The following is a 142174-nucleotide window of genomic DNA, read 5'->3' as shown; positions in this document are numbered from 1 at the left end:
GAGTGCCGTTCAGCCATGTTGCGGGGGGGGGCTGTACAGGAGGAGGAGGGAGGTAACTAGCTAACAGCGGGGCTCCGGGGGCTCTGACTCCGACCGACCGACCGACACCGAGAGGGACGTGAGGGGAAGGGGAGGGGGTGTTGTGGAGAAGCTGGTGCCCGATGATTGTCGCCTCCCTGCCGGATGCGGCGGCAGCAGCAGCCCGCGCGGTGTCGCTTAGAGACGGAGGCAGGAGGCAGAGCGAAACGGGGTCGACGGGGGTAGTGAGTGAACCGAGGCAATGAAGAGCCTGCCAGCCACATTTGATTTATTAAATAAAATTATTTAGTGCAATTTTTTAATTAACAAGGACCTAAATGTTAAAAAGATGAAGCAGTGAATTTAGCAGGATTTTTTTATTATTATTTACTATTATTATTTAATTGCTATAGAAAATAATTTTTATACACACACACACACACACACACACACACACACACACATATATATACATACATACATTATTTGCACAATATTTCTTGATTATTGACTTTTTTGGTGTAGTTTTGAGTCATCATGGCGCTAAAATATTTTGATTTGGGGCTGATATTCTGACGGGTCTTTTTTACATTTTTAAAATGAAATGTGATTTATTGTTTAAAATAGTTTTTTCAACAACAATCATGTTCATTTAAATTACGTGTGTTCTTGCAGCCTGTGTTCATGTGTTCATTCTTTTTTTTTTTTTTTGCACATTTAAATTACGTAGATATTCCTACAGACACAGGCATGTCAATTTTTAGATAATTTATTTTACTTTTTCATTGATCTTTATTTAAATTACATTCCTACAATGGGACGCTGATAGATTATTATTTATTTATTCATTACATTTGTATTTATTTATTTGTTTGTTTATCTCTTTATTGTTAGCCTTCAAATGAAAGTATTTTCCTAGGATGCAGTCAATTTTTTTCCTTTCAGGGGCAAAAAGTGACCAAGGCTAACAGGCGGTGACAGGCGGAGTAGTTATTGATGATCACTGATCACAAGTGACGATTATTGTTTTTCAACAGGAAGGTCAGGGCAGGAGGTGACGAGGCAGGGTCCGTTACCATGGTGATAACAGATGATGATTTATCCCCTTATTGGGCCTTATCCATTCAATAATTTATTATTCACAGATTCACTTTGTTCCTTTTCTTCTCCTCCTCCTCCTCCCTTTATCTTCCTCTCCCCTGTTCTCTCTCGCCCTGCATCCTCGCTGCTTCCTCTTCCTCCCCCTCTCTCGTCCCGTTCCCCTCCGTTCGTCTTCCCTCCTCTCTCTTTCAGGTCACCGAGAGCCAGCAACAGCTCGCTCTGAAGATCAAATCCACCCTCGTTTCCTCTCTCTACGATGCTCTGCTCACGTCCATATGTTGAAGAACACACTCGTCTTATTTTAGCACCACTACCTTCCTCCTCCTCCTCCTCTTCCTCCTCTCTTGCCCTCCTCTCTTCTGAGTTTTGACTCCCCTTTTCACTCTCTCTCTCTTTGTCTCGCTCTCTCTCTTTCTTATTTTTTTCACACACGGAAAAAGAAAATGAAGCGTGGGTCGAGTGTGTTGCAGCCTCACTCTGCTGCAGCCAAACGACACGCACACCCTGCAAACACACACACAAAGACACACACAGGCGATGACGCACAAGCCGCAGGTTCGAGCCCCTTCCCAGCAGCCACCTCTCTGTTCAGCCCTGATGTCAGCACCAAGATGGCGTCTGACCTCCTCATCAGGCTGTCAGGTAACACACACACACACAGTGGGCACTAGAGCTGCTGCCTAATGACTAATCAATCAATTGATTATGTAATAATGAAAAGGATGGTTAGCTCCACCCCTAATGTCCAGAATTGCATCTTGTTTATGTCATTTTTGTGGATGCTAATTTGTGCTCACAAACACTACAAAAGTATGTGGACAGATCTTTGTACTGTCCTGTCGTGGGAAATGGAGTTGCGTGGGTGGAGTGAAACAATAATTGCACAAGAATAATACAGTAATACAAGAATAAATGAACAACAAGCCCATTTCCCATGTGTGTCGTCCACGTTCCTGTCACTCCCTATACTGTCTTACCTAAGGAAGGCAAAGAATGGCCAAAAATAAAAGAATATATATGATAACTTGCACGGTGTTTATCCCAAAGTGAAACGCTTTATAAAGAAAAATCTAAACATAATACAAGGTTAGTAAGTAAACCACCTACTCCACCTGTTCTGGTGGGACACAGACGTGTTCACAAGCAAAACCAGCTCATATACTATATCACCAAATGTATTCAATCCAAATCATTGAATTCAGGTGTTCCAGTCACTTCCATGGCCACAGGTGTATAAAGACAAGCACCTAGGCATGGATACTGTTTCTACAAGCATTTGTGAAAGAATGGGTCGCTCTCAGGAGCTCAGCGGACTCCATGGTGGTAATGTGCAGCCCGTTCTCATTCCCAATGCGTAAAATACCGACAACTTGTCATGTCATGTCTCATGGGAACACAAAAGGTATGTGGATGAAATTCAATGGAATGACGCTCCCGGCGGTAACTGACATTCCAGCTGTGTATTCCAGCCCTAACCCTAACCTTAATCCTAACTCTAGCCATAACCTTAATGGTGTTAGATAGTGTTTTCCAAAGCAATTAAAGAAAACTAAATGTACATGTGCAGATTGAGTCCAAACGGTTCTCATGTTTCCTCCTGTTTCCGAACGCATAACATAGGAACATGTTGTGGCAGAAAGCATAATATACCGACGATTTGTCACGCACAGTAATATGTTATGCTTTGGGAGTGGGAACGTGCTGAGGTGCCTAGTGCACGGAGATCACCAACTTTCTGCAGAAGGTATCAGTACTGACCTCCAAACGTCACGTGCCCTTCAGATAAGCTCAAGAGCAGTGTGCAGAGACGAACCACGCTTCTCCGTCTGGCAATCCGATAGGCGAGTTTGGGTTTGGCAGTTGCCAGGAGAACGGTACATGTCTAATGAGTTGAACCCTTATTTCCAGTGAAAGGAATTCTTAATGCTTCAGCACACCAAGACATATTGGACAATTTAATGCTCCCAACTTTGTGGGAACAGTTTTGGGCATGACCCCTTCCTGTTCCAACATGACTGCATACCCGTGCACAAAGCAGGGTCCATAAAAACATGGATGAGCGGTTTGGGTTTTGGAAGAACTTGACTGGCCTGCACTGAGCCCTGCCCTCAACATGACAGAACGCCTTTGGGATGAATTAGAGCGTGGGCAGACTTCATGTTAAACCCTGTGGATTAAGAATGGGATTTGACTCAAGTTCATGTGTGTGTGAAGGAAGTCGAGCAAATACTTTTGGCAATTTAATGGATGATCTCCACGTGTCCCCTCTCAATAGACATACCTGAAACACCTCACCTTTAAGGCACCCAGGAGGCATCCTTGTCAGATGTCGATGTGGAGGAGCTCCCAAATGACTGAGCTCCTCACCCTGTCTTTAAGGGAGTGCCCAGGCTCCTCATGCAGATAGCTCACTCTGTTGGTCACTCCACACAGCCTGTGGCCATACGTGAGAGCTGAAGCCTAACTCAATCAATCTTCCCTTTCACACTGTATTCACTGGGATTGGGCAGTCCAGGGGTATAATTTCCAGGGGGGTTAGGAGGGTTATGACCCCTCCAATAATCAGACCCAGCCAATATAACCCCTTTACTTTTCTTTACTCATTTCAGTTAATACCAGCAAAATAGTTGCATGTTTAATCATCTGGGAATTTATCCAGATTTATTTATTTATTTAGACAGAGATTCCCCCCCAGTGTTCAGCACAAAGTTACGCTCATGGGGCAGTCATCCCGTTCCTGCTGGGAATCACATCCTCAAACTTGGAGGTGCTCATTCCTTCCACTTCACATCTGGGTGCAAATCACCCAGCTGGTTCAGCTCGTTCGATGAGCCCAACTGAGCAGAGAGGTGATCTGGATGCAAACCCACCTTCCACTGTGTTTGTATGGGGACAGGATAGCCTGCAACAACAACATGTGATATCCCATACTCCTGAAACACCCCCTACGGGAAGTAATGAGGCCCACGGTTGGATGCCTTCTCCACATCCATGAAACACATGTAATTATGGCTATAATACATGGGTTATTCCACAGGATGTTTCAGTAATTTTCAGTACAAAGCGGTATACTGTGCCTCCACCTAAGACTGAATGCATTTTCACTATCTTCCAGTCAGCTCAGGTTTAACATGAAAAATAAAAAGGACGAGGCTGTCTCACCCTGAGTTTTCAAGGTCTACTAAAGCTATTGGTGCATACTCAAACATACCAATCAGAGCATACTGATGTAGAGCCACTTCAGAGATCAGAAAATGTTATTATTAAAAAGGAATTTTTGACCTAAAAGAAAATACGTATTCAGCCGCAGAACACATCTGAGCCTTATAACAGTGGTGGCACAGCCTGTAAGGTATAAATTAGCCCATCAGCATCACTAATAGGTGCAAATAATTATATTCTTTTACCACATGTGAGTACCCTGCAGACTTTTTACGATTATTTGCTACTTTAACTTTGCCTTTTTAATACAATAACAGCATGTTATGTTGCACTTATGAAATCATAGAATTAAAATAATGAAGATGATTTTGCCTTCATTTTATTTAATACAAAAAAATAAAACAGCTGTGAGGCAAAGGAACACATTTTGGCCTTGACAGAACGGTAGCATTCAACATCCAAGGAGTGATGGCTAAAAGCCTATGCCAAGGCACCCGGGAAATGAAAATGGTGGAAAAAGAATAACGATAATGACATTAATAAAGACAAATAAAATCAGTAAAAGGCAACATAAGCAGAATAAACAGGCAGGTTTTAAGGTTCTTTCACGGCTCTCCTCAGGCAGACTGAGGAGTAAACACCAGAAGCTGCTTCACCTCAGGTTTTTGTCCTGCTCTTTGGAGCAACTGAAAGCCCAGAAGACCTCAGAGACCATCGTCATTCACAGATCTGAAGCAAGTGGGCGGCTGCAAGAACATGAAGTACAAGATTTTTTAAATCAATAAAAAAACAAGCATCCAATATCAGGTCTTTAAAACAGGGTGATATGTCACTCTCCGGTTGAATACTATTACTCTGAGTTTAACTCCCATTGCAGTAAATTCCTGCTGCAGGTTTTATCTGCTGGAAATGAAGAGACGTGAGCGTGTAGGTGTCCGCGTACTTCGGGGATGTGTTGCAGGAGCCTGTGCGCTCTCATGAAGGCTTGAGTGCGGTTATCAGGCTGCAATTTGACCTCTGCAGTAATCTGTTTACAGTTAACTTGAATCAAATCACTCTCTGTCTCCAGAGGCCACCCAGAAGGCCCAGATGCATCCTGGGAGCCGAGAGGAAGCGGAGCAGCAGGATGAGCCAGGCGTCGCTCTCTCACCGGACAGCCCCGGGGCGAGTCCCGAGCCACCGTCCCTCACGCACACGCCTGACGGCAATACCGCTACGGACACGCTAGCTTCAGATCTGCTCCGGAAGCTAGCAGGTACGAGTTCGCCAAAACTGTGATGAGAGATACAGCACTGTGTAAAAGTCTTGAGCCAGTCCTTATTTTTTCATGTTATGTAGGGAAATGGATGCAGTGATTTACTGGAACATGTGCAAACATACACAGCATACAGCATATAAGGCAATAACAGAGTTTGTACAGTTCCAAGAACTTTGGAATGACCACAGTTATTCTTTTAGGCACCTTTCTTGTCATTTCTTGAAGTAGTCTTCAGGAATAGTTCTCCAGGACATTCAAAGCTCTCCTTTGGATCTTTCTTCTTTTTGTTCTGTTTTCTTCTGGTCTGAGCTCTGAGGAGGCCAATCCATGACTGATAATGTTCCATTTTGTGTTTTTATATCCAACTATACTTTGAGTGCATTGGAAGTGTTTTGGGATTGTTGCTGACAAATGAAGCTGCTAAATTTTGATGAATTATCTCATTACATACAGTGCCACTAATTTTTAGTGCAGTTCTTATGTAGTTTGGCATGCCCCAGCTTTTCTCACTGTTTCTCAAGAATTTCTTCTTGAGAGCCACGCTAACACTCACACAATTTCTGATGGGGCTTCAGTGAACAGTAGATCAATCAACTGAAGGTCCAAGTGCATCTCTCGACTCCTGTGTCAGGCCTTTGCTGTTTCTTAAGGACATGACTTTCAGATAAGCCTGCCATTTCTTTTTTTGTCCTCCACTTTTCCCGATTTCCCAGATTTGTTTGAGGATACACTGCACACCATATCTAGACATGCCAAGGTTTTAGCTAAAAAATCTTTGGGTATGATCTTGTTAGTGCAAAAGTGCTATGTTACGCCTGTCAAACTGTGTTATTTCTTAACATTTTTTATAGATTCAGCTAAAAAATAGGAACAAATAATTGTGTGTTCTTGCAACAGGCTGCTGGTAGCAAAGTGCCTAAAGACACTGATTAAAAATGGTTATTTGCCACGTTGTCTGTTTTGTATAGCCACAACACTGGTTCATCCCTTGAGTTAGGTGCCTTTTTATGCTTGAATGATTCACGGGTCTGCATTAAGTGGCAGTGTACAAAGAAACACTTTGAAAGACCTTCCGACAGCCTGGAGAACTACTGTTCAGCACCACAAAATATAAGAAAGTCTGACTTTGAGGCAAATATAGAGAGAAAAGAGTGGTGGTTCAAGACTTTTGCACAGTACTGTAAGTCATTTCTGACTGTTGGCTTTGCGCTGGATTCCAGCCCTGCGCTCCCAGTTATAAGCCTACTGGTGTGGACGTCTTACTCACTTGTATTGGTGAACAACACAAAGTAGAGGTTCTATAGCTTGGAACCAGAACTCAGGTACCAGAGTCCAGCTGGACTGTCTGTTTTGTTTTGGGTTTTTGTTGGTTGAGGTCAAAAACATGTTACCTTCTCTAGCTTTGAATGAACTTTCACACACTGCTTCTAATCATTTATTATTATTTCTTCCCAATCACAGAGCGTCAGGAAGTGAATGGCCATGTGGTGAGACTCAAAGAAGAAGAAGAGCCAATGGAAGTCGACACAGTAGCCCAGAGTCAAATAGTAACAGAAGACGTTGCTCTGCCTGCCCCGAAAATGGTAAATCATCACATCTTCAGTGTTAAAACAGAAGATCGGGGCCTCACTGGGAACAAGGTGGCTGAGGAGTTGCACCCCAGAGCCAAAATGGCGGACCGCTGTCTCTTTGGCCTTAAAGTAGAAGGCAAGTTCTGTGCTGAAGGATGCCCGCCTGTCTCCGCAATGGCAGACAGTGCAGTCTCTGGAGCCAAACAGTTTCACTTTCAAGTGAACATGGAGGATGTCTCTGGAACTAAGATGTCGGACCACCTTCTAACTGGAGCCAAGACGGAGGACCAGCTTCTCTTTAAAGCAAAGTTTGCCGAGCGGCCTTTCTCTGGAGTCAAGGTGACCAACAAGTTTCTCTCTGGAGTCAAAACGGAGGACAAGTTTGCTTCAGGGGCCAAGATGGAGAACCAGGTTTTCTCCGGGGTGAAGATGGAGGAGCAGCTCTTCTTTGGAGCCAAGATGGAAGACCAATTTACCTCTGGAGCCAAGATGGCTGACCAGTGCCTCAGAGCAGTGCTGTGGCAGGACATGTCAGTGAACCTGGCGTCCACACTGCTGCACCAACTGTCAGGTAACCACACAAGCTTTAATATTAACCTAGATTAAATCTAAAGTTGATTGTCGTGTTTCTACTGGTCAGAGTTGCTCCTTGATGCCGAAACATCAAATCTAAGAATACATAAAGCTGTCAAAAAAACAAATAAACAGAAAAACACAATCTTTCTTGAATATTTGTGAGTTGAATTTCAGAGATTTTTTTTTTTCCTTGAAAATATTTATATGCTCAGTTTTGTGCAGGTCTTTGGAGGTTTTTTCACTAGTAACATAGTGAAAACCCCAGTGATTGCCTGTAAGCGAGCACATGGAATCAGCTGACTTCCTTTAAACAGGAAGAAGCAGCTGTGTGAGCCGACGGGCTGGTGCAGAGAGAGCAGACCGAGACTTTAGGAAACAACAGATAAGAAACCGTGCGTATCAGAGACATGCAGCCTCAGAGGTGGAGGTAGCTGCAGAGAGAAAAGTGCACATTGTCCACTGTTTGGGTTTTAGCCAAACACACAGGTTGCATCATTTTTTTCGGTTTGCACTCGAATGCGTTTCTTTTTCTGTCGCTTGTCTGCAGAGAGGGTCAGTAAGTCCAACAGTCAGCTGGTGGACAGGATGACTCCACCCATCAGAAGCAGGTAAGTGCACACTTCCATCTATCAGCGGCATATTTTGACCTCTGACCTCAGTCATGATGGTATCCTGTATGTGTGCGTGTTGCTCTCTGTGTAGTCCTGTTTTGAAGGGTAACGACGACCAGCGCCGCTCTTCCCCGGCAGTGATCAGCTCCCAAACTCCTCCACTTGGTAATGGACTTTCAATTTTTCACTTTTCATTTCCAACAGCGTTTAACAGCAAGCCCAGACATTTGTATCCACGCACTGCAGCACATGCATACCATTCAGGCTTCTAAATGCTGCAGATGACTTCTGCAGGCTCAGCTGGGAGAGGGATCAGACACAAGGCGAAACAGTCTTACTTTTAGAGCTGTGAAGAAAGAGTTTTACGTTTGTGTGCACAGTGTAATCGATTTTTGGGGGTTAGCCTCTCCGCTATCAAGGTCTCACTATTTGTAGAGGCCCAAGAAAAGTTTGAACCTCGATTATACCCCGCTCCTGACGCAGACACAAAAACCAGGAGACACGCCAGAGCGGCTTGAAGGCTGCTGGCAGAGTTGGTGGATTGTAATGCAAATTATCCACAGATGAGTCCAGTGGAACTGCAGTCCCTTAGCGGACTTAGGGATAGAGAAATTATGATCAAGGCTTTAGTCTAGGTGAAGTTTCCAGGAGTTAGATGACCTCTGCTAAAGATCCTGAATGTAACCACAGCCCAGCTGCTTTTATATAGTGCAGCGGTGGGCAAAGTCCAGGTTTTAGATGTGTCCTTAATCCAACACAGCTGATTTAAATGGCTAAATGACCTCCTGAACATGTTTTGAAGTTCTCCAGAGGCCTGGTAATAGCCTAATCAATTGATTCAGGTGAGATCTAAAACCTGCAGGATACCGGCCCTCGAGGCCTGGAGTTGCCCACCCATGATATAGTGCATGGATGTAAAGTCTCTTTATTTGGAGAGCTGATGTAGAAAATTGAAAGCTTGTATCTTGGTCAGGCTTAGCTACTAAAAACACAGCTTGGTTAAGTTACACACTACAACTACCTGGTAAATTTAAGGCACTACAACAAGTTTAATGACATCATTTAAGAATTCCATGTTTTTTGACACTTTATTTTGTAGTTTTCTGTTAATTAATCACACTGACATAATAACCTGGTTTGCACACACAGGTTAAGATTTACATGAGTGTCACAGTGTCTACATGAAAATACAGGAACTCTGCGAGGATGCTCTGCAGCTGGAGGAGGTGTAGCGCCTTGATTATTAACCGTCTCCTGGAGGTGTTTTTCTTTTCTTTATTAATGAGTCACGGCGTTATGGGTTGTTGTCATTGATGTGTTTGCCTGCCAGTCTCGGGGTAATTTGCAGTGATGGAAACTGACACTGTCAGTCAGAGTGGAAGGATTAAAGGAGCTGACGGCTGAAATAGTGATCCAGCTAAATTTACAATGAACACTGGCACAGCAGGAAGGATGTCAGGTACAAGGATGCGAGCTCCCAAACCTCCAGCTGCCTTTTTAACAGCGCGCACTTCAGCATTTACAGATAAGCCCGGTGATGTTATGAATTTTTAATGCATTAGTCTGACTCTAAATCCCTCCCTAGTCGGAGAGTATGAGGCATGACTCTAAAAACAAAGCTTCCAAATATAAAGTGTCACTTTTAAGTGATGGTCACTGTTGTTTCTATTAAAGATTAATGAAACAAGAGGAAACATTTGCATGTGTTTGATACGCACTTATTCAGTGTTTCCGACAGACTAAGTGAATATTATTGGTTGGTTATAGCGTTTGGTTACATATCAGGATAAAAAGTGTTCATGCTTTTATTTGTGCATCAGTATTATTAGTAACAGATTTTTATTTTCATTTTAATTGAAATCTTGAGTCCAGATGTAAAACACTGTTTTGTGCAAAAACCTGTTTACCTGAATTTCTACTTCAGAGGTTGAGAATGATAAAGTTTATCTAATAGTCTGTAACAACTTCAAACTTCTAATGACTGAGACGTGGAGCTGTGGCACTAGTCTTAAGTATGAAGGTAGCTCCATCGATTGCAGTAAGCTATAAACCACTGAGAAAGTCTTTTGTAGACCACCTGTTCATGGTTTCTCTGTTAGACAGACTGGATTTTAAGTATCATCATAGCTAATTCTGTCACATGCTGCTTTGTGGACCTGTTTTGAAGCCTTGAGTTTGGCGTTTTGGGGTCACCAAGAGCTCGATTCATATTCCCTGCTCGTTAGTGCTAAAATCCAGACAAAAAAACCTAGAGTTTCATAAAAAATGTAACCATGGGTTACAAGTAACCACAGAGCCGGCCGTATTCTTTGTCAGATAAGTCCATTTGGAAATCAGAATCCAGTTCAGTTATTAAGGTTAGTGGGGGTGAAGCAGAGACTGTTTAAGAGATAGACGTAGCTCTGTGGTTGGAAAAATAAACCTGCATTGTGCCTGAAGGCCAGCAGTGGTTTCAAAACTGGTTCTCCGATCTGACCTGTGTCAAAGCTTTTCTCTTATTTTGGGTTGTGTTTAATAGACGAATAGCAGAGGTTTTTTGGTAAATCCTGTAACACCAAAATGCAAGATTATAAAACCATTAAATGGACCGATTCTTATATAGCGCTTAAAGTGTGTGCTCATTGGCTAACAATGTATAAAAACCACAAGTCATTGCAAACAGCTAGCTGCTTGCATCAGGTCAGGTATTTAACTTTAAGCCTTAATAAGAAGCAAATTTTGATGCAATAAACGTGTTTGTTTCTAACACAAATCTATGAGAAGTTACTCACGTCTAGAGGCAGCCTCAAGTGGCCATTTGAGGAACTGCAACCTCTGAGGGTTTTTTGTTTTTAAATGTTTTTTTATGACCGTCATAACAAAAGTTTAAAACTTCAACTTTTTAAGGTGCTCGACCAAAAATGAAGTCTGAGCTCGTGACTTTATTTGGATCTGATTATCACCCTCTGTGTTCTCTGTGCTCTTAGCCACCACAAACACTTTTGATCTCCTCCACTGACAGCTCTCAGCAAACACTCTCACTGAATGTGTGTGTTCAGTTTGCCTGCATTGTCTCTGTATCATTATTATTATTATTGCTATTATTATTACTTTTTAATGACTGCATGCTGCCTTTGTCTGCGTTATGGATGCATGCTGCTACTGGAGTGCCCTTTGGGTCTATAATAATAAAGATGGTGGTGAAGTGCGCTGACAGAGGCTACAGTCACACAGAGGTTTAGCAATAATAGCTTCCAGAGGGGCTCATCATTAAGAAGTTCTGCTGTGTGTAAAAAGCAAAAATCACGCAGAATAATAAACGAATGCTCTTCTTCTTCCTCACAGAAACCCAAACCAGCCTCAGCAGACACCAAACCACAGGTTGCTCTTACTTTTTCAGGTAACACACACACACACACACACACATGTTTTCACATCTTAGTGAGGACATTGAATTGACATAATGCTTTACCTAGCCCCTTACTCTAACCATACCCTTATTGTAACCTCACTCTAAAACCACATTTTTGAGCCTCAAAAATGCCTTCAAATTTGTGAGGACGGGCGCTTGGTCCCCACAGGTACAGTGGCATGTTTTGGTCTTCACAAAGATGCTTAAACAAGTACACACACACACACACACGTACACCTTTACTCCTATATCTGTGAGGACCCCCTTTAAGATAACTATATAGAGTCAGCGAGGAAGTGCACTATCTCTAATCTTTGAGTTTCAGCCTGTTTTGGGACTCACTCTTGTTTATAGCTCTGTGAACGGTGATCCTAAATGTTGCAGCATTTTATCCAGCAGTAAAGCTTTCGAGCTGTTTTCTGGCCTTCTGGAGAGACTGAAGTTCCCGCTTATCTTCCTGCATAGCTGCAGCTCTGCCGGATTCTCCATCTCAGTGTATTCTGCCAGCGAAGGCGTCTTTGAACATTAACTTTCTGGAGATGTTTAACAAACCGGTGGGAGATTTTTTTTTTTTCATTAGCAGGAAGAAATTAGTACAAAGATTTCAAAGCTCTGGATTTTTTAAAAAGTTTTTATCCATGCTCGGCTCGATTTTGGAGACACAACCTTGGCATCCTGGAGGCAATTTTCATGGAGAAAATTATGGTGGATTAAAATGGAGTGTGTCTGTGATCTGCAGGAACTCAAGTGTATAAAACGACACAAATACTTCTTAGTGAGTGTACGTGTTGGTGGTGTGCAATAAGGCTTTGATCAGAAAGTGAGGCAAGAATGAAGTACGCTCTGGATACTGTAAGCAGGCTAACACATATACTATGTATAGTGTGGTAAACTAATTGAGTCCTTTTGTATTATTCTAGGGCCTTTACTTCACAATATAAGGCATCTGTTTTTGAAGTGTTGTGATTTGGCACTTTAAAAATAAAATTGCAATTTGAAGAAATCCAAATTCAAATAAAAAATTGCCCATAAAAGTGTTTTTGGTGAGAGTGGGCTGACTTCATCTACAACATAACCCTTACACTCACACTAACAACTCAAAAAGAAGCTTTTAATATAAAAAATGGCTTCATTATAAACTAACAAAGCCGTTACTGAGAGTGTGAAAGGCATTGAATGCTATTGTACTCGGCGTCCCGCTCCTTCTTCTTCTGTTGTGATTTTTATCTGTGATTCGGGCTCCACTCTTACATCAGGATGTGTGACTCGATCAGGATTAGCGTGCTGCCACTTTTGGGAGCGATTTATTGCATCGTTTTACAAAACTACAGTGCATCTGACAGAGTTAAACCCGAGCCTATTTTTGAGCGCCAGCTCTCAGCCATGCTTCATGGCGGTGGACTCAATCAGCACTTTGACATCCTCGATGGGGTTTTTATGGTCATTTTTTCACAGTTGCAGTTTACGTTTAATGAGAAATGTAGTTTTTCTCTCAGCTTTCCACATTAAAGACACTGTGAGGTGTCAGCCTGGAGAGTTTTGTCCTCCCGTTACTCTTTTCGTGACGGGACTTGTGGTTTTGAGCGCCTCTCTCATAGAGAACCATCATAAAACTTCCAAAACCAGGAGCACCTGTCTCCCAGAACTAATGCCACACATGAAACACTGAAACACTGATGAAGAGGTGAGTTTTAAGAGGACATGGAAAAACGAACAAGGTCAAGCGGAAGTTGTCGCTGCTTGTAGTGAAAGCGTTTTTTGTGGCTCCATTCTGTGAGTTTGTTTAAGGAATTGAAGAACCATGAAACTGTTAGTACTGTTCACCTGATGTTTGTCTACCTGTGCCCTCTAATCAAGCTAATCACTCATTGTTACATAAACGAGGTTCACTATGATCTGATTATCTCCAGCTGTCATGTATTTCACCTTCTCTTCATGCTAAAAGTGAGAAATGAAATCATTTCCTGGTGTTATGTCTCATTCTTAAACCCTCTCAGATCTGAAGCGTGTATATAAATCCAAACCAGCTTTATCCATAAAACACTTTAAACAACAGCTGAACAAAGTGCTTGAGATTAAAGATAGAATAAAAATACAAAAATATAATAAAATACAAAAATAAATAAACTAATAATAATACATATATATTTGAAAACAAAAGTGCATTTCAAGCATAATTACAACAAAATAATAACAAGTTAAAACCAACTGTAAAAACCAGCCAAGCGCACGCTAGAAAAACCTGCACCTGATTGGTTGCTGTCCTCTCCCACAGTGAGTCCCGCTGTGACCGCTTGGAGATTCATAGACAAATATCTGTTGCCGTCATTTATGTGTTACAAGCTTTTGTCGTGTCCTTGCCTTCCAGGTGTCACGTGTGCGGTTTTGAGACCGAAGGACAGGCCCTTTTCCAGAGTCACATGACCGAACACCGCCAATGGGAGCACAGATCCTTCTCGCTGCACTGCTGCGTGTGCGACCACTCGACCAATCAGGAGGCAGAGATGAGGGCTCACGTCTGCACGCACATTCAGGGCGAAGTGAGGTAGGTGTAAGGATCCCTAACGACCCCCCTCCCCCCCGGATACGTGACCACACATCCACGTGTCAGCACATGATTACATCGTTAAATTTAAATTTACTTAGATTTTTGAGTTGTTTTTAAGCGAAACAACCCCAAACCTTATATGACAAATGACGATGATGATATTTTATCTTTTGGACAATATTTTTACAAAAATCTATCATATCAATAGTAAAAATAATCATGTCTGCAGTGCTCCTTTGAGGCATTAATACGACGTTACAAAAGGTTTTCTGTGTATGACTTATTAAATAAGTGGAAACATCTAATAAAACGTACTTTAAACATAAAAAACCTTTGAGGTGAAAGTCGAGGCTGAACAGAATCAGTTTCTAAATCTTTGCTCAGTTACTGATATGAAGAAGTAAACTGAACTAAACAGTAAGATAGAGGTAGAGCTTTTATTGGTACATTTAAATTCTTCATTGAATGGATTTAAAACGAATTTGTTGATGTTAGATGCAGGTGAGCGTGCTTTCTGTCAGCATCCTCGTGTAATGTGTGGGTCATTAACTCCTCCCTCTACCTTTCCTGACTCCCAGATGCCCTGTTACCCTTCCTGCCACAGCCTCCACCTCCAGCAGCGGTGCTCGTTCAGTTGCCACGGCAACCCAGCCGGAGACAAGCACCTCAGAGCATCGCTGCCGCATCTGCCAGAGGTCGTTTCCAGGGCAACAGGAGCTGCTGGTTCACTTCCAGGGTCATCGCCAGGGCAACCAGTACCGCTGCGACCGGTGTGGCCACCTGACCCGGACAGCCAACAAGCTGGTGGAACACGTGCGCGTGCACACGGGGGAGCGACCGTTCACCTGTGACCTCTGCCCCTACAGCGCCAAGCGGCGGGACAGTCTGCGCCTGCACTGCAAGGTCAAACACGCTGCGCACTTCTTCAACGGGGGCGCGACGGACGCACCCGCCGACGTGCATACGCACCGGTCATACGTGCATGCAGACAATCAGCGCTCGAACAAGCACGTCCAGCGGCTGCACACACCGCCAAGCGCTCACACTGCTGCATCCTCCTCCTCTGTTCCTCCTCTTCTTCTTCATCCATCGCTGTCCGACCGCGCTGGATGGAGGGATTTGTCTCCTCTCCTCCCGATCACGACCCTCATCTCTCTGAAACAGCGCTCTCCTTCATCTTCCTCCTCCTCCTCTTCATCTTTCTCTACCAAACACTCTTTTCTTGGTTACCTCGGCCTGACAACTTCTTTGTAAAGCCTCCCTGCTTTTGGTCCTCCTCTCTTCGTCTCCTTCTCTTCTAATTTCTCCTCTTCCTCTTCTTCCTTTTCTCTTCTATCCATCCTCTGGACTCTTAAAGCGATGGATGTAAAGCTCTGTAATGTATCCAAGGTACTGTCACTCAGCACTATGTATGAGAATGTCAAACAGCACTGAAAACACACCGATAAGGAACGTTTTTGAATTTATTCAACTTTTGCATCATGCTCGTGATTTTTGCTGCATTCCTGCCTGCTTTAGCCCGTCATATAATCACTGAACTCTTAGCTATTTAACCGTGTGACATATTTATTGCCTGTCTCTCTTGTCCTCCAGAAACCTTGAACTTAAAAAGTCGAATTTTATTATAAATTGTTCTAATCAGAAACACGAGATGCTGTGAAGTAAGGGTCATTTATTGAGATGATGAGATAATGTTGAGGGTGAGATAGTTTGTTTTTCTTTTAAAACACAACGTGTTTTTTAGACATTTTCTTTAAAAAAGCAGCGGACTTCAAAAAAACATGATTAAAGGAAGAAAATAAGAGTTGACAGCATTTCTAGCAGCTCTTTAAGGCAATATCTATATGAAGGTTTACTTAGCTGTTTACTTTGAGTTCAGCATGCTAACTGTTCCACAGTACAATGCTAATATAGCAGGTATGATGCTAATCGTATTCTATGTTCTTATTTTGTTATGTGAACATGCTAACTTTTGCTAATTATCGGCAGTGAGAACAAGCTACTGCTACTACTGAGAATGTCCTTAGTTCGGTATGCTTATATGTTAATTTTTGCTAATTAACCGCTGAGGCTAATGGAAATGTCTTTAGTTTTATTGTTGTATTATTTGCTTATTGCTGCTGAGACTTCGAACTTTTTTACTTGGTATAAATGTCTTTAGTCTAGCTTTTTAGCATGGTAATGATGGCGATTTAATACTAAAAAAATGCAGTTCAGCTAAGAGTTATATATATATATATATATATGTCTTTAATTTAGATTGTTACTGCGCTAATATTTGCAATTTATCACAACAAACAATGCTGCTTAAATTGATGAGAAGGGTGTTAGTTTAACATGCTGTTTAGCACTAAACACAATATACAAGTGAGGCTGATGGGAATGCCTTGTGCTGATTTTTAGCATTGATAATGTTGGCCATATCTTGCTGTGGCATGTGAACATGCTAACCTTTGCTAATTTGCACTAAAAGAAATCACCACTTAGGCTGATGGGATATTATCAGTTTATCATGCTAATTTGCACGAATGATGCATTCCAGTTGAAGTTGGAATTTCCAAGTTCCCAGTTGGAATTGGACCCCCCTCTCAAGTTGGATTTCCAATAGAAAGTGAGACCAGCCCCACCAACCCGACTTCTCAATCCCAAATGGTGGCTCCGAATCACTTCGTAAAACTTTCATTCGTGCTGCCAGTGTTGTGTATCTGTGCCTGACTCTAGCCTCAAATGTGTTGCAGGGGCGTTTTAAGTGCAAAAACACAAGCGTTGCACTGTGTTAATAGTGATGCACGAATGGCTCTACTTTGCTTAGAAGCAAAACTAATCCTGGTATCCCTTGCTTTTCTGACTTTAGTACTGGAATACATTCAAATGAGGAGTGACATCACTCCCAGCATTGACAACCGACTTCTGAGTTAAATGGATTCACCATAAAAATAAGCTATTGATGTTACTGGGATTGAGAATGTCTTTAGTTTTGTGTGTTACGTGCTAACCTTTCAGTTTTGTATAGGCTCAAAGGGATGTCTGTAGCATGTTAGTATCTTAAACTTTCGAAGTTAGTACTATTCACACGCAATATTCCTGAGGGGGTTTGAAACTGCATTACTTTAGGGTGCTAACATGATCATTTCCACTGAAGTTATGAGAATATAATTATGGTGCATTCCAGATTAAGTCGAACTTTCAGAATTCCCTGTTGGAATCGTTGTCTCAAACACCCCCTGAACCTGGAGTTCCAACTGATAAAGTGGGAGAAACCCCTATATAAAAATCGAAAATGGTGGCAGTGAATGGAAAAAGTAGTGAAACTGTAATACTTTCTATCTGTGCCACTACTGACTTGCTAAATAAGCCATATACAGAGCAGTGAGAACGCTCTGTCCGTGAACGTGCTGCAGCTACATTTTTAAGCACAAAAACCAAACATTATGCTGTGTTCCTAGTGATGACATGAATGACTGCTTTGCTAAGAAACAAAACAAATCCTGTTTGTCGTGCTTTTCTGACTTTAGTACTGAAATAGACTAACTCTGGAATAACTTCACTCCAGAGTTCTGAATTAACTGGAATGGGACATTACCGTAGGGTATTAGCATGCTAACACTGGCTAATGAAAGCAAAAAAAACACACAGCAAGGCTATCAGTCCTCAGCTTATTGCGTAAACATGCTAACATTTGCCATTTAGCATTAAACAGAGCATCTAGCTGAGCTGATGAAAATGTTACTAGCTTTATTATTTTATCCTGAATTTGGTTAAAGTCATCAGGATGTTTGTGTCAAGTCTTTAATGCTCCATGTAAATCCATCCAGCCAACAAATGTGGAGATATTTCCAACAGACCAATTCAGAGAACCACTCAAGGTTTAAATCATTGGTGTTTCACTGAGTTCATCTACAACTGTGAGTGAAAGCATTTTAAACCAGATGCTGCAGCCGAAGTATACTTTTTATAATCTGTTGCTTATTGTCTTAGCCATTCTAATCGTAAAGTCTATATTTTCTGAGAGACCATCTTCACTTGTTGTGTCTGACTTTGGTATTGTATTACTGCAGAAAGCTCACATTTGATGAGAACACTTTATTTTATTTGACTTGTTGCATGAATTATTTAAAGTTACCATCCTTCAGTCTGCTGCTTCCACTTCAATATTGGAGGATTTTTGGGGTTATTCGTGGTTTCTGGAGGACAGTGATGATACTTCTAATATTTGTGTTGTATATTGATAATGTATTTGTGTTTACATGACTACATGGGGCTCCTGGGAGTCTGAAATGTCTTAATTTAAGGTTGCACTATATGTAGACAGAAGAAAAGTCAGTTTAGAACACTTTAGCCTTTTGCAAAAACACTTTAAGTGTTGGTTTATTTTGTAACTTCGCCGAAGGAAAAGTCGAAACCCACAGCCAAATAATTACTCTGCAGATTCAGTCCCGGGGATCCAGTTTTTGTTAAATTATCCAGTACTAACAGCTGATCCACGACTGGTATGGGGCAGGGACAGCTGCTCAATAAAGTGTCGAAAATATGTTTTTTCAGTGAGTATTATTTATTAAGGTTTAAAGCCGAAGAGCATCTTTCTTTCCTGAGGCAGGGAACGGCTTTAGTTTGAAGACAGTAAAAACCCGAAGTTGTATTACCAAACGCACAACACAACCTAAGCTAGCTTAAAAATTCTTTTAAAAGGAAGAATAATGCCCACTATGATTATTTGGTGATTGTCCCTTCTATCTGTTCCTACTTTGATAATAGCATAGCCACAGCGGCCTCACAGTGGGTGAAATGTCTTGCAGATTACAGGATTCAATCAAAATCTTATCTGTGATTTTTATTAGTTATGACAACAAAAGCTTATTTTATTCATAAAACATAACATTTTGCTTAAAAATTAAGACTTTCCTGTAGATTGTCTGGGCACACAATGACTTCTTTATGCTCAGAGCCAAATTTCATTGCACATGATGTTTTTGTTATATTTTCCACTGTTTTAATTATTTTTATGACCTGGTGGAAGCACTCACCGTGCCATTTATCTTTAGGAAACAATTAAATTCACAAAAGTGATTGTCCTGGTCACAACAAGACAAAGTTTGAAAAGAGTAATATACACTTGCCAGACACTTTACTAGGACTATTTTACAAACCGCCGATCTGCTGGGATTTTCCTTCACGCCCATCTCTAAACTACGGTTTACAGATGGAAAAGAGAAAATATCCAGTGAGCCTCAGTTTTCTGCATGAAAATGTCTTGTTGATGTCAGACATCAGGGGTGAAGGGTCAGACTGCTTTGAGCTGATTTGAAGGCAACAGTAAGTCAAAGAATCACTCATTACAACTAAAGTATGCAGAAGAACAGTGGCTACTGTAATCACACTACATTTTTCAGTAATGTGGTGTATTACTGCACAAAATTCAATAATATGTTGGCAGTGATGTTGTTACTTGCGTTAAGGTTTTTCAATTATCTGCAGGTTGGGTGGACGGAAAGAAAAAACAACTGCAAACTTGAGCTACATTGAGGTGATTTCAGTTCATGTGTGGGAGGAGGAAAATAGTGGGCCGGTCTGCAGCAGAGACATCGACATTACCTTTATTTTTATTGCACGAAAGAACGAGAGCACAATGGTGAAGTGCAAACTGCACCCAGGACACAAACAATCACATTATGCTGCTAACACAACTTTGGCTCTTTGCAAACATCAGCACAGACAGCATGCTAACACAAAGTCAGCAAGCAACCCAGAGTGATGACAAACCTTAGTGCATGCAGACTTCAGTCCAGCAGCCAGAGCCTGAACTTCAACAGAGTCAGTAATGAGCAGTCTGGACTATAGTCTCCATTTGTGTCTGTTCATGTTTTTATAGTAGAACCACGGTGGAAGTCGCTTTGGGCACAACATGTCAAACATGAAGCAGACGGGATACAGCAGCAGAAGACCACACCAGGTGCCTGCAAGATAAGAGCAGGAAAGTGAGGCTACAATTCAAATTGAACAATACAAAACTGCAAAAGTGTTGCCTGGTCTGAGTCTCTTTAGCATTCGGCCATAATTTGATTTAAACGCCATAAAATCATGGATCCATCCTGTCTGGTATCGACGGTTAAGACTGGTGATGTAATATAATCAACAATCTTCTGGATACACTGTGTGCTCCTTAGCACAAACTGAGCATCATTCAAACACCACAGCCTACCTGAGTATTGTTGCTGACTGTGTCCATCCCTTTATGGCCATAGTGTACTCATCTTCTGATGGCTGCTGCCAGCAGGGTAACACACCATGTGGCAAATCATTTAAAAGCGATTTCTCGAACATGACAATGACTCACTGCACTCACTGACCTCCACAGTGATGCAGTGTATCAGGAGGAAATAAAGGAAGCAGTGAAACATCTATCCTCGGTATCTAGAGCATGTGACCAGCGCTCATTACAGATGCCATGCATACATGTTGGGCTCTCTTCCCTCAGAAACCTTTAGTGAGTGAATGAAGGCCAACAGGTGTCCTTTATAATTGAGCTCTGATCCGGCAGCTTGTTGAGGGGAGGTCAGGTCTAAGATCACGTTCACCAGCGCTTCTCAGTGAGGAACATTCACCTACGCTAGTGTTACATAATGTGTTTGTAGAGCACTGCAGCACGTCAACAAGGCAGGAACCTCATCAGGGGACGCTTGGACCCAGAAACGGGGTCGAGACCTCATCACTCAGGTTGGGTCTGCTTCAACAGCTGAATTTCACACAAAGCAGTGTAAAATACAACGACACCCTGAGCTCATCTTTGCCTCTTTTTTTCCTTTTTCTCTGCCGCATCCTGTCACTGTTTGCTGCCATGATCAATGAAGCTTAATTTCATCTGACTCGCCTTTGCCCTCGTGTCTTCCTCCCTCACGTGAGAGGAAGATCGTGTTACAGAGGAAGCTGAACCTGTTAACTGGGGCAGGGATTCAGCGTGGCGCCTGGATGAAATTAAAAATAAATAAATAAAATTTCATGGAGCTGAAATATAAACTCTGTCAGATTGGCTGTGCAGAGAGGGAGGGGCAGAGTTTTTACACAGAAACCAGGGATGAAGGTCACACACCACACTCACCAGGCGAGTGGGAGGATAAGTGTCAATCGCCACAGGTCCTGTCCCCTCCTCGCCAGTTGCCACGGTTACCTGGCATGTTGTAAGTCCCCGTGGCGGCGAGCGGGCGGCCCTTCTATTGGCCGGGAGCCGCTCTGGCCTCGGCGAATCGCGGAGAAGCGTGAAGGCCGCACTCACACAGAGGTCATTATTAGATTTGAGTAAATGGCATTAGAGGCGAGGAAGAAGAGGAGGAGGAGAAGCGTGTCAGTTAGAGGTGCAGTCAGGCTGCCAAGGACGCCTCACGCGTTCACAGAGGCAGAAAATGTTCACACGTGGACGAATACGAGCACTGAATAATCATTTAAAGGCACTTAGTGCCAATGAATGTGTTTAAAATGACTTGAGATCTTTTAAATTGACTAAATCTGTCAGCAGAATGTGAAGAAATAACTCCAAGGTGTCTGTGGTTGGTGCTGTAGAGATATCAGCTAAAGCTGAGCCGAAGCCAGGCTGTACCTTTCATGTATCACAACATCAGGGGTCAAAGGTGAAGTGAAAGCAAAGAAGGTGGACACAGATTCTGGCCTGGATAAGTTGTCTGCTTGAACATGCAAACAGATGCTTATTTTTCCTTCACTTCACCATTGTTGTGTTGATATTTAAAATTAAAATTTAATTAAAGGTAAACAATTTACTTTATTTCACTTCTATAACTTCATAAATGCAACAAAAACATGTTACTAGTGCAAAAAAAATGCTAACTTAACGTACTAAATATCATAAATAGCCGGCTTCACAGTTACAGGATATGTCGCCGTCATTAGAGGCCCAGATATTCTTACAGATGTTTGTTTGCTTTGTTTTTTCAGTTGCTGACATTTTATATTCATTTAAGAGTAAACATGACCCTTGTGCTGCTGGAAAAAGTAAATTTCCTGATTTGGGGTTTTGATAAAGTCTGTGTCTAATATAAATGAGTTTTAAAGTTTAAAAAAGCAGCACAGCAGTGAAATGCTGCACCCTGCTGGTGAAATATATAGTTAAATTGTGCAAATACAAAAAGTAACTTTACATTTATTCTAAGGTTATTATAGTTGCCTATAACTAAATTAATGTCTGACTTAAATATGCCGAGAAAACACATGAAAATAACATCAAGCCATTCAGGACATGTCACAGATAAAGACTCTGCTTTCTGACATGCCAGAACATTAGTCACATAATGCTTTAGAAGTGATAAAAAACATGAATCACCTGCACAGTTTTATGAATTTATGGAGACCGAAACTGTTGTTCGTGTCAGGCTGTGAACATGTTTATTTCTGCTCTAAAGTTACACATCCTAACATGGGAGTCAGTGGGGAGTGACTCGCTGTTGCAGGCAGCCTCAAGTGGCTGTTAGGTGAACTGAACTGCTGTTTTTGGTAGTAAAGTCTTGGCTCTGGTCCCAGTTTTTGTTTCAAACCAGCTAGTTTTCTGCTTGATCATTTCCTTTTTCTTTGCACGAAAGTTTTATGGTACAAAGTTTGAACATTTCACTGGAAACAAAAAGGCTTGAAAGTGGGTTGATGGACCATTTTTCAAAAATGTATATTTTCAGAAGTACTTTTGCCTCACAGCAAGAAGGTTGTGAGTTCCACTTGACCACGTGGCCTTTCCGCGTGGAGTTCGCATGTTCTCCCCGTGTTTGCGTGGGTTCTCTCCAAGTACTCCGGCTTCTTCCCACAGTCCAAAGACATGCAGTTAGTGGGTTTAGTTTAAATGGTGTGAATGGTTGTCTGTATTTCTGTGTTACACTTGTCCAGTTTGTATCCTGCCTCTCACCCTGTGGTTGCTGGGATAGACTCCTAACGGTAAATATGCAAGGCTTTAATGTACTAACTGGGATTCCTGCTAAGCCTGAGAGGTTGGAGATATGGTGTCCCCCGCTGGCTGGTGGAGTTGAGCACCTACAGCATGCACTGTGGCTAGCATTAACTAGAATGCTTATTGTTAACATGGCTTTTAAATTAATGCATGCCTAGATAAGAGGCATCCTTGGGCTGGAATGGCGATCTGCAGGCACAGTCATGAACACTGTGTTCAGTCAACATGCAGCCTCTCTCCGAGCGCTCTACTGGAGTGAAATCGATACCACAGCGAGTCACAGGAAGAGATGAAGAACCGCTGACGGTTGAAAAAGTGAAAGGGGGACTCAAAAGGACTGAGAGAAAGAAAAGAAAGAGTCAGGTGACCGAGGCGCTTCCTGCTATTTCTATATACTTTATTAAGACTATGCTGAGCTGCTGAGATCTGCACATTTTACATTTGGTTCAGGTCATAGATAAATACATAGATAAAATATGACTGTAAAACGCCCTGGAGAAAGCTGAATACAACACAACAAAAATGGTTCTATAAAGGAAAAGACAGCTTTTAATTTAAATCGAACAGGATGAAATAACTCATTTTCATATGAGTATTTTGTTTATTAATTAATTAATTAATTTATTTATTTATTGCTAATAGCTTTCTCTTTTTTCATAAGAAGAGTTTGAAACTAAATAATTGTAGGCTCTTATATATCTTTCTTTGTAAAAACGATAAATCAATTAAAGGCTCTAAAACGTTGTCATAATCTTACCCACCCGTCTCAGTTACATTAAAAAATACCTTCACGGTTTTTTTTTTGGTTTTTTTTTTGAAATTATGTAATTTTATCACCTCATTGTTCAAAGTTTAATTAAATTAAATTATACGCAAGACGATGTGAAGCCTTTGTGTGTTCTTAATTCTGCGTTTTGTATACAGTCAGTGAATCCACCTAAGGATAGATGACTCAAGTACTTAAGACATAAGTAAGCTGAACCTAGTCCAGTAATAAAATAAAATGTGACTCTGAAAGACTCCGTTTTCCTTTGAATTTATAAAAAAAGAGGTTTTATTTATATTTAAATTTTAATGATTTAATTAAATGTATTATTATTATCCATTTTTATTTTATTTCATTGGTTTTTATTGAGCTTGTTTATTTTTTTAAATTATTTTTTATGTTTCCATAAATGTATCCTGTATCCTTTTATTTTGATAGCAACTGTGGAAGTCTTTGTTTTATGATGAATTATGTCAGAAAACCTGCGAACAGAACTTTTTATTATGTTGTACTAATGTACTATTATTAAATTCATCACTTCAGTAACGAATTTTATACACCGAGGAGTCTTAGAGTTAATTTCGCGATGAATTAATCGAGTGTTATTGACAAATGGAGGCTTTTACTTTGTAGAATCTGTTCCGTTCATGTTTGACAGTGAAGGGGGCGTGTTGTTAGCTGTTAGCCTGAGTGCTAACCGTGAGAGCTAAAGTTGACTTTCACTTTCTGAAGCTGGGATTCTTTCAGCGGGATGAACCGGGCTTCCAGGAAAACGAAACTGGACGCTGTCACCGCTGACGCTAACTCATTTTAGTTCGTAGATGTCGTTATGTAACTCTTTTTGGTGGCGATATTGACAACTTTTAGCGCAAAGTTTCGCCCCGCTTGACGTCCAAAACACGCAGGTATCTTTAGCGGCTAGCACCCTGCTAGCATGGACGGCGGCGGAAGCATGCAGAGTATTGACGAGAGGGGTGTCGAGAAATTAATGGATGACTACTTGAAATCGATCGGTTTGCATCGGAAGAAGATAGCCAAAGACGGGTCCTGTTTGTTTCGGGCTGTCGCCGAGCAGGTAAAACGGGAAAACTACAGAAAATGCTAACGTTAAGTAAGTTTTTAGCTTAGCACAGGTGAGAAGCTGGGCTTGGTCTGTTTGGTGTGCAGCTGCGATGTCCTAATGTTAGCCGAACAAAAGTTATGCCCACAAACTCTGGTTTCAGCGTAGACTCAGACCTACATCTACAAATGAATAAACTTTAAATGATGAAAAAAAATTTAATTGTGGCTTTTTTAAATCGTACTTCCGGCTTGTTTACCCAAAAGTGTCTCTGCTAGGCTTCTGACTGCAAAGGTCAGCTGTTTACAACTTCTTAACGAATTGTAAATGTAATATTTCCACAATATATGTGAGAATATTGATATTAAGTATGTCTGTTTGTGTTTATTGTTGACCTTTGACCCCTCCTGTGTAGGTGCTGCATTGCCAAAGCCTTCATACTAAAGTCAGGGCGAAGTGTGTGGAGTTTCTGAAGCAGAACAGAGACACCTATGAGGCGGTATGTACAGTGTCACCAAAATAAAACAACATCATGGGAGAGCAAAGTGGTTTTACTTTTCGAACTAGAAAGTAGATTTGTGGTAAAAAAATAGCTGCCAGGGAGTATTTTTTATTTACTGAATTAGAATTCATAGAAAGGAGGAGAAATTTGTGTTAAAAAGAAACTGAAACCATATTGTGTGGTTTGAAAAGTAACTAAAGGGAAATAATAAACAGGTTTATTGGTTTAAGCAAATTTGTCAACCCAGTAGTCATCGGGAGGCTTTGGTGTTGATGTTCATTGACACTGGGATGTCCATGTGTCGTGAGATATTTTATTTTTATTGTAATATCTTTTGTGAACTTCTTAAATCTGTTCACACGATGATGATAAAAAACGACTACAACGAACACTGAAACTAGTCAAACTAAACTGAAACATGCAAATGCCCTGGAAACTGAAATGAAAGTTAAAGGGTAAAACTTCAATAACTGCACTCATACCTATGAAAAGACATCAAAAAACACATAATTTGGAGTCAGTGTATCATATAGGTTGGACACTGTGTATATTTTTGTACATTACGGACAATTTCAGTTCTTTATCTGTACAGATACCCATGTATACACTTACCGGCTGCTTTATTTGGTAGTACAGGGTTGGATGCCCTTTTGCTGTCAGACCTGCTTTAATACTTTGTGGCACAGATTCAACAAGGAGCAGGAAACATTCTTCAGAGATTTTGGTTCATGTTGATGTGATGGCATCATGCTGATTTCCTGCTCAACCGCATCACAAAGGTGCTCTACTGGATTGAGATCTGTGGAGGAAAAGTGTTGAGAAAATATTCTGAACCCACTATCTAAATGTTGCAGCAGAAATCAAGACTCGCATTAGATCAGGTGATATTTCTCCAGTCCTCTGTTGACCGTTTTTGGCGAGCCTGTGTTAATTGTAGCCTCAGTTTCCTGCTCTTAGCTGACAGGAGTGTGTGCTCGGTATGGTTTCATGTGTTCTGCATACAGAGATGCTCTTCTGCATGCCTTGGTATTAAGGGTGTCATTTGAGTTGCTGTTGCCTTCCTATCAACATGAAGCAGGCTGTCCATGACATCGTCAAGGCATTTTTACCAAGAGACCTGCGCTCACTGGATATTTTCCGTTTTTGTTTTTGTTTTTTTCGGACCTTGAAACCACAGAGATGGTTGTGCTGAAAAATCCCAGCAGATCAGCAGCTTCTAAAATACTCAGACCAACAACCATGTGCGTTCAAAGTCACTTGAATCCACTTTCCTCCCTATCCCTGGGCTCAGACTGAACTTCAGCAGGTCATCTTGACCAGTGTACTTGCCTGAATGCACTGAGCTGCTGTCATGTGACCGGCTGACAGGTGTACCTAATGAAGTGGCCAGTGAGTATAAATTCAGCTGGTGACCCGTTCGTACTGATTACACACAGCATTCAAACAAAGGTGATTGTTAAACATTATATATATACTTCAACGAGGCGGCTCGGTTTTGTCCCACCCGTGTGTTATAATTAATCCTGGGAGGTGTAAACATCCCCTCTATGAGCTCTGAGGCTTCGAACTAATAAATTACATGAATAATAAATGTAGATGTAACAGGTGCTTACACCATGTCTGCTCAGCACTGAGAATTTGAACTTATATTTAGAAGTAATTTTCACTAAGCATGTGCTTGCATTCTCCATCTGTAACCTGTTATTGTAACTGAGAGGTTGTTTTAATGTATCTCAGTTTAGTTAATGTTTTTTTCACTATTCAGAGACGTTCAGTTGTAATTTATCTTCACGATGGTGTGGCTGGTGGTTGTCGGGGACTTCACAATAAATCAAAACAAATGTGTCCCGAGTCTCAATAAGCAGATGTACCGAAGCCTCCCGACACTGTTTGTTTTGACAAATATGACGACGCTGAGCAAAGTTAATAGTTCTGGTATTTTTAGGGTTTGCGTTTCCTCTTAAAGAGCCGGACCGAGCTGTTATTCAATTGCAGTCGAGTTAATCATAAGTCTGTAAAGTAAGACAAGTAAAAACATGAGAGAATTTAAATTTTTTTTCTTTTTGTTTGTTTAGTTTAGCTTTATTCTCTTTAGTGACGTCACCCTGTGGCCTAACATTGAGAAAAGAAGCTGCTTTTGCCTCTCACACAAGCCGCAACTTCTCTATTTATAGCAGAAAACGTGTGAAAGCTCGAGCTTTCGGTCTTGTTTTAATGCATGAGCTGCACGTAATCATGATCCTGCTCGTTTCGTCGATAAATAATATAAATTACCATGTTTTATTTTTTTTAAATGTCTTGTTTTTGTTTTCAACAGCTGAGAACTGAAAGTTAGTGAGTTCACACCAAATGTGAGACAGAAAAGGCTCAAACGTTTCCTGTCTGAGCAGATTTTTGGCTGTTTTTGGACCCTCAAACTGCTGTCGAGGAGTCGATTTACTCTTCTGTGAATCACAGATCACGGTTGAGTGACTCTGCGGGTTTTCACTCCCTGAGTGACACATGAGAGGAAATGAAAGCAAAAGCTGCTGCTGGTGTTGTTTTTAATAGTGGTGATAAACTCGCTCTGCTGCAGGGCTTTACTACATTTCCCAGGGTGCCCTTTGGGCAGCTGGCAGAGCAGGAGCTGTGAGCTGCTGTCAGAATGGGGCATAGAGGTGGATCAACAGCATTAAAGCTCCACCTGTCATGTTGCTGCCTTCACTTCCTGGAGGAGTGGAAATGTTTTAGGTCCCATTTCAAAAAACTTTAAATAATTTCTTGTGTGTGTTTGTTTGTTTTTCACTTGCTTACTTCTTAAATATCTTGATGGAGGGAGTACAGTCTGATAGATTTTTTTTTTTCTAAATTCATTTTTAACCTCCTAAGACCTGAACTCTTCCACAGCATGCATTTTTAATTTCTCTTTGATATTTGGGCACATTGGGGCCCGATGAATGTAAAAACAAAGAATTACCAGATTTTTTTCTTTTTACCAAATTTTTGTTTCTAAGAAAAATTAGATCCACATATGAGGATATTCATTTAAAGGACAGTGGCAGTATAATGTCCTCGTAAGTGGATATCAGGTCCTTGTAGAGCAAAATTGAGTATTTTGGTCTAAATAACCCAAAATGTGATGTCCACATACGTGGACGCCAGGTCCTAGGAGGTTAAAAATATCTTTCGACAGCATGTCATTGGCTAAACGTCTAAATTTAGTTACCTCTGACTGCGGTGTTTTAGGTTTTGTGTGGCCTGGTCGGCTGTAAACATGTTTATTTCTGCTGCAGAGTTAAACATGGTAACACTGGAGTCTGTGGGGACAGACTCGCGTATCCTTTAGAGGAAGTGGCGGTTTTATTTTGGCTTTGTTTTCAGCCTCACACATCATGTTTTTGTTTTTTTGGGAGAACTGAGGAAGAAAATTGCCTAAAAAAGTCACTGCTGTTTTTGTTTTGCAGTTTATTGAAGGTGACTTTGAGGATTACCTGTGCAAGCTTCAGGATCCACAGGTAAAAACACCACACGCTCTTATTGTTCTCACATGCTGGGTCATTTTAATATGAAAGCTCATAAAGTTTCTCTGTTTTCCAGCAATGGGTGGGAGAGGTGGAGATCAACGCGCTGGCCGCCATGTACAAGTGAGTGAGATCAGAGGTCTCTGAACAGAGAGCTGCACTTTAACTCGACAGAAAGCCTAGTGGGAGTTCCCACAGTGTTTGAGCTTTATTCACTGTGGATAATAAAGCTTTACGCTCACTGGCCACTTCATTAAGTATACCTATTTAAATGCTCGTTAACACAAATGTCTAATCAGCCAATCACATGAAAGCAGCTCTGTCTGTTTATGTGTGGAGAAATGGTGAAGACGACCTGCTGAAGTTCAGTCTGAGCATCAGAATGAGGAAGAACAGTGATTTCAGTGACTTTGAGCGTAGCGTGGTTGTTCGTCTGAGTAGTTCAGAAACTGCTGATCTGCTGGGATTTTCCCCGACAACCATCTCTGTGGTTTACAGAGGATAATTCAAAACTGACAGATTATGCAGAGAACGCCTTGTTTATGTCAGATTTAAGAGCAGAATGCTGATAGGAAGGCAACAGTAACCCAAATAAGCACTCATATTCCAACCAAGGTATGCAGAAGAGCATCTCTGAATGCACAACACATTAAACCATGAAGCAGCAGAGGCCCACACTGGGTGTCACTCCTCCCAGCTCCCAGTACTGGTTTCTTGAACCAGTTTATTATACTCACTGGCCTCCACAGTCACCAGACATCCAACAGAGGACCTTTAGGACGTGGTAGAAGCAGAGATTTACACTAACTGTGTGATGCTGTTGTGTCACTGAAACCACAGGAATGTTTCCAGCAGCCTTTTAAACCTCTGCCACGAAGAATTAAGGCAAACAGGTCCAGTCTGGCACTAACAAGGTGTATCTAATATAGTGGCCAGTGCAAATGTGATACTTGGATATTTTATTCACATAGTAACAATAATCACTCGTTTATGAGACATTTATGTTTTGTTTTGTTACTAAAAGCTAAAATCACCTCTGTCAGCATCCAGGTTTCAAACTAGTCTTTTTGAGTGTGTGCTGCTCAGTTCTTCCTCCAGTTTCATTGGTGCAGGTTTTGAGCAGAGGACCAATGCCGTGTGAGGTGTTTTTGATAATATGGCAGTGCAGTTTCTAAGCGCCGATAACGATGTGTGCAATGATCCTAGTGACACTGTACTGCCACCGCTCAGATGATTTTGATGAAAATGGTCGTAACTCGTTGTCTGTGGCTGTAAAGAGGCGCCACATTTACTTTAGAAGGTTTTGAAGCTAAACTTGATGAAAATCTTCTGCCCCCATGGCCTGGACGCAAATGAGCAGAAGAGAATAGATGGATTATGTTTGGGTTTTTACCCCTTAGCTGTAAAAGACTGATGGGGTATTGTTGTCACGACAAGTCTTGGACGAGTTTGGATCTTGGTGACCTCGACCTCAAGGTCAAAGGTCAAGTTTTCTGAAAATAACTGAAGAAGGAAGTCACCAAAGATTTTCCCTTTGAGGCAGCGCTGCCAGCTGTTTTGGGAAACTGCACGTAATGAGACAAATAACGTTTCTTTTTATTTAGTTTAAAGATGTGCATTTAAGTTTTCTAAGACACCCAGACCTTCACCTTTTGTTTGGACGCACAGTCTGAGACGTTCACGGAGTTTGACGATGATCTGCTTGTGAAATGTGTGTGAACGAGGCTCGGGGGTCTTAACAGGTCGGCAACGACCATCAGTCTGTCGACACGGCAACACTTAAACCCTGAGTTAGGCTTTAAAGGGCATCTCAGTCAGATATGAAGCAGCATCCCGAGGTGGCGGTGAAATCATCCCAGGTGTGACAGCTTTGGCTCTCTGGGTCCAAACGTGCGGAAGCTCGTCCTCATTTATAGTTGGAGGAATCTGCGTTCCTGCCCCCGAGTTTAGCATCAGATGGTGAAAACGATGAGTCACCAAAGCTTCGTCATCTCATTTCATCCTCTCCTCTCTCTCTCTTCGTCTCTTTTGATCTCTTCCTGCAGGAGGGATTTTCTGATCTTCCAGGAGCCCGGCAAGCCAGCCGTCAACATCACAGGCAACAACTTCAAGGACAAGGTGAGGTGGACGCGTTCGGCCGAGCGTTTAGTTAGAGACACGATTTGCATTTCCTGTCGGAGGAAAACTTTCAGAAAATACACCAAGCTGTCAGGCGGAAGCTTTGAGACGCTAACGGCGATTTTTCAAACGACACAGCTTGTTATTTTGTCTTTACCGGACATTTTAAAGCAGGAAAAAAAGATCGGTTCATCCCCGAAGCCTTTCAGGCTCTTCTCGCTTCAGCTTCCACTCTTTTATTTACTGAAGCCGAACCGTTTGTTTGCCTCTACAGGTGCAGCTGTGCTTCCTGAACGGGAATCACTATGACAGCGTTTATCCCATCAGCCGGATCAAGAACACCGCACTCTGCCAGTGTGAGTGTCTGTGATTTCATTTGTTTGTAAAACAAGGAGAGCGGAAAAGAGTTTAACTGATCCTGCAGATCCTCTCAGGGAGGGTAATCATCACTGAAGAGAAGTCTCAGTGAATTCATAACAAACAGATGAGAACATCAATCAAAATGTGGGCACTCGGCAGAGAAAATGAGAGAACAGAGACCACATTATAAACCAAACACCACATAGTCAGTGTAAGGCTGCGGCACTCCGAGGAAACCCTTTCAGCTCAAGTCTTCATAACACTTCTTAGTCAGTGTGCAAGAGGAGCAGCGTGAGTCATCAACCACGCTGCTCAAACTGGTTTTGTCTTAACTCTGCTAAAGGTGAACAATCACAGGAGAGCCTGCAGAGCCTCTGATTCATGCTGCTGTGTGTCCAGCGTTTAACACTGATGTCTCTGTTTGACATCTCTAACAGTCGCTGTCGTTTAATTACTGCCCGTTAATTTGATGTAACGTAAGCTTGTAGTGTTTCCTGTAGTGTAAGTTTCTGAAGTCCAGCGACCCGAGAAAACCGACACTTTGCAGCATAAACACAGAAGTTAAACTCAGTCTGTGAGCAGCTCGCAGGTGTCTGCTGACTCAGAACGTTTTCTGTACTACAAACTAGATTCACTTCACTCACCCTGTCACAGACACACATTCATGCAGCACTATCTAACATTACAACACAGTCAAAACGTGGGGGTTCAGGATACTTGGACCAAAGGAACAGATTGATCTTTCGATCTTCTGGTTGGTAGATGCTTTACTGCCTGAGCCCTCGTATCACTTTCCCCCTTAAATCTTCACCTCGGGATCATCTATCAAACGTATTTGTTACCTCTGATGTGAAGGTCAAGTTTTTCATGTAGCGTTCTGTCTGTGAACACGATATCTCTAAAAGTGGTGAAACCTTGTAGGGGTGTAGAGTGGGGTCGTGGCCCACATCCACCCAGCGTGTCTCACTGAGTACCAGCTCAAACATAGTTCAACATGGCAGCCCGAAACTCCCCTGACGTCATTTGTGTGCGACAGAAACACAACACAGCAATGGAGGACGTCAGGGTGATGGTACGCCTGCTGCTAAAACCCACCTTGTTGCTGGACCACGATGTTGTGGTGCAGCCGTCTTCCTCATCGTCGGGTTTCAAAAATTCTTGTGAAGGCGTTACGCTCGTGACTCACGTGGTGTTTTCACTTCTTGGCCAATCAGTGACATTCTGTCTTTTGACGTCACATTTTCGGAGTGAAACCCTGGCTGAGTAGGTACCGGATAATACCAGCTAATCGCCACATGGGCCGAGCAGCAGGTATACCTGCACCCCGATGCCCTCCATTGTTGTGTTTGTGTCGCGTACAAAGAGCTTGTGGGGCTTCGGGCTGCCTTGCTGTAACTGCTTCGCCTACATTGAGGTTTCGCTCAGTTGTAATAGAAAACGACTGAAACAAAGTAGAGTGAAGCCAAGTAGATGCCAGTGGAAAAGAGACTACAGGCTATTCTTCATACAGGCCCACAGCAGGGGTCTGATGCTTTGTTAAAAAGGTGGCAGTCAAAGTCGAGGCTCGCCCAACATGACAGTCTTGTATTATTATGTGATTGTTCATCATAATCAATCCATCCACTTAAATGCAGCCTGCAAAGACAGTAAGTCAGTGATTACGGTTTAATGAAACTGGATGAGCCCACAGAGCGTGGGTTACCCATTCACTCACTTTTTTTTTTCTTGGTTCAAATATTGAATTTCTGTCTCGCCTCTTATCAAAAGTTAGACTTCAGGCTATAATTAGACCTCCTGTGATTCACACGAACACGGCAGCAAACCCCAGAAAAACCCTCATCCCGAGTCTCCGTGTGATTCTCCTGCAGCCGTCCTGTACGAGCTGCTGTACGAAGGCGTGTTTAAGGTGGACCGCAGCTATTTGGGTTCCTGTCAGCGGATCGGCCGACCCGCCGACCTCCTGAGCGACGACTGCATGCCCGCCTGCCCCAGCAGCGACGACTCCGACCTGGATGTAGACGAGGCGCTGTGGTAGGAAACTGGCATCAAGCAGCGGTTTATTCACCTGCATGATAACTTTTACTGTGAAGGGAAATGAGTCAAAATCCAGCACCTTGTGCCTGATTTTTAGTAAACGAGCACTCACACTTCATTTTTATTTACTGGCAGTGAATTCACAGGCTGCTGGTTTTGTTTACTTCCTCATCGTTATTGATTTACTTTTGTATACTAAAAACTGATTACCTACTTATTTGGACATATTGACACTTCGTTTCCTTTGTAAGTGTTCTCAGCTCCTTTTATCAAACACAGTAAAACTTTAAGGCTTTAATAATCTCATGATGTCTGTTTTTGTGGCTCAGGGTGGAAAATGGAACCAGCCCTACCTCCACAAAGCACAACCAAAGCTACAGGGTAACATTCATAAAACACATGTTTTATAACAACCACACAGGGTAGTACTGTCACTGAAGTGTGTGTGTGTGTAACAGGGCCGTGGGCGTGGGCTGCCTCAGAGGGTGAGGCGATCTTTGAACCCGACATTGCTCAGAAATGTGGAGTACGATGTCTGGCACAAGTCCAAGAGAGGTGACACACACACACACACACACACACACACACACACAGAAAAACAAAGCATGCGTCTAAAAGTAGTCAGATCCCAGGGCGATGTCCAAAGAAACGACCTGCTTCACTATCAGTTTGTCGTGTGTAAGTTCACGCGAGGTCAACGTTACGATGAAACATGTTTGTTGAACATTTTCACAGGATAAAAATAACTAGAGCAACATGAGTTTAAAAACTAAGTAAAAATTAAATACACATTCTTGTGTTTACACATGTGCGTGGGCTGGAGGGATGTGTGGTATGCAGCACATTAAAGATGTGAGTGGTGTAAGCAGCAGTCTGATGGTCACGTATGGGTCAAGAACACTTTCATAAGTTATAAGAACGTCCGGCTCCTTGGAGGGGTGACTGAAGACGAGCAGACCAGAACACTGCTTAAAAGTAAAGGCTGGTTTGCATCGGTTATAACCGGCCATGTTGGTGGTACTATTTCCTACAGTGGTCTGACAAAAGCAAACGCGAGGATCGTTTAGTTGGGAATTTGGCTGAGCTGAGAGCAAACCGATGTGAGCAGAGAGAGGAGACACTGGTTCCTGTGGTGTTGCAGGCACGCCACTGTTAGAAATATGCTGGGAGTGCATGATGTGTATCTGTGCTGGTGCATCACACCTGAGTGAGTGCTGGTAATGTGTGGTAAGCTCCCACTGAAACCACAGGAAGTGCTTCAGGTTTCTCAGGTGTTACTGTGGTGCTGGATAAATGCTGGGAAACCCTGTCAGCTGCAGAGGTCACAATCACATTACGTATAAATATAGACTCAAAGGAGACAGTTTTATATTCATTAAACTAACTCAGACTTCAAATAGCAGCGCAGACTCACTGTTGAGATTTGTCGTCTTGGGCTTGGTTTTCTTTCGGGGCTGCTTCAAACTGCCCGCTGATCGTCAGACTGTAATGTTCAATGTGGACGCTTTACAGAGTTGAACGTTTGGGACAACTTGCAGTTATGGACTTTGTATTGAACTCTCTGCACACCAATGGGATTCTGTTGGGATGTTCCCGAGGCTATGAACCTGCTGTGAAGCGCCAGTTATGCTGACACGGTTTATCAAAGCTGTCATTCACGGCTTTGATCCTCTACTGACTTTTGGATGGCGTCCTTCGTACATCAGTGATTATATAATATAAACTAAACTCCTTCACATGTCGAACATGTAAAATTAGTCAGACTCGCCTGATCTTAACTACAGCTGTTAACGCTGACTGCATCACTTCACTGGGCAGATTTGAGGCTTTTATTTTTTCAAACCATTTTGTAATCTTTTTTTCAAACACGAATAAACAGATCTGACCAATCAGAGCGCTGCATTTGGCAACAAGTCCGGGTCAGCCGGCTCTCTGAAATTATTTCTTTGCCAACAAGAGTTCATATTCCTCACGGCACGTCGGGGCTCGATGTCAACTACATTTTTACCTCTTGGCCGTAACTGATCAGGTCATAACCCCAGTGGACCTGCAGGTGAGGTGGACACCTGAGTTTGTGACTGCAATAATGCGAGAACGAGGCATGAATCCTGATGAGGTCAGAGGGCAGAAGTGTTGAGGCTGTGTACAATTTTAACATCTACTAAGAGAATGACTGGTACTGGCTCTGAGCGCCGTCCCGGCTTGTCGATGAGGCGGGACGTCTGTGCCCAGCCTGATCGTTAAAGCGGAGGACCACTGCTCCACTTAGCTGGACACAGCTGTTGGTGGCAGGCAGCAGCAGCTGGATGTGATAACCTGTGTTTAAATATGCAAAACAGTGGCAGCGTAGCAGGTGGTGCAGACGCTGAAAGTGTGACAATCAGCCCTGTTTTTGGATTTTGTAGGAAGATTGAAAACAGACGTCAGGCTGGGGATAAAAGATCTGAAAGGGAACTCTGAACACTTTTTGGACTCAAAGTGATCAGAAAATCATTTTTTAACAAAAGTTAAAAGTGAATGTTTCACGTTTTATTTTCTTTTTTTCTTTTAGCCCAACAGAAGCTGGATTACTGCATCGCTGCTGGGATGCAGTTCACTGTAGGAGACCGCTGCCAGGTGTGTGTGTGTGTGTGTGTGTGTGTGTGATCCTCCTCGAGTGCATGTTTCACGCTGTTTGTGCGTCACCTGCAGGTTCGTCTCGAGGGAACCAATCGGCTCTACAGCGCCGTCATCAAGGAGGTGCCGGCCAATAACCAGCCAGTGACCGTTTACATAGAAGATCTGGGCAGGAAGTAGGTCGCACTAACAGCACGCACACACGCTCAGTGTCGTGGAGGTTGCACAGACGTGACAAATCTTGTTATGTGTGTTTTAAGGCAGGTGGTGCCTTTGTGGAGTGTCCGCCCTCCCAGTGATGACAGCGGGTGGAGCAAGGTGGGCAACCGTGACAAGAGGCTCAGCAACGGGCACGGAGGAGGTGAACACGTGCGCGCACACGTATGTTACAGGTTTATTGCATGAGTGCAGTCTGTGGAAACTCTCTTTCTCCTTCAGAGTGGGAGGAGCGGGGGAGAGGCCGAGGAAGGGGGAAGTCCGTCGGGCCATCGTCGTCCTCTGGTTCTCAGGCAGCGGCGCCGGGCTCAGGGGGCCGCACGCTGAAGCAGCACTCCTGGCCCCCGCAGGCCAATGTAGAGGAGCAGGGCGGGGCCAAAACCAGCAGGTGTGTCATCTCTGTTTGTATACATCAGTGCTGGATCACACAATGACACGATCACTGAACCCCTCCTTCATAATCTTCCTCTATGGTTTATATAAAGCATAAATATCATTTTGAGCTCGATTATTAGTTTATTTATTTTGTAGTTCTTTTCATTTTACGCTGCTGTTGTTGCTCTTTGGATTAAATAAAGTTCTTCTGCATTTCTGTGTCTTTCTACAGGAAGTCCGTGGGTGCGGCGGAGGTGGCGTTCGGCCTGACAGAGGAGCAGCGATTGGCCAAAGAGGAGGAGGAGAGGAACGTGGCGTTGGTGGAGATCCAGCTCAGAGACGAGCACAGCTTCCCCGCACTGGGCGTGAGTTCACATGAGGCTGATTTCATGATAGGTGCAGATAAACCTGAACGTCCTGCTGAGGCTGGGTCGGCCGGTTTGAACCCTTTTAGAAAGGCAGCGAGCTGATGTTTAAACATCTGGGGCCAGATTCACTGACGATTCCCAGACAGCGCAGAGAGGTGTTCAGTTTTACGGCTGTCGAGGAGCCTGCAGGCGCCGTGTCGTAGTTTACTGAGAGTTTTATGTTTATTTTCTACCTCGCTCACCTCTGACTGCCAGACAGGAGTGTTACTCACATTTACAGACACTATTTTCACTGCTTCGTTTCCTCTCCTTCATTTTCCTCAGTGTTGTGTTTCTATGTCGAAGTATTGATGTGGACTCGGGGAATAGTGCATTGATGGGATACAGAGAAAACACACAGCAAGTGGCCCATATGGTAAAAATGTTTAATGAGCTCCAGGCTCGCTGTTAGGACATGTAAAAGTCTGAAAATGTTCCTCAGAGGCTGATACACGACGCTCCGGGAAGGATGAGAGTTTGGATTTAATTCATCATGCTCACGCTGTTTCTTGTTCAGCAGATGTTTTTTAGTTTTTAATGTTTCTAATGTTTGTTTTTCTCCCCTCAGTCTCAGCCGGGGACGCAGGGAGAGGGAGGGAAGAGGAAAGGAGAGAAGAAGCGATCTCAGAGGAACAAGACGGTGAGTTCAGACCACAAACGGACACAAACAGGGAGACATGTTATGATGCAGAAACGCTCTCAGGGCCATTTCCTCTGGTCCGAATCAGCTGATGAGTTTGTAAACTTGCAGCTTTTCCCTCGCAGTTTCGTTTGTTTGCACACAGCGAAGTCCAAGCGGACCAGAATGCATCACTACAAACTACGTGAGAGCATTTCAGTCTGCTCATTGGCCTGATGCGTCTGGTGTGGAAGCAACTAAAGTAAATACAGGAAGAAGATGCTGTGTGAGAAAATGGAGAATTGATTCATTTCCCAGCTAGTTGGTATCCCGCACAGACCGCTGCACATCTGTAGGACCTTCCAGCAGAGAATACAAAAGAACACAAGCTTACGGGGCGTGCTGTAGCTCAAGCTTATAGTAGTTGGTTTGGATCGCGTTCACACCATAAATGAACCGCTGTGTTCGTTGTGAACTGTACTTTGGAGGTTGTGTTCTCTGTACAGTGTTCACATCTGCACAGCCTCGTCAAAAGGGGAAAACTAACCAGAGTTTGATTTAACCAGACTAAACACCCTAACATTAATCACCAGCACAAAAAGGCACCGCATGGTATGTGACATTGTTCACATTCAGCTGTGAATGATTTCGCCTGCTCAGTTAGTGCGTACATGACTGTTAATGGGAGCAGCCGGTGAACATTCCTGTCTTCATTTAGGAGGTTTAATGCAACGATCTGCATTTAAAGTTAAAAGCATCCTGGTGCCGAGGCTCAGTGATACACTGATGCTAACTTTATTTGTAAAGCACCTTTCACACAGACGACTGACAGAAGAAAAAGGGATGAAACAAAATAATCAGCAGTGACACGAAACTCAAATTAAAAACACAAAACATCAAAGAAATTAAATTAAAATGGAAAGGCCTGCAAGTAGAATTAGAGTACATGAAATTAAATTGAGAACAATTAGAAAATGAGATGAAATGCTAATAAAGAAAATCAAATTAAAAAGCCTATCAGGAAGCTTTGTAGGAAAATTAGATTGCTGAATAAAAACTAAAATACTTAGAAACTAACAACAATAAAACAGAAGATGAATACAAAACATAAGTTAAAATAAATTAAAATAACTAATCGCACGCTGTCAGCTCGTGAGGCGTTTGCCGTCCTCTGAAAACTACGTACGTCACAGCATTCAGGAGCTTCTTTGAGACTGTCCTTCCCTCACATCACTGTGGACCAGTTTTGACCTGATGTCTTTACAACGTTGCTTCCAGTCATTGAGGTTTACAGATGGTAATTTATGCAAAGCTCTTAAGTTTTCACCACAGCCCTCCATGGACTTCATGGTTGCTTCGTTTTTTTAGCCATTTGGTTGTAATTTGGCTTGGACCATCGTCCTGTTGCATGACAGTGTTTGTGTGTCAGACAGCTGACGGGGGCCTACATTTACACAGAACACTTTTGTATAAAGATGGCTTCATGTATGACTCAATGACTGGTGCCCAAATCATCATCGCTCCACCACCGCGCTGACTTTGTTCAGATGTAACATAAGCTGTGCTGCCATGCTCTTTAAGAGAGACGGCAATCGTTCCAACGAGAAACGATGTGAGAGTGAGACCATGAGGTGATTTTTAAATCGGTAAAAAACCTCTGAAAATGAGAAAAAGCCTATGAGTGCACGAGTTCTAGTTTGCTTCGTACCTGGGACTTCAGTAAGGAAGCTCTATGAAGAATGTGGTCACTCCATATATGATCTATCAAATCTGAAGTTTCCACCTGACCCCAGAAGCTGAGCAGCTGTTTTTTTTCTGTGCATTTGGTCGTTGAAATGTTACCTGAGACCTTCAGGGACCGTCTGGAATTTAAAACCTGGAGTCTGATCGCTGCTGCTCTGTCCTTTTACAGAAGAGCCCCGTTGAAGATGTCAGAGCTCCGTCTCCTTCTGCCCTGGACAAACCCACACCCTCCACCCCACCTCTTACAGCAACCTCTACAACCACTACACCTGACACCATGACCAGCCCCGCCCTTCCTGCTGCTAAACCTTCTGACTCCACCCCCTCGGGGCTGAATTTTGTCAAGGCCTTGATGCCAAATGCGAGCCCCTCTGTCAGCCTGCCACTCACTTCTGTAGCTCCGGCTGCTAAAACAAACACACCTTCCTACGCCTCAGCCACTGCTGCGCCGGGCTCTCCTCCTCCTCCTGCTGCTCCTCCTGCTGCTAAACCTTCTCCAAAAGGCGAAGCACCGCTGCCTCCCTCTGTCCCATCATCTGCCTTCTCCTACAGCACCCCCGTTCTCCCCGCAGCTTCACCCACCTCCTCCTCATCCTCTAAACTCCCCCCTGCATCTGTTCATCTTCCTAAGCCAACCACCTCTCCTCCTCCTTCCTCCTCAGTTCCTCCTCCCACTTTCATCACTCCCATTGCTTCCCCACCCACAGCTGCACCAGGCTTCCCCGCCGCCCGCTCCTCTCCACCTATCACTTCTCTCCTCCGCTCTCAGACTCCACCCTCCTCCTCCTCCTTAATTCATCCTTCAGCTGAAGTCCGGGAGGCTCCACCTGCTCCACCTCCAACCACAAGTAAGAAATCTGTTCAGTTTCAGGCTCGTGTCACAGTTTAGACTGCAGGCTGTCCACAGAAGTAAATACACAGATATCCCCAGACTGACACAGAGTAGCAGACTTTCAGTTTAAACCAGTAAAAACTATTTTTAAGTTTATTTTGGGGGTTAAAATCCTTTTGAATCAGATGCGCCTTTCAAAATAAGAGCTTTGTTTATTACCATTCCAGCATTTTTGGGGTTGCTCAGGTGGTTCAGGCTCTGGGTGTTTAGTAGTAAACAATTTAAATGATGGCTATAGCCAGTGTGGCTAGGCTTTTTGGGGCTAGTACCCAGCTAACAGTGAAAGTGGCCACACCCCTTATAATTCTCAACTGTAAGCCTTTATAAAACTCCAGCAGGTGACGTATGAAAGAAGAAAATAGAGGTAGAGTTGTTCTGAAGGGTGAAATGATCCAAAGGATTTTTGTACTGTGCTGTAACAGGTTTATTTCTGTTGTTGGGAAATTGAAGATTGTTTTTCAGTTTTCAGCGAGATTTTAATAAACATAAAGTGAAAATCAGTAACGTGATTAACAGACAACAAATATATTTGAAGTTTAATTGAAAGATATTTGTTCTCACCCCTTAGTTTGTGCTTAATTTTGACTGTTTTGTATTTTTTTAGGCAGATAATTGGTAAATGTATCAGCAGCTGGCACGTCAGTAATTTACTTTGGTCTTCATGTCTTCTCTCTTTCTTTCAGATTCTTTACCAAATACTGGAGGCCCTCTGATGGCATCTCAGGCTTTCCAAAGTGAAATTCCTCCACCTGAGGTCCAGACCCAGGTCTCTGTGCCCTCAGCTGAGGAACAAGCAGAGTCTTCTTTACCCCAAATCCAGACTGAAAGTCAGGCTTCTCTACCACAAATCATGGGCCCACCCATGATGCTGAGCGAGCCCCAGGATCAGCCGCAGTCTGGCACAGAGGCGCCTGTCCTGCCTCAGACTGACCTCCAGCCCCACATTCAGACCTCTTATCCCACTCCTGTGGCTTCCTACCCCCAGGCCTCCCTTCCCCACCCCCCCGCCCAGGCTCCTCACCCTTCCCAGGTCCCACATCCCTCCCTTTCTCTCTCTGCCTCCACCATTGTTCCCCAGACCCAAACCGAAGCCCCACCACAACAGCACCAGTCTGCACCCGAGTCTCAAGCTCCACCTGCCTCGGAGAAGCTATCCCCACCTCACCCCCCTCATACTGCTCCTCCTCAGCCCCTCCCCGGACCCGTCCCCCTGCAGCAGATGTCCCAGCTCTACCAGGACCTCCTTTATCCCGGATTCCCCCAGGGAGAGAGAGGCGAGATAGCTGCGACTCCAAACCTTTCTTCCAACAAGTCCGGGGACGACCTGCCCACAGGTGAGCCACACCAAAGAGTCCTAAGATGATAAATAACCACGTCAACTGTCGCCATAGAAAACTGAACAATCAGATCAGCCATCAGAGCCATGCCTGTGTCGTGCTCTGAGACTCACAGCTTTATATTCAAAGACGGTGCTGACTGTCAAAGTAAAACGAAATAATGAAAAAAATTAGGCATGACAGAAGTGTTTCAGCAGATTTGAAAACATGAGAAAATATCCACATGCTTTAGTTTAATCAGCACTGGATGTCCTACACGGACTCCCTCAGCGGGAAACACCTGTCCTTCCACAAAAACTGCTTTTGACCCATTTAGGCAAAGAAAATACTCACAGATGTGCACGAAGGCCACCATACAGGCAGGGTCAGACATAAAGAACATGCTGGTGCTTCCCTGTGAGACGAAGCAGCTGAAATAGACTAGAGATGAGTTTTGTATGTTAATGGTCAGTGTTTTCATGGAGCAAAAGTAGAGGCTGCGATGTGTCAGCGCAGTGAGCAACACCATGAAAGAGATATCTGATCAGGATTTTGTATCCTTGTGTGTTTTTTGTTTTTCTCCTCAGACGTCAACATCTTGAGGTTTTTCTTTAACTTGGGCGTTAAGGTAAGACGTAAGCCTGGACCAACAGACACACAAACGCACACCCACAAGACACAGACCAGGTTTGGAGAAGAGGATTGAGAGTTGTGTTAAAGTAAAAGCCCATCATCTCACATTTCCTGTTAACAAGTTGATTCATCGTGTGCTGTATTTTGGGAACATTTGGAATAAAAACAAAAAAATACAACCACGTAAACAATGACTTCTGATGCAGCATGCCCAGTTGCCTAGCAACAGGTATTGTTTACACAGATTTTAATGTGGTAAATTATGTAAAAATAATGCCAAGCACTACAAGATGTACTTTAATTTTGTTAAAATAAAAGTTATTTTTGATGCACTTTTAAGTAAAATAACGAGGGGCTGATGCTGAGTCCTGCCTCTGCTCTCTTCCTCTACAGGCCTACTCCATGCCCATATACCCACCATACCTGTACCTCGTCCCCCTGCAGCAGGCCCATGCCATGCAGCCCAAGCCATCTTCCCGTTCCCCGTCCCCACAGTGCCTTCCCTCTAACACCCCCAGCAACACCCCCACCAACCCGCAGGAGGGCTATCCGCCTCACCAGTACCCTCCCACTGTAGCACCGGTGCCCTCTCAATATGACAACCAGGCTGCGCTCGATGAGCCCCCCGGTCCGGCTGAACCCTCCTTCAACCAGGCCAGGTACCCCATCACCCAGCCACAACCCCCCAGGATGCCATGGCAACAGATGCCTGCACGAAACCCAAGCTACTCAGTTGGGTATCTTTCCCCACCTCCACCGTACTCGGGTCCCCCGCCTTCATCTCAGGGTTACCACCCAAATCAGGGCGCGGGGGTCCCGGTGTACCCCACAGCCATGGGTCCGTACAGCCCCTCCTCTCTGGCATATCAAACTGCATCCACCCACCAGGAGCTCCAGGTGAGCCAGGGGGCGATGCAGCAGCACCAGCTTCAGGCAATCAACGGGGACACGATGCCTGGCCACGGGAACATCCACATCTCCAGTCCTCTGGAGAGCGCCGCTGCGTCTAACATTCCCACTACCAACAGTAACCGATCAGTGATGGTCCCATCCAATTATAGTAAGCAGGAATTCTGGGAGATGAAGTCCTTACATTTCAAAGTGTTATGGCTTTCTTTTAACTGTCAGGTGGAAAATTTTTTAATTCATTTTGTTTTCCTGATAGGCTTCAAGAGAGATCCGGGGGAGAGTTTGCCACGAGCAGTGCTCCTGGTGGATCCGCCACTTAACGACATGCCCATAGTACGTATATTTCTGAGCAACTTGATAACCTAATCAAATTAACTTCGGGTTTTGATTTTGAAACTAATATCTAATAAGTAGTTAGAAGTGGCTTTTATCTTTAAAAGATCACTGAAAGGCATCCTTCAATTTCCTGTAAGCAGGTGTTGGCTTTTATTATGGAAATCTGACAGTTTCCATAATGTGTCACATTTCTGAACTCCCTGGTAGCTTTTCATAACAAAGTGATTTGTTTTAAAAGTTGTTACGTCAAATAATCTTGATGAGATCTTAAGAAATTGAGATCCCATCAATTGAGATCCCCCCCCCCCCACTAAAACCCATCCTTTAACATCCTGTTAACTAACTGGCTCTTAGTATGTAAATCTGAGTGTTTAAAGAAACCAGTTAAATTTCTCTACCCTGTGGCTTTTATTAGAGAAAGTCTGACATTCCAGAGCGTCCTGGTAGCTTTTTATTACTAGGTGTTTTATTTTGAAAGTCATGCTGCATCATATCCTCTTGTAACTGGACCTCCTTCTGTTTCGCTCTCAGGTTGCTCTGCTTTCTGATCCGCACTTTAAGGACATCTCCATGGGAGCTATGAAAGGCAGCAGCAGCAGCCCCGGCTCTCCGTCGCAATACCGTCCCCGGAAACCAGTCCATGCCACCAACGTGTATGAACAGAGCCAGAGGGGCAGCTACATGAAGCCTGTCACCATGACGGACAATCATTCTGTGGGCTGCAGCACGGAGGATGACTGGGAGGAGGTGGAGGGGTTTAAAACGATGGTGCCAAACTACAGAGGGCAGAGGAGGCCCTACAGAGGAAGAGGAGGGAGAGGAGGCAGAGGAAGGGGTGGCTACGATCCAACCAGGGACGTGTACAGGAGTAGACAGGAAAGAGATATGGGGGTAGGGTATAACTATATTCAGCCTAACCCTGCCCACATGGGATGGGCTCGCGAGAAACGGTATTAGCTCTGAGCCAATGAGAGAAGAGGACACAGGTGGTGATTTTTTTTTTTTCTTTCTTTCTTTTGCTTTTTTCTGGAGATCTGATTGGTGTAGACCGGCAGCCATGGAAATGCAGTGTGGACCCGAGTCGGAAAATCTAAAACTCCATTTGTGTTTTGCTGCCTCTAAATCAACAAGCTTATTGCTTTGTATCAAAACATAAACACTATCCTCCTCTTTTCTTTTAAGTGCATTAGCATAGCATGTTAGCACTATTTCTTATCACTCAGACGAATGGATTCAATGAATGTCGAGCTCAAAGTTTGTTTACGAGGATTGTGAATGATTTAAAAAAGTTACCCACTGTGTTGACATGATGAATGTATGGGTTTCTTTACTGGTTGTGTTTGAGATTTTGGGAAATATGTTTATTAGCTTTCTTGCCTGAGAGGAAACGCTTTCATGTCTGTGGCAGTTTAGCTTAGCTTAGCATAAAGCAACGGAAAATCAGCGAAGACTTTGTTTTTTTTAATGTAGCAAAATGCTACTCAATCTAATGACACTGGCATAGAACAATACTCATTTCATAAAGATATATAGTAAAAAAGGCATAAATTACCATTGCTATATAAATAAATTTTAGTAACTCTCTTAAAACCATACTCTCCCCTCTATTTCTATTATCACAGTTTAATGCTAGCAGCGGGAAATCAGTTATGACTGTAAAGTATAATTTTCTATGATCTATAAAAAAAAAAAACTCATAAAACCATACTCTCACTTGTACATATAGTTATTTAGCACAGCTTAGCAAAGCTTGTTAGCTAGCTTAGCAAAAAAAACCTTGAGGTATAAAGTAGCATTTTCCTATTTCCTATATAAATCAATCTTTTAGTAACACTCTTAAAACCATATGTTTTTTTTTTTGTTTTTTTTTAATCTTTCCACTCCTATTTTTACATCATGCTAGTTAGTTGAGCACAAAGCAGTGGGAAAAGCCATGACTGTCGGGAGAAAGTTAGCATTTTTGTATATAGATAACATCTAATAAGTTAAACCAAATTTTTTCCCACTTTAGTTTTTACACACAGCTAGCTAGCTTAGCACAGGTGAGCCCGCCAATCCCCAGATTCAGTTTTTGCATACAGTAACAAGCTTTAAATGGGCGTGCTCGCCTAGCTGTTTGTGCCCATGTCTCTATGCTAAGGTAAGCACAGACACAAAGCGCTCTGTCTGCTCCTCTCTCTAAAATTATTTACAGAAGTCTTCCTCTGATGAGTCAAAGATAAATTTGTCGTGTTTGTTTTTTATGTTGTTAATACTGGGAGCTCAGTGGATCAGTGCAGGGGGAGCAAAAAGCCAAGGGGAGCGGGCTGGAAAGGAGTGTAAGAACTGCTGCTGCTGTTAGCGCCCATCAGGCTGTTGGTCACTGTGAGTTGTGCTTGGACATTTTTCTTTCAGGTCCGTCTGCTGGTTTCTGGTCGTCTAGCCTCAGATCCAGTGCCTTATGTTTGCTGAGTTTACTTCTCTGTGCTCGGAGAAACACTGCTGTATAGAACAAAAACGTGCTGTTTGGATTTGATTTTCTATGTGGTTAAATAAATAAACCTTTGGCTCAGATGCTGCCTCTGGAGCTGTTGGTTGATTTTTGGGTGAATAAAATTTCAGAATCTTTTAGCATATTATTAGCATATCGTAGTAACTATTGCAATGCACAACAAACTTCAGTGAAGTGCCGTGAAGAACTGATTCAGGTCATCAAACTTTATTATTAGACAAAGATAACATGAGTAAGTACAATGTGCAGTTTTTAAATGATGCAATGAAATCTCTGATTAACTACCTTGTTTTGAAAAGCTTAGCTCAATGTCACTTTTGGGCAGGCTCAACTTGAGAACAAGGGAACGTAGGAGTTTCATACTAAAAATCTCAGTGACCATAACCTCAATGCCAAGTTTTCTGAAATTCTTGTGACAGTGATAAGTCAAGGAGGAAGTCACCGCAAACATTACCATTTCCTTTTCTCTGTCTGCCACAAGGCTAACTCAGAGGCCTGCTTTGAATCCACCCTGAGGCCACTGACTGCATGCCGTCACAATAAACGCTGAAATAACCCCACACATTGTTTAATCTCTACTCTGGAGAGCTCAACATGCCAATAACAGGTCACAGTTACAGCGCCACCCAGTGGAAGCAGGATGATATGTATCATAACATCATCCGGTTAACATGAAACAAACATGACGGTCTCTGCACACCATGTGCAGTAACAGGCATACACTAGTTGTTTATTTATAGCTGCCCTTTCTCCGTGACTAAAACGTGATGTGTTTAGGGAACGTCCGTAAATTGCAACTATCAAAAAAACAAAAAACTTATTGGTGAGGCCCTCCACAACAGTCCCAGCTTCTCATGTGGCCCCTTTGTAGAATTGATCACCTCTGATCTAAAGGGTGTAGAGTTCATGAAAATGCTTTTAAACCATATTTCAGCTCCTAGGTGTCTGCAGTTAGCACTGCTGCCTCACACCAACAAGGCTCAAATCCTGGGGTGTGTCTGGTTACTCTGGTTTACTTCCAGTCTAAACACTTGCAGTGACTGGTTTGGTTAACTAGTGAATCTAAATTGCGTGTGGGTGTCTAGCACAGTCTGAATAGTTGTCACTCTCTGTTCCGCTCCTCACCCCCAAATGGTCACAGCAGATGGCTGTCCCTCCCCAAGCCTGCTGGTCTCTTCCTGTTAAAAGAGAGTTTTTCCTTCCCATTGTCACAAAGCGTGTGTGGTGATATGATTGTGGGGGTTTCCTCTGTGTTGTTGTAGGGTCTTTATCTTTTTTGTGAATAAAACTTGAGTTGTGTTAGCCTCGAGTCTGTAAGGTGTTTACAAAGACACACACGGAGCATTCCTGGTTCAGGAAGCATCAGTTTATTCTGATTGTAAATGTACGGGTGTTAAAATATTCTCGCTGCCTCTGAATTCAGCCGAGCGTGTTCAGCCTGACGCACGCACACACACACACACACAACGCAATGCACTTTATTTTTAAACACTTCACAACATTGCTTGCTATTGAATGCAGTCCGGTACATATAGGCTGATGTTTCTTTGTTTTTCTTAAATGTTTTTTTATTTAAAGTTTTAATATGTCTGCTGTTTGGCAGGCCGGCCATGAAATGTTGAGGTTATAACGCTTGAGCGTGCGCCGGCTCCAAGATGCGGCTGGGTAGTCGCCTTTGGTCAGGTGGGTCTTAGTCGTCCAGGAAGAAATAGTTCCCACTCTTCTTCTGTTCCGTGTCCTGCAGAGAGATGAGGCAGAGGTCAAAGGTCGGACTGATTCCTCCTCACTGACATCACCGTTTGGATTTTTCTGTCTACCCCCCTACATAAAGATTTCCATGTAGTGCAGCAGCATATATAATGCTGGGAGGGCTACACTTTCTAATTATTATCTCTAAATAACCCCACAGCTGAGTGGACGACTGCAGCTCAGCACAGTAAAAGCTCTTAAGTGATCACATGTAACGGTAGAAGAGCCTTCAGTGAAACCGGAGGAGCACTGTGATGCTTCCTCGGGTTTGAACAGATTAAGAGAAAATACTAAATGCCTCTGAGCGGGTCAAGAGATTAGAACCATCTGCTCAAATCCAAGGCTTTGGGCAAAAACAGTGAATCGTAAAAAACGTTTGCTTGAAGGGGCGGAGCTAAAAGTCCTCAGTCTCTGCAAACTTGCACGTCGCCTTGAAGCCGGCAACTGATTGCCTGAGAACATTCCAGGGTCCAGTTGCCTAGGTAACTCTCTAACACTTTTACTACCAGGTTGTATGTCGGTCAGCGGTGTTCTTCGCTCTCATTGGCTCGCCTGTAAGTTGAGTCAAGTCTATTTTGGTTCCCACCCTCCTCGTTGCACCAGCTGTTATTTCGTCGAAAGTCACTGACTTTATGATCTCTGGTCGCCCTGTCGCTTCCAGCGTGTACGCAGCTTCATCTTTATCACATATGTCATCCTGTTGCCTAGCAACCACCTTCCAGTGGGCTAAAATGACCCATTTGGAGTATTTATGCACCGCAACACTTTATAACAGCATCGCATCGGTTTAATTTCAACAAAACTTGTTGATACAAAACTTGTTATGCATGACATATGTCATCCTGTTGCCTGGCAACAATGGACTAAAACACAGCAAATCACACTGCAGCATGAGTATGTGCAACCAAGATAAATTAGGATTCTTTTGACCTGAAAAGCTAATGGTCTCCAAGAAATAAAAACATGGAGCTGGAAATGAGCCTGAACCTAAATATATTCATTAAAAATATATTTATAATATATAATAATGCTTTCCCTCTCTATAGTGTACTGGTTTAGATTTGTATTTTAGTTTCTTTGATTTATTTTTTAACAAATGAGTTTTATTTGTTAGATCAGCTTTAAAGAAACATCCTTTGGGTTGAATCAGGAATGTTGTAAATCAAAATAAATAGAGTTTATGGATCTACCCGCTGCATCTTTGTCATGTAAGACTCTCAGATCTGAAGAAAACTGATTTCCGCCTGGCTGAAGCACGGCACCAATCACAGCTGGACTCTGCTGTGTGGAGCTCTGTGCATCCCTGACACCTGTGAGGCAGGGCACAGGTCACGATGAAATCACTACAGCTCTGTATCATTTATACCGGTGTTGACGGGCGAGGACTCGTCATGTGTCACCACTGACATAAAACCTCCACATCACCCCGGAGGAGGAGGAGAAGCCTCACACTGGTGCCCCTCAGTACGATCATTGAGCGTCTGCACTGACGTCACTAAAGCGCCGATAAAAACAACTACAATCATAAACTGCGTCAGCAAACTGGCTGCAGCGGCACCTGTGACAGGTTACCAAAATCAGGAAATGCACGACTGGCTGAAACCACACCCAGAAGTTACTTTTTAATATTATTAGTTCAGTGCTGCATTTTCGTGTCAAGAGTCCGTCCGTGTGTGACGGTCAGTGTGTTTAAATAAAGATTCAAATAAACATGGAGGTTGGGTCGTGGCGTTACCTTGATGGAGTTGAGTTTGTTGATCCTCGGCCTGAAATTGTTCGGATCTCTCCTGAATGTGATCTCCAGCAGCGACAGGAAGCGATTCATCCCAGCCAGCAGACCCTGAGGCCTGAAAAAACAAACATCACGTTACCGTGGCGGTGGCCGGCGAGCTGACGAAGCAGCTTAGACTCGACGGTTCATCTTACGTGTTGGCTGAAGTCTTCTTGGAGGGAAGCCCGTCAAACACGATGACTCTGTCGGCCAGGTAGGTCGCCATGATGAAGTCGTGCTCCACCACGAATGCTGTCTTCTTGGCGTGGAGGATGTACCTGCGAATAAAAGACGTGTCACAACAGCGCCACACACGGGCAGAGACACACGACAACAACGAGGCCTTCTAATTAGACCGTTTCAGGTCATCCAATGTGGAAGTTCTCCTTCTTAATTACATATTTTGAGACATGACAGACACTTCTTACCATCTTCCACCGCTGCAAAGATTAACCATTCAAATAACAAAAATACTGTTGAGCTGTAAATCATGCAAAGCTACTCACAGAGTCCAAGAATGAAGCTGAAACGAGGAGATTACCTGAAATATGATTATTAAGACGCGCTCTCGTCTGACTTTGTATCAAAGTAAAACTGAAAAGAAATCCTGAGTTTTAAGCCGCTCGCTGTGGATTCGTTGACGCTTGTGTTTGAGGATAAACAGGAAGGGAGCTGCTTGAGGAGCAGGGAGAGGAGCGCATACCTCTTGATGACTCTGGCGGCCATCAATCGCTGCTCGGAGTCCAGGTAGGCAGAGGGCTCGTCGATGAGGTACACGTCGGCCGGTTTTCCCAAACAGAGTGTGAGGGCGACTCTCTGCAGCTCACCTCCAGACAGGTTCTGCACCTGTGGGCGGAGCAGGCAGCTTCATCACCCCGTCTTCATCGTATCTCATTAGAAAACGCTTTCTACCCTCCAGTCGGCTCAAAAAGTCTCCTTACATTTTATTTTAATTATGTTTAAATTGAGTCTGATGACACACAAGTAACAAAATAAAATGGAAAAAGATGGATCGGCGCCTTATCCAGGACAAAGATCAGGTTAGTGTGTTTGTGTGTACCTCTTTAGACATCTTTGCGGGGATCAAAAATTACAACGTTACTCTACTTGTGGTCACTTATGAGGACAAAGGGCCTGTCCTCGCGAGTTCGAGGGCATTTTTGAGACTCCAAATGTGGTTTTAGTGTCAGGGTTACAGTGAGGCTGATGGTTAGGGTAAGCGGCTAGGCTAGCATTAGGTTAATTAGAGGGCCGCTAATTGTTTGTCTCTCTCTTACATCCTGGTCGATGATGCTCTCGATCTGCATCGGCTTCATGACGTCGGTGATGAACTGCGGGTGCGTGTAGGCGTCTCTGATCTTCTCGTGCAGCAGAGCTCGGACGCTGCCCTGAAAACGTAAAACACACTCGACTCCATCAGAGTCCGGACCTTGGTCGCTGCAGATTGGTTTTCATGATATGAACAATGGTAAAAGTCTGCTTCAACTTTATTTAAACTTTTTGGACTCTGAACCCTGGATTTCTGTAAATTCAGTTTGCTGGCTAAAATCAATCAGCAGGCTGAAAGCTGTGAAACAGACGGATGGATGATCCTGTCATGGGTCCGCGGTTAGAAAACGAGAGCTGACCTTGAACTTGGGGCTGATGGTCTGAGGCTTGTAGCTGACGTTCAGGATGGGAATCTCGCCTGAAAGACAGAGCTCAGGGTCAGTGGGTGCGTCCGGTTTAATCTGGCTTCATCTGAGAGAGAGAGAGACTCACCTCCTCCGTCAGGCCTGAGCCCACCGGCCAACATCCTGATGAAGGTCGTCTTCCCTGTGCCTGGAAACACACATACACACTTTCAGACGTGCACGTGTCAGCTTTTCCATTTTTGTGGGAAACAGTCAGAGGAAACAAGATGATCCATATTTTTATTATTTTCCTTTAGTGCCATTTTAAATGAGCTCGTCTGAGCTACGAGATTTTTCATATTTTGCAACTTTTCTTCTCTGAAATTAAATAACTGACTAAGAAAAATTACAGGTTCACACCCTTTAAATTAGATTTTTTTAAATTGGCTTGGAAATGATAAAATGTGTGACGGCCTCCAAAGCTGCTTCTGAATGAAACATCTGAAAAGTTCAATTTAAAACCATTTTTAAACCTTGACCACAGAGATTTAGACTAAAACCCTCAGCGCAGCTCACCATTCTCTCCCAGCATCACCATGATCTCAGAGTCTGTAAACTCTCCTCCTTTGATGTCCAGCGTGAACTCGCCCATCGTCTTCGACATGTCCGGATACTGAACAACAACAAACAATCAAACATTCAACAAAGAAGCAACTCGGCTCATTTTCTTATGCTGCTTTTTTGCAAATTGTGCAAAACAATATTTATTTTCATTTTCTTGCACTTCATAAAAATTTGTGTATCTCAATAATGAACGGAGTTGGTCCTGTGGTGAGCTTTAAAGGGTTAATGACGACATTTCTAAACCCACAAGATCGAAAAAGCTCAAGAAAGAAAAGGAATCGGCAGATAGAACTACAGCCCCGTGTGACGAAGCTTTTATTTTGAAAAGAAAAACGTGACAGGAAATGAAAGTGGTAGGGGAAGAAAAACAAAAAGAAAACAACGAGCCAAAGCAAATGAGCAGTGATTCAGATTAGGCACATAAACTGACCTGGTAATGCCTGAGTCTCTTCACCTCCTCCTCATTGGCCGTCTCGGCCACCTTGAAGACCAGCGACGTCTCACGAAACCTGAGATTCTCCGTGGGGACGTAACCGTCCAGGAAGATGTTGATACCTGGAGGAAGGATGCAGGAAGATCAGGACATGCTTTGGGTCCACTTAGCGACAGTGATATTAAGGACAAATACCACCACTTGTTTCTTCACACTTTTACAGAGGTGTGGTGCAATAACGTTTTTACCCTCTCTGACGCTGAAGGGCATGGTAACGACTCCATAGGCGCTCGGCACTCCGTACAGACAGCAGATGAAGTCCGACAGGTAGTCCAGCACGCTCAGATCGTGCTCCACCACGATGATGTACCTGCAACGCAACATCACGTTTAAGAGCGGCGGTGCACCTCCAGGGATCAAACCGAAGCTTTGAAGTGACAAACCTGTCGGGGGTGATGAGTGAGCGGATGGTGATGGCGGCCTTCAGCCTCTGTTTAACATCCAGGTAACTGGACGGCTCGTCAAACATGAAACTGCAGCAGAAGAGCAGAAACAAGAGGACGGCGGTCAGTCTGCGAGCTCGGCTCTCAGCTCACAGACAAAACAATACGTTTGTTAAATATTAAATAAATAAGCTTTCGGGCTGTTTCCTCACATGTCAGCTCTCTGGATGCAGACGACAGCACAGGCGAACCTCTGCAGCTCTCCTCCGGACAGATCCTCCACGTTCCTCTCCCGCAGGTGACTCAGATCTGCAGACAAACACAGAGATGCAATTAGAAATGTTGTTTATACGCAACATTAAAAAAAATCCAAAACAGGGGGAAGATCCCTGGGATTAAACGCTTATTTTAAGAATAGGAATAGTTTCTGCACACAAACTGGTTTATCAGCTCCACACGGAGACACACGCTTTCTTTAAATATGACCCATGAAATAACTCTGTTCCAATGAACTGTGATGTGTCACATGGTCCTCACAAGAGTAAATAGTGTGTATCAACCTAAAAATACTAACACACGACTGTGTTTGTTCATAACGGCACTAAACTGTTTACAGTCGGCGTGTAAACGCTTCCACATGAAGGTTCTTCAGCTTGTAATTAAGAGAGAGTGTGTGTGTGTGTGTGTGTGTGTACCAAGTTGTTGGCAGACAAGGTCCTGCGTGTCTGTGTCATCTTTCCTGCTCAGGATGGCCCCTACTGACCCCTGTAGGTGGAGACGAAGAATTACAACCGGCCATCAGAGTGAACGCCCATGCCAACAGGAACGATATATTCAAGGAAAAGTCGGGAACCTTGACGGTCTTTGGGATCTGGTCGACGTACTGCGGCTTCACGATGGCCCGCAGATCGTCCTCCAGGATTTTGGTGAAGTAGTTCTGCAGCTCGGACCCTCTGAAGTAGGTCAGGATCTCCTGCCAGTCTGGAGGATTCTGGGATTTCAAAGTACGGATCATTAAAACACAAAGCTTCTGACAACGAGGTCAATGTGTGGAAATGATCCCTGAGGGTGAAAAACTCTGGGGTCTGTATCAGATCCAGGATGATGAACTGAGTGTCTGCACTGAGGCCTAGTATAAGAAAAAGAAGCATTACTTTGAATGTGAATCATGCAAAGCTGGGCTGACAGAGTCCATGTAACCATAACTTGGTGTGTTGTCCTGCACAAGTTAATCTGTTCGTAGCTTTTCAAGCAAAAAGGTTTACTGTGTAAATGTCCCTGAATTCTGTTCCTTGCAACACATCTGTCTTATGGAACAGATGTGCAAATTGTTCTACTTTACTAACAGGAAATATGGGATTTGTAAGGATACTTAAAGAAAATTAATAACAAAAGTGCAAAAATTCCAGAAAAGTATCAGTAAGTTGTGGGTTTACAATGAATGAGCTGAACAACATGAGTAAATGAGTCAAACTGAATTACAAGGGAGGAGTTTTGTTTTTAAATGGAACTTTAGAACCTAGTCAAGAATTTCCTTTTGGCTTTGGCTAAAGATCTCAACCATCGTTAGCAGTGAGAAGAGCATGTGATAAAGTTACCCGACCGGTCGGTGGAGCCACACCATAATCTTTTCCTGTTGCTAAACTGATGGCCAGCAAACCAAAAATGGCAACTCCACCCAAACATTATCTTCTCAGGCCAGCAGCAACATGACTGCTGGCCTGTGTGTGTGTGTGTGTGTGTGTGTGTGTGTGTGTGTGTGTGTCGTGTGAACACTCACATCAAACTTCCCCAGGTTTGGTTTCTGTTTTCCGGCCAGAATTTTCAGAGCTGTGGACTTGCCGATACCGTTGGTCCCCACCAGCCCCAAAACCTCACCGGGCCGGGGGATAGGCAGCCTGCACACACACACACACTATAAACATCTTGACCCACCATAACAGACTTTAACATAAGCTAATAATCAAATAATTCCATCATTTAGTGTCAGCTTTCCTTTCAGGCGTTTCTGCTTTGGTTTGACAGCTTTTCTTTGCTGCCATGGTTCTAAAATGACTTCATTGCTGAGCAATAATAATAATAATAATAAGCTCTTACTTAAACACAAAGTCTTAGCAGTGTTTCTTTACATAGATGGGCTACCTGGGTATGTTTGTGCACTTCAGAGACTTGAAGACTGATTAGTCACGTCCCATGCTTTTATTTTGAAAGTCCAATTGCTGGTATTGAACTAGAGCTGTGCTTCCTGTCATGATGTGACGATCCTCGATGTCATTCAGCTGCCTCTCTTTAATCAGGAATTACTCTGTCCAGCTCCATGAGCCCGTTAGGGTCCGCTTACATAAAATGACGTAAATGTCATCATCAGACGGTTAAGACGAGGGTCTGTGCGGAGGTTTGAATGCCGCTGTTTCAGTGACCACGCAACAACTTCTCAGGAATGACTACATGGACAGCGGCTGTCCAGCTGTTCGCGTCTGCAACAGAGTATATTCAGAGTACGGTGGTCGTACCGACTCGGACAGCACCATCACAGCCCTGGGTTAGGACCTCAGTGGAGAGGCAGCTGATTATTGCTTTTATTTAAAGCATAAAAATCATTAACAGTTGAAACATTATTTTTATTATTCTCCCCTCCAAGGTCAACCTCTCACTTTTTAAAGGTCCTCTTGTTGTACGGAGAATGAGCATCAACTTGTCTGGATCATCAGAGCTGGCTCTCCAGCTATGAGCAGTAGCAGGTTCTCAGTTGAGGAGTCCAGCTTCCACCCAGAGGGCATCAAGTGAGAAGAACACTCACAGGGTTGTAGACCTGAGTGGACGTAAACTTCTGTTTGCTGTTGAGATCATCACGTGGAGCTCGATCCCCTTTCACGGATCCTAAATCTCCTCCAGGAAATCAAAAGAGCGATCTTCACTTTTGATTTCATCTCCATGGAGTAGTAAAGTCACAGGGAGATTCTTTTATTTGTGTGAACAAAACAACCTGTTTCTCCTCAGATCCCGCGAGATGTTCCAACAGAAGTCCGTGTTGGACAGTGCTGCAAAACCACACCTGACCTGATGTGCAGCCTCCAGGCTGAGAATCTGTGGACCCTCCAAACAAAAACTGAAAGCACTATCTATTAACCAGTGTTAACTAAAATTAGAATCATAGCACATGGTGGAGGTGATCAGAACTAAAGGAGCGATCCAAGAATAACAGCTACGCTGGAACTTAATTCCGACCTGTTTCCCGAGGTTTTTGTAACATGTCAGAGGAAACACTGCTCAGCTGTGAAGTGAAGGTAAACAGACTGGAGGTTTATCGCCGTACCGGTGCAGTTTGAAGGAGTTGGCGCAGTATCTGTGTGTGGTTTCCTTCTCCAGGTTGCTGGGAAGGTTGACGATCGACAGTGCTCCAAACGGACATTTCTGCAAGGAGAAAAAGTCACGAAACAAACTTCAAACACACTCTTAATAGTTTAAACGTTGTGACTAAAAGCAGTCTGAAAAGATCATTTCCTGCTAGATATTCAGGCGCCAAGATTACCTTGACGCAGATGCCACAGCCTATGCACAGAGACTCTGAGATCCACGCTATCTTACTCTGTGGAGTCACCTCAATACACAGTTTACCTGAAGACACACACGGTTCACATTTAGACACATTTCTCTCTCACTCTAGTTTGTGCCGTCGGTGCGATCATCTCCACACTCACCCATACGGACGACCGGGCAGCTCTTCTTGCACTCCTGACGGCATTTCTTAGGTTTGCATTTGTCATGGTTGACGATGGCGATCCTGGTGTTCTTATCCGCCATGATTGAGGGCGGGAATGATGGACGTTAGCACCTGTGGAGCTGGAGAAACAAATTGATATCTGAGGAGCTGGTTTTGAGAAAATGTGATTAAACATACAAAGAGAAACAGGAACAATTTATAAACTGAGTCATGATTAGCATGCAGCTGCCCAAAACCATCCAAAAAGTCTCTAAATGTAGAGTGCAGCAGTCGGGGTCAAACCTGCGTCCACATGCACAATGTTAACTCTGCTGAAACAACACATTCGCTTCTGAACAAACGCTCTTTTTATTCAACAATAGAGTGCTGCAAATCTCCTGCCTAAACCAGCCTCTGGCTGCATTTAATACCTGCTGTCTTTAATTCTGATCCTGGTCTGGTGTGTGCGTATCTAGGCCCCCAGGAGTCGGGCCCATTTGAGCTTTGCAGTCTTTTGTAAAGGAAGAGCGAGCCACACCAGGGTCCATTTAAAATTCTGCCCTTTCATCGTTGCTTCACGTCTATACGCATGTGTCTGGAAACACCCGCTTCAACTCATTTAAACAATCTGTGCCCAACTTTCTTTTTAGTTCGGCATTAATTTAACTCATAATATTAATTATTTTAACTAGCTGTATTCTAGCATGACGGGCGGTGGCGACGAGCTTCAAACTAGGGATTTCTCCTCCAATAACGTGCTGTTCTGTGGTGCATACATATGCCGAATTAATAAACTACCCATAAACACTTTAAAAATGTCTTGGAATTATAATCTCATGACTGTCTGCTACGGTGAGTGATGTGAAACATCATAACTTGGGAGATTTACGAATGGAATTTGGCGCATGATCCTGTCGTTAAAAGAAAACGCAATATTTTCAGGGCCCGTCTCTCAGCAATACGAGCAAACAGGGGAAACCACACTGACTGACTCCCAACAAGCTGTAACCATACAATTACACTGGATAACGGACCAATTATAAAGAGACGCTTGTCCGGTGGAAACGAAGTTTAGGATGTTCATTGGAGAATGCTAACGGCTAGCTTCACGATATTAGCAGCGGAGGCCCAGCAGCCTGACATCTGCTCGTTTCCGTGGCAATAAAAACGTCAAAAGCAATAAAATCCAGGGCGATGAGTACGCAAACTCACCCTTATCCGGCTCCAGCTACCCGGTTAAGAAGGGATTAGAAGAGAAGACACGTTTAGAGACAAAAACTGTGGGGTGAAACTTCTGTTTTTTTTCCAGCAACGTGTTCCTCTCACGGGCTGGAAGCCGGCAGGAAAGATGGCGGGAGTATCGCAGTTAGCATGCGACTGCTTGCTCAGCGCTGGTGACGTGTATAAGAAGCGACGCTGAGGCGCAAAAAAGTGGGAGATTCGAAGTGTGTAAATAGAAGCGGATTTAAACTATTTTGGACGTGCAGCCGTATTTCTGATGCACTGACACGACACCCCGGAGACCTGTACTAACGCGTCTGTGAGTCGGCTTCAATAACTGTGACGTAGATTGAGTTTTAGTGGTTTTGAGAGCGTTTAGAGTTGAGAAGTGTCAGCTGCTGGCGACTAGCTAGTCATAAATAACTCCCAAATAAGTCACATTTTAGCTGAAATGGATGCTCTAGCTTTGTCATTTAGACGAAGAAGTTTACCAAAAGGTCCCCTTATTCCTAAACAGAACTTACATTTTCTGTATTTTCTATTAAATGGAAATAGAGCTCGAAATGTTTAAAATATGCATAAAGGTTTGCGTCTGGTTATAATCTAGTTAAAATAGATGGTGCCAGTAGTGATATTTATAAGCCGAACTTTACCTAATGGTCAGCTTATTATTAAAATACAGTTATATTTGCTTCGTTGATTAAGTTGTATTTACTAAGTGTGAATAAACCTTAAAATATCGAAAACATGAATAGACGTTGGTGTTAGGTTACTGATCTCCATGAACCTTTTGAGAAAAACGCGTCAGATTTTCCATCAGAGTGTGCTGAACTTGTGTTTTTTTGTTTTAAAGTATGGCGACACCGAGCAAGACACCACCTGGAGCTGACCCGAAGCAGCTGGAGCGGACCGGGACGGTTCGGGAGATTGGCTCCCAGGCGGTGTGGTCCCTCTCTTCCTGTAAACCTGGTAACTACTCCCTCAGACACCCCCCCCCCCTGCATACAGTCTGCTGTGTGAACAGATGACTGTAAACATCTTTCAGAAGTGGACACAATCTCAGAAATTGTGTTATTTTTCTCCTTGGAGCTGTTCATATGCATATCCACAGCGTAGTAAGCAGTTTGCCTTACTGCACAATTGCCACGTTTGGATCAATTTCAGAGGCCGTTGGGATCAATTCTAGTCTGATGTGTTTGCCCTCTACGTGTCCAGGTTTTGGAGTGGATCAGCTAAGGGATGACAACCTGGAGACCTACTGGCAGTCGGATGGGTCGCAGCCTCACCTGGTCAACATACAGTTCAGGTAACGTTTTCCAGCTTCTGTACAAGAGAAGTTAAAGTAAACCTGGAAAATGTACATTATCTTTAACTGGAAGGTGTTGTTAATTTTATTTGTGTGTGCTGCTGCTGACAGAACCTTACTCTTTTGCTTTGTTATTAATTCACTTTCTTTAATATGTGACCTGTGGAGTAAAGGAGGAGGACGACAGTGAAGATGTTGTGCATTTATGCTGATTATAAGTCAGACGAGAGCTACACCCCGAGTAAGATCTCGGTGCGAGTCGGCAACAACTTCCACAATCTTCAAGAAATCAGGGTAAAGCTTAGTGTATATATCTCAATAAAATAAATAATTAATAAAAATAATCTGGTTTTCATCCGGAGGTTTCAAAATCACTCAGACCCTCCTCTTCCCCTCTGCAGCAGCTAGAGATGGTGGAGCCCAGTGGATGGATTCACATCTCTCTCATGAATCCGGTAAGAATTAATATTTTTCCAACCTTTAAATGCTGCATTTTACCAAAACAGGACTCTGTAACATCCTGCTCTGTGGTCTCTGTTTGCATTTCTGATTGTCTCTGGTCGACAGGGTGTAACTGAATGTAAAGCCTTCGGTCAGGGGACAGAATCCAGTCATTTACTCACTGTGGAACATTTGAAGGCTTACCATCTGTATAAACGTGTAGATGTAAATACTGACACCCAGCCACAGTGACTGAAAGACGGAGAGAGACATTTGTGCCCTTATTTTGCACTCTTTCCCATAATGGCCAAAGTCAGGGAACTAAAGTCTCTGTGCAGTTAACTACTACACCTACTGATTAGAAAGTGTGCAGATTTCCCTCCACAGGCGACTGTTCAGTGTTTTTATAGAAGGAAACATCAGCACTGAACCATTTAATCGCTGCCTTCATTGTCTGTGCTGAGCCGACGTGTAGTTGGCATTCAAAGGAGGTGCAGGTTGTAGAAGTAAGCTTTCAGAAGGGTTTGTGGTTATGATGATGTACAGCGGATAACAAAATTATACGTTCATTGTGCAATGACCATTCATTCGTTAATTCATACCTTCTTTGCACTTTTTATCCACTTTAAAGTTTATTGTGTTGTTTTGTTGTGTTTAGTGCTGAACAGTTTTCTAATTTCACTGTATTTTTGTACAAAGTGTGACTGTGCGATGACAATAAGAGTTATCTTATCTTAAAATCAAGAGAACAAAGAAGTTCTGTAGAAAACGTGTAAACAAACAAACAAAATTAAAAATGACTGAATTCATGTTTTTGTACCTAAACCTGAGCCGGAACTCAGACATAACATTCGACCACCATAAAAAAGTTTTTATGAATGCAAGCAAATAAATGTAATTTGGAATCTTGATTCAAAAATAATATTGTGCTTTACACTTTTATTCTTTGTTTTTGGTAAGACAGTAAATTTAAAAAAAATGCATGGATAACAGCAAAAATTATTTATTAGCATTAAAAATGAACGTTTTATGAGCACTGGGTGCTTCTGCTTGTACACATTGGGGACTTAACCATTACAGAAACATAAAAAGTGAATTTGATAATTATAAATACTGTTCATTTAGGGTGGCATAAACCTTACACTGGCCGGTGGTCTGATAAATTTGTGAAGCACTGTTCCTGCAAAAATAGACGTAATGCAAAAAAATAAGGCGGCGCTTCTCCACCTAAGACTTGTGGGGGTCTTTACATGCCACCAAGTGCAGTAACCTACAGCTCTTATGATTGGACAGTGACTATACACTTGAGTGTTTTGTTTGTTTGTTTTTCAACTCAGGGGAGCTAGAGATACGTTTTTGTAAATTCTTGTGTTTAAATATGGTTAAAAATGTTTAAAATGTCACTACAACATTAACAGAATGTAAAAGAAAAGCATGTGCTGTTATGTAATACCAGTTTGTACCACAAGATGGAGCAGTGAGTCAGTCTAATGAATGCAGCGCTCCCCAATCTCTGGGCCACCGACTGGAGAGTTGAGGCTCAGGTGTGAAATTTATGGTTTTCATCGTTTTTATGGTTAACTCTGTTTCTATGGGTCTTTTCCCATGTGTTATGTATAAATCTTTTTTCTTTTTTTGGTAATGGTACTGCTTTTATTTTGTTGTATTTATCTGCGACACCTTAAAGGCCGGTCCGTGGCACAGAAAAGGTTGGGGACTGCTGCTGTAATATTTATTTAAGCAGCACATTCTTCTCAATGGGAGCACCTAAAACAGAAACATTGAACTTAAACAGAACAGCACCTGCTGGTAAAACGCTGCCTCCCGGTGGTTAAAGTTGTAGTTAAAATTAGCAGATTATAAGTATCTTTAAAGAAGTGGCTTGATGCTCGGTCACTCTGTGTGTGTGCGTTTGTGTGTTTTTCAGCGCACAAACGAGCCCATCAGCACATTCATGATCCAGATCGCCGTGCTGGCCAACCACCAGAACGGGAGAGACACGCACATGAGGCAGATCAAAGTTTACACACCCGTGGAGGAGAGCTCGATCGGCAAGTTCCCACGATGCACCACGGTCGACTTTATGATGTACCGGACCATCAGGTGATCTGGACGTGACCCAGGAACCCCAACAGACTTATATCTGGAGCTGGATCATTATCAATGAGAGGAACATCAGTGAAGCTGCCAGTGTTGAATATTTAAAGATGTTCAGTCAGAGTCATAGACCCAGTCAGTGTTGGTTTACATGCTTTAACAATGAGTTTCCACACAGAGTGAATGCTTTGATATGAATTTGGTTCCTAAATTTATCCTTTTTGTCTCTCGCAGTATAAAAAAACGTTTGTGCCTACACATTGTTTCCTGTTGTGGATTGTTAATAAAAAGGTAAAAATAAATGTTTCAAAAATCCAGAATGTGACTGTGTTCGTGTAGAAAACTATAACTTGATTCTGTAGCTGTGCTCAGTCTTATGCTTCTTGGTTTAGTCACAGATGTTGTTGCTTTACTTGAAGAAAATGAGGTTTGAAAACAGTAATACGTTGATGATGCAGGAAAATGTTCTATTCTGCTGATGTTGGACCTCACGTCGGCCTTTGATATGGTTGACCACCACTTTTCTGTGGCGGTTTCTAAGTGCAGGTCATCCTTCACTTCCCTTACCTATGGTGTGCCACAAGGTTCTGTATTGGGACCCTTATTGTTTCTAATATATCTACTTCCTTTTCAGCATATTTTGAGCCCCTTTGAGTAGGGCTGTGCGATATGACCAAAATCTCATATCCGGATATAAGAATTCTATCGATAACGATATAAATCACAAAAACATTTTCTGTAAATTATGTGAATCTCGGGCAGCTCGACTTGCGGAAAGTGTTTCCAGCTGCGCGTCGCGTACCTGGAGTCCAGTGTTTTAACCGATGCATGAAACTATACATTTTTAGACATAAGTTGTAAAGGCTGCCGTTTTCTTTGTGAGTATTTATTACATGGCGTGCTGCGGGGAAAAGCCTGTTCTAACGTTTGAGTCTAAGGTTTATTTTTTAGCACCTGGCGGCTCTTTTTCTCATCTGTAAATAATCTGCTCTTTCACGTGATTCAGTTTATTTTGAAAAGTCTGAACAGGATCTTGGGCTTTATTGTGAAAGGTTTATGTGGTACATAAACAAGCGGACACGCGATGCTGTTACTGTCATTGTTGCTAACTACAACGCATAAAAACAGGCGCTTGTCTGTCCGTAGTGTGGTTATATAAAATATAAGCGAAAGAGAGAACTTTAAGAAATTAATATAGCCACTACAGTGACCATCAAAACGATGAAAACATATTGCCGTAAACAGTTTATTTTACGACGCCACGAAACAAACGATAGTGTAAACTGAAACGATAGCTGTTTTTATATCGTCATCCGATATATATCGTTATATCGAACAGCCCTACAGTAATGCGTTGTGCTGGCAGACATGCACTTACAATGATGAAAGCTCTAGGTCCCCTTTCGACATTTGTGAAATCGTCTATCAGGAACCTTGGGGTAACTTTTGACTTTCCTCTTACTTTGGATGTTCAAATCTCTGGTTCCGTCTTTCTTTTATCACTTATCACTGCTACATTAAGTCCTGTAGTGTCACACACTGAACTGGAGGTGGTTATACATGCATTTGTTTCATCATGTTTGGACTATTGTAACTCACTGTTTATATGTCTAAACAAAAACTCCTTGGAACAAAACTCTGCAGCAAGGCATAAACTTAAAATCTCAGTTTTTTATTGTCACATAAGTGGTTGCCTGATTCACATGTTGCTGCAGTTTGTAGTCACAGTAGTTGCTCTAGCTTCACTTTTACTAGCTCTTGCTGCAGTTTAGCTGCCTAACTTTCCATCTGTAGTTTCAGATGTTAAGTAGTATCAGTGTTTGATTAAGTTGTGGAAGTTTCCATAACTAGCACCAGATGGTGATGTAGCTTGGGTATTTCATTTAGTTGCACCAGTTTCAGCTGCTGGTATAATTTATTTGTATCAGTCACTCAAGTTTCAGTCATTTCAGTTTCACTAACTTGACAATGTTGGTGTTGTTAGTTGCAGGCATGGTGTCAATGGTTGCTTCATTGCAGTCGTACTTTCACCCGTAAGCGTAGGTGCAAATCTTGAGATACTTGCCATGTTTAGTTTTAGCCATTACAGTTTTATAATTCCTGTAGTTTCAGAGGCTGACTCATTTGCAGGAGTTGCAGTTATACATATTGCTGTGGTCTCATTGGGTGCTGAATATATATTTATTTGCAAGTGTTGTTTGCATTTGCTGATTATGTATTTACAGATTTTTAACTGACTAGGAGGTAACGGATAAAAATGCAAACTACAAACAGACCTATGATGTTTAAAGTTACTAAACAGTGTCTACTTCAAACTGTTCTTCCTGGTAAAAGCTAAAGTCTGTTAACTCCTCCCTCTTCTACCTGAAGCACAGCAGCTCCAGTCTGTCCACATATTTTCTGGAATAGTTTCACCACTATGTAACAGAAACTCACAGAGACACTCTTACTGAGAGGAGAAATGGCACAGAAAAGAGATCAGCTAGATCGAGAAATGTTCTCTTGTTGGATCTGTTTGGATCTACTGAAGGATACTGTGACTATTCCCTGTGGACACAGCTACTGTATGAACTGTATCGAAACCCACTTTGATGAAGAGGACAGGAAGGGAATCCACAGCTGCCCTCAGTGCAGGAAGACTTTCACACTGAGGCCTGACCTGGAGAAAAACACCATGTTAGCAGAGTTGATGGAGTTACTGAAGAAGACTGGACTCCAAGCTGCTCCAGCTGATCACTGCTATGCTGGACCTGAAGATGTGGCCTGTGATGTCTGCACTGGGAGGAAACTGAAAGCTATCAAGTCCTGTTTATCTTGTCCAGCCTCTTACTGTGAGAGACACCTTCAACCTCACTATGATGTGGCTCCATTAAAGAAACACAAGCTGGTGGCCCCCTCCAAGAAGCTCCAGGAGAACATCTGCTCTCATCATAAAGGCCATGAAACAGTCCCAGCTGCAGCAGAAAGGACTGAGAAGCAGAAGGAGCTCGAGGTGAGACGACTAAACATCCAGCAGAGAATCCAGGAGCGAGAGAAAGATGTGAAGCTGCTTCAACAGGAGGTGGAGGCCATCAATGGCTCTGCTGATAAAGCAGTGGAGGACAGTGAGAAGATGTTCACTGAGCTGATCCGTCTCCTCCAGAAAAGAAGCTCTGATGTGAAGCAGCAGGTCAGATCCCAGCAGGAAACTGAAGTGAGTCGAGTCAAAGAGCTTCAGGAGAAGCTGGAGCAGGAGATCGCTGAGCTGAAGAGGAAAGACGGCGAGCTGGAGCAGCTCTCACACACAGAGGATCACAACCAGTTTCTACACAACTACCCCTCACTGTCAGCACTCAGTGAGTCTACACACTCATCCAGCATCAATATTCGTCCTCTGAGCTACTTTGAGGATGTGACAGCAGCTGTGTCAGAGACCAGAGATAGACTCAGACATAAACTACAGGACATTCTGAGAGAGGAATGGACAAACATCTCACTGACAGTCACTGAAGTGGATGTTTTACTGTCACCACCAGAGCCAAAGACCAGAGCTGGATTCTTAAAATTTTCATGTCAAATCACACTGGATCCAAAGACAGCAAACACACATCTGTTATTATCTGAGGGAAACAGAAAAGCAACTTTAATGAAAAAACAACAGTCTTATTCTGATCACCCAGACAGATTCACTGTAATGTGTCAGGTCCTGAGTAGAGAGAGTCTGACTGGACGTTGTTATTGGGAGGTGGAGTGGAGAGGGAGAGGAGTTGAAGTAGCAGTCACATACAAAAATATCAGCGGAGTAGGGAGGTCAAATGAATGTGCACTTGGTGGAAATGACAAGTCTTGGTCATTACGTTGTGAGAAAAACAGTTACACATTTTGGCACAACGAAGTCCAAACTGTCCTCTCAGGTCCTCGGTCCTCCAGAGTAGGAGTGTACCTGGATCACAGAGCAGGTATTCTGTCTTTCTACAGCGTCTCTGAAACCATGACTTTCCTCCACAGAGTCCAGACCACATTCACTCAGCCGCTCTATGCTGGACTTTGGTTTTTTCACAGTATTATATTGTACTCTGGTGGAGACACCGCAGAGTTCACAAAACGGAAATAGACAAAAAAATTTCTTGGTTTGGTTTGGTTTGGATTACTTTTCAGTTTCTTTGTTCTCCAACATTGTTTCTCATAGCTCATTGTTGTTCTGTTTCTTCTCTGCACAGACGTCACTTGCCAGTCACACTTTGTGGGTGCTACATTGACATCATATTGTTTGTTGTCTAGTTAATAAATTAATTGATTTTAACCGAGAAATATCTAAATTATATTTATATTTATCTGAAATTTTGTTCAAATTAAAGGAACTGTTTTTCTCTGTTTTAAAGAAAGAAAATTCAATCAATGTTCTGACTGTGTCAAAGTTGTTTACTATGAGGAATATGTAAATAAAATAATTTTACGTTTGATTCTTCTTGTTTTATTTCCTTTGAGAGGATTGATTTGAGTACATTTTCATTCCTATGATTAATAGGAAAATGAAATGAGACAGATGCGAGTTGATATGAACCAGGTATTTGCTGTCATCTAAACATGGAAGCCTCATTTATGTGACTTAGAGGTCATGGTGAAGAGACAGTTTAAAGATAAATCATATGCATTTGTTAGGTAAAATAACAAGAAAAGCTTTTTAATTGAAAACTGATTTAGTTCAAGAAAAACAACGGTGTTTTGATAACTTAGCACTTAGTTCCTCGTAATCTCTGCGGTGCATCGAACAGCCAATGCTTTCCATGATCAGAGGTAATTGCTTTGGCTTTATTCCAGTTGACCCCAGCATGTGTCACTGGGTCTCTAAACCAGAGGTTTTGGGTTATTTGGCACCTTTTGTTTGTAATTTAGGTCTGTCAAGCTTCTGTTGTCTTTGTGTCTCCATGTTTCCTGTTTTATTTTGAAAGAGACTTTTGTTCCTAGTTCATTGTATCTAGTTTTACTTCCTCCATCCTGGAGGAAGTTTTACTTCCTCCAGCCTGTACATACTTATAGTTATAGAATATTCACAACATACTTCATACCGTGTACATTATAACATACCATAATAGACCCATTTCTGTAATATACTCACATATCTATATTATTGCTAATATATATTGTAATATATCTATATCACTAAAGCACTTCTGGATGGATGCAAACTGCATTTCGTTGCCCTGTACCTGTGCATGTGCAATGACAATAAAGTTGAATTCTAATTCTATTCTATTCTATTATATCATGTGTATCAGCTTTCATGAGTTATTTACAAGATTCTGACCACTTATAAAATGTGTTCAGTGTGCTGCCCATTGTGTTGGATTGTCAATGCAACCCTCTTCTCCCACTCTTCACACACTGATAGCAACACTAGAGATGGACTGATCCGATATTACGCATCGGTATCGGTCCGATACTGACCTAAATGACTGGATCGGATATCGGAGAAAAATAAAAAATGTAATCCGATCCATTAAATATCACGAAAGCACCTCACAAAACTTGCAACACGCCGTAACTCACCTCAGAACGTTAGCATGTCGGAGCAGTATGCATCACGTGATAGAGCGGCGGTGGCATGCGGGACCTGTGGTCTGGATAGCATTTGGAGCTTCGCTAGCAACCTGGCATTTCATCTCCGACAAAGTTATCCCCAAGAGAAGTAAAGCAAGTGTGTAAGTCCATCTCTGAATGTTTGTAAAGCATTCCTGCGTTAAGCTTAACGAGCGACTGCCTCTCGCTCTCAGGCTGCTACTTCAATCGTGAAACTGCTTAAATGATCAGCTGATCGGCTTTTCTGTCGCGAGTCCGTCTTTGTTTTTGGCCCACTTTGCACCAGAAAGAGGAAACCAGCGGCTGAACAACAGCAGCACGTTTAAGCTTGATAAGCTGTTGTTAGAATTTATTTAATATTACTTTCTACACCAGGATCTTTTTCTACGTAGCTGACGCTGGTAACTGTGCAGGGGCGGATCTAGCAAAGTTTAGCCAGGGGGGCCGATAGGGCATTAACTGGGAAAAGGGGGCACAAAGACATACTTTTCTTTCTTATTCTCATTTAAAATGTCTAGCTTTTAATAAATAATTATCTGACACACAAAGTTTTAATCTGATGTAAAAGGAATAGAAGTCAATTACTGTATATAGTGACTATTAAGTCTAATATATATACCCTAGTAAGCTATAGTACTTTTTCCTTTGGGAAGGTACCATCTGTGCAGTCTGCAATTTTGTTGAAGAAAGATGTTGAATCTATTTAATATTTCTTGAAAAATAATTGATTTCTGTGCATTTTTTTTCACACTGCATCAAATTAAGGTTGATTACGTCGATTAAGCATCATGAGGTGGAGCGTGAGGGGGGGTTCCCTATTTTTTATTTATTTATTTTTGTTGTTGCTGGGAGTTGGAACCCTATTAGTTAGGTTGCTTAATATTTACGCTAAGTACTCTTTAAAATACCAGAATAGGGAGGATGGTGTAGGTTTAAGTTTATTAGATTGATCAGTATTGCTGAACTATGAAATATTTTTTTTTGCATACAGGTATAACAGAATAGCTTTAGTGTAGTTGTTGTTTTAAACTTGAGTATGAACTTGCAGACTTGCAAAATGCAGCAAGATATATTAAAAAACAGTTTTGTTGATTAAAAAACACTATATCGGATTCATATCGGTATCGGCAGACATCCAAATTTATGATATCGGTATCGGTATCGGACATAAAAAAGTGGTATCGTGCCATCTCTAAGCAACACCGCAGGAGAAATGCCTGCACAGGCATCCAGTATCCGTAGTTTCATTCAAGCGTTTCATTCAAAATAGTCAACAGGGTCGCAAGAAGCGTGTGGAAAAACCAAGGCGCAAAATAACTGCCCATGAACTGAGAAAAGTCAAGCGTGCAGCTGCCAAGATGCCACTTGCCACCAGTTTGGCCATATTTCAGAGCTGCAACATCACTGGAGTGCCCAAAAGCACAAGGTGTGCAATACTCAGAGACATGGCCAAGGTAAGAAAGGCTGAAAGACGACCACCACTGAACAAGACACACAAGCTGAAACGTCAAGACTGGGCCAAGAAATATCTCAAGACTGGTTTTTCTAAGGTTTTATGGACTGATGAAATGAGAGTGAGTCTTGATGGGCCAGATGGATGGGCCCGTGGCTGGATTGGTAAAGGGCAGAGAGCTCCAGTCCGACTCAGACGCCAGCAAGGTGGAGGTGGAGTACTGGTTTGGGCTGGTATCATCAAAGATGAGCTTGTGGGGCCTTTTCGGGTTGAGGATGGAGTCAAGCTCAACTCCCAGTCCTACTGCCAGTTTCTGGAAGACACCTTCTTCAAGCAGTGGTACAGGAAGAAGTCTGCATCCTTCAAGAAAAACATGATTTTCATGCAGGACAATGCTCCATCACACGCGTCCAAGTACTCCACAGCGAGGCTGGCAAGAAAGGGTATAAAAGAAGAAAAACTAATGACATGGCCTCCTTGTTCACCTGATCTGAACCCCATTGAGAACCTGTGGTCAATCATCAAATGTGAGATTTACAAGGAGGGAAAACAGTACACCTCTCTGAACAGTGTCTGGGAGGCTGTGGTTGCTGCTGCACGCAATGTTGATGGTGAACAGATCAAAACACTGACAGAATCCATGGATGGCAGGCTTTTGAGTGTCCTTGCAAAGAAAGGTGGCTATATTGGTCGCTGATTTGTTTTTCTTTTGTTTTTGAATGTCAGAAATGTATATTTGTGAATGTGGAGATGTTATATTGGTTTCACTGGTAAAAATAAATAATTGAAATGGGTATATATTTGTTTTTTGTTACGTTGCTTAATAATTGTGCACAGTAATAGTCACCTGCACACATAGATATCCCCCTAAAATAGCTAAAACTACAAACTAAAAACTACTTCCAAAAACATTCAGCTTTGATATTATTGAGTTTTTTGGGTTCATTGAGAACATGGTTGTTGTTCAATAATAAAATTATTCCTCAAAAATACAACTTGCCTAATAATTCTGCACTCCCTGTAGGGGCAGTCCCCTTAAGGGAACGTCTTTATAATGAACAAACTGAGAAAGTACTCCTCAGATCCACTTAGTGCTTGCCGTGAATGTCGACCTCTGGGTTGGCCCCAATCCACTTTCCAGGAAACTGTTCATCTAGGAATGCTCGGACCTGGCACCCATAATGTGGTGGTGCACCATCTTGCTGGAAAAACTCAGGGAACGTGCCAGCTTCAGTGCATAAAGAGGGAAACACATCATCATGTAGCAATTTCAAATATCCAGTGGCCTTGGGGTTTCTATTGATGAAGAAAGGACCCACTATCGTTGTACCCCATATACCACACCAAACCATCACTTTTGTTGTTCCAACAGTCTTGGAGGGATCCATCCAATGTGGGTTAGTGTCAGACCAATAGCGGTGGTTTTGTTTGTTAACTTCACCACTCACATAAAAGTTTGCCTCATCAATGAAAAAAAAAGATCTTCTGCGTGAACTGAGGGTCCTGTTCCAATTTTTGTTTTGTGCATTCTGCAAATTCTGTGCGCTGATCTGGGTCATCCTCATTGAGATGCTGCAGTAGCTGGAGTTTGTAAGGGTGCCATTTGTGAGTAGCTAATATCCGCCGAAGGGATGTTCGACTAATGCCACTCTCCAGTGACATGCGGCGAGTGCTACGCTGTGGGCTCTTGCTGAATGAAGCTAGGACAGCCACTGATGTTTCTTCATTAGTGACAGTTTTCTTGCGTCCGCATTTTGGCAAATCCAACACTGAACCAGTTTCACGAAACTTGGCAAGCAGTTGGAGCATGGGAGATTGGGTGGTCTCGTATGGTGTCTTGCATTGAAATCTGCTGCAACGACCCGGTTACTGCATTCACCAGATATCAACACAATTTCGATCCGCTCCTCAAGTGTTAACCTCTTCGACATGTCAATGGCTGTGAACCAAGAGAAACTTGTAAATAACTCATGAAAGAATACAGTTACGTTGAAACCAAGCACACCGTTGTTTTTCTTGTGACGTTACTAATAAGTTTGATGTGTCACATGGCCCTCTTCCTATTGAAAAAGCAAAAGTTGTATCCAAGATGGCCGACTTCTAAATGGCCACCATGGTCACCACCCATCTTGAGGAGTTTGCCCCCTCACATATACTAATGTGAGGGGGCATTAGTATGTGTTGCCGTGGCTGCATGTAGCAGGATCTCCCAATGCGCACTGGTAATAAAGCTTTGATAAAAGGATACTACAGCCTCATCTGACTCTTCTTCTCCAGCTGTGATATTAAAGGATCGGTGAGGTCAAGAAAGTTACCTTGACAGTCCCCACAGCTTCCCCAGAGGCTGAAATGGCCTGTTAGCCTGGGAGCTCAGCCTGGCCGTCTCAGCTTCCCATCTCCCCTGAGAGCTCAGGCAAATCAACCCAGCGAACTCCATCTTCTGCTAAAAGCTTTTGCGAGCTCATTCAGCCAGCTGTGGACTTCATTTTGCTAAGATTTTCACAATTCCAATTCCATTTTCAATTCTGTTTAACAATTCGATTCTTTATCGATTCTTTTTAAAAAAGAAGAACACTAAGGTCGATTAGCTTAGAACTTTGTTTTATATCTTCTCTTTGAACAAGATAGAAATTTAGTAACATGGCCTTACAAACCCAACAGTGAGATCTTAAGAGATCCAGCCTACGGCTCTTCAATGGGGTGTCACAGGGTCCCTGGGGAAAAAAATTGTAAATGTAAAATAATAAAATAAATATTCTTCAGTAGCAATAACAAAGTATAACATAAATTATTCTGTAGCAATTACACAAGAATATCCAGTAATGTCCCTGCCTACAATTAAACACATTCACTTACCGAAAATTTGAGGGCATCTGCTGTGGCAAATGGGTGCAAACCTTTTACCACAAACTTAGTCTCTGCTCGGTGACATTCGTCTATCCTGGCCTGAAAGGAGACGCTACCGGTAGACTGCAGCGAGAACTGCCAGCATCTGAGCCAGACTCTGTCTGTCTCTCTCATCATGATCACCTAAATGCACAGTAATGGCAGGTTTTGTAATAAGGCAGATCGCGCTAACATAATATGCACTGTTAGTTGATTATTTACCTGCTGCATTAACGGGAGAGGACGTGCAAACGTTACCGCTGCTGCTGGGTTGAGATTCACGAGTCCGGAGCGGAATTAAAAACACGACATTCATTTAAGGTTATCGCGTGTTTTGTGAGCAAATGCTTTTGCATATTCGTAGTGTTTCCTCCCTTAAATGAAATATCTACATTGCAAGTATTGCAAGTTGCCCTGTTGTCAGTCATCCGTTCTCGTAAAGTATGACCAAACTTTTGAGTGTTTGAGCCGCCATGTTTCCTGCCAGGTAAATGACGCTCCGCAACGTGGTGATGTCATTCGGGGCGACTGGAATCGATAAGGGAATCGTTTGCAAAAATGGCAAACAATTCCAAGGAATTGAAACAGTGGGAACCGGTTCTCAACAAGAACCGGTTTTCGATACCCATCCCTATCCGGACCTGCTCTTGCCTGGACTTATGTGCTGTTGACCTCTGGGTTGGCCCCGTGAACTGCCCTTTTATGGACTATTGTGCCGTCAGCCTTCAGGTAGGCCTCCTGATTTGCTTTGTTTTGCACTCCTGTGTCGTCAACCTCTGAGTCGTCCCCCTGAGCTCTTCTGTTTTGGACTGTTTTTGTTCGAGCCCTTCTTCCTGGACTCCCCACCACCAGCCAGGGTTGGGTTGGTATTGGTGTTTCAGTTATTGTAATTATGTTCCTTGATTATTGTTCTAGTTTTGCTTCCCCTCGTCTCATTATGTCTGATTAGTCCCAGCTGTGTTTCCTCCTGTTCCTCATCCTCTCGTTATCCTGCCTGTGTATTATAGTCCTCAGTCTTCACCTGGCTGTTGTCGCATCGTATCCTCTCAATGCTGTGTGTTTCCTCCATGCTCCGAGTAGTTTTGTAGTTCTCTGTCCAAGTTTAGTTCCCTAGTTTTTGTTTCTAGTTGCTTGTTTCTGTTTAAGTTTTTATTGAGGAGTTTTTTTTCCATCAAATAAAGCTGCCATTTCAAGTTTACTTCCCTGAGTGTGTTGCAAACATAACAAGCCTGAGTTAGAAAAGAAAGTTGCTAACCGCCGTCTGGGGTCAGACTGATGCTTTTGGTTTTGTTAAGCCAGCTAACTCAAAGAAAGCATGGCTGTGCTGAACCTCCGTCATAACGCAGACCACCGACCCTGGTATTGCTGAACTTTTACTGAATACTTTAGTTGGAGTTGGTTGGTGTTGATACCAGGTGTTAGGTCAGAAGTTTTCACGTTTCATCACAGGTATTGCTAAAGTTTCATCGGTTTTACTTTGAGGAAATATGTTGCTGTATCTGGAGTCTGTAATTAAGATGAAAGTCTATTTGTGGATGTTGCTGTAATTTGAGCTGCCATTAGATTCAGTTGTTATCTTAATTGCAGACAGTGCCGACTTTTACAGAAACTACAACAGAGGACACAACAAAGTTTAAATTGATAGTAACCTGATAAATTAAATGTTATAATTGCTGCCAAAGTCCAAACTGCACCTTTTTATCTGCAGTCTATATTAAACAGAGTCTGACAGCAATTCTTTGTTTGAGACACTCAAAGGTGCTAAGAGGAAAAATGGAGCAGAAAGGAGTTCAGCTGAATTTAGAGACATTCTTTTGTTCAATCTGTGCGGCTTACCAAAGTTGTACTAAAACATATTTTTTAACAGATTTCTGCACACCAAAATCGGTTCGAGGTCAGTAAGCACAACCAGAATTCATACATAAGGCACACTCTTGATTTTTGAGAAAATTAAAGGATTTTAAGTGTGCCTTATAGTGTGGAAAATAAGTTATACAGAAGAAAAGAATATATTGCGATATATATCGTTACCGCACATGCTTCAAATTATATCGCGATATGAATTTTAGGCTATATCGCCCAGCCCTACTATTTACCTGTTTCCTCTTTAAAAATTTACCTCATTTCTTCTTTAAACTTAGTCCTGGTTTCTTCGCCCCCTTTAACGGGTAGCGCATATCCGGCCTGAACACTGTGTTTGGGCAATTTACATAACATAAAAATCCTGCAACAATTCCTAAAGTCCCTCTCATTACTTTTATTCTCCCATTATAACCTGTGTCTAACAAGATTTTGATCTTCTTTGCAATGTAAACAACTAGGTGTCTTTGTGCTCTGTTCTTCTTTTTGGGCTCCCTTTTCTCTGGTTGGTTCCGTTTGGTCTGGGGCTTCCAGGATTCTCGCCACCCCTGTGGTCGCTGTGGTCCTGAAATCTTCTTCTGTAAAGGATAGAAAACAAAATGCCTCTCTCTGCTCCACCTCACTAATCTACTGTGTTCATCTAATGTTCCCTTAATTATTCAAAGTTGGTTCAAAATATCATGTTCTGGGCCCTAGCCTTTATATTAACTTTACTTAATCTTTATTTACTTAATCTCAATGCTCTTTATGTGTGTGCGCAATACTTTTAATTTTATTAAACACACCCAGGGTAAGATATACACCATCACCATATCAGCCTAAAAACAGACAGAGACGTTCCTCTTTCTATTACATTCTTACGGTGGCCCTGAGAGGCCAAATGGACTGCAACTTCAGAAAACACTTGCAAAAAGAAAAATGCTGCAAAAAGAAAAACACCTGCAAAAAGAAAAACACTTGCAAAAAGAAAAATGCTACAAAAAGAAAAATGCTGCAAAAAGAAAAACACCTGCAAAAACAAAAATGCTGCAAAAAGAAAAACGCTGCAAAAGCACACAAGACACAACGGAAATGTTTCTGGGGAGACAATAACCCGACGGACCAGTTGCACGAACCAAAACAAAACATGCTAACAAGTGCACTGGGACTGGGAGACGCTTCAAAGAAGTGGAAGCGGGGCGGCCAAAGAGTAAACTTTCAAAAGTAAGTACTGAATATTATGTCACTTATTTATGTGCAAATGTTTAATAATGAGGAACATTAAAACATTACTGTTGGCCACATGCCGGCAAAGTTATGTGACATTAGCGATGTTTGTACTTTCAGCGTTAACTTTGTTTTAAAGCCTTTACTGTATACGCGGTTCGATAGTCGACCTTAATCTTACAGAGAATCTGATGATTTTGTGGATAATTAAAGTCAGTCATATATCCACAAACACAACAAGCTGAAAGTCAGTGATGCTGCTCGGTTTGCAGTCCTGAATATCACGGCACAAGCAGGATCCACTGCACTGTTAATGTTAGCTATGTTATATTGCTGCCTCTGTTCGGTGGTGTCGAGCCAAACGGACTTTAACGTGTGTTTGAACGAGCTGACGGTTCACTCGTTAAGCTGAAAGAAAGATGCTTTAATCACAGCAGTCACACACGTGTCCACTGTACCATCTGGGAACTCTTCTTGTTTAACACTCGTAATAACACAAACACTAAATCCTCCTTCTCTTGTGCTGTTTTGTAGCAGTGTATACACCTGAGACTGTCACCTGTCTGTCTGTCCTGCACTCGCTCTCTGTTTCTTTCTCTCTGATTGTGTAATAAAAGTATGAACATGTGTTTATAAGTTACACTTGTGTTTGAATCCTGCAGCTTATCACACATTTGATTTCCATGTGTGACAACTGCAAGTGTCCAGAGTGAGGACAGACTGAGGGACCCACTGCTGCACATCATCTGTGAGGCTTTGCACCCCTGATGATCCACCAGGACAAACTCAACAGTGTGTGAGGAAGAGGAGGAGGAAGAGCCAGCAGCAGCTGACAGATGGAGAGAATAGACAGACTGTTCCCTGTTTGTGAAGGACTGCTAGAAAAGTTTAGAATAGCTAATTGTCTGTCCTGAATCAGTCTTATTAGGTAATGTTCAAATAATTTTATCATTCCAGTGTTTTCAGTGTGGGAGAAAGTACTCAGGGCCTTCAAGTTACACACTATGAAAGGCAGAAACAAGTTTAATATTCAGAAACCTAAAGTCTGTATCAGCAGCAGAATGGAACTAAAAATAAATGTTTGTTTCAGTTCTATGAAGCTTTGAGTATTTTGGATCAGTAGCACTGCTGTGTTTGTTGCATCATATTGCTGTAATTGTTTATATGCTTTATATATTCTGAGGTAAGTTGATCTATAGTGTTACATCATATTCTATAAGGATGTTATGTGTTTGTATACTTTCTGCCCAGTTTGACCCATTTAGCAGAAGTCAGCCTGTTTAAGGCTCTGATATCTATTCTGTGTGACTTAAAGCAGTTATGACATGGTCTGATTTTCTCACCCAATAAACGCATATTTAATATATCAATCTACTCTTCAATTTTATCTGAAACAGTTATCACAGCTTGTACATTTTCTTTTTACACATATATGTAAGCATTGAGCCAAATTTAGCCGTACATTCTTCCATACATGGCAATTTGTTTCACCTTCCAGATGATTCCTGGGGACTTACAATTTCTTGACTCTTCTTCTGTCACTTGTTACTAGGCAAGCTCAACTGCAGTCATAAGCTAAATGAATTCCAGGCCCTCGGCCTGGCCTATGTTTAAATCATTTGTGTTTGTAAGCGTGTATGCAGTTTAACCTTCTATTGCTCCAAGTCACTTAGACAATAGATCGTCGGAACATTGCGCCAGATGAAGCTTAAGACCGTGAATAGACTGAGCATTAACTCTTTCATGAGCACAATCGCAATGTGTATAAAAATCATTTCTATGTCTATAATCTTCAATGTTATTCATTTGGGTAAGCGACACTTTTAACACCCTCTTAAGAAGCTCTCTTCTTCTCTCATCTGATCATGACCCTCCTGTGCTCAACTTACTTCCTCTTTTTAGTCACACATACATTTACAAGCTCTGCCACCTTTGCCCTATATGGTTGTCTCAGTCTCCAGATGTGTCCTGTCGACCTATTCAGAGCAGGCCTATTTTCACACCTTCTGCATTACTTCTTGCTAAGCAAAGACAAAGCAAACCGTTTTTCACCTCTACCCCAGAAACCAATCTACATCATGTCTGCATCTGTAAGCCTGCATTATAACTGCTTATTCTAGAAATCAAAAAGAAATCAAACATTTTACTCCTAAAATCTTCCCTCCTTTCACCAAAGCATATGTTTTATTCAAGCTGTCCCACAGTTTCCCTTTAAGTTTGGTATACAGCTTCTTATGAACACCGGCATTTTATCTTCTAAACAGGATTCAGTTTATTTTAATCCTTTAACTTAAACATGAAAATAACAACTTCTGCCTCAGTTTTACCATATCTAAATTATCAAACACCCCAAAAGTCATAAAATGATCCTAAAACCCATTTCAAATTAAACCTTAAATCCCCCCTTTTGACACATTTTTTTTTTTTTTTTTTTTTTTTTTGCCTGTCCCGTTTGGCTCTTTTGCCATCAGAATTGTTGTCTAAAGGCAAAGAAAGATGCCCAACGGATTTACTTTACCAAATTGACCATCCCAGCCTTGCCGTAATGGTCCATTTGATTCACCTTTTATTGTTTGTTTTATTTTCATTTACTGAATATGGGACAGACTTGACTGGGGGAAAGAAGGGGAGAAAGAAAGAGGGAAAGAGAAACAGCTGAGAAGAGGGACGGGGGAGAAGGGCAAAAAACAAAAACCAACAGAACGGGCAGAGAAAAAAAAAAATGAAAAAAAAATGCATATATCGATCACCTGGATCACCTGCTGAGAAAGAAAAAAGAAAACAAGCAGAAGAGAACAAGAGTCATAGAATAAACAACATCACAATGATATATGGGAATATGACGGTAAATACTAAATATTAAACATTATTGTGCAGCACATAAGATCAACAGAACACAGTGTGCTTTGAGGTAGGAGCCAAAAAGGGTGTAGTTTGTGGGTGTGATCACCCGTGTGTACACCTGTGAGCATGGACGCGCTTGTTTTTTTAAAAGGTTCCTTCATGTAATGATCTGCTAGAGGGTGTGGGGGGGCCACAGCCCCGTCCTCCAGGGCATGAAGCAGGTATGGAGGAGATCAAAACTCCAGACATCCAGAGGCCCCCAGAACACAAGAGACCAAGGAAGACAAACAGAGGGGCAGCTGCGCCACTGTCCCAGAAAGAGCTGAGGAGAGTCCCAGATGAGGGCTCACTCAGCAGCCGCGGAGCAGAAGCCAGGGGGAGTTGCAGTGACGCGCCCGTGAGCTCCGCCGGCAGCTAGCTGTGCCTGAGTGACCGAGCCCCAGGCCGGGGGCACCCCACCTCCGAAGTGGCCCGAGCGAGCCCCAGGCTCCAGGCCCCGATAAGCGGCCGCCAAGGAGTGAGCCGGTGTGTACCTGGACGCCCATCCCCGGACACAAAGAACCACCAACGCACCGATGTCTGAGGGAGTCCGCCACCGGCAGGGGAAGTGGTGGTGGGGGGAGATAGGCCTCCAAACCTTGGAGGGCCTGAGATGACCCTAGAGAGGTGGCGTCTGATACCCAACCTGACATATAGACACAGACATACAGGCACACACAGATACAAACATCCATTCCCACCCTCATGCTCTCATATGCACTTACTCCACACTCAACCAACGTGGAGACAGACATAAAGAGACGCTGTACACACGATCACACTCCCCAAGCGTACTCTACGAAACCGGGTCTAGGTACCCTTGCCCCTGGAGGGGGGAACTGCATCCAGACCCAGGTGGTGTTACCCTTTTCCCTGCGGTGGGGGGAGGCAGACCGCCCCGACTCCGCAGCAGCAGGGAGGCCCCACCCTCCAGACCGCAGTCGGACGGCCAACTCCTCCTCCTAGCCCCCCCGCTCCAGCAGGCCGCAGAGAATGGGGGTGAGAGAAGACTCCAAACCCCCCTCCACCCGCTCATTGTAATGTTGATGCATGTGTGTTCTAAGGTGCATTTAAAACCCAGGAGGGCATGGAGCTACCTGCCAGAGAGCAGCAGGTAAGCGCATGGTCCCTCCTGCTGGCCCTCAATGTCTACGTGTATTTACAATTGAGAGGTGGGCAACGACGCCAGGGGTGGGGTGTACACCCTGATGGTAATTTGGAGTCTGTGTATCGTGCCCACCCCCAAGATCCTATATGTATGTGTAATGAGAGTGTGAGTAATGTGAATGTCTAAGTTGTGGGATAAAATTGAGGCAGAGGCAGCCAGAAGGAGGGGGGGGGGGGGGTAGCCTCCTCTGCACCCTGGTGACATACCCCTACTCCAAGGCCCTGCATGTGTGGGTGGTTGTGGTGGAGCGGGAAGGGGGAGGCAGCTGGAGATGGAGAGGGAAGGAAGGGATGGGCAAGTGACCCCTCCCTGGGGCCAGCTCCCCCGCTGACCCCAGTAGGCACCCCCATACTCCGCGACCCGCCAGGGAAAGGGGGCCCAGGCCCATCCAGACCGGGGCCCAGTGCAGCAGCGCCCCCCGGCCCTACAGAGCCCGGGACAGTCCACCCAACCCCACCACAGAGAAAACTGCACCCACCCCACCATCCACTCATCTTCCAGACTACATAAGACAATAAACGCCCAGGCTGAGATCTTCCTCCACCTCTCCTGTATCTCCCCCTCCTGCAGAGGGAGCTCCTGAAGAGAGGAAAGTTCCTGCAAGATGTGACAATCTCCCCCACCAGTTGAAGAGCCCCCCAGGTGGCTCGATGCACCGGCGGCACCCTGCTCCAGGGCTGGGCCCCCTTTTGACACATCTTATGTGTCACAAACTCAAGATGCTTCACCCGAGCTTAGGAAATTAAAAGAAAAAGGTTAGTCATATCATTTCTCAAAACACCTCAGCGATCCTCCTCTCAGGTATATCTGCTCCGGGCCTGCAAACCTGTGTTTAAGGAATGAAATCAATTTAATCATCATGTCAAATCTTTTTGAACTCCTGTCTCCATCCAGAGCCTGCATCCTTGGAACTCCCTAGAAACAAAACCTGTGTGTTAACCTGAACTTCACATTTCATACTCATTTTTCCTCACTTATAATCCAATCTGTGTTATAAGAAAGAAAACTTAAAACAGAACAGTTATCAGTCATGTGTTTAACCTCAGTCTTTATCTCAGTGTCCAGTCGGTCCACCCTTTAGTCCATCTCGTCCGCCCAGTCACGGTCCATTTACACACATTCACTCACATGCATTCACACGAGATATTGCCGATAGTGGAGACTCCCGCGCATATAATCAGATTCTCCACCCTCAGCAACATGAGCTCATTCATTTGTTTTATTTAGTTTTTTAGGAAAATAGTTCTTTATGCTCTTGGACTGGATTGGCTTGCGGCAATCCTTTTAGACAGGGACTTACAACCTGATCAAGTCCCCACAGGTAGCCTTTTCCTCCGCCCATTGTAATCTGGAAAAGCTCACCTTATGTTTGTTCTCCCGGAAATTTTTACAGTGCTATTCATTCACTCTTGCAGGCCTGCTTAGAACAAAAATCAGAAAAAAGAGAGCTGATTATTAGTTCATCAAAGCACAAAACAAAATCACCTGCCTGGTTTTCTCTAAGTGCTCTGTTACAGAAATAATGGGCCCCCTTAGACATGTCCATGTTCAATAAAACTCCCTCTATTAAAATAAAAGAACACCCAAAGCAAACTGACCGAATCAACCCATCACTACAACAACCTCAAAAATCTTAAACACAGAAAATTTTGCTTATTAATCTATCCATATGTTGTTGGGATTAGAACTTCAGGGTCACAAAAGTTTTGCCCTACTTTTGGCTTAACTAATGCTTACATAGTCTGAAATCAGACTTAAATCACTCCCTCTGTTCATTTTCCCCACATCATATTTCAGTGGCCTCAGGTTCTCCAGCATCCTGACAGTCTGAGGTCAACTGACATAATTTCACCTGCTCAATACACAGAAAATCTTGTTAAAAGCCACACAACTTGCACACCATCATCACTAAATTCTAAATTTTCTTTTCTGAAAACTACTACACACTAAGCGATTTGGACAAGATGATAAACAGACTCACACGCTCAACATGCTGTCTAATCTTCATGAGCTCTCTTGTATTTCTAAGGTTAATGCATTTTCTGTTTGTGTGTGTGAGTTTGTATATGTTTCTTTTTGCAGTGTTTCAGACTCCTTCCCAATTTTCCCTTTAAACAGTCAGTTTTCTCTTTCCCAGGTTTGCTAACCCAAATTTTGATTTCCCACATTAAATAACAGCATTCCTCTGTGTTCAGCCAGGAGTTAGAGGTCGCTGGTGAGGTTTAGTAACACATGGCGCTGTAAACACTTCAACCAGAAACTTGCCTGAACATTTCCAGTGATGTTAACCTATAACTTTCTTCCGACCGCTGCATGTGGAAAATTGATCCAGGTCTGCTTTGCGTCTAAAAATAACAAAACTGAGACATTTTCATTATTATCATCACTGCTTAACCGACCTGCTTCTCTCTCTCCGGTCAGAAATACCAATTTATGTCATGTATCTAAGTGTAAGTTCTTCATTACATTTATGTTATGTGTTCATATTAATGTTGAGTGTAAGCTGCTTCTTCATTGCATATGTATTTTTATGATCAGGTTTAATTCATGCCTCTTTGCACTGAGCTGTGGATTCAAACTGTCTCACTTCTGATTCTTTCCAAAAATAATTTCACATGTAACAATTTGTGTGTGTGTGTTTTCTATTCATTCATGTAATTGTTAGTTCATGTATTTATTTTCTCGGTCTTTCTCTTTTCTTTTCTTTTTTTTTTTTTTTTTTGATGTGGTGGACAATCCTAAACCTCCATGAGTTAGCTTCCATTTTCGATCCAATTATATCCTGTACTCTCGCACTCAAACTCGTCCGGGCTTGACCTCTCACTGTCCCTCTTCTCACAGTGTCCTGTGTGGCCTTCAAATCTCCAGGAAACACAGGCTCAACTCAGCTGTTTCTTCTTCTCTGTTTCTTCTCTGTTAATCTTTCAGTCTTTTCTTGTAGATTAACTCCCAGCATGGCAAATATCACGTCCAGTGCCTTCAAACAGTCATGTCACTTGTCAGGTTTCCAGCTTGTAATTCAAAGCTCATGTTCCATCAGTGGTATTCATACATGCTGCTGCTTGACCCTTCAGTGTTATAGGTCAGTTGCACTGTCTTTTTGCCTGCTGTTAACTCTTCAAGTCCACGGTGTTCTGTCTGTCTTCTGTCTTCATCAGGAGATTAACTGTCCTTTAAGCTTCTTCTCAGGGTGAGGACAGAATGAGAGGTCAGGCTGTAAAATTTTAAGCCAAAGCCTGGCCTGTTTGTCATCTCAATTCTCTTAGTCTATCCTTTTGCCGCTGTACTCATGTTTGAGAAGAATCCACCTGTATTGACACACTAAAACATGTAATTAATATCATTTTATTACTTTTTCTTAAGACATTCAGTCTCTAATTCCTCTGTTTTCATGTTGCAACGTCTCTCACCAGCTCACAAGCTATATTCAGACTTGCTGTTTCACATCCTGTTTGACACACACACCCCGCAGTTTGCCTACGCACACACTTCTTATCTCAGTGAATTGTCATCTACTTTTATAACTTAAACAAACTCTTATTTTATATTTACAGTCTATAAACCCTCTGTAACTCTGTAAGTGTTGATCTAAAAAGAATGTACCCTCAGTACATGCACACACACTTAAATATACTAAGCTCTTTGCATTTGCAAGCATTCACATCAAAATCTTCAGCGTGCTTAGGAGAGCTCTTTCAGACCTCAGGACAATTAACAGTTTTTGTTTTTGTTTTTCCCACACATATCACCATTCTTTCAGCTCAGTTTTTGTAGCATCATCCACTGTAAGGAGATTTTTCTGAAATACAATATAATCAAGTGTGCCTTATATTCAAGTATAATCAAATATGCCTTATATTCAAGTGTTCATATATTTTCACATAACCGAGCTTATTGTTAAAGAGAACATGATGCATTCCTTACTTCAGTGTGTGAGATGTCAAGATAAAGCATGATATACTTCTGCATTGTTATTTTCAGTGTATGTGTGTAAGGTCAGATAAGGCTGAGCTAACGTCTAACCTCTCTTCGACTTCCCACAGAAGAGGAAGTACTATGTAACCCGCTTTGCCCTATAAATAAAGCAAGCAAGCCTGCACTCAGTGTGTGTGTCTTCTCAGAGACATTCACCCGTGCGCACGTTTCTAATACTCTCTGAGTCGGTCTGCCAGTGTCTTATTTTCTCTTACTTGTGTTTGAACAAATGTCTACCCCTGACATTTAATTGGTCCTCCGAGCCGGAGAACTGACTGTTATTTTTAACGTCTAGTTGTCCACAGACGGTCTTCATCAGATCCTGACGTCGTGATTGCCTGCGCTGGAAAAAATCTGTGCACAGTAAAAAGGAAAAATCCGGGCTCGTGAATTCGATTTCCGGTCAGCGTCTTACACAGGCCACCACGGCTACAGGACCCGATGTGCCGGATTCAAAACGCAGCGCCACAGTAAGGTGAATATGAAACACTGCATTCCATCAAGCGCTAAAATACGTTGATATTGAGATTTTCCATCAAAATAGTGTGTAAACCTGGGAGCGCCGACAGATCTCAGTCCAAGAGAGACTTACCGGTAGAGACAACAGGCAAGAGCGAAATTCTCAGTCCATAAGGGGACTAGGAGAAATCGCTGTTCCGGCTGCTCTGGGAAGTAGCTGTAACGGAACAAATAGAAGGTGTTACATAAAAATACGGAAAATCTCAATAAAAATTATAAAAACGCGCTCTGTTTGTGTTAAAAATAAAGGAGTGAGTTGTCATTTACGACCCAATACGCGGTCGAACCGCTCCTCAAATTGTTTTCCTGTGCACACTCACGTATTGGTTGAAGTGGGAATTCGGTTGTGCATCATCACGTAAAATCAATAACCGCTCTCTCGGATAGCGGGAGAGTAGAAGGCTGTTATTGATAACCCCCCACTTCTCTGTGCCAAAGACAGTGTCACAGTTCTGACGTAATTAGTTCAAAATGGGTAATTCTAAAACTAAAGTAAAATTAACAGCAGATGAAGAGTGGCTAGAAAAAAACTGTCCAAATGCAGGGATAGTCAGTGCAAAAAGGTGGAGAAATCCACACAAAATATATTGTCCGGCATGGCAAGGCCATTGCAACCCAAATTCAATAAATGCTTTAAAAGCGGCTTTGCAAAAAGAGCTATATGAGGAAAAAAGTCAGAAGAAAAAAGCAAAACGTTTAGCAGAATGGCAGCTTTTTAAAGCATGGATGGCAGAAAATGATAAACGCATTACTAAACGCGCCCAAAAACAAGAAAATAAAGATAAACAGAAAGCTGAAGGAAATGACAAAAAACCATCGCCATATGCACCTCAGCAGGTCCCACTCACAGCAGCAGCAGCTGCACCCATTCCTACGTCACCACCTTTTGTTATTTCTCCTCACAGCCCATTTCTCCCAGACCCCTATGCAGATGCAAAACATCACCTTAATCTTATGACTAAACGTAACCATCCTGACCCTCCAAGAACTGTAGGACAGTTTCCAATGGTCGCATTATCAAATCCTAGGTATGGGCAACCCAGTGGTCCCGCCGATGACGCAGGAGTCATACCAATAGATGCAGAGCCCCTGCTATATGCATTCCGACCCTGGTCCCATAAGGATAGGGAGAATGTGCTAAAAGATGTGCCAACCCTTAATGAAGGTTTCCAGCCATGGCGAACTGCAGTGGAATTAATCCGACATGGCTGGGGATTAAATGGACATGAAATGTTGCAAGTACTTCAAGATTTATTAGGTTTACGCTTTCCCAGAGCCAGAGGCGCCTTTACAGGAAATGACCGGGACGGCCACGTCCTTGGACCAGATACTCATGAGCTAGGACAACAACTAAATGACTTGTACGGCAGAGTAGAAGTTAATTTAGCCCCAAGGCCAGATTATGGAAAAATAGGAGAGTGCAAACAAAAGGATGGAGAGACAGCATCAGACTATTTGGATCGCTTACGTCCAGTTTTCAGACAAAACTCAGGACTGAATCATGATCCCGATCCACAGTCTGCTTTTCAACAACAATTAAAAAATGCCTTCCTGAATGGCCTACTGCCCAAAATAAGAGCAGTTGTAGACAAACAGTGGGTGACTCAAAATACAGGCACTTTGCCTGATGCTCTGCAGTATGCAGAACATGCAGTGAAAGTACAAAAACAGAAGCAAAAAACAGAAGGAGTTTTCATGATTGACCCAGAGACAGGCTTTATAGCTTTCTCAGGACAGCAAAGATACCAAACAGGCTACAAGCCACGTAAGGGAAAGCAAAAAGCAGGACAGAGAAAAGACAAAAGAGATATGAAGTGCTACAATTGTGGAAAAAATGGGCATTTTGCTCGAGATTGTAGAAGTGTGAGCCAAGAACAGGAAGTGATGATGACAGACGCAGACGGCGTGATGAATGACTAGCACGAGAGGAAGGAAGTGAAACAGATGAAGCGGAAGTCTACAATACAGAACAACTGTTGCTAGGATCAGAGGCCAAGCCAACAGTTGTAGTACATGTGAATGGTGTAGCATTAAAATTCCTTTGCGACACAGGAGCATGTAAAACGGTACTAACAGTAGAAGTCCCGAATGTAACTTTCTCAAAAGACACCATAATTGTGAAATCAGCCTCAGGACATGTGACAAAACAGCATTTAACCGTTCCCCTCTTTATGTCACATAGAAATAGTGGCCGTGGCTGCAAAAATCAGTGCATTTATGACCCATCTTGCCCAGTGAATCTGTTAGGAAGAGATGCTTTAACAAAATTAAAAATAGGAGTTATCCCTGAAGCAAGTGGCATGCAAGCCAGACTCCTACTCTCTGACAGTCAAACTGAAGACATTTTTGTTTGTGAAGGGCTAGGTGAGCCTAATTATTATTGGACTCTAGACTTACCACAACTTGAACCTCTAGAGGCCAAGGCTAGTATGTACTTACCTGAGCACTCGTACAGGCAAGACCCAGCAAAATACCACAACACCCTGTGGTATAAACACATCCCAGGCCCAGACAAAATTTATGATCAACAAGTACACAGATTAGGACCGCAAAAGCTAGTCCTACAGCACCTGTATGTGACACAGAGTGGCAATGCAGTATGCTCAGTGTTACAGACAGACGCAGTGCAGCGCATAAACAAAATGGCCAACCCTCATGTATCTGTAGCAGGTAACGACCAAACGTCCTGGCAGGAGTTAGGTACAGTGCTGAGATCTGTAGAAACAGACAGATATGACAAAACAGAGTGTGAAGTCTGACAAAAAGGCCGCAGAACAGGCTGCATGCGATACACTTTATGCTGGCCGCTGACCACCACACCAGCTACACATTTAGCCACAACAGAACAAGATGAATGACAAATACTAACATTTGAAACACACCCCGAGCTAGAAAAGCTACCAAAGACATTATGGTCTCAAGGGCCAACAGATGTCGGCCTAATTAAAGGAGCAGATCCAGTAGTGGTGAAAACTACAACCACATATAAGCCTGTGAAACCGCAATACCCCTTGAGTGCAGAAGCAAGAGAAGGAATTAGGCCAATAATAGCAGACATGCAGAAAGCAGGTATTCTCGTGAAAACTGATAAAGCTACATGTAATACGCCAATTTTTCCAGTAAAAAAGGCTAATACAGGAAAATATCGCCTAGTTCATGACCTCAGAGCAATAAACGAGGTAACAGAGCAAATACCTCCAGTAGTTGCTAACCCACACACCATCTTGAACCAAGTAACTCCAAAGGAACAATGGTTCTCAGTAATAGACCTCTCAAATGCATTTTTCTCTGTTCCTTTACACCAAGATTCGCAGAATCTATTTGGATTCACTTTTGATAATGAAAAATACACGTACACCAGGCTGCCACAAGGCTTTCAAAATAGCCCGACGCTGTATGCAGAAGCTTTAAAGAAATCAATGTCATCTTGCTCCCTCCCTGCTCCAGGAAAATTTCTGTTGTATGTAGATGATATATTGATTACAGGCCATACACAAGATGATTGCAGAGAAAACACAATGACGGTTCTGCAACATCTGGCAGAACAAGACCACAAAGTGTCCCAACACAAGTTACAACTGTGGAGCAACAAAGTAATATACTTAGGACATCAACTAACAGGCCAAGGTCGCACTTTACTGGAAAGCAGAAAGACAGCAGTCCAGAATGCACCAAAACCAATTAACAAACAACAAATGATGAGTTATTTAGGTCTGTGCAATTTCTGTAGATGCTGGATTCCAGAGTATGCACTGCTGGCCCAGCCACTACAGAACCTAATTTATGGAAAAGACCTAGCATTAAAAGACAAAATATAGTGGACCCCAGAAGCAGAAAAAGCTTTTACTGATTTAAAAATAGCATTGCAAACATGTACTGTCTTAGCATTACCAGACTATGAAAAACCTTTCATTCTCCATGTCGATGGAGCAGCAGGGTACATGAAGGCAGTTTTAACTCAAGCTTTTGGAGACAAACAATGTCCATTGGCCTTTTACTCATGCAAACTTGACTCTGTAGCTGCTGGATTACCCACCTGCGTTCAGGCGTGTGCAGCAGCAGCAGAGGCAGTTAAAAAATGTGCAGACATCGTTCTAGGACATAAGTTAATCATCAAAGTCCCACATGCTGTGACCTCCATTTTGCTGCAAGCGAAACTATCTTTTCTAACACATGCCAGGCAGCTGTCATATGTAGGAATCTTACTTTCGCAATCACACATAACAATAGAGAAGTGTGGTCAACTGAATCCGAGCACACTTATCCCGACCCCTCAAGATGGGGAACAACATTGCTGCATGAAAAAATTAGAGGAAGACACAAAACCTCGAACTGATATACATAGTTCCCCACAGCACAGTTTCACCAATGTTTTTGTGGACGGATCAGCGTCAAAAGACATTTTCGGTAGAAATTGTGTGGGTTACGCGGTCACAACCGTTGATGCAGTGGTAGAGGCAAAATCTCTCAGTTCCTCAAACTCTGCCCAGAGTGCGGAACTGACTGCGGTCATTAGAGCATGTACACTGTACAAAGGTCAAAGTGTCAATATATACACAGACAGCCAATATGTCTATTCAGCAGTTCACCATTTTGCGAAAATATGGCAAAACAGAGGAATGACAACCTCCACAGACAACCCAGTTCAACATGCAAACCTTCTAAAAAAGCTACTAGAAGTGATAACGTTGACAAAAGAACTAGCACTATGCAAATGTGCAGCTCATCAAAAAGATGACACAGAAATAACGAGAGGAAATAACTTTGCTGATAAAGCAGCCAAAGCAGCTGCAGAAAAACACATTGATGTTTTAACAACAGAAACCATAGATTTAATACAATTAGAAATACTAGCAGATGCACAAAAAACAGCATCACTGAGTGAACAAAAATCTTGGTTGAAAGATGGAGCAGAATTAAAAGACAATCTCATGATGTGCAATGGCAAACCAATACTTCCAAAATCCCTTCATAAAACAGCAGCTTTAGTGACACACTCGAAAACTCATGTGTCATCAGGAGGGATGATTCATGTACTTAATAAACAATTCTACACAAAAAATTTTGAAAGTTCAGCAAAAGAGTTTATCAGAACATGCATGATTTACCAAAAACACAATGCACAGGGAAACTTAAGACCCAAGCGAGGTCGTTTCCCTACACCACCACACCCATTTCACACTATCCACATGGATTTTATAGAACTAAATGAATCTCAATCCTCCAAGTATGCACTTGTGATAATAGATGTATTTTCCAAGTGGCCAGAAATATACCCAGTGAAAAAAGCAGATGCAATTTCAGTAGCAAAATGTTTGTGCAACCATTACATACCTACATATGGCATTCCAAGTTTAATACGGTCTGATAACGGCACACATTTTGTAAATGAAGTAATAAGCAAAGTCTCAGAAGCTCTAGGTTTTAGCATAAAACATCACTGTTCCTATCATCCACAAAGCGCAGGATTAGTCGAGAGAACTAACGGCACAATTAAACAGAGATTGAGAAAATGTATAGAAGAAACAAGAAAACATGGCCCGAGTGTTTGAGCTTAGTTAAGCTATGGATGAGAATAACTCAAGGAGCAGGTGGTCTGACCCCATTTGAAGTCATACATGGCAGACCATTCCCTCTGCCAATCACTAGTGAGCCAATTAATAAGTCCATCACAGAAACAACGATGGCAGAATGGATGACAAAACTATTTGAGAATAAAGAAGTGATATTAAACAATCAACTGCCGGATGATCTATCTCCAGTCTCTTGCAGGTTGAACCCCGGTGATTGGATTCTGATTAAAGTCCTCCAGCGAAAAAACTGGAGTTCTCCGCGGTTCCAGGTGTTACTGACTACACCGACAGCTCGTAAGATAGCTGAAAGACCATCTTGGATCCACCAAAGTCACTGCAAAAAAGTGAGTGACAGCATAGACGCCGGTTCCCCCAACTCCTAGGTGTTCTCCTGGTGAAGGAAAGGGCTGCTTGGGTATATCCCGCCCTTTTTCTTCTCGCCAGTGGTCTACTCACCTGGAGCACGGGTGTGCCTGGTCTTCCTGAAGAGCAAACACATAACAAAGAGTGACCCATCCCACCAAAGAGAAGAACCAATAACAACACCAGGGATGCCTGAACACAAACAAGATAGAGGAAACCAGCCTGATGAATCCAGGAGAAGAAGAAGAGTCACCGGCCCCAGCCCCAAAGCTGTTGTGCTTAGGTGCTTGTAACTTTAAACGGAAACGGCTGATGTGTCGCCTATTCTGTATGATGGCCGTCATCCCAGTGATGATGCTCTTCTGGCTGATACCTGGTAGAGCCCCCAGGACAGAACAAACTATTCCCCGACTTAAGAGGTGGACCCATGACAACTCCCACCTCTCTGAGATGACGCAAGACCACATTCACCCCTGGATGAACAACGCCTGGTACCGATACCTATATGATAGAATAGAAGACAGAGGCTGTTATGTCTGCTCTCATATGCCCAGTACATCTGTACACCCAACCATATATGGTCGTATGATGAACAGTCACTGGCAAAGTAAATGTGCAGCAAGTTTCGCCAGCATTGGAAGACAACATGTTGCAATCAGAATTGAAGCTTCACTCCCAGGTGCAAAAGGCCTGAAGAATGGAACCTGTGACGACAAATTCTGGGTAGACATGACAGTGAAGAATAGAAATGTCTCAACCCATTTCCCTGTCTTTATGGCCCCTACAGAGAAACAGCATCCTCTGTGCTTCTACCAAGCAGCAGAGCAAGGGCGCCACCCCCTGGGCTATACCAGCAACTGCAACGCAACCTATGGAGGAGTGGAGTATGGAACAGTCAAAAGACACCAACGTGTAAATGGCACCTATTGGGTACAAGGTATGGCATGGCTGTGCGGACAGCGTGCATACTTTATGCTACCACCCGACTGGTCAGGATGCTGTGCACCTATCTTCATCTCAGATCACACCTTTAAGATAACAGTGCACAACAACGCCAGAGTTAAGCGCAACATAGAACTTAAGCCTCACGATCCTTTCTATGGATCTGATGTACCAGACAAGTTCAAGCTCTGGACCACTGGTCAGAAGATGATCCATGCCCCGTTTCCCTGGATAGGAGTAGGAAAACATGCACTACAAATAGAGACTTTAGACTATCGTTTTGGACTATTTTTGAATGCTTCCACCTGCATTGACAAAGCACAGAATGAAGAAATTGATGCAATCCGCATCACTGTCATGCAACACCGAGTGGCTTTAGACATCATTCTTGCAGAGAAAGGAGGTCTCTGCGTACTGTTTAATAAGACATGTTGCACCTACATACCTGACAACATACACTCATTAAACATGACAAATGCTTTGAATGTTTTGAAACAATTGAGAGACGCTCAGCAACAGGACTACGTAGCCAATGAGCAAGGCTGGTGGGACTGGTTACTGAGCGGCTCCTGGAAATTCTTGCTGTTGGCCCTCTGCAGTATGATGTTACTGTTTTGCATTTTCACTGCTTGTATTATCCCATGTCTGAGAAGCATAATGGTAAAAATGTTTAAACGTGCTTTAGGAAATTATGTCCTGATCCAGAGAAATATGGAAGATCCCCTTCGCGAGTATGATATGCTGATGATTGAGGAAAGAGTGGAAAATCCCTACTCTAGCCTTGCTAGAGCTGTTGTTTAAATACTTAACTGGATGACATGCAAGTTGAAAATGTGATTTGACAAGTGACTATGCATTGATTTAAAACATGTGAAATATATTAACATCAGGAGGGAAATGTAAGGAGATTTTTCTGAAATACAATATAATCAAGTGTGCCTTATATTCAAGTATAATCAAATATGCCTTATATTCAAGTGTTCATATATTTTCACATAACCGAGCTTATTGTTAAAGAGAACATGATGCATTCCTTACTTCAGTGTGTGAGATGTCAAGATAAAGCATGATATACTTCTGCATTGTTATTTTCAGTGTATGTGTGTAAGGTCAGATAAGGCTGAGCTAACGTCTAACCTCTCTTCGACTTCCCACAGAAGAGGAAGTACTATGTAACCCGCTTTGCCCTATAAATAAAGCAAGCAAGCCTGCACTCAGTGTGTGTGTCTTCTCAGAGACATTCACCCGTGCGCACGTTTCTAATACTCTCTGAGTCGGTCTGCCAGTGTCTTATTTTCTCTTACTTGTGTTTGAACAAATGTCTACCCCTGACATCCACACAATCCTTCCCTGAACTTCGTCGTCTCACACACACTTTTCTCTCAGACTTCCTCTTTTTACGCACTCTGCTATGAACCTACGTAGTGTTATTATTACTTATTTATTATTTTGTACAAATCACACAGAATCACTCAAATCCAGTACTCACAACATTCACACACTTAGAATCACTCAAAATACGCTTTCCTGAGTATTTTATCAAACATGCTTTTTAGAATCAGAAAGACAAAGTAGACAACACCCAGTTAAGTGCGTATGTCCTCTTAAAAGGGAAGAGAAATAAACACATATGGGACAATTCTCCCCATCTTAGACAAAATGTGACCTTAAATGTCCTTTTCTAATAATGTTCTTCTCTACACACAACTCTTGGCCTCCAGGGCATAAAACTTTGAACATAATCTTTTACTTTACCAGAAGTAGACCTAATCTAAATCCGTAGACGTTCCACCTCTCATCCGAGAAGCTTCTTCAGAGAACTGAAGAAGCTTCTCGGATGAGAGGTGAAACGTTTTCAAGTAACTTAAAGAAGTCCAGACGCTTTGCTTTGCAAGCTCCTTTGACTACGATGACCTGGATGACTGAGAACCTTCACAGACAACTTAATTGTTACATCTGGTAAAGCAACAACGCTGATGATTTTATTAAAGATGAAAGAATTTAGACCGTTTTTAACTCTCAGTGTTCGTTTGACTTTGGGACCTGAAGAAGACGGAGTTTTGGACCCAGATTACTCCGCGAAGCTCCTCACTACGGCAGCCGTAATGCTCTGACAATCCATCAAGCAGTGCGGCTTACCAAAGTTGTACTAAAACATATTTTTTAACAGATTTCTGCACGCCAAAATCGGTTCGAGGTAAGTAAGCACAACCAGAATTCATACATAAGGCACAATCTCGATTTTTGAGAAAATTAAAGGATTTTAAGTGTGCCTTATAGTGTGGAAAATAAGTTATACAGAAGAAAATAATATATTGCGATATATATCGTTACTGCACGTGCTTCAAATTATACCGTGATATGGATATTAGGCCAAATCGCCCAGTCCTACTCTCCACCATTTGACCCTAGAACTGAAGATGCTTCTCGGATGAGAGGTGAAATGTCTTCAAGCAACTTCTTAGACAAAGGATGTACTTCTTCAGGAAGCTCACCTGCCTGCCTTTCTGTCTGCCACAACCCACCTCTGCTCTGAAAAAGGAAATGAAAGGTGCCAAAGTAAAACAATTGTGTGCAACCAATGTCCACTATTGAATTAAGTAAATCCTGCATTGTCTTGACCTTTGTGATTTTGACACAAACTGTGTGTTTTCTAACCTAGACCAAAGCTCCAATACGTATACTCCTGAATCAAAATCAGCAGAAATTATTAAATGCTTTCTCCAATCCTATGGTGTTGTTGACGTTTGGCGTTTTCATAACCCATCAAGTGCATACTCCTAAATCTCCTGTCCACAAAACGTTCTCTCACTTAGATACTTTTTTATTGATAAACATGCTCTTTCATTGGTTAAAACCTGCGATTATCAATCAATTATTATTTTAGACTGTGGTCCCCTAGTGATGAGAATGCACATCCCTGGTGCCAATCGCATATGCCGCCCTTGGAGGCTTGATCCTCTTGTACTTTCTAACGAAACATTTGTGAATGTCACAAAATCTGAGAATAAAGATTTTCTTCAACGAAACCAGACCTCTGGAATGTCTTTTTCAGTTTAATGTGAATCACTGAAAGCCTATCTTCGAGTCCATATTATCTCATTTTCCGCAGCAAGAAAAAAAGCTGACACTGAGCACTTGAAACAGCTATTAGATGGCATTTTGCAGCTAGATATAACTATAGTCACTCATTATTGGAAAGCATCCTTAAAGAATCTCAAGCCCTCAAAATCAAATTTGATCTTATTTCAACACAGCAAGCAGAGCGACTTATCCTAACGTCTAGATGTACTTTTTACGAGTAAGGAGAGAAAATCAGCAGAGTGTTAGCATATCAAAAACGTCAAAAGTCATCCAAACAGTTTATCTCTGTAATAGCTGATGATTTATATACTACAGAGTCAAGCCAAGATGAGTCTGCTATGGACACCTTCTGTAGTCGCCACAATATAACCACAGTTGACCCTAAACTGGTTACTGAACTCAAAAGGGACCTCTCCATCCAGGAGGTCATGATGGCGATTGGTGGAATGCAAAGTGGCAAGACCCCTGGACCAGATTGTTTCCCATCTGAATTTTTAAAAATGTTTTCTAATGAACTTGCACCACTTCTGCTGTCAGTCTTTTCAGAGTCCTATTCTTTTGGCACTCTCCTTCCAGTCATGCGAGAAGCGGTTGTCTTGCTCATTCTGAAAAAGAATAAAGACCCTCTCCAATGTAGCCCATACCTGCCGATTTCACTGTTAAACACCGATGCGAAGATTCTCACAAACATTTTATCACAGCGCTTAGAGGTAGCATTACCAACAATCATTTCCACAGACGAATCTGGCTTTATCAAGGGCAGATACTCTTTCTTTAACATTGGACGTTTCTTAAGTATAATTCTTGACTCTCCCTCAACTGATACACCTGATCTGGTCACTTGATGCTTGATGCACTTGATGAGAAGGCCTTTGATCGGGTGGAGTGGGACTACCTTTTCTATACTTTGAGAAGATTTGGCTTTGGCCCCAGATTCATATCATAGGTTAAAACTCTCTACAATTCACCAGTGGCAGCTGTGCATACTAATAATATGCTGCTTGTTATTTTAAATTCTATAAGAGCACTAGCCAGGGTTGCCCTATCTCCACATTTGTTTGTCACCGCTATAGAGCCCTTAGCACCAGCCATACAGCAAGATACTAGTATTAGTGGAGTCGTCTGAGGAGGCCAAGAATACAATGTTTCACTTTACGCAGACGATCTATTGCTCTTTATAACTGACCCCACACTAAACACCTCAAAACTACTTAGCTGTCTGCAAACGTTTGGTTCAATGTCTGGCTACAAAATAAATCCTCAGAAAAGTGAATTCATCCCAATCAGTACAGCTGCAAAAAATATCCCATCTAATTCAAAATCAATAATAAGAAGTTTAAATCCCTTGGAATCGGGATCTCCAGCTGTTACAAATATCTTTATAAAGCAAACTACCTGCCAATGTTGGAGAATCTGGAAAAAGGACATCCATTTCTGGAATTTATTATCCCTTTCCCTCTGTGGGAGGATTAACTTATTTCAAATGAATGTGTTGCCAAGGCTCCTTTCCCTATCCCTATATTTGTAACAAACATTTCTTCAGCCCTTTAGACAAGTTATGACAAGTTAATTGGAACAAGAAGAACCCACATTTAAGAAAGAACATCCTGCAAAGGCCATGTCCACAGGGTGGACTGGCTCTGCCTAACCTTCAGTTTTATTATTGGTCAGCCAATATTAGAGTACTGCTCCATTGGAGGTGTGACATTGATCATTTAGACTACATAGTCTTTCTCTCTTTGTACCAATTATTGGAAACAATATGTTTGCCCCCTCCTTGTCAGGTGGAGGCTTTCAGGTTTGGTGTAAAAATGGCATTCTGTCAATATAAGACCTTTATATAAGCAACAAATTTGCCTCTTTCAAGCAGCTGGTAAACAGGTGTTCAATACCCAAATATAATCTTTTTAGATATTTACAACTACAAAACTTTGTATCCTCGCATACTGATTGCTTCCCCTCTCATCCAAGTGGTGATATTTTCAAAAGTTGCATTCGATCATAAACAAATTATGGGTAACATATATAATAAACTAATCCAACACTAGCTCAACCACTCTTAATCATCTAAAGGTAAAGTAGGAAAAGGATTTACACGTTGAAATCTCAGGGGAAGACTGGCTGAAAATTATAAGAAGGATTTATTCATCTTCAATTTGCCAACGTCATACTGTTATTCAGTTTAAAATTGTACATCGACTACACTGGTCAAAGACTAAATTTCAAGACTTAGACCAGATCTGGATCCTACCTGTGACAAATGTGAGCAGGCTACAGCCACCCTTCTGCATACGTTCTGGACATGTTCAATGCTTCATCAGTTTTGGAAATTAGTTTTCTCTACTCTTTCAAAGATTTTGGGATAGCCATTTGGTCCTTGTCCCTTACTTTATTTGGTACCGGGGAGTCTTCTTGTTGGTTTATGAAGTGTGTAAGTATCCTCCCCCATAAAAAGTGTTTCAGCTCCTATAGTGGCAGGATTACACCTGTTGATTCCCCTGCAGCAATGTGAAGCTTATTCACACTGCCCAAACCCACCACGTGAGCAGGGTCATGATATCATTTATGTCATGTGTTTTCCACGATCGCTATGAGACACAAATGCTCAGACTGTAAGTGTTAACACATCTTCTTATTTCATTCCCATCACATAAAAACACTAAGCAGTGGATGCCTGTTAAATGTTTGCTTCCCACACCAAAAGCTTCTGACTTTGTGCAACAGACTCGCTGTGATCTAGGGAATTGTGCACCACATATAACAGTTGTGTTACACTTTATTCTGCTTTAGCTGGAAGCTGATGAAGGACATTCAGAGAATGTGTCATTATTTCAAACTGGAAACTTAAGGCTGCAAACCCGTTTCAGAAATCCTCTAGATTATACCATGAATCTCATTTGTTTCACTGTTTTTGATTCACTTCTTGAAACAGGGAAGGTATGGTTAGATGATACTTGTTGGGTGCAACAACCAGGCTCCCCTGAAACTACACCCTGAACCCACTGCTCAACCCCTCCCCTGCAGCTGAGCCACAAATTACACTGTGTCATCACTATAACTGCATGTGTACAATGTCGATATTGATGTTATGTAACAATGATGATAAAAAAAAAAAACCAATATGAGAACCTAATTTGATTGAGCAAAACCTATTTATTAACAACTATTAGTATAAATAAAACATTCATTCTGTTATCTTTTAATAGCAAAATAACATTAAAGCAGTGTCCAAACCTCCTCCTCCAGCTCGATGCACAGGTGACTAAAATAATGATAAAACAATCAATTCTCTAATCATTGACTAACTGATGAATCACTGCAGCTCCAATATATTGTTGCATTTGACAACCCACTACAGCAACTACAGAATAAAAGCACTAACCAGACTGATGACAGATTTCAAACATGCTGAATATGAAGAGTAGTATCATTTAAACTCACATGATTATCAGCCATAAGAACACATTCAGATTTATATTGATGTAAGGTATATAAATGTAAGTACAGTTTGAATCAGTGCAATATTATTTTCACACATCAATGGACCACTGAACTTCTCAGCTTCTAAAATGTAAAGCCTCATTTAGAAACTACACAAGTACATATAATGGTCAGGGATCAACATGAACCTGTCTTCTCTATCTGACTTTAATCAACTCTGCAGTGGCTCCAAGTCCATAAAGATAAAGTCCAGCATAGAGCGGCTGAGTGAATGTGGTCTGGACTCTGTGGAGGAGAGTCATGGTTTCAGAGACGCTGTAGAAAGACAGAATACCGGCTCTGTGATCCAGGTACACTCCTACTCTGGAGGACCGAGGACCTGAGAGGACAGTTTGGACATTGTTGTGCAGAAATATATAACTGTTTGTGACACAATATAATGCCCAAGATTTGTTATTGTATCCAAATCCACATTCATTTGAGCTCCCTGCTCTGCTGATATTCTTGTATGCAACTGCTAACACAATGCCTCTCCCTCTCCACTCCACCTCCCAGTAAAAACGTCCAGTCAGACTCTCTCTACTCAGGATCTGACAATACTCAGTGAATCTGTCTGGATGATCAGAATAAGACTGTGATTGATTAATTCTTGTTGTTTTTCTGTTCCCCTCAGATAACAACAGCTCTTTGTTTGCTGTGTTTGGATCCAGTGTGATTTCATGTGAATATTTTAAGAATCCAGCTCTGGTCTTTGGCTCTGGTGGTGACAGTAAAACATCCACTTCAGTGACTGTCAGTGAGATGTTTGTCCATTCCTCTCTCAGAATGTCCTGTAGTTTATCTCTGGTCTCTGACACAGCTGCTGTCACATCCTCAAAGTAGCTCAGAGGACGAATATTGATGCTGGATGAGTGTGTAGACTCACTGAGTGCTGACAGTGAGGGGTAGTTGTGTAGAAACTGGTTGTGATCCTCTGTGTGTGAGAGCTGCTCCAGCTCGCCGTCTTTCCTCTTCAGCTCAGCGATCTCCTGCTCCAGCTTCTCCTGAAGCTCTTTGACTCGACTCACTTCAGTTTCCTGCTGGGATCTGACCTGCTGCTTCACATCAGAGCTTCTTTTCTGGATGAGACGGATCAGCTCAGTGAACATCTTCTCACTGTCCTCCACTGCTTTATCAGCAGAGCCATTGATGGCCTCCACCTCCTGTTGAAGCAGCTTCACATCTTTCTCTCGCTCCTGGATTCTCTGCTGGATGTTTAGTCGTCTCACCTCGAGCTCCTTCTGCTTCTCAGTCCTTTCTGCTGCAGCTGCGACTGTTTCATGACCTTTATGATGAGAGCAGATGTTGTCCTGGAGCTTCTTGGAGGGGGCCACCAGCTTGTGTTTCTTTAATGGAGCTGCATCATAGTGAGGTTGGAGGTGTTTCTCACAGTAAGAGGCTGGACAAGATAAACAGGACTTGATGGCTTTCAGCTTCCTCCCAGTGCAGACATCACAGGCCACATCTTCAGGTCCAGCATAGCAGTGATCAGCTGGAGCAGCTTGGAGTCCACTCTTCTTCAGCTGCTCCACTAAATTTGCTAACATGACATTTTTCTCCAGGACAGGCCTCAGTCTGAAAGTCTTCCTGCACTGAGGGCAGCTGTGGATTCCCTTCCTATCCTCTGTATCAAAGTGTGTTTTAATACAGTTCCTGCAGTAGCTGTGTCCACAGGCTGTAGTCACCGGATCCTCCAATAGATCCAAACAGATGGAACAAGAGAAGGTTTCTCGGTCCAGCTGAACTCCTTTCTGTGCCATTTCTCCTCTCAGTGTCAGTGACTGTGTGAGTTTCTCTTCCTTATAACTGAAACTAGTCTGAGCTCTGATCTCAACAACCTGTATTTCGGCAGTGAATGGAGCCTGTCAGCACTTACTTGTCACCACATGTTGATGGTTACACCCATCTTCAAAGTGAAGATCTGAAGGAGAGGGAACAAGGAAACGTGGACAGAGAGGAGGTGCTGTGTTTATGAGTTGGAAGAAGAGGGAGGGTTATCGGGCTGTGCTTCATTCCATGAAGAGGAGCGGTTTGAGAGCAATACTGTGATCTTTTATTTAATTTTGTTTGCTTTTATAGTGTGGTGCCAGATTTCTTTTCTGATGTATTAATTATATATTTTAATCATATCACATTAGTAATAGTAATATGACTTTCTCAGGTAGTTGTAACTTTTCTTAGAGTGGGAGGGGGTCAAGGATGAGTTGGACTGAAGCTATAGGGATATATGATCTTCTGTGGAATGTCTTTGTCTGTCTCTGGGCATATAAGATGTAAGGGCGGCGGCCACAATTCAGAGATCGCCCTAGGGTTTTGGCTGGGATGTTTCTCTCCATATTGCAATATGTTATTAAACCATTTAAAAACGCTCACTGGGTGTGTTGCAGGTTATTGTTAACATTTCTATAACAATTTGGCTTTGTCAAACAGGATTCATCGGTTAAGTTTAGCTGAATCACGGCACGCAGTGACTGGCCATCCTGAGGTAAAATTGTTTTCAAAAAAGAAGGTGTGCTTCAGTGATGTTCAGCGATTCACACATGCAGGAATCTTTAACGAACCAAGGGACTGCAAAGAATCTGCACTGTGAGCTGTTTTGATTTGGGGAGGGTTTTTAACCAGATCGACGGGAAAAGCCTCGGTTCCTTATTATTGCAAAAGGTGGAGAGAAATTGCTCCTTGTTGCGTTAGTGATTGCAGGATCTTAGAAGCTCAAAGATCTGGGCATAGTGTATAGTACCTCAAGCAGTACGGGTCGGCAGTAATACATCCAGGACCATCATTCTAAACACGGGGGCCCCGCAGGGATGTGTGCTGAGCCCCCTCCTCTTCACTCTGCTGACCCATGACTGCACTCCATCATATAGCTCCAACCTCTTCATCAAGTTTGCGGACGACACAACGGTGGTGGGTCTCATTAGCAACAGGGATGAGACCGACTACAGAAGTGAGGTGAGACGCCTGGCCACGTGGTGTGCTGACAACAATCTCTCTCTGAATGTGGAGAAGACGAAGGAGATTGTTGTGGACTTCAGGAGAATGCACACCCAACATGCTCCTCTGACCATTGACGGAGCGTCTGTGGAGAGAGTGAGCAGCACCAAGTTCTTGGGTGTGCACATCACAGAGGATCTCTCCTGGACGTACAACACCACAGCACTGGCCAAGAAATCACAGCAGCGTCTCTTCTTTCTCCGCAAACTAAGAAGAGCAGGAGCACCAGCCCCCATCATGTACACTTTCTACAGAGGCACCATCGAGAGCATCCTGTCGAGCTGCATCACTGTGTGGTTTGGAACCTGCAATGCGTCCTGTCATAGAACCCTCCAACGCATAGTGAGAGCTGCAGAGAGGATCATTGGTGTCTCTCTCCCCTCCCTCCAGGACATTTACAGCACCCGTCTCACTAAAAAAGCCCTTTGCATAGCGGCTGATCCCACGCACCCAATGCAAAGCTTCTTCAAGCTGCTGCCGTCAGGGAGGAGACTGCGGAGTCTCCAGGCCAGGACCAGCAGACTGAAGGACAGCTTCATCCATCAGGCTGTCAGGATGCTTAACTCCCTCCCGATTCTGCCCCCTCTCCCCTCTTCTCCTCCATGGTCTCACTGAACTCTGTCACACACACACACACACACACACACACACACACACACACACACACACACACACACACACACACTCTGACTCACTCACTGGCCTGCACCAGTTACCAGTCACTTTGTGGAGCATTGGACTGCCACTACCTCATAAGACTTTGTAGTTACACTATCTCTTACCGTACATTACCAAATCTCCATTTGCACTATTTGCCTATTTGCACTACTCTGCCTGGTTTACACCCAATGTCATTTACCCATTATATTGTATATTGTATAGCTTTCTTCTTATATGTAAATTTGTATTGTATTTATTTAAATTTTTACTTTTTAATTATTTTACCTGCATTTTTTAATCACTCTTATATTTAAATGTTCATTTGCTATTTTATCTAGGGATTGAGAGTAACGTAGTTTCTATTCTCTGTATGTCCTGTACATGTGGCAGAATTGACAATAAAGGTGACTTTGACTTGACTTTGACTTGACTTTGACTAGTATTTTAGCACTTTTGCACCAGTGAAAAGAGGCAGAAAGGCCAGACAGTGGATGTGCTTGTTTGTACAATGGAAGCTGAGTTCAACAAAACATCTAGTGGAGCCATGGGGGGCTTTCCTCTAGGTGATCTGGGTGAAAACAAAATTTTTATGGTATGATTTTTAAGAAAGATGTTGAAAGATAGTTGTGTGAGAAAAGGAGAGATGTCGACAAAGAAAAGAGTTAAATCAACTGATGTGTGTGGGATGAATGAAGAGAAGAGGTGTGTTGAAATGTGGGAAAAGTAGTGTTTTTACTGAATCAGAGAAGGAAAGTGTTAATAAGTAGTGATGAAAATGATATTAAATTAATGTCTTAGTGCGTCAGTTGCAGATGACCACGGAACCTGATCAACCTCCTCCATGAGCACAGCGGCCGGAGCAAAATGATAGATTAACATAATTGGAACCACACCCAACCCGTGCTTTGGCTGCATATTTCACAGCTTCACCTCCATGTACATCTTATCCTCAAAAAGAAACTCTGAGGGCAATCAGTCTCTCCCTGAAGGCAAAATGCAGTTCAAGAGCAACGGCATCGACTTCAAAAATCAACACCAGGTGAACAGACAGCAGCACTGCCCTAAACCTTAAAGGGTTCAGCAGCATGTATAAATACTATGGCAGGTGGAAGCATGCACTCCCAATCACAAGGTGGGAGGTTCACCAGCGACATCACTGTGTGTGAATGGACTTGGGAAGACTGTCTGAGTGACATTTGCCATACTGAGAGTTGAAATGGCAAAGGAAGAGACTAAAAAATGAGGTAAAGCTGAAGAAGAACAACCCACTGGGCCTCTGGCATGCCACAGATGTGGGAGAGGCAGATAGCAGCAGTGAGAAGTGGAAAGAGAGCATGGAGGAAAAAATGAAGGCTGTTGTTGTTACTGTGAGAGCACGTGAAAATTGGGTTGAAAAATGAGGCCGACTGTCTTGTGGAGGTTGAGAAAGTGTCCGAAGCATTGCAACAAAAGGTTAAAAATTTTTTTACACACACATAAACGGAGAGACATGAGAGAAAGGTAGCTTCCAAGGAAATACCTTTTTGGGGGAGAAACGGGAGCTGGGGAGGAGACAGGCCCTGTTGAATCCGCAGCTCCAATGCACACATGCTAGCCTACTAACACACACACACACACACACACACACACACACACACACACACACACACACACACACACAATGAAGATTACACTCATGAATATGCCCATATCTCTCACTGATGTTCAAGCAGGGAAAATTTAACAGACACTTGTTATCAAGTGTTGAGTTTATCCACTGCTGACAGTTAATTCTCCAGGTTGCAGGAAAACAGTTTAAGTTTTGTAAAAGAGACTGGTATGACCAACCACTGATCAGACAATAAATATAGTTGTCAGTATTGTAAATTCGGAGACACTTTCTGCTGATTGAGCATCAAATAATTGGTTCTGTGATCATAATTAGTGCAACAGTACAGGCCTGAAGAAGAAACTCAAATTCCAGTGATTAAACATTGAAGTGTTAATGGTGAACATTAGTGTTGTATGAACTGTGCAGCTTCTAAAAAAATTTCTCTGTGTATTTAGCAGGTGGAACTTTGCCAGACTTTCCAGGAATTGTGTGATATTCTTTTTTTTTTTTTTTTTTTTTTTTTGTGTCCCGTTTGGATCTTTAGCCATCAGAATTGTTGTCTTAAGGCCAAGAAAGATGCCAAGTGGATTTATTTTACCAAGTGGATCATCATGGCCTTGCCATATTGGTCCATTTGATTGACCTTTATTATAATTATGAATTTATTTTATTTTCAGTTCCTACAAACGGGACAGACATAACTGGGGGATAGGACAGGGAGAAAGAATGAAAGAAAGAGAGGGAGAGAAAGAAAACCAAAGGGGAGAAGAGACGGTGAGAAGGGGGGGAAGAAAGAAAAAAAAAAAAAACCAAAAAAAAAAACACCTGGGTCACCTGTATGGAGAAAAAAAACAGAAGAGAAAGCAAACAACAAAGAGCAACATAATAAAAAAAACGGCACCATCACAATAAACTAGCTAGCAGTAGATATCAGTAGATACTAAGTAATAAACGATATTGTGCAGCACGCAAGATAGACAGCGCACAATGTGCTTTGAGGCAGCAGCCAAGAAAGCTGTAGTCCACGTCTGTGAATACCCGTGTGTACACCTGTGTGCATACCTGTGTGGATCAGCATGCTTGCATTCCAAAGGTTTCTCCATGTAACGATCTGCTAGGGAGTGTGGGGAGCCACAGCCCCGTCCTCCAGGGTATGAAGCAGGTATGGAGGAGATCAAAACTCCAGACATCCAGAGGCCCCCAGAACACAAGAGACCAAGGAAGACCAACAGAGGGGCAGCCGCGCCACTGTCCCAGTAAGAGCTGAGGAGAGTCCCAGATGAGGGCTCACTCAGCAGCCGCGGAGCAGAAGCCAGGGGGAGTTGCAGTGACGCGCCCGTGAGCTCCGCCGGCAGCCAGCTGTGCCTGAGTGACCGAGCCCCAGGCCGAGAGGCCGGGGGCACCCCACCTCCGAAGTGGCCCGAGCGAGCCCCAGGCTCCAGGCCCCGATAAGCGGCCGCCAAGGAGTGAGCCGGTGTGTACCCGGACGCCCACCCCCAGACACAAAGAACCACCAACGCACCGACACCTGAGGGAGTCCGCCACCGGCAGGGGAAGTGGTGGTGGGTGGAGATAGGCCTCCAAACCTTGGAGGGCCTGAGATTGTGTGATATTTTTGAGCACTTGTGGGCAACCAGTAAATATGATGTTGGGAAAATGAACTGATGTACTGATTCTTAAATCTGATTTCAGACCAAGTAAGCATCAGTGCATAATTGACTGTGACTGCAGCACATGTCATGGCACCTGAAGTTCTAATCCCTACATCCCATTGTTCTACCAGGGAGCAAAAACTTTTCTGTGATTTATCTGGCAGAGTTTTTGTTTTTTTTAGTACTAGGCTGATCGTGCCAGTTAGTTTTTGGAATTAAAAGCGCTATAAAATAATTTATTAAGAGCAAATGTAAGGTGAGCTTCTCCAGATTACAATGGGCTTTGGAGGAAGTTACCTACTTGAGACACTGACCATATTAGATGTAAGAATGAATGCATGTGACTGGACTGATGATGTGGATTAAGTGTGACTGACTTGAAATGGAGACTAAAGGCTGGAACTATTTTAGGATTAGTCACTTCTAATCCCTGATCCACTCCAAACAGTGAAAGAAGGGTGGATGTATGTTTTTTTGTGTATGTGTTTTTGCAGGAGCAGAAGGATGACAGAGACTAGGGAGGAGACTAGGTTCAAATGAGTGTGTGTGGGCCCTGCAGACCCTTCAGCTGCCACTTTTCTGTGTTACTGATTTTTGTGTAAAGGACACTTTGGTTTTACTGGCTGCTTGTTGGTTATGGTATCACACTGTATTATTGTAAACATTACAGTGGGAAAATGTGCATACAATGTGCAAATATACTGAAAACAGTGTTCACAGCAGCAGATTGTTGACTACATGATTTACAGCAGCACCTCTGGAATCTGTTGATCCAAGTCTGACCTCCGGGACACTCCACTGGCTAATGTTGGTTTTCTCTCTAAGGGTTTTTGTGGAGGATTTGGCATCACACAGACAGACATGAGTGAAATAAAGCAGGATGTGCAGTGATTACAAAACATTTTAGAACAAAGTAAGTGACAAGTGAGTGACATTACTTTAGAACAGTCACTGGTTACAGTAGTTTTGAAGAAACATATAGGATGATCCATTTTTTGGGCAAATTACAGGGAGTGCAGAATTATTAGGCAAGTTGTATTTTTGAGGAATCATTTTATTATTGAACAACAACCATGTTCTCAATGAACCCAAAAAACTCATTAATATCAAAGCTGAATGTTTTTGGAAGTAGTTTTTAGTTTGTTTTTAGTTTTAGCTATTTTAGGGGGGTATCTGTGTGTGTGCAGGTGACTATTACTGTGCATAATTATTAGGCAACTTAACAAAAAACAAATATATACCCATTTCAATTATTTATTTTTACCAGTGAAACCAATATAACATCTCCACATTCACAAATATACATTTCTGACATTCAAAAACAAAACAAAAACAAATCAGTGACCAATATAGCCACCTTTCTTTGCAAGGACACTCAAAAGCCTGCCATCCATGGATTCTGTCAGTGTTTTGATCTGTTCACCATCAACATTGCGTGCAGCAGCAACCACAGCCTCCCAGACACTGTTCAGAGAGGTGTACTGTTTTCCCTCCTTGTAAATCTCACATTTGATGATGGACCACAGGTTCTCAATGGGGTTCAGATCAGGTGAACGAGGAGGCCATGTCATTAGTTTTTCTTCTTTTATACCCTTTCTTGCCAGCCACGCTGTGGAGTACTTGGACGCGTGTGATGGAGCATTGTCCTGCATGAAAATCATGTTTTTCTTGAAGGATGCAGACTTCTTCCTGTACCACTGCTTGAAGAAGGTGTCTTCCAGAAACTGGCAGTAGGACTGGGAGTTGAGCTTGACTCCATCCTCAACCCGAAAAGGCCCCACAAGCTCATCTTTGATGATACCAGCCCAAACCAGTACTCCACCTCCACCTTGCTGGCGTCTGAGTCGGACTGGAGCTCTCTGCCCTTTACCAATCCAGCCACGGGCCCATCCATCTGGCCCATCAAGACTCACTCTCATTTCATCAGTCCATAAAACCTTAGAAAAATCAGTCTTGAGATATTTCTTGGCCCAGTCTTGACGTTTCAGCTTGTGTGTCTTGTTCAGTGGTGGTCGTCTTTCAGCCTTTCTTACCTTGGCCATGTCTCTGAGTATTGCACACCTTTTGTTCTTGCAGGAACAAAAACATAATATTTAAACACGCTTTGCCGAGCTGATCAGCTGTTTGTAACACTTCCCACATTGAAACAGACGTCAGCGCGAACGATCGCATGTCCACCATTTCCTGCCCAAAACCGGAAGTGACGTCATTTTCACGGAAAATGTAGTTTTTTACTTGTAGGCCTTAAGAGCCTATACTGGTGTTTTTATAAGTCATGTTTGACTTTATGCTTTTCTGAATAGTTGCTGGGATGCTTAGAACTCGAATTGCACTGCTTAAAATAGTTTATTTTGATGCACATGCTGTTTTCTTTGCAAATTTGCATCATAGGATTGTTTTTCGTTTTTCCTGCAGGATATAAAAATTGGTGTATCTCTCCCCCCCCCCCCCCCCCCCCCCCCGCCTCTGTCCCCTTCTGGCTGCCTCTGCCTCAATTTTATCCCACAACTTAGACATTCACATTTCTCACACTCTCATAACACATACATATAGGATCTTGGGGGTGGGCACGATACACGGAGTCCAAATTACCATCAGGGTGTACACCCCACCCCTGGCATCGTTGCCCACCTCTCAATTTTGAATACACGTAGACATTGAGGGCTAGCAGGAGGGACTATGCGCTTACCTGCTGCTCTCTGGCAGGTAGCTCCATGCCCTCCTGGGTTTTAAATGCACCTTAGAACACACATGCATCAACACTACAATGAGCGGGTGGAGGGAGGTTTGGAGTCTTCTCTCACCCCCGTTCTCTGCGGCCTGCTGGAGCAGGGGGGCTAGGAGGAATTGGCCGTCTGACCGCGGTATGGAGTGTGGGGCCTCCCTGCTGCTGCGGAGTCGGGGCGGTCTACCTCTCCCCACCGCAGGGAAAAGGGTAACACCACCTGGGTCTGGGTGCAGTTCCCCCCTCCAGGGGCAAGGGTACCTAGACCCGGTTGGTAGAGTACGCTTGGGGAGTGTGATCGTGTGTACAGCGTCTCTTTATGTCTGTCTCCACGTTGGTTGAGTGTGGAGTAAGTGCATATGAGAGCATGAGGGTGGGAATGGATGTTTGTGTCTGTGTGTGCCGGTATGTCTGTGTCTATATGTCAGGTTGGGTATCAGACGCCACCTCTCTGGGGACATCTCAGGCCCTCCAAGGTTTGGAGGCCTATCTCCACCCACCACCACTTCCCCTGCCGGTGGCGGACTCCCTCAGGTGTCGGTGCGTTGGTGGTTCTTTGTGTCTGGGGGTGGGCGTCCGGGTACACACCGGCTCACTCCTTGGCGGCCGCTTATCGGGGCCTGGAGCCTGGGGCTCGCTCGGGCCACTTCGGAGGTGGGGTGCCCCCGGCCTCTCGGCCTGGGGCTCGGTCACTCAGGCGCAGCTGGCTGCCGGCGGAGCTCACGGGCGCGTCACTGCAACTCCCCCTGGCTTCTGCTCCGCGGCTGCTGAGTGAGCCCTCATCTGGGACTCTCCTCAGCTCTTACTGGGACAGTGGCGCGGCTGCCCCTCTGTGGGTCTTCCTTGGTCTCTTGTGTTCTGGGGGCCTCTGGATGTCTGGAGTTTTGATCTCCTCCATACCTGCTTCATGCCCTGGAGGACGGGGCTGTGGCTCCCCACACTCCCTAGCAGATCGTTACATGGAGAAACCTTTGGAATGCAAGCATGCTGATCCACACAACTGGTGCAGAACGCTGCCGCTCGCCTGTTGACCGGTTCAAAAAAAAGAGACCACATCACTCCGGTTCTCTGCTCTCTCCACTGGCTCCCAGTTGCCTTTAGGATTGATTTTAAAATCTTATTGCTGGCTTTTAAGGTTTTAAATGGCACTGCACCTTCTTACCTGTCAGAACTCCTTAGTACTTATCGCCCCAGGAGATCTTTGAGGTCAGCCGACCTGATGCTTTTAGATGTTCCCAGGTATAAATTAAAGACAAAGGGAGAGAGGGCGTTTGCTGTGGCTGCACCCAGACTGTGGAACAGTTTACCTCCTCACGTCAGACTCTCCAAAAGCCTAGAAACTTTTAAAACCGCTCTTAAAACTCACCTCTTTTCATTGGCTTTTAGAAAGGTTTAATTTATTTGTTTTATATATTTTTATTTTATTTTTATCAGCGAGGTGTTATTACGAAATTGTGTTCTATTGTATTTTATCTGTATTTACTGTACAGCACTTTGGTCAGCCTTGGTTGTTTTTAAATGTGCTCTATAAATAAACTTGACTTGACTTGACTTGACAGGTGTGCACACAGGTGTACACACGGGTATTCACAGACGCAGACTACAGCTTTCTTGGCTGCTGCCTCAAAGCACATTGTGCGCTGTCTATCTTGCGTGCTGCACAATATCGTTTATTACTTAGTATCTACTGATATATACTGCTAGCTAGTTTATTGTGATGGTGCCGTTTTTTTTATTATGTTGCTCTTTGTTGTTTGCTTTCTCTTCTGTTTTTTTTCTCCATACAGGTGACCCAGGTGTTTTTTTTTTTGGTTTTTTTTGGTTTTTTCTTTCTTCCCCCCCCTTCTCACCGTCTCTTCTCCCCTTTGGTTTTCTTTCTCTCCCTCTCTTTCTTTCATTCTTTCTCCCTGTCCTATCCCCCAGTCATGTCTGTCCCGTTTGTAGGAACTGAAAATAAAATAAATTCATAATTATAATAAAGGTCAATCAAATGGACCAATATGGCAAGGCCATGATGATCCACTTGGTAAAATAAATCCGCTTGGCATCTTTCTTGGCCTTAAGACAACAATTCTGATGGCTAAAGATCCAAACGGGACACAAAAAAAAAAAAAAAATAATAATAATAATTGGTGTATCTCAAAAATAAAACTATGAAGACACTCAAAATAAATTTCCTGTTGTTGTAAACTATTTTTTGCAACTTTTTTGTATTTAAAGTTTTGAGGGATAAGCCTCTTAAATCTCTCCAAGTAGAAATATATGTAAAAAAACCAAAAACGATTTTCAATTTTTTTGTAGTTTATTGCACTTTTTTGCAATTAATGTAGTTACTATGGACTTAATGCATACATATTATTAAAATATGGGCTATAATGGTTGTATTGATGTATAGCAACTTGAAATGCTCCCAAAAATGGCACTACCCATATGGAAAAGATATATATAAATCTTATAAAGTTTTTATCTGTCTTGTATGAAACTTGTATGAAAAGCATACAAGAGTGAAAACACATATAAGATCCCTTGAAAAATTATATAATGAAACTTGTATGTTTTGTATACTTACTAAAAAATATATGAAAGTAATGAGAAAGTGGCCACTTTCATGAGTAAATCATATATGTTTTTACTATTTCTTTTCCATATGGGTACAACATGTAAAAATATAAAGTAAGCTCTGGCGGACTTGGTTCTATGGTAGGTCTTAAAGGGTTAATATTTAAACCTATTTTCTGTACATTCCAGCACATAAAATAAAATGTTTTTTGTGTTTACACTCAGTCTTTCAAAAAGATGCAAGTAAAACACAGCAGAAAATAAATAAAATCAAAGACTAGCTGTCCTGTTTCTCTATTTTCACCTGTAAAGCAGGAGTGTGGTAGGCGGAGGTGTGCTCTGGTGCAAGTGTGCCGCAGCGGTCAGTGGAAGAATCCATGAGTTTCTCTGTGAATTTCCCATTACGTTGTTGTGCACTTGGTGCTTGTTTAGGTGTTTTTTTCGGTGTAAAAAGAAGTTTTCTTCCCATGTACAATAGACGCCAATGTTTTTGTCACTTTTTATGGAATAAAACTTAAAGTAAGGTCAGTAGTTCCACGCTTTAAACGCTACACGCTTATATTCTCTCCCGCACTCTATATATTATCCATTGTTGATCTGCACAATGGATAGCAAGCATGTTGTCACGAACGTCGCACTCGCTTACGTCACTGTCATGAGACATTCTGCTAAAAAAATCACGGTTTTAGTAACGCAGCGTTCCTACGGGAAAGTAACGGTAATCTAATTACCGTTTTTGCGATAGTAATCCCTTACTTTACTCGTTACTTGAAAAAAGTTATAAGCAACGCGTTACTGCCCATCTCTGCTCATGAGTAATATGTATGGGACTAATATTGTTGGTAATGATGCTCCCATATAGCAGACAGGTCTGGCCCGGATTTGGTGTCAAGCTGGCACTGCTGGCATGGTAAGTTGTATGTCATCCAGATATGGGCCCGGCCTGGTGTAGATGGCACTGTTTATATGATGGCATGCCATATCTGGCCTGAAATAATAAATTGAAATTTTGAGAAAATAAGTCAAAATTTCGAGTTATGGATCCTTTTTTTGTGTGGCAGAAACAGGTTTCCATAGGATATTGATGTTATGTAACAATGATGATAAAAACAATAGAACATAATTTGATTGAGCAAAACCAATTTATTAACAACTATTAGTATAAATAAAACATTCATTCTGTTATCTAGAAACTGGAACCAGCTTTAAATGTGACTAAAATAATGATAAAACAATCAATTCTCTAATCATTGACTAACTGATGAATCACTGCAGCTCCAATATATTGTTGCATTTGACAACCCACTACAGCAACTACAGAATAAAAGCACTAACCAGACTGATGACAGATTTCAAACATGCTGAATATGAAGAGTAGTATCATTTAAACTCACATGGTTATCAGCCATAAGAACAAATTCAGATTTATATTGATGTAAGGTATATAAATGTAAGTACAGTTTGAATCAGTGCAATATTATTTTCACACATCAATGGACCACTGAACTTCTCAGCTTCTAAAATGTAAAGCCTCATTTAGAAACTACACAAGTCACTGTGCGCTGTCTATCTTGCGTGCTGCACAATATCGTTTATTACTTAGTAAATACTGATATCTATGACTAGCTAGTTTATTGTGATGGTGCTTTGTTTTCTCTATTATTATGTTGCTCTTTGTTGTTTGCTGTCTCCTCTGTTTGTTTTTGTTTGTTTGTTTGTTTGTTTTTCTCCATACAGGTGACCCAGGAGTTTTTTTTTTTTCTCTCTCTTCCCCCCCCTTCTCACCGTCTCTTCTCCCCTTGGGTTTTCTTTCTTTCTCTCCCCCTCTCTCTCTCATTCATTCCCCCTGTCCTATTTATTAAAAAAAAAAAAAAAGACAAAGGATGAACTGAAGCTCTGCCATCACGTAATGTCGCATACTGCTGTTTCTGATGTCATTTAGAAAAAAAAAAAAAAAACTACACAAGTACATATAATGGTCAGGGATCAACATGAACCTGTCTTCTCTATTTGACTTTAATCAACTCTGCAGTGGCTCCAGCTGAAAAATAAAGCCAAAGACCAGCATAGAGCGGCTGAGTGAATGTGGTCTGGACTCTGTGGAGGAGAGTCATGGTTTCAGAGACGCTGTAGAAAGACAGAATACCTGCTCTGTGATCCAGGTACACTCCTACTCTGGAGGGCCGAGGACCTGAGAGGACAGTTTGGACTTTCTTGTGCCAAAATTTAAAACCATTTGAATCATAACGTAATGACCAAGACTTGTCATTGTATCCAAACCCACATTTTTCGCCCAACCCTGCTCTGCTGATATTCTTGTATGCGACTGCAACGCCAACTCCTCCCCCTCTCCACTCCACCTCCCAGTAACAACGTCCAGTCAGACTCTCTCTACTCAGGACCTGACACCATTCAGTGAATCTGTCTGGATGATCAGAATAAGACTGTTCTTGTTTCATAAATGTTACTTTTCTGTTCCCCTCAGAAAACAGACAAACAGACGTCTGTTTGCTGTGTTTGGATCCAGTGTGATTTCATGTGAATATTTTAAGAATCCAGCTCTGGTCTTTGGCTCTGGTGGTGACAGTAAAACATCCACTTCAGTGACTGTCAGTGAGATGTTTGTCCATTCCTCTCTCAGAATGTCCTGTAGTTTATCTCTGGTCTCTGACACAGCTGCTTTCACATCCTCAAAGTAGCTCAGAGGACGAATATTGATGCTGGATGAGTGTGTAGACTCTCTGAGTGCTGACAGTGAGGGGTAGTTGTGTAGAAACTGGTTGTGATCCTCTGTGTGTGAGAGCTGCTCCAGCTCGCCGTCTTTCCTCTTCAGCTCAGCGATCTCCTGCTCCAGCTTCTCCTGAAGCTCTTTGACTCGACTCACTTCAGTTTCCTGCTGGGATCTGACCTGCTGCTTCACATCAGAGCTTCTTTTCTGGATGAGACGGATCAGCTCAGTGAATATCTTCTCACTGTCCTCCACTGCTTTATCAGCAGAGCCATTGATGGCCTCCACCTCCTGTTGAAGCAGCTTCACATCTTTCTCTCGCTCCTGGATTCTCTGCTGGATGTTTAGTCGTCTCACCTCGAGCTCCTTCTGCTTCTCAGTCCTTTCTGCTGCAGCTGGGACTGTTTCATGGCCTTTATGTTCATCCATTGTGCAGAGATAACAGATACTCTGCTGATCAGTACGACAGAAAATCTTCATCACCTCATCATGACGAGAGCAGATGTTGTCCTGGAGCTTCTTGGAGGGGGTCACCAGCTTGTGTTTCTTTAATGGAGCTGCATCATAGTGAGGTTGGAGGTGTTTCTCACAGTAAGAGGCCAGACAGACTAAACAGGACTTGATAGTGTCACGGGTAATGGGGGAAATACAGACTCAGTCGCGGAGCTCTGGATGCGAAGCAAACAGTGCGTTTATTTACAGTGCTCAAAACAGTCACAAAGCGAAGTACAAAAATCCAACGGTGATCATCTCCAAATTCCCAGTGGTGTGCAGGTGAGTCTCCCAAGTGATTATCTGAGTGTGTTTCTCCTCCGAGGGCTTAATCCAGCGGACTCCTTCTCTCCAACCTTCTGCTCCGTATCACTTCCTCCTATAAACAAGTGACGACAGCTACAGGTGAGAAGGGTAGCCGGCTAAGGCTATGTTAAAAGTAAGAAAACACTCTTTACTACCGAGCCTCCAGTACAATCCAGCGTCGACTGCCATCCAGACACATAGTTAAGTACCTCAGTCCACAACGAGGATGATCAGTGACAGCTGGATGGCAAATTAGGTGCAGGTGTGTCAGCCACTGGGTGGAGGAGGAGAGAGAGAGAAGCACACACATACACACACAGACAGGTCGCTCCGGGAAGGACCGTCCGACCATGACAGATAGCTTTCATCTTCCTCCCAGTGCAGACATCACAGGCCACATCTTCAGGTCCAGCATAGCAGTGATCAGCTGGAGCAGCTTGGAGTCCAGTCTTCTTCAGCTTCTCTACTAAATTTGCAAACATGATGTTTTTCTCCAGGACAGGCCTCAGTCTGAAAGTCTTCCTGCACTGAGGGCAGCTGTGGATTCCCTTCCTGTCCTCTTCATCCCAGAAACTTTTAATACAGTTCCTACAGTAGCTGTGTCCACAGGCTGTACTCACCGGATCCTTCAGTAGATCCAAACAGATGGAACAAGAGAAGGTTTCTCGGTCCAGCTGAACTCCTTTCTGTGCCATTTCTCCTCTCAGTGTCAGTGACTGTGTGAGTTTCTCTTCCTTATAACTGAAACTATTCTGATCTCTGATCTCAACAACATGTGTTTCTGCAGTGAATGGAGCCTGTCAGCTCTTACATGTCACCACATGTTGGTTACACCCATCTTCAAAGTGCAGATCTGAAGGTAAGGGAACGAGGAAACACATGGACAGAGAGGAGGTGATGTGTTTAAGAGCAGGAAGAAGAGGGAGGGTTATCAGGTTGTGCTTCATTCCAGGAAGAGGAGCAGTTAGAGAGCGATACTGTGTGTTTAACTTTCGTTTTATTTTCTGCTTACTTCAGTTTTTAAGCTTGTTAACCCTTTCTTCTACAGAAATGAATTTAAAAAATCCAGTATCAATGAACACTGGACATCAATGTCTCATGGTTTTAGTCACATGACCAGATTCTAAACCTGTAACTGTCAGAGTCTGCTGCATTAATGAAAGCATATACATAGCATGGATATTGTGGCGAACTCAGACAAGGAGGAGAGGGAGGTATTGTTTGGTCTTGCTTCCCGTGAGCTAGCCAGGGAGCACAGCTGTTTATTAACATTTGCAGAAGAACACTGCCGCTAGCTAACTGCTCAGCGCGGCAACAACAACGACAACACACAGGGCGCCCTCTGACCCCGGAAGGACACACCGTCACATAAACAAAACATAACTGTACAAACAGAACCCCGAACAGCCCTGACCCGCTACATAGCCCCCACCTAAAGTGTCAGTCGTCCCCGACGACCCCATTACCCCACACAAAGTCCTGCAAATGTCCAGGTGCCTTCTTTTGCCGCACCAGCCGGTCACGACCGGCGGGGGAAAAGTCACTCGGGTCAGAACGTGGGGTGCCACCATCATCCCCTGCCCCGGCGTCTGCCGGAGCGAGCGGTCGGTACGGTGAGAGCCTGTCCCGGTGCAACACCACCATGCGCCCCGGGCCCGGCATGCGGATACGGTACACCACGTCTGTTAGCCGCTCCACGACCTCTGCCGGCCCTTGCCAGTGACTGCAGAATTTGGGGGACACTCCTCTCTTGCGAACCGGGCAGTACACCCAAACCTTGTCGCCAGGCATGAAAACCCCCCCTCGGCACTTGGTGTCGTAGGCTCTTTTCTGTCGTACTCTGGCGCTGGCCTGGGCCTGGCGGGTGTAGTCATGAACCACCTGCAGCCGCTCCCTCAGCCTCCTGTAGTAGTCCATCTCTGGCCCACCATCAATCTCCGGCTCGGGGGGGGACCCGAACACCAGATCCACAGGTGTCCGGAGCTCCCGTCCAAACATCAGAGCAGCAGGTGTGCACTGGCTGGACTCCTGCACCGCAGTCCAATACGACCAAAGGACCAGAGGCAGATATCGGTCCCAATCCCGCTGGTGGCGGCTGGTGAGAATGGCGAGCTGGGTGGCCAGCGTGCGGTTGAAGCGCTCAACCAAGCCATCGCTTTGTGGGTGGAGCGGTGTGGTTCTCGTCTTCTCCACCCCCAGTCGCCGGCAGATCTACCCGAAGACCTTCGATTCGAAGTTACGCACCTGGTCACTGTGGAGCTCAGCCGGCACCCCAAAACGGGTGAACATCTCCTCCACCAGCTTCTTGGCCGTTGTCGTTGCGCTCTGGTCCGGCACTGCGTAGGCCTCTGGCCACTTCGTGAAATAGTCCATAGCCACCAACACATACCGGTTCCCTGACTCTGTGACGGGGAAAGGCCCTAGGACGTCCACTCCCACTCTTTCCATTGGGGCCCCCACCAGGTACTGCTGAAGGGGGGCAGTGGATCGTTGGTTTGGGCCCTTCTGTGCCGTGCAGGTGTCACAGCAGTGCACATGAAGTTCCACATCCCGTGGCCAGTAGAACCGTCCCCTGAGGCGGCGGAGAGGTTTGGCGTTCCCATTGTGTCCTGCCCCCACCGAGCCGTGGACCAGCTCAAGCACCTGCGACCGCAGCGACCGAGGCACCAACAGCTGCAGGAGATCTCTGCCCTGACCGGGGGCCCGCCATCTCCGGTACAGGAGGCCGTCGTGGGTCTCCAGATTGTTGTGCTGGGAGTAGTAGGCCTTCACCAGGCGGGGCATTGCGCCGCCTCCGGCCAGGCCCCCACCTGAACCAGCGTCGCGTCGGCCTCCTGCTCCCGCTTCAGCTGCTGCGTTGTCAATGGGAGCCACCCTCCTCCGCCGGCTGTGGCCTGAGCAGTAGCCACCCCCAGCACCTCCTTGAGGGGTTGAGCCGCAGCCCAGCTCGTCGGATGGCACTCAAGACCTTGCTCAGGTGAGACAGTGCACTGTTGAAGTCGCCACCGTGCACCAACAGGTCATCCAGGTACACAACGCAGCGGCTACGAGGGATATCCATGAGCACCCTCTCCATCAGCCTCTCAAACGTCGCTGGCGCATTGCAGAGCCCAAATGGCATGACCCTGAACTGCCACAGCCCCTGTCCAATGGTGAATGCAGTCTTAGGTCTTGCGTCGGGGGCTAGCTCCACCTGCCAGTAACCGCTGCGTAGGTCGAGGGAGCTGAACCAACTGGAGCCGGTAACGTAATCTAGGGCCTCATCGATCCGCGGCAGCGGGTACGAGTCCTTCTTGGTGACTGCATTGAGACGGCGAAAGTCCACGCAGAACCTCGGGCTGCCATCCTTCTTCCCCACCAGAACCACGGGTGCCGCCCATGGGCTATTGGACGGCTCGATCACCCCAGCCGCAGCCATCTCACGGATCTTCTCTTCCGCTACCTGCCGTTTTGAGAGAGGCAGCCGGTGTGGACGCAGACGTATGGGCTGAGCAGAGCCGGTGTCGATGGTGTGCTGGACCAGACTCGTCTGCCTACAGTCTTTGTCACTGGCGGCAAAGATGTCCACATTCTGCCTGCTGGTTAGGTTGCGAGGTGAGCACCGGCTTGGCCCTTTCAGCCTCAAGGAGCGCCTCACGGAGGGTCTGAGGCATGGCCAGGCGGACGTGTTGGCGTAGTCGCTCTGGGAAAAGTCCTTGCAGAAAAGCATGCAGGCTAAGCTCCTCACGGGCTGCTGCTGGAAACTCCGGGTAGCCACGACGAGCAACACGTCTGCTGCAAAGGTGCCCAGGCTCTCCCCCGGTTGACGGCTCCGGTTGGTCAGCTGCTCTCTGCTTTGATCAGTGGCGTGCCGCTGCCCGAATCGCCTCTCGAGTGCCGCGGTGAGGGCCTGGAGCTCATGCTGCTCTGCCGGGGCTAGGTCAAGGAGTATCTGCAGTGCATCTCCCTCTAATGCTAGCGCTAGGTGTGTAGCAGTCTCCTCTTCGCTCCAGCCACTATGTCTGGCCACTATGAGGTAGGGCTCTAGCGGGGTTAGCCCATTGTATTTCGGTACCTTAACTGGCGTGGTAGGCATGACTGCTCGCGGTTGGGGGCTCGGCATGTGGGTCGACAGAGGTAGCCCATGAAGCATCGCCCTAGCATCTGTCGCGACGGGCCACCGCCGCGGTGCGCTCGCGCCATCGGGACCCGTCGGGGGACTTACATGGCCACTCACATCCTCTCTCTTCAATCGCCCGTTTCCCAAGCGGGGAATGTTCTCCTCGACAGCTTGCTCCAGCCTCTGAATGTCTCTCTCCATTACGACGAGGGTGAGCTATCCCATTTCTGACACCAATGTGGCGAACTCAGATAAGGAGGAGATGGAGGTATCGTTTGGTCTTGCTTCCCGTGAGCTAGCCAGGGAGCACAGCCGTTTATTAACATTTGCAGAAGAACACTGCCGCTAGCTAACTGCTCAGCGCGGCAACAACAACGACAACACACAGGGCGCCCTCTGACCCCGGAAGGACACACCGTCACAGCGAGAGGGCGTCACCCATCACTATGGCAACATAAACAAAACATAACTGTACAAACAGAACCCCGACAGCCCTGACCCGCTACAATATGTTAGCAGACATATTGTTGTTGTCCAATGTTGTTTTTTTATGTTGCTGTAACAAGATGAGGGCTGATAAATGCCACTGCACTGCTTTGAACAGCATAAAGTCAGCAGAGTCTGCACATATAATTACAGATATTTCTGCAAAAAGTCAAAAGAATCCTGCATTATCTTTTGGTTTTGCATTTATAATACCTGCTGCAAGAGAAATAACCATGTTCTTTATATAAAAATAACAACTAACTTTTCTGGCACAACTTCACCTACTTCCAAAGTTCATAGAGAAGTCAAAGATCTGATGACTTGAAGACTCCAGCGACACTTACAGTATTAAGGAACAGTTTTATTAAGTGACCAACACATTTTGGCTTGTGGCCACGCGTATCAAAATAAAGAGTTCTGTGCTTAAATAATGAATTTAATAAACTGATTTTCAAAATGCTTTTTAAAATGGCGATTCCACTCCTCATGTCAAAATCCATTTCCCTTTCCTGTTCGCTCAGGGATTAACATTTGGATTAGCAGTTGGAAAAACAACTTCATTTTAAAAATCCTGCGGCTATTCAAATTAGCTACACCGTGGGATGTAAGGAGCTCTCTGATTGGTTGGTCAGACACAGGCTGTCTGCCAGCCTGGATTTTTCTAGCTCATAGCTTCGCCCTGCTAAGAAGCGTGTGCTTGTACAAAGGCCGTTCAGCCTCAGGATTTACACTCGGCTCGACACGGATATGTGAAGAATGAAGGGACCCTGCAGCGAAACGGAGAGCGCAACCTCTGACTGAGTGCCCGTTTACGCAGTCTGACCACCTGTGAAGGTAACGTGCTATCATGGGTAACACTAGCATCACTGCACATAGCCCCGTTATTTTAAGGTCACCTTAGCTTATGAAATTTTTACGTCGCAGTTGTACGATGTTTGTATGTTTTGTAAGCTGATGTGCTCTTCACAAATAAAGCTTTCGTTTTTCATGATGTATATTGTATTAATAATTAAATTTCATTATCTGTGTCTTTACCACACATTTCCCACACAGATGTAGATACTGTAGGTTCAGTGAATGCTTAAATTGCACTGATTAGAATATACTGGACATTCAAAGCTAAGATTCAGCGCACTGTGTTAGAGGCTGGGATTTGATGAATTCATCAAATATACAACCTTTGTCGCAGCTGTAGCTATGGAACGCCAGGACTGCCATAATGAATTAATTAAATACACCATGAAATGATTAATTAAATGTGGCAATAATGAATTAAAATTGGAAATAATTAATTAAATAAATATTTTTGACACATTTAATTAGTTATTTATTTATTTCACATCTCACAGCGCAGGCCCCGGCACACAGCTGCCATAACCCCCGCAGTACACTGACTTCATTTACTGAGGTTATATTTATCGGGTTTTTACTTCCTGATGTTTGTATGTGTCATACCTGTTCCAGTCGCCAATTCTGAATTATAACTAACATTAAAAACCTTTTTAAGGAGGAGAGAGAGCAAATAAATCCAGGGACATTGGACAGCCGGTGCTCGACATTGCGTTATATGGAGCACCCAGTTAAACTGTGGCTATCACCAGGTAATGTGGGTGTGTTTCTTGAATTAGCAGCAGGTGTTAAACAACTGCTGACAGGTGAGGAGGAGGATGCATGCAGGTAACCTGAGGGCCTATTCAGCTGATCGCTGGTGTCGTGAGAAAAATGTCAGCTCGTTCTTTATGTTACAGAAGCACAGAGACACAAGACCAGGCGGAAAGAGACAATCGTTTGGTGAAAATGAGAATCTGCAAATGCAACATGTGGAACACGGAGAGTGGAATATGTAAACAAACCGGTTAACGTAACTCCCCCCCCCCCCCCCCCAAAAAAAAGAAACCAAAAAAACAGTTAAGAGAACTGCCCAGCCAGGCAAGATAAACTTTACTCGTCACGATGAGACGTCTTCCCTGTCTCTGTCAGTCCCTGCATCCTTAAATGTCTCCAGTTGTCCCGAGTTCTCTCTGACCGTCTCCTTGGTGCATTTAAACCCCTGTTCCTCCCTGTCCTTGTCTTTGGTTGTCCTCATCTCTGTTATCAGTCATCATAATTTTACCATCTCTGTGCAAGTCTGCAAATTTCTTTATTAAATCATAAGATTCTTAAATTCATCGAGTCTCTCTGTGCCTGGGTCCTCGTCACATAACATGACATCACTGTTTTGTACATTTTAACACAATTGAATCCCCACATTTGTGAAAGAAAAACAAAACACTTTTTGAAAAGTCTGAAACAAAACCATCAAATCTGATAAAGGTTATTTAAATGCTGCAAAAGAAGAATGGATTGGAATAAAAAAAAATACATATCCTAACCTTAATTACTGGGGGAGAATAATGAATGATGATCAGTGAGTAAAAAGTAAACTGAGTGCATTTTTTGGACAGAGATTCACTTCTAATGTGTATGTATAATATAATACAGATACATAAAAAATACAGTCCAAAAATAGGAGAGTCCTTATAATGTACAAATGTACAAAATATTAATTAAAAAATAATAAAAATGGAGGCAAATTTGCCTAGGGTACAATGTATACTATGTATAGAAAGATCTTTAATGCAGCTACTACTATGGCTCTATGAAAGATTTTTTTATTTTATTTTAACCTATATTGTTGGAAAGGCTGTCAGCTGTGTGTGTGTGTGTGTGGGGGGGGGGGGGGGGGGGGGGCCTTGTGGCGAGAGAGCACAGTTGCACTATTGAGCACATGTTCCAGTGATCAGAGTTGGAGCTAACACATAGCAAGAGCCGCCTGGCAGACTGACTCTGCAGGGGATGTCTACACAAGGTGTGAGTCGTGTGCGTCGCTAAAGAACTGTGAGTAGACGTGGAGCCATGCCTGAAAAGGACAGTTTTAGTCTTTTATGCCAATTAGACATTTAGTGGATGTAGAAGTGCAATGTGTATCGACCTGTTCGCTATGTGGCTAGTTCATGCTACTAATGCTACCTGTTATGCTACATACCTGCTAGCTGTAAGTTAAACGATTTGGTGTTTGTGATATATTGTTGTTGGGTGTATTGGCAATCAATGTCATGTACTGTAAGGCTTTGGGAGTAGTGTATGAAACTCGTGCATGTAGATGTTCATATAGGAATTCCCATTTGTAGTTCTGGTTAGATTCGAAGAACGCTAATGCATCATAATTCATGACTTAGATGTTTATTACATTCAGTATTCTGTATATGTTCTGTTCACAGACCACACACACCCACACCCCTCACCACTCTGTAAGCCTGCGGTTGCATTACTGTGTTGCTGTACTGTGCTGTTAAGCTGAGGAATCACAGTAAAGATGGTATAACCTTTATCTGTGCGTCCTGTGTGTTCTGACCGACACCCCAAGGTGAACACCACTGCTATTCAGCCAACGCCTATACAGTCCTGGGTTCAACCCAAATTAACATATATCATTTTGAAATCTTTTATTATGCACATATGTGAATAATAAAAGATTGTTATTGTTTGAACGTGATCGAGCACTGGCTTAATTGAGTGGCAGAGGTTGGACCTCGGGCGTTGAACGCTTCTTAAGACGTCGAAATTGTGTAGGGAACACGGCAGAAAATAGGTGTGTCTAAGAAATAATGTTTGTATGTAGGTGGTTGAGGTAGTAATTGTGTTAATTGTACTATTGCGGAGAAAATACAGGGAGTGCAGAATTATTAGGCAAGTTGTATTTTTGAGGAATAATTTTATTATTGAACAACAACCATGTTCTCAATGAACCCAAAAAACTCATTAATATCAAAGCTGAATGTTTTTGGAAGTAGTTTTTAGTTTGTTTTTAGTTTTAGCTATTTTAGGGGGATATCTGTGTGTGCAGGTGACTATTACTGTGCATAATTATTAGGCAACTTAACAAAAAACAATTATATACCCATTTCAATTATTTATTTTTACCAGTGAAACCAATATAACATCTCCACATTCACAAATATACATTTCTGACATTCAAAAACAAAACAAAAACAAATCAGCGACCAATATAGCCACCTTTCTTTGCAAGGACACTCAAAAGCCTGCCATCCATGGATTCTGTCAGTGTTTTGATCTGTTCACCATCAACATTGCGTGCAGCAGCAACCACAGCCTCCCAGACACTGTTCAGAGAGGTGTACTGTTTTCCCTCCTTGTAAATCTCACATTTGATGATGGACCACAGGTTCTCAATGGGGTTCAGATCAGGTGAACAAGGTGGCCATGTCATTAGTTTTTCTTCTTTTATACCCTTTCTTGCCAGCCACGCTGTGGAGTACTTGGACACGTGTGATGGAGCATTGTCCTGCATGAAAATCATGTTTTTCTTGAAGGATGCAGACTTCTTCCTGTACCACTGCTTGAAGAAGGTGTCTTCCAGAAACTGGCAGTAGGACTGGGAGTTGAGCTTGACTCCATGCTCAACCCGAAAAGGCCCCACAAGCTCATCTTTGATGATACCAGCCCAAACCAGTACTCCACCTCCACCTTGCTGGCGTCTGAGTCGGACTGGAGCTCTCTGCCCTTTACCAATCCAGCCACGGGCCCATCCATCTGGCCCATCAAGACTCACTCTCATTTCATCAGTCCATAAAACCTTAGAAAAACCAGTCTTGAGATATTTCTTGGCCCAGTCTTGACGTCTCAGCTTGTGTGCCTTGTTCAGTGGTGGTCGTCTTTCAGCCTTTCTTACCTTGGCCATGTCTCTGAGTATTGCACACCTTGTGCTTTTGGGCACTCCAGTGATGTTGCAGCTCTGAAATATGGCCAAACTGGTGGCAAGTGGCATCTTGGCAGCTGCACGCTTGACTTTTCTCAGTTCATGGGCAGTTAGTTTGCGCCTTGGTTTTTCCACACGCTTCTTGCGACCCTGTTGACTATTTTGAATGAAACGCTTGATTGTTCGATGATCACGCTTCAGAAGCTTTGCAATTTTGAGACTGCTGCATCCCTCTGCAAGATATCGCACTATTTTTGACTTTTCTGCGCCTGTCAAGTCCTTCTTTTGACCCATTTTGCCAAAGGAAAGGACGTTGCCTAATAATTATGCACACCTGATATAGGGTGTTGATGTCATTAGACCACACCCCTTCTCATTACAGAGATGCACATCACCTAATATGCTTAATTGGTAGTAGGCTTTCGAGCCTATACAGCTTGGAGTAAGACAACATGCATGAAGAGGATGATGTGGACAAAATACTCATTTGCCTAATAATTCTGCACTCCCTGTAGATGTGTGTTGAGTTCTGTCAAGTTAGTGTAAAAGTAGAAAATACCAAGGTAGAGAAAGGAAGTGAGGTGTGTGATTGCAGCGAGTGCTGAATAGAGTAAGTGATACAACCAGCTGTCAGGGGTGACTGAGAGACTTTGAGGAATGAAAGGGTGTAGAAACTGAGGAAATAGAGTGACGTGGAGAGTGTGTGTGTGTGTAAGATGCGCTGTGTGTGTGTGTGTGTGTGTGTAACAGGAAGTAAGTGTCTGCATGCACTCTGAAGAAAATTGAGTGATGTGAGTGGAACAAATGATGAGAGTGAGACGTTTTAAAATGTGGATAGAAGTGATGAAAATGACATTAAATAAATGTCTTAGTGTGTTAGTACAGGTAACCACAGACCTGGATCAACTTACTTCACGAGCACAGTGGCTGGAGCAAAATGATAGATTAACATAATTGAAACCATACCCAGGCCATGTTTTGGCTGAAATTCCACAGCTTTACCTACATGTACATTTTATCCTGGAAAGAAGCTTCAAGGATGGTCAATCTCTCCCTGAAGAGCAACAGCGGACCCTTCAGAGTTTTAGGTCAGTGGTGCTCTCTGTTGAACAGAGAGCACCACTGACCTAAAACTCTGAAGGGTCCAGCAGCATGTACAAATACCATCGTGGATGGTAGCATGGGCTCTTAGTCTACGTTCTGTTAAGAAATAAATATATATTCTTAATGCTTATTTGCTGATTAGATTGTTTTATGAGAGGCCCAGACTTCAGTGTAAAACTTGGTTGCAGGCTGACAGGAAACTGCATGCTTTTGCAGAAAATAGGAGCTGCAGGCAGAAAGTGAAACTAAGTAGAGTGTTTGATCGAAACTTAAAGTGTGTGTGATGTCTAGAGGAAGAATATAAATAATCAGGCTTCCTGTTTTCTGCTTGAGACTTGAGCTGGCGTTGCTGGGTGTGCTAAGTAGGGATGGGTATCGTTTAGGTTTTATCCGATACCGGTGCCAAACCGGTACTTTTGAAACGGTGCCGGTGCTCAAACGGTGCTCAAACCGGTGCTTAAAGAATGGAGAACACAAAATTGGTCCAAAAACCTCTCATGTTCAGGTGGTTTTTTTGTAAAAAGATAACAATGTTAGCCTTTTCTGCAGCTGTGGGGCATATATGGTATCACTCTTGGCTGGAAGCAGTGCTTAAACAATGGAAAAAAAACACAAACTTTGTCCAAAAACCTCTCATGTTTAGCTGTTTCCCTCTTTTTCTTTGGTCATTTTAGCCTTTTTGGCCAGGGTGAAGGGAGTATCTGCCATCAAACAAGAGGACAGCTGCATGTAGCTATGATGATGTTTGCTAGTTCACCTTACATGCATTAATTTAATAACGTGGTTAGCCTACTCAACGTAAATTGCACCCGAACAACATTAAGCTACTCACGCAGAGAAGAACGGCTGCTGCTGCCGTCATCATCCGTCATCACTACATCACTACACTGGCAGGGCTAGGGGCCAGGACTCTCCTCTTCGTGTTTTTGGGGGATGTTGCTAACTCCGGGTCCGATAACAGGCAACCCACCCGCAGTAGATGTGCTAGGTGTGAGGTCTCGCAGCAAGCTATCAAATACGGCGCATTTCTCGGCTTTTTAAAAAAACGCTGTGCGTCGCCAGGTGTTTCATCGGATTTGAGGTGTTACCTCCTTTGACAGTATCACAGTATCAGCTTAAAGCACTTGTTGCAGGCTGCTGAGTTTGCATATTTTGCTGTGAAGTACAGCCAGACTTTTGACCGCTTCGCCTTGGACATTTTAATCTGTAGCTCTGCTCTAAAAAAACGTACGTACCTGGACCCGCCTACTATCCTCGGAAACGTAAAATGATTGGCTAGAAGTGTATCACAGCTCAGGAAAAAAAAAGCACCGAAATAAAGCACCGAAATGTGCGCTGCTTTTCGGTCTGGTTACTACCGTTTATGTCAGAACCGGTGCCATCATGGCACCGGACACCGGTACCCATCCCTAGTGCTAAGTCTCCATTTTCCAGAAAATGTAAAATTAAAGATCATCTTTTGAGTTAGACCACTTTGAGCCGTGTCTTTCTTGGCCGTTGAAGAATACAAAGAAACAGGATTTAATAGTTCACACTGCAGGTCTTAATGCTCAATTCCAATTTTTTGATCAAATAAGATTTTTTTGTCTGCTTATTCACACTACAAATAAAATGTGACAGCAAACGCGCTCTATTGTGAACCCTCAAAGCGGCCCACATGTGCAAAAGAAGACGTCTCACATAACACGCTTCGTTTAGACCCAGACCAAACAGTATTGTTTGAATGATGGCCCTTAATATGAAGACTTGTTTGGGACTTTACGTTTCCCATTTTTGCTTTAAGTTGTTTTGTTATTTTGTTATTTATATATGGCCTAATACTTATCCTTATTGCTGTTTTAGACAGGAGTAGTGTTTCAAAGGATAGTTGCAAATCGGCATCTGTCTTGTGTCAGTGATGTAAAAGACGAATTTAATGCGACTTGACCGTTCAAACAGCAGTCGCTTTCTAAAACATCAGATATGTATCGGATTCAGCACCACATTTGAAAGTGACCCAGATCGGATTTGAAAATATCAGATCTGTGCTGTTCACACTGTCATACCATGATCGGATATGGGTCACATAGGGTCAAAAAAGTCGGATTTGATGCGCTTTCACCTGCAGTGTGAACATAGCCTTAATCAGAAGTGGGAAAGTTCATAAGTGACATCATTGAGTGTGAATGGACTTGAGAGGACTGTCTGAGTTTCACATTTGCCATGCTGGGAGTTAAGGTAGAAAGAAAAGTCAGTCATTCACCACCATCTTTCTCTTCTTCCTGCGCACTAAAACCACCAAAGTCCTCTTCTCCAGTGTCAGATACAAACAGACAGGATGGCTTCGTCATGCTTCTCTCCTTCGTTGTCACTTTCAAAACCAAAGAAATCCTCGTTGTCAGTGTCGGAGTCGAACACCCTCTGAAGGGCCGTGGTGGTGTCCTCCTCTCCATAATGCAGCAGTCCAGCCCTTCGAAATCCGTTGGTGATCGTGGATGTTTTCACACTTTTCCACGCTGTCAGAATCCACTGGTGGAATTGGGCATAACTTGCTTTTCGCAAGTTTATCGCCGCTCATCATCCACGACTCCAGCTGAACGCGTAGTGCTACTTTGAAGTTTGTTTTTCGCGCTACTTCGTACGGCACTACGTTGCCTGGCGGACGGACATGTGACTAACATACCACTCTTGAACCCCGATCCTTCCGCCAGGCAACGTAGTGCCGTACAACAGCGGAACAAACAAAACAAATCCTCTTACGATATGACAAAAATCATGGACAATCCATAGAAAAGCCGCACCTGACTAAAAGCCGCAGGGTTCAAAGCTTGTGCAAAAAGTAGCGGCTTATAGCCCGACAATTATGGTAAATAATTTGCATTTAATGAATATGTGCTTACTAAGTACCACTGTTCAAAAAGTTTAATAAAGAAACAAACAAATTTGTGCCTTTATTTTATTAAAACTATAGATGGCACGATACCACTTTTTAATGTCCGATACAGATTCCGATATCATAAATTTGGATATCTGCCCATACCGATATGAATCTGATATAGCGTATTTTGTAATCAATAAAACTGTTTTATATAAATATCTTGCTGCATTTTGTATAAGTTCATACTCAAGTTTTAAAAAACAAGAGACTGAAGCTATTCTGTTATACCTGTATGCAAAAAAAAAAAAACACTCCACCCCAAACATTTTATAGTTCAGCAACACTGATCAATCTAATAAATTTAAACCTACACCATCCTCCCTATTCTGGTATTTTAAAGAGTACTTAGTGGAAATATTAAGCAACCTAACTAATAGGGTTGCCAACTCCCAGCAAAAATATTAGGGAACCACACCCCACCTTAATTGATGTAATCCACTTTAATTTAATGCAAGTGTAAAACAAATGCACAGAAATCAATTATTTTTCTACAATATTTAAAAAGATTCAACATCTTTTTTCAACAGAATTGCATACTGCACAGATGGTACCTTCCCAAAGGAAAAAGTACTATAGCTTAGGGGTGGGCGATATAAACGATATACGATAGAAACGATATAAATTTGGCCAACGATAGAGATTTTGACTATACCGCTCTACCGCGATAGCGCATGTAGATGATGTCATCAAGCTGCACCTGTTTTGGTCGAAAGCATCGCAGCGGCTACAACCATTATCATCTGCAAATTATGCCGGGCAACAGTCATAGCAAAGAGATGAAGCACTTTTGAAATATGGGGAAAGACAAAAACTGCGCTTCCTCCACTTCCGTAACATTGATTCATTAATGTTCATTAATTTTCTCGCAGCTTTTCTATTCCCATGTTGTTGCAATATATTAATAACTAACCTTGTATTGTGGATGAAGAATCTCATGTTCTCCTGACTGAAGTTTGGCCCGTGTATAGCATCCTGCTATGCGATTGCATTTGTCCTTAACCACCAGAATCCCTCATGTTAACTTTTATCAAGTGGGAAAAAAGTTGGCGTTCATCCTCCAGCTTCACTGTGCTAATGTTATGCTAACATAGCTGTGTCGCTAGCAATCACGTAGCACAACATTATATACCAGGTACTCCAACTTCAGTAACCCTGCAAATGTCACTGCTGTTTAGTTTTCTGTCTTCATTTATGTTGGAAGTGGTGGTAGCAGAGCTGTACGTTTTAATTAGTTTCAAAAGTCTCTCAGTCAGAACTTGGTATGTCATGTTTAGGTGGAAACTAGCGAGCTAACTTCCTGTTAACTTGTAACTCCGTTGAATTTAATAAATTCTGTTTTCATGGATGCCTGGATGTTAAACGTAATTGTTACACCTGGTAAAGCAGCAACACTGATGATTTTATTAAAGATGAAAGAATTTAGACCTGAAGCTGACGGAGTTTTGGACCCAGATTACTCCACGAAGCTCCTCGCTACGGCAGCCGTAATGCTCTGACAATCCATCAAGCAGTGCGGCTTACCAAAGTTGTACTAAAACATTTTTTAACAGATTTCTGCATGCCCGAATTGGTTCGAGGTCAGTAAGCACAACCAGAATTCATACATAAGGCACACTCTCGATTTTTGAGAAAAGTAAAGGATTTTAAGTGTGCCTTATAGTGTGGAAAATACGTTATACAGAAGAAAAGAATACATTGCGATATATATCGTTATCGCACGTGCTTCAAATTATACCGTGATATGGATTTTAGGCCATATCGCCCAGCCCTACTATAGCTTACTAGGGTGTATAGGGCTTTGGAGTTGACGTCACGCCGCAATGCATTGTGGGAGCGCAGCGCCATTTTTGAGGTCTACGAATCGAAACAACACACTGTGTTGGAAGGACGACTACAAGAAAGATGCTTAAAATCAGCTCAAAAGAGAATGAACTGTATAGAGACTGATTGCGTCCAGAGGCGAAGCAGCTGTACTTGCAGAAAATAGCGTGCATTGGAAATGTGGACCCGTATGAAATACGGCCGTGGAGTAGAAACCCTGAAGACCAACCGCTATTGACGTAGCCTGACATATTTTCGTACCTTGTCTGTGGAGTCAGCGCGTACAAGTCGTCATTCAAACAAAGGTAAGTCAGCTTGAGTACTGCGTGTGAAATGTGTTTGATTTCCCTGCAAACATTCAGATTAGTGCAGCATAAATTCATTCATGAGGGGAAATTACAGTGAGAACATGTGGAGGCTGTTAGGTGGATAACATAGTGAGTTCAGTGCATTGATGTGACATTGTCCTGAAGGATTTAGTTATTCTTTATGGTTTAAGAAATTGCACTAATTTATTCATATTTATTATAAATAATCCTAATTATACATCTTGCTCCCATGTTTGTATCCTGTGTCACTAAAAATACATTTTATTTTAGTTTTATACATTGATTAATGACCTGCAGAATCTCCTTATCATGTTAAGTGATTCATAATTGTCACTTTATGCTTTCTCCATCTCTAAAGTGATGACATCCTTGCATTACATACTTTAGGTTCATTTTCTGCAAGCAGGTTTCTGACAGAGAACAGGCAGGTTTAGAATATAACATGCAGCGTTCTATAGATGGACACATAAAGAAATGAAAAATTACATGTGTGCTAACTTTCTAAACACTTTGTTACATTTATGATAAAGTAGATAAAACACATTTATGTCTGCCTTGGCTCATAGTTCTTGTCTTTAAATGAACTTTGTGTGTGTTTCAGGTACTGCACTCTCAAAGACTGAACGAACCAGCATTGCATCCATGGGTCACTGTGAGCATCACAGGGAAGGTTGAAGACGCCCACTGCACCTGTATGGCCAGAGTCGCAGAGACCTGCACCCACTTCACTGCTCTTCTGTTTAATGTAGAAGCAACAGTGTTGATCCGTGGCACAAGGACCGTTACAGATGAACCTGCATACTGGGTTTTACTGAGTAATATGACCAAGATACAGCCAGAGGTTGGCCATAAGATAGACTTCTCCTCTTCAGCTGCCCAAAAAAAGGCTCTCAATCAAAACATAAACAGACCATCTGTAGTGACAGGGAAAAGGAGCCGTCTTCAAAACAGAAAAATCCCACCTGCTACTGTGGAGGAGTTGTCACTGCTATTGGATACTTTGCTGGAACACAGTAAAGCTGTGGGTTGTGGGAATGACCCATAATGTTTTATCTAGGGGTCTAGATTTATGCTTGTTGTGTACTGCCATGTAAATAATTTGCATTTACTGAATATGTACTGACTGAGTCCCACTGTTCAAAAGTTGAATAAAGAAACAAACTAATTTTTGCCTCTTTTTTTTTTTTTTATTAAAACCACTTTATAGAACATCACATCAGTTACAATGTAGAATCCATGTCATTTATAGTTTACAAATGACAAAATGTTTACATGACATCACCCACTACTAACATTACTTTATTTACTGTATCTTTTGAAAAAATACAGCAATTTTAACAACACAAGACTTAAGAATATTTAATAGGAGCAGGTTTCATTCTTCCCTGGTTTTATTATCACACTGTTCACCAAAACGCAGAAAATCTTCACCATCTTATCCAGGAGGGTCACCTCTTCACCCTCACATGGAAGAAGTAATCTGATTGGCATGGTGGTATGTTTGAAGCAGGTCCCTTGTGTAGCGCTGGAACTCAGTCACGATGTGTTTCATCCATTTCATAGGCTGGTTTGCTGCAATAATGCCAAATAATTAGCAACTCTATAAATAGAAGGTAGTTCTGCAAAATCACTCAGTAGGATGTTTGTTCTAATTTGCTATGAGCTCAGAGTGCATAGAAAATAAAACTAATAGGCTATAAAGAGTGATATGAACATATTTAGAACTTACCGGAATGAAAATGTCTGGAGCACCAACAGATATCTGGAGAACTGGATATCAGCTCGTCTCACAGCTGCTATCCAGGTTAGACGCCTTCGTTTGGTAACATCGATACACGAGCTGCTCATGTTGCTTCCAGGTTGGGAAAGAATGAAAAGACAAACCCTTTTCAAGCTTATTCTCTTGCCGGTCGTGTGATCGAACATTGCAGCAGACCACACGGCAAATACGAACCATGGCTGTTGTGTGTGCCTTCGCTCCCTTTTCACTTGAAATGCTGGGGTTAGGAAGCATGCAGCGAGGCTCCAAATGCTCCAACAGACCGCCGACAGGTCTCACAGACAACAGCCGCTCTATCACGTGACGCATACTGCTCCGATGTGCCGAGCTCGATTACGCCAAGTAGCGTGTTTTGTGAGGTGATTTTGTGATACTTCGGATCGGATTACACTTTTTATTTCTCTCCGATATCCAATCCAGTAATTTAGGTCAGTATCGGACCGATACCAATAGGTAATATCGGATCGGTCCATCTCTAATTAAAACCACTTTAAAGAAAATCACATCAGTTACAGTGTAGAATTGCTTTCATTTATAGCTTACAAATGACAAAATGTTCATGAAAAATCATGACAGCGTTTACATGATATCACCCACTATTAACACTACTTAATTTACTGTAGCTTTTGAAAAATTAATGCTATATATACAACACAAGACTTTTAAGAGTGTTGTGGATAGGCGTAGCTTTGGGTCACGTGGTGTCAGTAATAGTGATTGCTATATCACCTGTTCACAGCCCGAGGGTAATTTTGTGAATGAGTGGGTGATGGGGGAAGTCGACTTTTGCTGACCGCTCAAGCTTGGAATGTTTTTGATCACTGTTTTTCTACAGATTTTAAGGATTTGATAACAAATAAAGGAGTTTTAACTTGGAACTTTGACTAACGTTTTAAACAGCGGGCGCGTCAACATTATTCCCCTATTCGGCTGCTCGGCGACTCAAAGGCTTGACAGTCGCCAATATTTGTCAGCAAAATGTGCGACGGCAATGGAGCGTCCCGCAATCAGCGCTGAATAAACACCGACGCGAGCCCACACACCGCCACCACTACACCCGTAAAATCGGCTAGTCTGACAGATAAGGAGAAGACGACGGTGGTATGTAAACTGTGTTTTGTGCTGCGTATTGTTTGTTTGAACGCAGTTTGGATTCTGACCATACGAAGATGTTTTTGTGACACGCCCACCGCTACGTTTGCTGTTCGGTTTGGTGTGTGTGTGTGTGCTGTGGCTCTGCCGTTCACCTGAGTTTGAAGGAATCGCTGTTGCCTTTGTTTTGGATTTTGGCATGCTGCTTATGTTGAATGCTTAAAATGAGTGGATCACAGGCTGCATCTGTTGTTGGAAAAACTGAAAAGGATAAAAGATTAATTTCTCTCACTGAGAAAGCTCTTGCAAACAAAATTGAAACCATCCAAACAGATCGGAAAAGGCATGTAAACAAAATGAAAAGTGTTATTATGTCTCTTAAAGAGCTAATGAAAGATGATAAAAATCATTCACAAGTCAAAAAACAGTTTGATGAGTTAACACACCTGTTTAAGGATGCCAGTGCATTGCATGAATCTTTACTTTCTCTAATCTCATTTGATGAGAAAGATAAACAAAATACATGGTTCTCAAGCATCTCTAAATACAATAAAGGGTTTATGGAGGATGTTAAGATATGGCTTTCTGAAACTGATAAACGTTCGGGGAGGCCATTATCTGACAAAGCGCAGTCACAGGAAACTTCCCTGGGAGGAGAAATGGAGGTGCGAGAGCACACTGGAAAAGAACCTCAATCATCTCTTAATCCTCAGAATGATGTTAATGATGACGTGTTGCCATCCGACAGTGTGTCAAATCAAGGCAGTAGGTCAAGCTCAAGAGTATCATCTACTTCATCTGCACGTCTCAGGGCAGAAGCTGAAATGGCCGCCTTGCTCGCACGTCAACATATGCTGAAAGAAAAACACTCTCTTGAAGAACAAGAGGAACAATTGAGGAGAAAGAAAGAACAACTTCAGCTTGAAGCAGATATAGCTGCAACTGTTGCAAAGGTGAACGTGCTGAGAACTGGATCCACTATGCGGAGCGTCGCTTCACGGAAATCTAATGGAATGGAATCATATTTTAAAACAAAGGGAAACAGCCTTGAAATTCTTAATGCTGATGCAGAGACTTTTGTTCCTCAGACGCTTACAAAAGGAAATGCAATCACCGGGAATGCAGAGCTTCAAGTAAAAACAGTGCAACAGAATATGAAAAGGGAAAGGCCTGCACCAGCTCTTATGGGGCCTTCTGATGCTTTTGGATCAATTCCACCTTTGCCTAAGCAACAAGCTGCTCTTCCAGTAGCCAATGAAAATCTGTTGTCCATTATGGAAAAACAAATTAAATTAACTTGTATGTTGGTCCATCAGCAAAGTCTTTCTTCACTGCCCAAAAGGGAGATTCAAACCTTTGATGGCGACCCTTTACATTTTCAGGCCTTTATGCACTCGTTTGAACAGGTCATAGAAGCAAAGACTGGCGATGCTGGCGACTGCCTGCATTATCTTGCACAGTACACCAAGGGGCAGCCCAATGAACTTGTTAAAAGCTGTCAACATATGTCTGGAAGTGCTGGATATGTAAAGGCAAAGACTCTGCTGTATGAGCACTTTGGGAATGGACATGTGATTGCATCTGCTTATTTGAACAAAGTTCACTCATGGCCACTGATTAGATCAGAAGATGGAAAAGCTCTTCAGGCATATTGTTTGTTCTTACGTGGATGCTGCAATGCAATGGAAGAGATTGATGATCTCTCTGAATTAAATACACCTGCCAATATGCTTGCTGTGATTAGAAGACTGCCATATAAGTTAAAAGACAAATGGCGAACAGTAGCATGTGACATTCAGGAGAGGCAACATCGCAGAGCCGCATTCATTGACATTGTTTCCTTCCTTGAGCGTCAAGTTAAAATTGTAACAGATCCCATCTTTGGAAATCTATGTGACGTTCCAGCAACACATCTAGCAGCCAAGGGCAGCAATGGAGGGAAATGTTCTCCACATCTAAAAGCTAAAGGAAGTAGCTTCGCCACAACAGTCTCTGACGTCGAGAGACAGAATCAGACAGAGGCTCAAGATCATCACAGCACTGTGAAGGCTTGTTTTTTCTGCAAAGGCGGACACACACTGGAGTCATGTGCTCTGCTTGATAAGAAACCTCATGATGAGAAGATTTCTTTTCTTAAAAAGAACCGCATTTGTTTTGGCTGTTTGTGTACTGGGCACATAAGCAAAGAATGCAGAAAACGCCTTTCATGTAAAATCTGTGGCCTCCGACATGCAAGTATACTCCATAGCCACCACAAAGAGAAGAATGAAATCAAACCTAATAATGAGGCAGATAACATTCCTGTTACGATCCAGACTAGTGGTCTTACTGGGGCCGGTGAACAGGACTGTAAGCTTGCCATTGTGCCAGTTAAAGTAAAATCAAAGAGAGGTCAAAGAATAGTGGAAACGTATGCCTTTCTGGACCAAGGGAGTTCAGCATCCTTTTGTACAGTGGGTCTTATGGACAAGCTGAATATTGCTGGGAGGAGGACAAAGATTCTCCTGCGCACCATGGGACAGGAGAAAGTGGTGGACAGTTTCATTGTACCTGAACTTGAAGTTGCTGGATTGGACAGTGACATGTACTGTGATATGCCTAACCTCTTCACTCAGCATAAAATGCCTGTAGATATTGGTAACATCCCAAATCAACAGGACCTGGTTGACTGGCCACATTTGAAGCATGTTCATTTGCCAGAAATTAAGGCCAATGTTGAGCTTTTGATTGGCATGAATATGCCCAGAGCTCTAGAACCTTTGGAGGTCATCCGGAGTGTAGGTGATGGACCGTTTGCCATTAGGACTGTGCTCGGCTGGACTGTGAATGGGCCACTTAAACGAGAATGCTGTGGAAGGCCAGGATGTTTGGCAACAGTTACCGCCAACAGAGTTTCTGCTGTCACACTGGACAAGCTATGGAAACAGCAGTTCAAGATGGATTTTCCTGAGAGCAGCAATGATGAACAGATGGGGCTGTCAAAGGAAGACTTGAAGTTCCTGGAATTGGCCAGCAAGACTGTGACTTTGGGGGATGGGCACTACAGCATTGCCCTGCCACTAAAAGACCGAGACATAAGAATGCCTGACAACCGTGCAATTGAGCAACGAGCCTTAGGTTTGAAGAAAAGGTTCATCAGAGATAAAGACTTTCACAAAGACTACACTGCCTTCATGACAGATCTTATATCTAGAGAATATGCAAAGAGAGTCCCAGTCACAGAATTAGAGCGCCAGAAATGGGGAAGGATTAAACGTAACTTTGTTCCTGGAGATGTGGTCCTTATAGTGGATGATTCTGCACCTCGTGGTTCCTGGATCATTGGGAGAGTCACCGGAGCTGCACCAGATGAAAAGGGGCTTGTGCGTCAGGTCTGGATTAAGACCCCAACCAGCCATGTGTGCAGACCCATCACAAAGATATGCCTTCTTCAGGAGGCTTCTGACCCATGACTATGACATTTTTGACACAGTGTGACATAACTAACTTTGAATTGACTTTAATGTTATGAGATGTACATCACAGACTGGCTATATTTAGGCTAAGTGCTGGTAACCTCTGGCCTATGACTGACTGACCATGTTCAGACAGAAGAAAAGAAGAGAAGACATGAGAAAATAACTTTGGTGGACTTTTGAGTATGTTATGTTGTCTCACTGGGTGTCTGTGATATGATGAAGTGTGTGTTGTGAGTTGTGGTGTTGGATGTGTAATTATTACTGTAAAAATGTAATAATTAGGGGCCGGAATGTTGTGGATAGGCGTAGCTTTGGGTCACGTGGTGTCAGTAATAGTGATTGCTATATCACCTGTTCACGGCCTGAGGGTAATTTTGTGAATGAGTGGGTGATGGGGGAAGTCGACTTTTGCTGACCGCTCAAGCTTGGAATGTTTTTGATCACTGTTTTTCTACAGATTTTAAGGATTTGATAACAAATAAAGGAGTTTTAACTTGGAACTTTGACTAACGTTTTAAACAGCGGGCGCGTCAACATTATTCCCCTATTCAGCTGCTCGGCGACTCAAAGGCTTGACAGTCGCCAATAAAGAGTATTTAACAAGAGCAAGTTTCATTTTTCCCTGGTTTCACTATCACACTGTTCACCAAAATCTGTTCACTGTTCACCAATGTCTATAAATAGGAATACTAGTGGTACAATAGCTATATCAAGCTATATAGTTTATGTCTTCAATATTTCCAACTATATCCATAATCACATACTGTGTATTGTGATCAGGGGATATTTTATTTTGTATTCTTATAATCAGTTATCATTGGTTAATCATTTACCATTGTTGAATCAGTGGACAGAATAATCTTTTAATTACATCTGTGTTACTCTGAGCAAATATTAATGCACACTGACTGTCTATTGAGGTTCTGTATCATTCTTGTTATCTGCTTAAGTTGTTGCACTTTAGTGCAGTCACACCGCTCAGACCCACCAGTCCTGTTGGACCCAGGCCCGTCTGCGTTCAGTTCTGCACGTACGCCGGCCTGTAACCACATGCACGCACTTATATAACACACGCACGTTCACATACACACTTAGTAATAATAGGAGGGTCGTCTGAGGACAGTTTTTCTGATAGATACACTTTCACAAAATGCACAATGTAATACACACTTGTTTTTCTCTTAAGAGTAGCAGTTGATGTCTATATAAGGACAAGGTTTTGAAGAGGAGGGCAATTGTTATCATTTCCAGTAAAGATCCAACTGTGATGTCATGATGGCAATATAAGGAGACGGGACGGTCCAGTCGACGAAGGATTGTATTGCAAATTGTCTTTCCCACACTGACTGCGCAAAGTGTGTAATAAAGATCACTATTTTTTGACACCTACTTCGGCCTGGGCTTGCTTTCTTCTCTTACCTGAATCGAACGAACCATAACAATTCCTGGTGCCGAAACCCGGTTGGGGAGGAGTGCATTAAAACAGGACTTGTCCAGATCGGCTGATCTTGCTATCCCTAATTATGAACAACCCTTCTATCTTGATGTTTCAGAAACACACGGGATAGCTAATGGTGTGTTGTTTCAGAAAAAAGGGGGAGGAAGAGATGTACTTATGTATGTCAGCATCAGGCTGAATCCATTAGAGACAAGGCACCCGAGATGCACTCAGCATGCCATTGGGGTGTCAAAAATTATACAAAAGACAGCACAAATAGTGAGGGACCATCCGTTGAAGGTGCTGACCACCCACAGTGTGGTGGCATATGTTAACTCACAAGCCTTCACCATGACACCTCTCACACAACAGAGAGTGTGTAAAGTTTTAGACGCTCCTAACTTGACCTTCACACATGAAGGAATTAACATGGCAGATTTAATGGAGTCAGGAGGAGAACCTCATGACTGCGCAAAGAGAGCTGAAGTGGACGAGAAGATAAGAGAAGACTTGAAAGCAGAACCTCTGACAGGAGCTGAAGATTGGTTCACGGATGGATGCTGCTACAGGGATGACGAAGGATTAAAAGCAGGCTACGCGGTAGTTTGCAGAAAAGGGGCTGCATTTGAAGTGAAGGAGGCTGGAAGACTTGAAGGGCAGCAGTCAGCCCAAAGAGCAGAAGTAATTGCTCTAAGTCGAGCTTTGAGACTTGCAAAAGGAAAAAGAGTCAACATTTACATGGACTCAGCTTATGCCTTTGGAGCGGCTCATGTGGAGCTGGCCCAATGGAGAAGAGCAGGATTCAGGACAGCAGATAACGCACCAATCTGCCACAAAAAGGAAATGGAGGAACTTGAGCAGGCCTTGGGAGATCCAGAGGAGGTGAGCATCATAAAATGCAAAGGCCACTCCTCAGGGACCGGCCTGATGGCCAGAGGAAATCAGGAAGCCGATCGAGCTGCAAAAGAGGCAGCGGGTTATAAAGCATCACGACAGATGGTACAAATAACGGTGGAGGAAGAATTAGGAGTTAACATGCTAGAGGAAGCCAGGAAGGCCCAAGGGGAGGCCGCCCCAGAAGAGAAGGGGATCTGGAAGAGTCGAGGAGCCTGGGAAGAAGGAGGTCTCTGGCGAGGACCTGACGGTCGACCAGTGTTGACAGCCAACTTGGCAAAACAGAAGATTGCCGAAGCGCACGGCCTTGGACATGTAGGTGTCGCCCAGATGGGGAGACATCTGTGCCATTGGTGGCATCCCTTTTTGAAGGATATGATCAAGGAGAAGGCCAGGACGTGTCTGATCTGTGGGAGGCACAATCCGAAGCCAGTGATTAAACCAGAGGCAGGTAAGTTCCCCATTCCAGAAAGACCAGGTGAAGAGATTGTCATTGACTTCACTGACATGATTGATCCAGGCCCAGGAGTAGTTCGATATCTACTGGTAAGTGTAGATGCTTTGACGGGCTGGCCTGAGGCATGGCCTACCAAGAGGGAGGATGCAAAAAGTGTGATTAAGTGTTTAATCAATCATTACATCCCCCGCTATGGTTTCCCGAAGCGGATTAGGTCCGACAATGGGACTCATTTCAAAAACAAAGATTTGGCAGAGGTAGAACAGAAGCTGGGGTTGCAACATAGATTTGGCACGGTATATCACCCCCAGTCGCAGGGAAAGGTAGAAAGAATGAATCTAAACCTGAAGAATAAAATTGCTAAAATTTCTGCTCACACGGGGCTAAATTGGGTAGCAGCCCTGCCAATTGCATTGATGATAATAAGATGTTGTGTTAATCAATCCACAGGTTTCACACCATATGAGCTGTTGACAGGACGACAGTTTCCAGGTCCTTGGACAACAGTTCCGGCGGAAGAAAGTGTAAAAAGTAACAGAAAACATATTGAATGTTGGAAAGAATTAAAAGCTCTTGTGTCTAGTTTCACACAACAGGTTGGAGAAGGGGTGAAAGCGGAGGACAGGTCCATCCCCGATGCCAAGGCGGTGTGGCTGAAGGTCATTAAGCGAAAGTGGAGAGACCCGAGGTGGACCGGACCCTTCGAAGTAACTGCCCGAACCACCAGTGCTGTCCGTCTGAAGGGGAAAGGGGAGACCTGGTTCCATTGGTCTCAGTGTGCAGTCGCGGACGAGAGCTTGCTGGAGCTAACCTCCACCCCATCGACGCAGGGGGGAACATAGAGGCAGAATAATCCTCTCTCCCCCTGTGCCACGGTCCTCCTCAGTAGTCTAACCTGAGTTGAGGCGAAGAAAGAAGAGGAGCGTCACGCGCCAAGGAGGAATCCATTCCAGGCTCTTAAATAGGCTAGGGCTCTAGTCTAAAGTATCTGATAGTTTAAAGGAATCGTAATAGTTTTGTATGTTAATCGCATATTTTTATACTCATAACTTTATACTCTTCTTTTTGTAACTTTATCTTCTTAGTACAGAGTAAAAGTAAACGAGCCTGGGAACAGTCATCATGAAATTGTGGGAAAATTGGAAAATAACGGGGGTGTTGGGGTTAATAAGTGTTATAACGTGTTTCTTTGTTTTTTGGCAGACAGGTGAATTGCCCAGACGCAGAGGTCTATCCGCTCCAGAGTCCGAACCGATCAAATCGTCGAAAAAAGTCAAGCGTGCGGTTGGTTCAGGTGGGGATGATGGGTGTCTCAAAGCCAGTGGCGGAGTCGAGTTTGGGTATGTTAATGGGTCCACGACAGCGTTCACATTCGATTTGTGTGAGGTAATTAAATGCTCGGGTGACGGGAATAGCTGGAGAACATATAATGTGTGGGTTTGTTATCATCCAATGATGTGTTACCCTAAGTCGGTGTGGGGCCCATCATGGGATAGTGACATTTACACCTATGTAACGGATCAGTGGTGTTCTTGGCAGGATGTGGTCGCATGGACAGGGGTAGGATGGCAGCCAACAGTGCCACCGGCCCTTGAAGGAATAGCTATTCAGAGAGATTATTCTGTTACAAATAACCCTATTACTCTTTCCTTAGGACCATGGAGTGAACTCCCTGAACCTGGGTTTGATGGAGGTGCGTTTTATTTAGTAGTAGGGGTAGATAAAGTAGGGACAGATCCATTCGGGTTAATTCGGGTGAATTTATTTAATCCCAGGTCTAAACCGCTGGGGAATGACTCAGCACTGAATCTCACGGAGCAAATGGATCCCTTAGAGACAGTTACTTACAAGGACTCAGAAGAGAAATGGTTTGTTGCCACTGATTATACTAGGTTAAAACCTCAGGAGTTGATAGAGCGTGCCACAGGTTTCGGAGATAGGAATCTTTGGTTAGATTGGGTGGCTCAAAATGCTAAAGAGCAGGAAGTGGTTGATTGTGTTGCTTGTGCTACCGCTCGACCTCATTTGTTTACTGAACCCGCTCCTCTGTATCCAGAGGATGAGTGGGGTTATAATTGCATGCTGAGATTAACTAGAGAGGCGGTGGACACAGGTAACTGCACCACTTTGTCAGGTTTATATCCGCCAATTGATAAACGTACACAACCAGGTTCATTCACACCAAAACGAGATAATTATACATGTTTTGAGTTCTCTACAGACAGAGTGAGATTTAGGGTAGGGAGGATTGATCCAAGCTGGTGTCAGAGGACAATCACAGGTAGGACTACCAATGATGTAAGTGACCCAAGCACAATTATAGGCACCTGGGCGAGAGGTGGGCTATATTATTATTGTGGGGAGTATACCCTTTTGGTGCAGGTTCCCTTGGGGAGTGTGGGAACGTGTGCTCTGGTGCGCCTAGCTGCACCTTTGATGCTCATAGGCAGTAGGCTAGAGACAGTTCCGCAGCGAGGCGCGGATGTGTCTACAGCCAGACGAAGGAGAGCCACAGGGGGTATCCACAGGTATGATCCAAGACGGGACTCGCCAACCTGGATTGACTCAATAGGAGTTCCCAGAGGAGTTCCAGATGAGTATAAGTTAGTTGATCAGATAGCGGCCGGGTTTGAAAGTGTGTTTTTGTGGGTAACTCCAAATAAAAACGTTGATCGCATTAACTATGTTCATTATAATGTGTTGAGACTCTCTAATCTCACTAGGGACGCGGTGGAAGGTCTTGCAGAACAATTAGGTCCGACGTCGTTAATGGGAATCCAAAATCGAATGGCGCTGGACATGTTATTGGCTGAGAAGGGAGGCGTGTGTGCGATGTTTGGGGACTTATGTTGCACCTTTATTCCCAACAATACAGCTCCGGACGGAACGGTCACGCGGGCGCTGGAGAATTTGAAAGCGTTATCTAAAACCATGCATGAGCAATCAGGCGTGAACTCGAGGCTGGGAGACTGGATCACATCTGTTTTTGGGCAATGGAAGGGAGTGTTTATGTCTGCCATGTTTTCTCTTTTAGTTTTTCTAGGTTTATTGCTGATCGGGTGTTGTCTCATTCCTCTGGTGAGGCAGGTGTTGGGTAATCTGGTGAGCAGGGCCATAGCTTCTGGTTCAGCTGGGTCAGCTGGTCCGGAACATATGATGCCGTTGCGGGAAGCCGCCTGGACGGAGGAGTGACACAACATCTGGGTAAAAGTTGGCCTTTTTTCTAAAGGCCAAAGAGGAGGAGTGTGATCAGGGGATATTTTATTTTGTATTCTTATAATCAGTTATCATTGGTTAATCATTTACCATTGTTGAATCAGTGGACAGAATAATCTTTTAATTACATCTGTGTTACTCTGAGCAAATATTAATGCACACTGACTGTCTATTGAGGTTCTGTATCATTCTTGTTATCTGCTTAAGTTGTTGCACTTTAGTGCAGTCACACCGCTCAGACCCACCAGTCCTGTTGGACCCAGGCCCGTCTGCGTTCAGTTCTGCACGTACGCCGGCCTGTAACCACATGCACGCACTTATATAACACACGCACGTTCACATACACACTTAGTAATAATAGGAGGGTCGTCTGAGGACAGTTTTTCTGATAGATACACTTTCACAAAATGCACAATGTAATACACACTTGTTTTTCTCTTAAGAGTAGCAGTTGATGTCTATATAAGGACAAGGTTTTGAAGAGGAGGGCAATTGTTATCATTTCCAGTAAAGATCCAACTGTGATGTCATGATGGCAATATAAGGAGACGGGACGGTCCAGTCGACGAAGGATTGTATTGCAAATTGTCTTTCCCACACTGACTGCGCAAAGTGTGTAATAAAGATCACTATTTTTTGACACCTACTTCGGCCTGGGCTTGCTTTCTTCTCTTACCTGAATCGAACGAACCATAACAGTATGCTACCATTGTATATAGTGTATCTTACTTTTTTTCATTGATTGTACTTATTTGTATTTTTGTATTTCCTTCTGATATCTGTACCTGAGCTGAGGTGACGCAAAAATTTCCCCGTTGTCGGATCAATAAAGTCTTATCTTATCTTATCTTAAAACACAGCAAACCTTCACGATTGTATCCAGAAGGGTCACCTCTTCACCCTCACATGGAAGAAATAATCTGATTGGCATGGTGGTATGGAGCATGTAGTTTGAAGCAGGGATTTTGTAGTGCCCCTTGTGTAGCGTTGGAACCCAGTCACAATGTGTTTCATCCATTTCATAGGCTGGTTTGCTGCAATAATGCCAAATAATTAGCAACTCTATAAATAGAAGGTAGTTCTGCAAAATCACTCAGTAGGATGTTTGTTCTAATTTGCTATGAGCTCAGAGCGCATCGAAAATAAAACTAATAGGCTATAAAGAGTGATAGGAACATATTTAGAGCTTACCGGAATGAAACTGTCTGGAGCACCAACAGATATTTGGAGATGGAAGAGAACTGGATATCAGCTCGTCTCACAGCTGCTATCCAGGTTAGACGCCTTCGTTTGGTAACATCGATACACGAGCTGCCTCATGTTGCTTCCAGGTTGGGAAAGAATTAAAAGATAAACCCTTTTAAAGCTTATTCTCTTGCCGGTCGTGCAATCGAACATTGCAGCCGACCACACAGCAAATACGAACCATGGCTGTTGTGTGTGCCTTCTCTCCTTTTTCGCTTGCGCTTTGTTTAGACCCCCATAAACTCATGAAATGGTGTGTCTGTATACGTGTGATAAATACAGTGGCTTGCAAAAGTATTCGGCCCCTTTGAACTTTTCCAGATTTTGTTACATTACAGCCACAAACATGAATCAATTTTATTGGAATTCCACGTGAAAGACCAACACAAAGTGGTGCACACGTGAGAAGTGGAACGAAAATCATACATGATTCCAAATATTTTTTACAAATAAATAACTGCAAAGTGGGGTGTGCGTAATTATTCTGCCCCCTGAGTCAATACTTTGTAGAACCACCTTTTGCTGCAATTACAGCTCCAGTCTTTTAGGGTATGTCTCTACCAGCTTTGCACATCTAGAGACTGAAATATTTTAACAGGGAAAGGGGGGCTCAAAGAAATACTTTTCTTTCTTATTCTCATTTAAAATGTTTAGCTTTTAATAAGTAATTTCCTGAATCTTACAACCAAAGTTTCCATCTGATGTAAAATGTATAGAAATCATACATATACCAACAAGACAGTGTACATCACTGTCACAACAGCGTTTGTTTTCATTCAAAGGCTTTTTTGGCTTTTCCTATAATACCTGGTGGGCCGGTCTCTAGTCAAAATGCCCTGGTCAATTTTTTGTCCCAGTTCAGCCCTCATACTGACCCAATACTGGTAATTTTTCTTATGCAGATGAGGCATTATTTCTGTACCATTATTTAATTCCAGACGTTTTTAAGT

At 43.1% G+C, this 142174-nt stretch overlaps 7 protein-coding genes and 1 pseudogene across 10 annotated transcripts in view; 5 read left to right on the top strand and 3 right to left on the bottom strand.

Annotated features, from left to right (window-relative positions):
- The window catches only part of LOC147334816 (uncharacterized), a 19395-nt gene extending 613 nt beyond the window's left edge, over positions 1–18782 (top strand). Inside the window, exons 1-10 of one of the 4 annotated variants that reach the window (XM_086275357.1) lie at positions 151–1098; positions 1312–1761; positions 5351–5536; positions 7001–7681; positions 8001–8078; positions 8234–8294; positions 8389–8462; positions 11622–11676; positions 14057–14233; positions 14815–18782. In XM_086275357.1, coding sequence (XP_086131483.1) covers positions 1563–1761; positions 5351–5536; positions 7001–7681; positions 8001–8078; positions 8234–8294; positions 8389–8462; positions 11622–11676; positions 14057–14233; positions 14815–15490 — 2187 coding nt within the window. In that variant the 5' untranslated portion in view covers positions 151–1098; positions 1312–1562 and the 3' untranslated portion in view covers positions 15491–18782. Of the gene's footprint in view, positions 1–150; positions 1762–5350; positions 5537–7000; positions 7682–8000; positions 8079–8233; positions 8295–8388; positions 8463–11621; positions 11677–14056; positions 14234–14814 lie in introns of those variants that run through there. The other 3 variants (XM_086275366.1, XM_086275349.1, XM_086275373.1) reach the window with 3 other exon arrangements.
- A 5830-nt stretch (positions 18783–24612) lies between these two features.
- Positions 24613–46132, top strand: otud4 (OTU deubiquitinase 4). The gene is made up of 21 exons (XM_086275308.1): positions 24613–25018; positions 25419–25502; positions 28949–28999; positions 29082–29128; positions 31051–31123; positions 31398–31479; positions 33352–33514; positions 33847–33898; positions 33976–34072; positions 36069–36133; positions 36209–36309; positions 36394–36494; positions 36572–36737; positions 36957–37089; positions 37700–37771; positions 39663–40341; positions 41069–41719; positions 42289–42329; positions 42728–43394; positions 43500–43576; positions 44111–46132. Exons 1-21 carry the CDS (start codon positions 24878–24880, stop codon positions 44534–44536), a joined length of 3969 nt encoding a protein of 1322 aa, XP_086131434.1. The 5' UTR covers positions 24613–24877; the 3' UTR covers positions 44537–46132.
- Positions 46133–47414: 1282 nt separating this feature from the next.
- On the bottom strand, positions 47415–57795 carry abce1 (ATP-binding cassette, sub-family E (OABP), member 1). The gene is made up of 19 exons (XM_086275321.1): positions 57619–57795; positions 56405–56546; positions 56236–56321; positions 56020–56117; positions 54484–54601; positions 53557–53694; positions 53399–53468; positions 52916–53012; positions 52704–52793; positions 52509–52630; positions 52258–52382; positions 51780–51876; positions 51352–51411; positions 51219–51277; positions 50868–50978; positions 50294–50436; positions 49746–49868; positions 49555–49666; positions 47415–47808 (listed from the first exon to the last, which is right to left on the bottom strand). The coding sequence occupies exons 2-19, from the start codon at positions 56505–56507 to the stop codon at positions 47761–47763; spliced, it is 1800 nt and encodes a 599-aa protein (XP_086131447.1). The 5' UTR covers positions 56508–56546; positions 57619–57795; the 3' UTR covers positions 47415–47760.
- anapc10 (anaphase promoting complex subunit 10) lies at positions 57596–61791 on the top strand. The gene is made up of 6 exons (XM_086275335.1): positions 57596–57946; positions 58481–58596; positions 58843–58933; positions 59107–59227; positions 59335–59388; positions 61302–61791. The coding sequence occupies exons 2-6, from the start codon at positions 58482–58484 to the stop codon at positions 61479–61481; spliced, it is 561 nt and encodes a 186-aa protein (XP_086131461.1). The 5' UTR covers positions 57596–57946; position 58481; the 3' UTR covers positions 61482–61791.
- Positions 61792–63932: 2141 nt separating this feature from the next.
- On the top strand, positions 63933–65994 carry LOC147334812 (tripartite motif-containing protein 16-like). Its single transcript, XM_086287423.1, has one exon. It carries the CDS (start codon positions 63933–63935, stop codon positions 65562–65564), a length of 1632 nt encoding a protein of 543 aa, XP_086143549.1. The 3' UTR covers positions 65565–65994.
- Positions 65995–89249: 23255 nt separating this feature from the next.
- LOC147334811 (syncytin-A-like) lies at positions 89250–90659 on the top strand. The gene has a single exon (XM_086286005.1). The coding sequence runs from the start codon at positions 89250–89252 to the stop codon at positions 90657–90659; it is 1410 nt and encodes a 469-aa protein (XP_086142131.1).
- A 5523-nt stretch (positions 90660–96182) lies between these two features.
- On the bottom strand, positions 96183–98200 carry LOC147334810 (tripartite motif-containing protein 16-like). Its single transcript, XM_086287422.1, has one exon. It carries the CDS (start codon positions 98180–98182, stop codon positions 96581–96583), a length of 1602 nt encoding a protein of 533 aa, XP_086143548.1. The 5' UTR covers positions 98183–98200; the 3' UTR covers positions 96183–96580.
- Positions 98201–110430: 12230 nt separating this feature from the next.
- On the bottom strand, positions 110431–112824 carry LOC147334809 (tripartite motif-containing protein 16-like protein; annotated as a pseudogene).
- Between the last annotated feature and the right edge of the window lie 29350 nt (positions 112825–142174).

This window comes from Aulonocara sp. 'chitande type north' Nkhata Bay, linkage group LG3 (assembly GCF_057382095.1).
Source record: "Aulonocara sp. 'chitande type north' Nkhata Bay isolate Kocher_YH1m ecotype deep benthic linkage group LG3, A_spYH_male_GT1.1, whole genome shotgun sequence".
NCBI classification, from domain to species: Eukaryota; Metazoa; Chordata; class Actinopteri; order Cichliformes; family Cichlidae; genus Aulonocara; species Aulonocara sp. 'chitande type north' Nkhata Bay.
Note: the sequence above shows the minus strand (reverse complement) of the source record. Positions and strands in the feature narration are given on the sequence as shown.

Bases quoted from the DNA above. Each gene is read 5' to 3' on its own strand.
- anapc10 (XM_086275335.1), top strand. From the start codon at position 58,482: ATGGCGACACCGAGCAAGACACCACCTGGAGCTGACCCGAAGCAGCTG. The intron at 58,597-58,842 runs GTAACTACTCCC...CTACGTGTCCAG, and splicing joins CCTCTCTTCCTGTAAACCTG to GTTTTGGAGTGGATCAGCTA. The intron at 58,934-59,106 runs GTAACGTTTTCC...TGTGGAGTAAAG, and splicing joins CTGGTCAACATACAGTTCAG to GAGGAGGACGACAGTGAAGA.
- LOC147334810 (XM_086287422.1), bottom strand. From the start codon at position 98,182: ATGGCACAGAAAGGAGTTCAGCTGGACCGAGAAACCTTCTCTTGTTCC.
- otud4 (XM_086275308.1), top strand. From the start codon at position 24,878: ATGGACGGCGGCGGAAGCATGCAGAGTATTGACGAGAGGGGTGTCGAG. The intron at 25,503-28,948 runs GTATGTACAGTG...TTTGTTTTGCAG, and splicing joins ACAGAGACACCTATGAGGCG to TTTATTGAAGGTGACTTTGA. The intron at 33,515-33,846 runs GTAGGAAACTGG...TTTGTGGCTCAG, and splicing joins GATGTAGACGAGGCGCTGTG to GGTGGAAAATGGAACCAGCC.
- LOC147334812 (XM_086287423.1), top strand. From the start codon at position 63,933: ATGGCACAGAAAAGAGATCAGCTAGATCGAGAAATGTTCTCTTGTTGG.
- LOC147334811 (XM_086286005.1), top strand. From the start codon at position 89,250: ATGGCCGTCATCCCAGTGATGATGCTCTTCTGGCTGATACCTGGTAGA.
- abce1 (XM_086275321.1), bottom strand. From the start codon at position 56,507: ATGGCGGATAAGAACACCAGGATCGCCATCGTCAACCATGACAAATGC. The intron at 51,877-52,257 runs GTCAGTTTATGT...GTTGTTGTTCAG, and splicing joins AGAGACTCAGGCATTACCAG to TATCCGGACATGTCGAAGAC. The intron at 49,869-50,293 runs GTATGCGCTCCT...TTTTATTCGCAG, and splicing joins GCCGCCAGAGTCATCAAGAG to GTACATCCTCCACGCCAAGA.